The sequence below is a fragment of the Daphnia pulex genome, chromosome 1 (assembly GCF_021134715.1).
Source record: "Daphnia pulex isolate KAP4 chromosome 1, ASM2113471v1".
NCBI classification, from domain to species: domain Eukaryota; kingdom Metazoa; phylum Arthropoda; class Branchiopoda; order Diplostraca; family Daphniidae; genus Daphnia; species Daphnia pulex.
Window position 1 is genome coordinate 2,188,979 of NC_060017.1, and position 111,486 is coordinate 2,300,464.

Genomic DNA, 111,486 nt, shown 5'->3' on the forward strand with positions numbered 1-111,486 from the left:
GTGTGTCTAACTAAAACATTGTGACTCGATTTCACATCGAATCGTAATACGGTGTGGTCCAATTAAGGTCCAGCGCGCATGCAATGAATTACGAGGGTCGGGGGTGTATCCAGTTTAGACACTACCGGACACTACTCCAACCTTCCTTTTGGCTTATTTGCATACATTTTATCATTTAACAACTTCAATTAATTTTATCCTGCATGTTAATTACATTTAAGTACGAAGGCGAAGTTTCCATCCGCCATTCTCCCCCTACTCGCATCAATTTGCATACAATAAATAAAAAGGTTATTAACAAATGCACGAAATAGCAATCAAGACTGTTAGATACGGTGAGTGGAGTCGCTTGCTGGTGCGGAATAGAATCACGAGACTTGTATGATAATGCAACCGCCCACGCTGAAAATAGAGTAGTCAACTTTCAATGAGAAAAAATATACTTGACGTTTGATACAACACCACACCACTCACAGATGGCGATCACGTACTCCTCTGGTGCAGAAGTGAACGTGGCCGATAGAAAAACGTGACGAGCAGAAATCCTTCCTCGCAGCGCAGTGTTGAAATGCGTTATTTCGGAGCAATCAATCATGTGCTCAGCATGCGAATTCACGGAAAGGAAATGACGAGGAAGAAAAATCATCGGAAACGCGATGAGTGTATAGTAATTGGCAAAAACAAGTTGGCGGCTTTTTGGCTCCACGCAGCGCAAGTTGGGGGAAAAGTCAAAGATAAAAATTAAAAAAAGGACCGAAAAAGGATCTAGGATTTCCTGGAATTATTGCTCGAGTTATTGAGAGAGCAATTGCGGACTGCACTCGAGCAAAGCAGATTGACAGCAACCGGAAATGCATGCTCTCATTGAGTCACCGTCGTTGCTGCTGCTGTGAATACAAGTGTATCGGAGATGAATAACGAAGAAGCCACCAGCGGAGAGGAACGTCCCACCGAAATAAAAAATACAAAAAGGGGGGAAGTTGTTAGTGATTTCCTTCCCACATTTTATTTTGTGACTTTTTTATTTCGCTTTTTATCCAGCTGCTAACAACTACAAAACGCGCGGTGCTTCCGACAGTCGTCGGTGCGAAGCGAAATTGATGGTAAACTACCGTAGAGACGCAGAGTATATGTACATCTGTTTGTGCACCGTGCTGCAGCTTAGCGTCTGTAATGATCCAACAATGTGATGCACAATAACGTCTCCAGGGAATCCGCATGAAAACAAACATGCACTGTGCATATAGCCAGACGAGCGGCAGCACTATCGGGATAATATAGTGGTGCCGCTGGTATTTAGATATTATAAGCAGCAGCCTCTCATCCAGAGATATATAGATCAAGACGTGGAACATTCGAATCAGAATCAAGCAGCTAGTGATTTGCGAGTGCAGAACCAACTGAACGGTGTGCCAGCAAAGCAACGAATGAAAACTAGTGCTAGAAAAAGAGAGCGGATCGATGCGTTTGAACACGAATCCTTCCATATGTGAGCAATGACTTTATATAGACCCAGGTAAAGTAATATAGGTTTACACTTCAAATAAACGTTTTTAATTCAATTGATGCAATTTTGGTAATATTGAATGGAACCAATGTGAGTCTATGTCTAGACATTGGTCAACAAAAACCTTTAGAACCTGCGATGCTGCTGCGATGAAGCCTCGTCTCATTGACCGGGAATAAATAGGACATGTTATCTCCGACTTTGATGTATCGCAAAAATGATGGCTGTATTTGTTTAGTTCTGGTTGGCCTTTGTGTGTCATATACAAACTACGTTAATATTTCAGCGACCACAATAGCGTATCTATAGGCAAGAGAATGATGTTCACAAAGAACCTCACAGAGAACAAAGTCTATTCTTTGTTGTAGCCAGCTGCATTTATATTAACGGTCCATCAGCCTCAATTGGAGAATAACCATTTTAATCCATCTTCCTTTGGCGCCCAGCAAACGATGGAAAAGTGTTCTTCTCGTTTGAAAACCACGATCTTTTTCGTAATATACTTTTGTCAGTTATTTGAGTACTTTTAGAAAATTATTTCTAGCGGATATGATACAGCCCTTAATATTATTTCACTTTTGAATTCCGGCGTTTGTGTTCATTAACTGAAATTCATACACGAGTATGGAAGAGGCGCAGTCAAATCATTCAATTCCTTGCGGCCAAGTTTCTCGTCTGTATGAAACTTTATTCCCGCTTTATTCACATAAGTTTTTGTCTGCCGCGGTGTTCCGACGGAAGGAGCAATAAGGGTACGGAGAGATTGATGATGAGAACGTAGATAGATAGATATATATAAAGACTTTATAGATAGCAATATACGTATAGACTGCTGGCAGCCTATAAGTAGTGTTTTAGGAATTTCGGTTGGTATAGAGACCAAAGATATAAGGAGAAATAATATAACAATAAAATCCCGAGACCGTCTGTGTGTACATGTACTATATAGATGCTCTCGTCGGGGCTTGGTACAAGAACTTGAGAAGGAAAGACCGATATAGAGAATAACATATGTGATGGAAGGATATTCTGCTGATTGTTTTACTTTGACGTAAACTCTGTATGCATATACACACATCAACTGCATAGGGTCGACGAGCAACTTGCAGGCGCGGGTGTAATACCGTACAGAAAATGGGGACCAAGTGTGTCCTACTCCAAGGATTATACGTATATGTAAAAGTTACAAAACGCTGGGCGCGAGGCCCGGCTAAAACCCTAGTGTTTTAGTGTATACGTCGCCGAGGGTAACGGCCTGATGCATCATGTCTATATGCTATCAATATGAAACCCACAAGTTGCAGAATTCAATCTGTGCCGTCGCCGTCCCCCGGCCAGCACTCTCTCGGCCGGGTCGTCTTTGACAACTCTTCCATGCATAGATATACACTCTAGGCTACATGTACAGCATATATAGAGAGAGAGGGATCATTACACGCCGCGGAAGTGTCTTTACACGCTCTCTATAACCAACCAGCAGGCCGGCACTGCTGCCGGCCTCATTACGTTATACGACGACCGAGAGTTGCTGCTGCTGCTGCTGTGGGGCTGGGGGCTGGGGGCTGCAGGATTTCCAGCAGCAGCTCCCGTTCACTCCATAGAGTTCGCTCGTTCTATATATGCGCTGCTGTGTGCTGGGTATTAGACAGTTTGGTGGCGTGTGTAAAACGATGTGTTGGTCGGGACGGGCCGGGATATATGGCATGTGGCCTGATGACATTTATAGTATATATAAGGATCGTCCTGTGACGATGCGCCAGTTTGAATGATGATCCGTCGGTCGTCTTGGGCGATGCCCCGGCGCTGGACGACAGGCCGGGGCAGGCCGGGGGGGTCGCGGTTTCTCTTGGGTTCGTTCGTATTTTTCCTTTTTGTTTTGGTTTCCAGACCCGCACCAGCCGGCCCGCTCTCTCTCTCCGCTTTAGTCTCAATGTTTGTACAGGCTACAGTCTACAGCCATTGCTCTGGTTCTTATACGCTCTGCTCTGCGTGAAATTGGGCTGGCGTTGTGTGTCCTAGTTGTAAGACTGTGCGCGCTGCACACACAAAAGACGACCAGTCGAGCTGAATGAATGTGTCTAGCTGCGAAATATAAAGAAAAAAGGAGAAAAGAATAGCCCCCCGCGCCTATACTCTCGACGCAGCTGTCAGAAGTTGGCCATTCTCTTTTTTTTCTAGTGGCGGAAATCCAAGAAAAAGGACAAACACACACACAAACAGCTTATAGCACTCATAATACTTGAGCCTGGCTGTATTGGATTATTTCTTGTATATAAGAAGAAAGACGCTCTCGGGTGCTGCTCGTCTGTTGCTGCCATGCTCCTATAGGCAGCAGCAATCCACGGGCTGGAGTGTGTGTGTGTATAGTATACATCATATAAACTAATAATAATAATAGATCCTATACTAGGCTCTGCTGAGGAGGCTATATGGCGTGCCGGGCCTGCCCGGCGCAGCAGTTCATATACACTGTGTGTCTACATACAAACACTCGGGCATGGGAAAAGTCGGGTCAATCTTTGATGACTCCATAACTTTGCCGCCGCCGTTCTCTCGTCATGTGTGTGTCGTGGGTGGGTGGGGTGCCGGAGACAGAAAAATGAAAGTGAAAAACAAAAAAGGCCCCCAAAAAGACATGGCGTATAGCGCGCAGCGGCAGTTGATAGAGTCAAGAAAGAAAGAAACGAGTTCACTTGTCGTCACCAGCAGTTGAGCCCATACGTCAGTGAACATGTTCAACTCTTTTAGATATATTATATAGTAACACTTCAAACTTTCAACATCGTTCTCTATGCCCTGGACTGTGAAAAATGGCAATAGATTTCCTTGTGAATGGGAAACACGCGGGAGCTTTTGACTCGAGTGTCGTGATGTCGTTATTCATTAAATATTCATCCAATCTGATGCGACAATTTGTTTTTAATCACAACACACCTTCGGGATTGATTTCCAAGCTAAGTAATAGAGGCACGGGACATGTACTGAACTTGGTGTTTGAACCTCCTCTTGCAGTAGGTCACGTGTGCGGATCAGTCGTGCATGATTCTAATCACATGGGCGTGATGCAGCCTTCCCATTTGATTCAATGCGCTGCGACAACTAGGGTCCGTGGTCCGTCAACCGGGACTTTATCCCGGCCGTATATCCTATACAGAACTGGAGACGTATATTCCAGTCTGCACTTTTCACTCTTTGTATTAGCTGTCGAGGGAGTCGGATGCATAATAGTGGCAATTTAGGAACTCTCTCTCGTAGCTCTCTATAGTCTGTTGATACCTCGTGAATGAGACGGACATGGTCAACAACTCGAACGCGTGCAACCAACATCATTTCTCTACATCTCGCGCCTTTCCCGGCCAACAAAAATATCGATAAATAAAAATTTAGAAAAGTATAAGGAAAATGTAATTACTCTTTTCAGAGGATTCTTAATCATTTTGATCGAATGTATAGTAGAAAGGAAAACATGTGCTGCCTTCGGGGTCAGTAAATACATCGGAGAAAAAAATATATTATTTGGCGTCCATTCAGACGTTATTATTCAACTCACACAGAACGGAATTCCGTACCCTGCGTCCTGCCGGAAGAAAAAAATAATAATGTTCAACCAATATAGTAGGTTGGGTGTTTTTGTGAGTCTATAATCCGATCGATTGCACGTGCCGACTTATGACACACACAGCACACATATCCAAAAAAGCGAAAGGTTTCTTATAGGATCTCTCATTTTTATTTAGGTATATATTTATTTAATGCCACTTTTTACCGCTTTGCGCTGGATATTTTCGCCCACGAGATAACACATATAAGTGGATGATGGCCTACTACTCTAATGTTACACACACGATGTGTGCAGCGCAACGTCGAGGGCGTTCACGCTGCCGTACATTCGGCGGAATTGAAAGCAGCAACACTCACAGCGCACTGGTGATCAGCTGTAGCCCTACTATAGTCGTCACGTGTAGTCATGGCGATGCGCATCAACATATATGGCTTTGGCAACTCTAAATATTTTGACAGTCTCTCGTCTACTGTATACACATATAAATATGCCGATATTATAAACGCAGCAGACAAGCAGGGGAAGGAAGTCAACATCAGAATCTGATTTCTTTCCTCTTTCTTTTTTCGCCATGTTGCTAGCTGTGCTGGCAAGTGACAACACATAAAAACAAGTTTGCCATTTTCCTTAGCTTCCCTCCCGGCTTCTGTAGCTGCTTGATGCCTGTCCTGGGAATCCACGGGCCCCGCAAATTGGCGAAACTCACATGCGGATCTAAAGGGAAAAAAAATTGTTTTCACAAGAAATTTATTGGAAACTCTATCGAATTACGAGCAAAAGTGAATCCCTGTCTAGTCGGCATTGCGGGATCTCGCGGTAAATGGATAGACAGCCAGTGTACTCTACTAATATGGACTATCCGCCGTATAAACATGGATACTATATATTACATTCAGTGTTGGTAGTAGTAGTAGTAGTAGTGCGCTACATTTAATCACTGGGTCGTTTTCCAGTTGCGGGGGTCTTGTATATGTACATATAACTGCCGGGATTGAAAGTGGCCATTTGAGGCTTTCAGGGAACGTGACGTGAAGCCTATTTGAAAGACTCGAGCAGCGGGTAACAAGAGAGAGAGAAGAAAAAAGTGCAGCAGCAGCAGTCGGTGTGGCGAATCAATTCCGTGAAACCGTGGAGAGTGCAGAAGAGATAGAGAAAGAGACCGCTGCACAGAAACGTTTGGCTTTTAATAAAAAAGATTTCTTTTCGGTGAAAAAAGCTCGGCGAGACGCCACATCATATTGGATGTATACACAAGAGGGCAACATCAAAATTCCAACCGACAGCTTCATCAATTGTATAACGGGCTAGCTCTCTTTACATATAGAATAATAAGACAATACACAGCACATCTATATGCCACTTGCCCACTCACTGCTACTGGGCTGCGGCTGTGTCCTTGTGCGTTCACAACGGCCGCGGAGATATGTGATGTGATCTCTGGCAGAAAAGAAATTTACATGCCGAATGGGGCGATCACATTCACATCTTTACACCCTCTTTAACCTACCACCCACTCTCGATGGCTCTTTTTTGTCTATTTCGTTATTCTCCGAATTTTCAGAATTGAGCGAGTGAAACTTTTTTCTTTTTCTTTTCTTGTACGAGAGAAGTTTCACGGCATATGCGCCCGGGTGAAATAATAACTCGACTGTCTATATATTAGATATTATTCCTGCATATTTTTGAATGATATTTAGCCCAAGTATATACTGTGCTGTGCTGGCTGCTGTATATTGTTTTGTTTCAATTCGGGCCAAATGTGTATTTGAATATGAGCGGGCGAGGAATGATGGGAATAAAAACGAAGAATTTCGAAACGGGAAAAGGAGGAAATAGGAAAAGGAGAGAAGAAATGTCATTATTTAGATTTCGATCGTCTGCACAGTCGTCGCTCTCTGCTGCGCACCTTACGTTACATAAGTATCTAGCCTAAATCTTTTGGTGTCTGTCAGAAGCAGCGCAAAGTTGAAATAACTTTTGAGCCGTCAACTCCTCTGTAATACTAGGCTCTAGGCTGTGTGTAGCCGATTAATTGCTTTTGTATTACAACATCCGTAATCTGTGCGTCTATGTGCAATTATAGCAACTGCCCATTAATATCGGACTGGCGGTAATATAATTACACGCTTCGGCTGCTAGATGTGGCCGATCTAGTTATCAATGATAGTATTGGGTATGATGCGAGTCCGCCACGTACTAACGTGTGCTAACAGATGCGCAACTATACCCCGCAGCAGTTCGTAACCGAGAGCCAACGGATTGTCTGATTTGTAATGCGGAAAACGGACGATATAAGTAGTAGCTGGACGACGGAAGTCGTATGTAATATATACACAGGGTACCACCCCCCACCGTGACGTTCAACACCCTTTTCGTTCCGTATAGCCACCGACGTCAGAATAATCAAGGATCGACGCGAAGAATGGAAGCAGCTCTGCTGGTGATTGTCAAATGTCTTCTCCGAAAAGCGATCCCGCTTCTTCGCGGGATCAAGGAGCAGAGGAGAGATATACAGAAGCGCCACAGCGCTCGATGCATCTATAAGCGTAGAGTTATAATATGGACGGGATCGTCTAGCGGAGAGAGACGCCGGGACCGGGGACGACGGGAAAGAGTCCAAGTGCGCAGGTACCGAAAAGGCCTATCACGCAGGAAACTCTTGAGCTAGCAGCGCTGGAGCTGTGTGGCTATAAGCACTCGTTGCACTCGCGCTCTTTTCTCTCTGTCACTTTCTGCATCTCTGACTCGTCTCGTTTACCCTCCGTCTCTCTCCCGAGCGCTATAGAAACCTGCTGGGCGCAAAACTGCATCGAATCGGCACATAGTTAGTGGCAGCCACAAACTGATTCTACCAGAGCATATACATCCATCCCGCCCGTCTTGGTTTAGGAGAGAAGAAAAGAAGAAGAAACGTCCAGCGAGTGCTAGCTCCTCTTGGTATCCAACCAAGTCTACAATTTCATTTTCTGTTCGTCTGTGTGTGTGTTGACATTTGTTGCCAAGCTATAAGTGACCGACCCTCAACATTTTCTCCGGCCATCTTCTCTGCTGGCCTCTCTTCCTCCACCCGCGCTTGTTTTCTGAGTAGATTTCGGGGTAAAAGAACTCGCCAAGTGAATGTTTTTTCTGGTTTCTTCTCCGCACTATATCGTTTGTTGTGTTTAATCTGAGAAACAGTGGAGTTGCCGGGGTGAAACTTTTGTATATAGTTGCCCGGACTGCCGCTGATCATTTCAACAGTTTCTGTCTTTTTAACCGTCAAGTGCTGGACTCGGGAGTGGTGCGTCAGAAAATACATATACGTTTTCGAGAGGGGAAAAAGCTTTTCTCTGGCCTCAAAACTTTTTGTTTGTTCGTTTTTTTTTTGGTTTTTTTTCCTTTTCTTTTCTATTTCCCGTTTGACTATTGTGCAGAGTTTGTTCGACCGTTTCCAGCGAAGAAGAACGAGTGTGTATTCCATCCATTTTAGTGCCGTGTGCATGTGTATAGACTGCCGTTGCGCATCGCGGATATACAGGACAGCAGCGGAGCAGGCCGTGAGCGGGTCGGGTTCGTCCGTCCCCAGAGAAGACGGGAAAACGTATCATCCTCGTTGGGAAATGCTGCAAATTCGGGAGTCTCGTGTTCACTTGGTCGATTCGGTCACCAGCACGACAGGACAGTCGCCCGTGAAAATCGTACAGAGTGATCCGCTGCCTATAACTACCGTCCCGATGTCGCTCCGACTACGAATATCTTTTTTCGCCGTCCTTTTCCTGACTCTGTCCGGTGAGTCAAAATCTATAAAAAGAGACAAAAAAATGTTAAAAGTATCTTACATCTTTTTAGCTTCTGTCTGTCTGTTTTTTTTTTCTTTGTTACCCCCTCTTATTACGACTTCCGAGTATTCTTTCTGACCGGTTCCATGGGCTTCCATCCGGCCCACGCGTTACCCCTTTTTATTTGATTTGATTTTGTTGTTTCCGGCCACAATTTGTATCGGGAGATGATCACGCGAATCATTTCCCGTAAAGGAGAAAAACGTGTCCATTCCTACGTATGAAAAAGTACACACACCGCTTATTTAGTACAGTGTACACCCACCCGAATGTGTATAGTAGTAGGATATATTTATAAGTATATAGTTGCGTATATAAAGAAAATCGCATCCGCACGGTATTGGCTTTCCTATCTACGTACGGGTGGAGTCTGGAGTGCCGGTTCGGTTGAGTAGGCGCCGGCGGGTAATTCATCATTGTATCCTCCTCCAAACAGGATACACTAGTCTAATTAGGCTGAAGCCGAAAAAAGAAAAAAGAAAAACTAGGGAGAGAAAGAAGAAGAACATCCAAGAGCCACAGAAACAAAAGCACAAAGAAATAGCGAGGAACTTGTGCACTGGCTGGCTGGCTGGCTGCTATTATATATACCCTACTATACCCTACTGCTACTACTACTGCTCATGATGGCTATAAAGAGACAGGCGTATATATAACCACACACACACACACATATTATATGCTCGAGATCTCTACTCTCTGTAACATTTTGACGATGAGACTTATTGAGTACATTCCCCTCTTCTCCCCGTATATATACACACACAGAGTGCTTGGCTTGTTACAGCAACAATCCGAAATTCCACGCAATAATTGTATATATCTTTGATCTTCTCCTTCTATTCTTTTCTCTTTCGCTTTTTCTTTACATTTCCAACCCAATGAGAAATGGCCGCTCCTCCTGCTCCTCCAGCTGCTCCTGCTGCCTTCATTATATGAAAAAAGGGAAGAAAAAGATTTGTTTTTTTTTTTATCTATTCGCTTTGTATAGGCCTATATGTGTGGCTCCTTATAAGCCAACTTATATAGACATCCGTGAGGAAGGCGATCGCTTCCTGCGAGTGGGAGGTGGCTTCTTCTTTATTTTTTGTTTTTTGTCTGAAGTGGAAATAGAAAACAGAATAAATAGGTTTCCATCCGCTGGCTGGCGGCGGCGGCGGCGGCCACTGCACGCGGGATCTTGACTGACAAGTCAATCAGGTGTATAGGTTAAACAAGCGCTCGATGGCTCGATCCTGCGGCCCTTTATGCCGTGTGGGTGTCTGTTCAAACTGATTGTTTGCTCGCCTTCTTTTGTCTAGACAAACACATTCGAGACGAGAGCCAAACGATTTGGATTTGATGCGAGAAAGCATTACACGCACAAACAGCGCGGCCTATATACGTTATATAATCATTTATAGGTAATTCAGACATTCGTATAACAAGCACTTTACGACAACGGAGATTATCAATTACGCGCGCTTTCATGCGCAGCTTCGATAATATAAAAAAACGACATTTCACTATATAAACGTTTTTGTTTGGGGTTGTTTTGACAATTTCCAAGCATGAAATCGATATTTTTTGGTGTTTCAAACTGAAGGATGTGTCAGCTGACAGCGCCAGCCAGTCCCGTCAGCAACAAAACATGTTTACGTGATGTGTCGTGAGCTTTTTTTTTTCGTTTTCTTTTTTTTTTGGGGGGGGGGGGGGGGATGAAATGCAGAGTTCAAACGTGTCAAACCTCATCCACTAGACCCCCAAACCGTTGCCGCATGAATAATCGTTCACGAAAATTGGCGGTTGATCTTATTATTATTTCCTCGCTCAAAGTGATGTAGGATGAGAAAAAAAGAGAGAGAGACGACGACGATGCCTAATCACCACCCAATCTAATTCCACGTCGAAAAAAAAATTCCTTTCAACTGCGAGAGTTCATCGAGTTTCTGGCTGTTTTTATGGCGGTCGATCAAGGAAGAAATATAAGAGCCGAGAGAGAGCTGAGAGAGACAAATAAATTTTGGATGCACTCCCACCAACAAAAGAGAAGGGAAAATAAATAAAAATAAAAGACGATGGCGAATGCGCAGCAACATAAACATGCAAACACCATCGCACAAATACATAACAGTCAATGCTGATGCCAAAATTATACGAGCCCATTTCAAATCTTTTGCGGAAATCGGAAGATGACGAGAACATTTGGAAGAAAAAGAAAACAAAAAAAAAACGACAAAAATCTCATTTTTCCCTCCTCTTTTCGACTGTATTCGTCCTATATATACATCTACAGACTCTACACACAACTACAAGCGTGACGTGTAATTGCCAAGAGCAATCCATCACGCGGGAAAGATGCGGCTGGTTGGCCTTTGGCAATGAGTCCTAACCGGGACTGCAGAAGTGATTGGGAGCCATCGGCGGAGGATTTCGCGATTCTCTCGTCTATCATTTTCAAATTGCTCAGCTGCATCATCATCGCTGCATGCTGCTGAGCGCATCGATTTCATGTTGATTTAGATGTGTATAGTCTGGGCATGATGACGCATGTCTCCTCCTTGGCGTGTATAGTATCTCTCTTTAGCTTTGTTTCTCAACTGTTATTCCCCAGCAGCATTGTTGCATTTTCGCCAGCGCTGGATCGCGCGATTTATATAATCGGCGTCCATAACAAATGGATAGGCGGAGAAAGGAAAAGAAATAAGCCAGGAATTTTTTTTTATTTTATTTTTTTTTGCCGTTTGGTTTTTGCGTTCGTCGGTTCCTGTTTTTCTGGTCGTTGCCGCCATCCTGCACAGACACAGAGCACAAAAGGAGCGTGAGAGGAGAAGACAAACAAAACAAAACAAAAAAAAAAGAATAAACGACCGGTCTTAAATAACTGGCGTATAGGAATCGACTCGGTCGGTTTCTGCTTTTGCCAGGAAGTGCGCGACTATTGCGCCATTCTTTTCTCTGCTGCCGCTGGGCTGTGTATGTGCGAACCGGGCCCATGCAGCCTATAGTACTTCACACAACTCTTCATGACAGACAGGCCACTTGATCATTTTATTCAGCACATATAGCGTTCGTTCCATATATTCCATAAAATGTGCAACATCAAAACTATGCGCGTTCAAAAATGTGTAGACCTACATAATAATACAGACGAAGAAACAGCAGGGCCTCGCTGATGCATGCCGACTCGCTCGACCGGGGCGGGTGGCAAATATATTCAAGCGGAGAAGAAACCATAAATATGAGCACAGAACAGCCGTGGCTAGATATATGCTGGTGATACCTTCTAGTATATATCTAGATAGTATTATTATTACAAAGTATATACGGAGCGACATACATAGTGTCTGCTGGTGGATATAACGGAGAATATGTGTGTGTGTGGGGGATTGTCGCTGGCGGTTTCTATGCGACAATATGATGCATGATATGCAATTGCGAAAGAAATTCCGCCGGATGATATAAGCGCCAAGCGTCAGAGAGTCCACCAGAATGAATGACACACAATTGCCCGCAGCTGTTGGACCGGACGGTGCTTGTATATATATTGATATCCTTCCTTCCTCTCTCTCTCTCGAGGTATGTAATAATAACTGAACTTATTGCCAGCGCGGCCGTCCGCGAAGAGAGAGAGAGAGAGAGAAGAAAAAAGACAAACAGCGGTGCAATTTGAAAGGCGACGGAAATTGGAAGAAAGCGGATAGAATTAAGGAAATAAGGGCGGCGATTTAGCGCAGCCCATCAAACCGCACGAGCGTAACAGTTTAGACGCATTTAAAAGATATGAATGATACTCTAGTCGTTGTATCTTGAAAAGAAGCTTACAGCACAGAACATCGCAGGACAGAAATATCTATAGCAGCTCCGAATCGTATTGATCGTGTTGCATTTTATAATTTCCTTTTGTATTTAAGCCCATCACCCATATTGTCTGTTCTTTGATCTCTTTCTCCCTCCATTACTTTTTCTTTTTTCCCTTTTGACCAATTTGAGATCCTTGTGAATGCGATTGATAAATACGTCCGGTGGAAAATTGCGCAGCACTTCATCCGTCGCTTCCAAATAGAGTTCCTCCATCCTTCTCCTTCATTCATGCAAGGAGAAAAAAATTGTCCGCCGAAATCCTCACCAATCCGCCCGGCTCCGCGTTGAATATTAGTTTCGTCGAAAATTCTGTTGAAGTAATAATAACAATAAATCTTTCAAAATACGCGGATTCATTTCCTATGAAATTCGGTTGTACGTTGAACACGAATGCGCTCTATCCTATGCATAATTTTCCTTCGATTTATGGTTTAACGTTCAATTAAACCATACAAGCTTATACCGCAGTAACCGCGAAAGTATACATACATCTTTAATGACCGTTAAATGGAATGAATTCAATTTGTCGGAGCCCTGTAATTTTACTAGTCCTATTGAATTCTCTTCTCAGTAAAAACGTGTGTCGCCACGGCATTCAGATCAAGGATATAGGGCTCTATAATATGCACTGCTACACTCAGATGGTTGGTATACGATACGGATCAAGCTATATAACTTACACTTAAATCTCATAAAATGGTTGACGAGCAAGACTGCATGGCTGCGGTGTATTTCGTTATGTTTGCAAATTAGTCGCCGGGTTTTATACGTATATATGGTTTCGGGCAGTTTATAAGACTGACATGTGTAAGAGTTTGGACATGTGGACTGCATATAGTTGCTCTCTGGCCATCACGGTGAACAACCGGCCACTGCTGTGTGTGCTATGCGCAGCTATATCCACTGCAGCTGCTAGCCATGGCCAGTCAAGTCGACTCTTCTCTTTTGACTCTTTGATGTGGCGTTTGTGTTTCGTTCTCTTGACTCTCAGACTCTTGATAATCCCACGAGGGCAGAGCGGAACTGTGCCAGAGAGGAAGGAACTGGACGAAAATGAAAAGAGACGAGAGAGAGAGAGAGTCTCGGAGAATGTTGCATGGCTCTGCTGGATTGTATATAAAAACACATCAAGGGCTTTGGATAATATCGTCGAAAAGCCAAGGTTTCCCCGAGATGCTCCTCTCGCCTCAACTTCTGATTGTCTCACCAACTGTGCCCCCCTCCCTCTTTGCTGCGCTCTTCCGGAAATACAGTTTGTGTGTGGCTGCTGCCACACTGCATATGCTGCTGCGCTATGCTACTACACAACAATCATATAATATATATATCACGCAACAAAAGAAAGTTTGATTTCAGTTCCAGAGGCGAGTGGGTGTGGGTGGGTGTGTGTGTGAGGATAGGCAAACAAAGACAGAGTGTAGTAGCTCTTGTGTATACACACAGCACAGAATATGGACGTTTTATTGCCGAGAAACGAGCCAACGCAACAAAACAAAAGGTCCAGCGGGCGATCTATATATATGGCGGCAACATGCAGCAACTTGTATTACAGTTGCCAGTTACAAAACGCTGCCAATTTGGTGTCTTTTCAGATATTATACGAGCGGCGGAAAGGCAGAGCGCAGCTATATATGTGCTCGACACAATTGTCGATTGATATACAACGCTGGAAAAGTTTTCCGACGACATGCGGGAGAGATTTCATGTTTCAAATTTTAATTTATGGTTGCCATCAGCAATGCGTAATAGCTGCGGCGCTGATTTGCAGTGGACATGCCAGTTAGCCATTTGACGTGACCCTAGTGACGTCGGTCGGACGGTTCCCATCAAGCCACTATAGCTTGGCCGGGCACGGCAGTATTCTTTGACAATTCCCGGCCGTCTTGCGTTTTTGTTTCTACTCGCCTCCGCCCTGCCTTCTGCTGCTGTGAGCTTTAACTCAATTCGCCCTCAAAGTTGAGAGCTGGACGAGAAAGTTGATCTTTTCTTTCTTTGCTGATGGCTGACGGCATTGCGGATGCAAGATCCGGGGTCCAGCAATAATTTGACACGTCCGTCTTGTGCAGTCGAGTTATCAGCCGCCGTAATGGCGAATAGACATGTCCGATTCCGTGAAAGTGCAGCACGCAGAGCAGTCGGAAGTTTGCGGGCAGGAGGACATTGCTGCTGCTGGGGGGCAAATTATGCCGACCCCAAAGTTGATGGACGCTAAAAAAGAAGAGCACATCCGCTACCAATGATTGGCCAGCACGTTTGCTTCCTTATTGATGCTCTTTGTCGAGTTTGAAACAGCAGCGCTGCTGGCAACTCGCCACTTTTCGTTAGTTCGACTTTGCAAATGGCCAATGTTTTCCTTTTTTCCGCTGGGCATCGTTTCGACCATTCGTTTCTCTCTTTCTCTGACTCTCCCAATCGCCCAAACTTTGTTGCAACAGTTTGATATTCAGCTGCATATCAGAGTTTATTTCGACGAAAAACGGTTGACTTTTTATTCATTGGTACCTATCGATATATCGTCGTCGACGGATAGCGCTGGCTACTGTGCTCATTCGAAGCGATATGCACCTCACACTCGTGAATAAGATGAATCAAGCAACTTTTTTCCATGATACACTACTAGAGAGCGATCGTCCAGGTGACTGAGCATTGCCCAGAGTGGGGCATGGCCACTACGACGAGAAAAGCTCGAAGAAATAACTTTTTCCAGGTCGCAACCTACACATATATCCATAACTTAGATCGTGATTCATTAGTTCGTGAGTCCGGTGGCGCGGACTTACGGTGAAAAATGCGCTTTCCTAATACATCGTCCCCCTGTGCTCGCAGCGCAGATATCTCTTTGAACTTTATATTACGTTTTGGTGTCCATCGCTTGCCCAGCAGCTGCTTCTCCCCTACTCTTTCAATCAATGACTTTTGCCTATGCGTTTTCGTCCAATATCAACTAAGAATCAAAAGAAGAATACTATTATATGCCTTGAGACTTTCGTCACGGCACCTTCAAACTTTTTCTAATAAGTTCCAACGAGGGGATAATGTGGACAGATAATTATAATATCGGCGAGTGATACAAAGGTGAAAAAGCCATTTGCCTTTGGGTACGTGATCTCAAACTCGTGAACGAATCAAAGATGCCCTGGAAGAAATCGATTTACCAAATTGCGGGGTAAAGCTGTTCATTTCAAATTAAGGACCGTCGTATTATAGTTCACTATATCCACCAAGGGATCGGCATTCGAGAGTGGGTCCAGCTGCCGGACTGGGCGATCCGTCTCAGAGCGGTGACAACCTCCTTCGTTATATTCTTTCCGTTCGTCCAAAATCAAAGGTCAACTTCTCGGTATTCTCCTGCGGCGATGTAGAGCGGGACGAGTGTATAAGAGTCTCATAAATATCCCCTACATAAACACGTTTGAATGTTGCAAAATTCAAAAGTCTCCGTCTGTTCGTTGCATCGTCAAATCATGCCTGTGGCTTGGACGATCGAAGGACCTCTAAGGTTAACGTCGGAAACATCAGCGGGTTAGTCTGTGTGTGCCCCGCTGTGATACTGTTACGACGATCCAATATTTACACAACGAATGTTAAGGACATGAACCCGATTTCAATAGATGGTCTTGCCAATTTGCAATGACGTCGCGTGTATAAATATAAAAGGGGCGGTGGGGAGGGGATGCACAATAAGCCAATTGTTCCCGTCCATTAGTCTCCAAGCCCAAGCCCAAGAAGCCCTGGCGCAAGCCTCTCTCACAAAGATTCGACAGCAGCTCAGTCGTCTCTGCTGCCTAGACGTTCGGCAGTTCACTTTAGGGCGCGGCCACCATGAAGACAGAGACACACGCACACGCTGGCCTGGCCTGTTGAGCTATTATTATATACATATATTGATCTTTCTCGTCGCTGTATAAACTTGACTGGCTGATACGCGGTGTTATATTTCTTTTATATCTAAAGACTATATAAGAGCTATCAAATCACCGGGGGTGCATTATTATAGGCAGCTTTCATTAATGACTAGGTCCGCTATCCGATGGAGGGAAATTACAAGGCGATGGAGGAAATTTTTTTTGTTTTACAATCTAGAAACAATCAATTAGAAGAAGGAGCTGTTATTGACAAGGGCGTTCCGTCCAACATCCAGCAGCACCTATATCAAATTGATTGTTTTTTCAGCATCTCTGTAGGTTTAGTACCCATGACCCTTTTGATTTGGGACGTTGAAATCTGGCCCAACATCCATGTACCATAAAAGAAAAGTTTAACTTTTGACTTATAGATAAAAGCGACTAAAAATAGGACTCGGCAAATATCTTCGGCAAATGGGCATAGTCAACGGCAGAGACTAACAGCCTGCTGAAAAATGAAAGCAGAGTAAGTCAAGTTCCGTCGATCCAGCCGGAAGAAGAATGGGAAAAAAATGGGAGCTTCAAAGCTATATAAAAGAACTTGCTATAGGCGTGATATTATTATTATAAGCCTCCGGTTCTATCTCGAAGACTGTAAAGGTATTATCAAATGCTTGGCGCTTTCGGTTGCCATATATACTATGTGCTCACGGACGCACGTTTGAGCAATAGAGCTATAGCTTGTTTAACTATTTCATCCAAACGCCTAACTGAACTTCGTCACACGAAAGAAAAAGAGGTGGAAAAGGCGCTGCAGGGAGAAGCCGAAGAAATCTAAATGATGCTGCACTGCACTGTCGTGAAAATCAAAAATTGAATTGCGTTACTGTTTCATAAAGATTCCGGGTCTTTCTTTGAATGCTCAGTTTCTTTATTGATTCGCTGCTGAGAGAAGTTGATCGAGTTTCTCCTGCAGCCTCGTGGCGTACCGATCCAATAGATCGTATAAGAGAACGACCCGAGTCTCGAAAATTAAAACTGGCTGCTGGATGCCTAAAATTCGATCACGTTTTCCTGGAGCTGCTGGAGATTGCATGGGCTTCAGGGGAGAGTCGGCTCACGTGGCGACCAGCCTTATTTTATTTCATTTTGTCTGCTCCGACCTGCTCTACGTAGGCTACGGACTCTATAGCAGGTGTATAGATTATATGCCATTTTGTAGAAGGTAATAGGCTTATACCTCGCTACAGATAATGTCACAATATATATGCTATTAGACTATTGATTGAGTTAATAGATGTGTATAAAGGTAAATAGACGAGGATGCAGTAAAGGCTTATTATACAGTCGGTCACAAAAGGATATAAAGAGTTAGGAGGAAATCTGAGAAGTTTATTCCATCAACTTTCCCATGATATCTGCTTGACTGAACGGGGTCCTATCGTATTATTATTATGACATAACCAGCAACCCTTTGTTGAGTCCTGTCCAACCGGCGTACTTCAAATCTGCCTTATATCTAAGTAAATAACAAGTTTGACATTTAAAACGTTGTAAGAGCCGTGCATCCGACAGCGTCTAGACGGCAGATTTTTTATCAATTATCTCACGTGTTGCCTGCTTCACAAATTATGTGTATATGCAACAACAAAACACAAAAAAGGTAATTTCCAAAGTGGTTCGTGATCGCATCAACAATCTGGTTGTCTTTGGAACTACTGTATCATCTCTTTTTTTTTTAGTTTGTTAAGTGCACATTTAACCTTTCATTCAACAACGATTCCATTGCAAATTGGTAAATCTATAAACCACACCCCCAAGCCCCGAATAAAGCCTGTTATCCCTGTTATAGTCTACAAAGAACAAACCTTTGGTTAAGTGAATCCACTTGTAAGGAAAAAAAATTGTCACCTCTTAGTCGACTAATTTAAAAAAAAAGTGACCTCCGCTCAGCGTGAAGAATATGATTCTTTATATAACGATAAAAGTAAAAACCAACTTGCTTATATTAACTATTTTTAAAAAGAGCTGTCGCTAAAAATAATCATCGCCTTTTTCGTTTCGTTGTAAAAAAAAAAAAAAAAAAAAAAAAAAAAATCAGTGACGCTTTCATTCGCCCGTAGAGTTCATAACCCGTCACACAAAATACAGACCGGTCTTGCATGATAATCCCGTGTATTGTCCACACACACACTATGTTATTAATATGAAATATAGCGCAAGTGATAGTGTCAGACATTCGTCTTGCTGACACTTCCCTATGTTATTATAGATGCGAAAGGGCTGATGCTGGTCGGGGCTGAACGTTTGACGCTTCTAAATCTTCTTGTATAGAGTGGGCGGCATGCTATCGAGTTTGCTACATATATATAGTTAGTTATAGCTATATAGTGTACTCTCTGGGCGCCTACCGATCACGGCTTGAGTATTACTATACGGCGTCTATGTAATAGAACTATGGGCCTGGCCTGGCTTTGAACCGGATGATGTATGTATAAGCGGGGCCGATATGTGTCGGCATCATGGGACGAGACACTGCCTAATCATCAACCACACCCTCTCAGCCCTCACGACCCTATTGGGAGCTATGCCACAAAGTCATTTTTGAGCTGCACACAGCGAAAGACGCTGCCAGTGCACTCATTTCTTCTGTGTGTATGTGAGCGCTTTATTTTTTTCACTTTCCAGCTTCTTTTTATGAATATAAATTTCAGATAGATCTGCATCTATATTTTATGGGTCACTGCTCGTTCACATGAAGGCTGGCCGCTATATATAAAGTCTTGATACCCAGCACCGCCGCACATACATACATACTAGATAGTCTGCGTTGTAATTCAGAGCTTGTATCTTCTTCTCATCCTCTATCAAATATATAAAAGACAAGCCATCAGAAATTCAAGAGAGAAAATGCCATTTCTTATATGGCCAAGGCTTTCGTACATACACTCCGCCCAGCTCAAGGAGATAGAAAAGTGGCCAAACGACGGATCACTGGCGGGCCGGCTTATTAATTGTATATTGCTGCCCTGTAGTCCATTTCTGTGTGCGCTGGTATTTCCATTGCTTTGGATGTACTGGATACTAAATTTATGTCATGTCTAGTAGGGGGAGTGCAGTCCGAAAACGCAAGGTTTTTAAGAGTTAAGACAAGAGTACAAGATAATCCCAAACATCTTTTGTCAGCGCAGGCAAAGAGATTTTTTCTTTCCCTGCGCTGGAAGTAGCTAGTCTGGACTTTGAACGGAAATCAGCAGACGTCATAAATATAGCTTTCCAGGCAACTTTTTTTTTATCCGATTCTGCCTAGAAGATAATAAACGAATAAATAACTCGGGGTAACATGAAAAGTCTCTTTATTATTCCTTTGTACGTGTATGTAGAATGTAGTATATCGTAGTATATAAAAGCTCTAGACATTGCGATTCTTTGGATTGGAATGCAAAGAATAGCAGACGTATACATAGATCGGCCGTATATATAGGAAAAGTGACTCTATTTGCGCTTGCCAATCAGACGAGAAACAGTCGACGGGCAAAAGAAAATGGAAATGAAGACATGAAAAATATAAAATGTGAAAGGTTTGCTGATATGTAACGGCCAGTAATATATGTATGTTGTCTGTCTAGCCTAAAGTCATCTCACAGTCGACTAGAGACATGCAAATACATGTGTGCGGCATCTGCACCGAGCGACATCGAGTCACAGTGACAGCGGGTACGAGGAGATTGATGTGCTTGTATGAAATTCATTTTTTTTTGCAAGACATGTTGTCCTCTTCTTCGGTGATTACATCATATTCCAGGAATTGAGGACCGATATTCCTGACCGTGACTTCCTGGAACGCTTGATTTGTATTACAGACGCTCTTTGATGTTTCAAACCGCAAGTCAGTTGATTCAAACGCGAAGGAAGCGGCAGCCAGTATTACGCAAACGAAATCGATTGACCGGTCGATGACGATGATCAAACACGAACGGTGGTTGTGCTTGTATATTGCTGGTAGGACATAGCAACGGCAGAAACTTTTTTCGGCTTCAGATGATTGTAGCCAAAAATGAAGTTACTACATCAATCCCAATCTACACTACATATTACATTGCGCTGTACTCCCATTCGGCAGAGTTTGAAGCGATAGAAGCAACTAGATTTCCGTTTCCAATGGTCGCATATATAAGAATCTAATTGAGAAACTAGTTCTTACGTGAAGCACCTGGTGTACTTGATGGTTATTATACAGTACACATATTGCATTTTCACGGAATGAGCACGGTTGCGTGATTTCATTGCAATTACGCTTGACGTGTGTGTCTTGTATGAAGTGTTAGTTTTCATCGAATATGCCAGTGGCAGCTGCCCAGCTTTTTGACGGGGTCTTGTCAGCAGCGAGAGCTTAGAAACAACTGGAAGAAAAAAGAAAACTGGCTAGATGTAACCACGGCACGTATACAATACGACTAACGGTTCATTCAGCGATTCAGGTCGCGTCCTTTGCCGAGCCAAGTGCTAAGGAGCCGTGTGTATAGCCTCAACCTACCCTACAACTCTATAACAAAATATAGGCTAGCCAAAGTCAACATGACGGACTGTATGCAGTCTGCTAAAAAGACCCAACGCCCTTACGTATTAGATATATAGGTATATCACATGAATGTGATATGGACAAGATGGAAGAGTTCTTGATATAATAAGATCAAAAGTTTTTCGAGCATTTGTTATTGCTTATTTGTTATTGATTGCTCAAAGTTATTAACTAAAATGCGCTTTGACCTAGTTGCACTCGCTACCCTTTATAGAGTTAGTACTCGACCCCATTATCCATTCTTTCCCCCCTACATTTAGTCAGTCCACAGTTGATGCGGTAACTTTTCTTCCAGATGCGGAGTAGACCTGTTGTCAAATTCGATTGTGTAGGGGAGATATATGTCTGTTGTGTGCTATATCCACCCGAATAATTCGAAAAAGCCAAGTTCCCGCATCCAGACAAGTTTCAGTCGGGACTTAAAAAAAACGACTCGATCTCCATAACAAACAAGTAGTAAATCTATCAGCAATTACATAGGGGGAACGGCAAACATGAAAACAAGGTCTTCTTGACTGAATCCGCGACGAGTTCCATTTACGAGCCACCTACAGATTTTACGTCAAGAGTTTACCTAAACAATCTGATGGAAAAAGAAGCCTCCTCATCGTATCCCAAAATAAAAGTCGAGCCGTAATTGACAGCTGCCAGTTTGGAGGAAGTTTTGGGCTGAGTGATTAAATTGCTTTTCACAATTTCCCATCGCTAATAATAATAACACGCGCACAAGTGTTAGCCCGTCCCGATTCCAGATGCACCCACGCCGAGTTGCGCAATATATCAGTTTATAATATCCTCTCGCGTACGTCATTATCATTAGATCCTGCTGTAAATGAGGCAGACGCCAGCTACACGTTTGACGGAATAAGAGGCAGGTGCTATTATTGATTGGACACAACAGCAATGACAGCACCAAAACTTATTCGAGTCTGTGTCACTGGCATTTTCCCGACATTCCCTCGGTGCGCATCAGGAAATTTCCGGGAAATATCGGCGCAAGAATTTTCACTTATATAGCCTTCAGCGGAATTGCTATGCGCTCCGATGTGTACAGTGTCTTGTGTCGCGTTGTTCACACATGTGTAAAAAAAAGAAGAAGGGCACTACTACTATTAGGTTAAAAGGCTCTTCGCTTTCATCTACGAGCCGCGCTGTAGCAGCTTTATACGAGTTATGCGAGATAAACACAATATTAGTAAAACTATACATTTGAGTTGTGTGTGTTGTGTATGTGTGTGTGGACGAGGAATGAGAACGCGGGAGGGCGGAATGAGTAATCCCGGGTACTAAATTACATTATTATTATTATTATTGTATAAATATATCTATGTGTGTGTGTGTGTGTGTGTGTGGGTTGTGGGGAGTACTATACTTTACTGATGTATTGCACAAGGGCCGGCATTGGATTGTTTTTGTCCCGACGACCGGCCGTGATGAAAGGCAGATCAACGAAGAGTTATGTACGCAGACACAGTGCGCTTTGCTCTTATTGGACGACACAATGCCCCCCCCCCAAAGCAAATGGCACAATGCTCTTTAAACCTTCGTCGCAGATTTTTATTTTTTGTTAGTTTTTACACATCTAAAGAGCTGAAAAGCTAAAAAAAAGTTTTAATCAAATTTTTGCTTTTGGCGCATTTTTTAAAAATCCATCTTCCATTATAGCGAAGTAGACGGAAGTAGACGAGCCGATGAAGTGGGGTGTGGGCCTTTATAAAGCTATCCATCGTGTTTTCGCCGCTTCGTCCTTTTTGTATTTATCGGCCATGTACAGCGTCTATATGTATGTACGCTGCCGATCCGATTCTTGCGAGACGAAAAGGGAAAACAAGTTTTTACAACGCAGCGCTCTCCGTCGTCTTTTGCTATATTTTTGAGACTGATGGACTCTGTCTCATTTTTCTTCTTCTTTTTCCTCTCCGCGCCTCCCGCTCGATCCTTCTTTCTTTTTGTTGTTGTACACGGCAATCTCTTTCACTCCGTCTTATTCCACTCTTTTTATTTTTTCAAAGACACAAGCCGGTATTATTTTTTGTCTCGGAAGTGAATTCAATTTTTTTTTTGTTGCGCTCACCAATATAGTGTAATATATGCTAGGCGATTGTGTCGTACAGTCTGCTACAGTGCCTCGATGTGGGGTATGTATTTGTATTAAAAGAGTTATTCCGCAAAGTGGGACGAGGGAAATGAAACCGCTCCGCGTTGGCGCGTTTATTGAATAAACACGGGCCAAAGTCATTCCGAAAATACTCTCAACCACCCGGAAACTCTTTCATCAAAATCTCACGCATCATCATTTATCACTGCCCTGTTTTACGTCAGAGCAGAGCGATTGATATGCATGATTATGTTAATAATGAAGAAAACACAAATAATTTATTTTTTTTTACTACAAAAGCGGAATGGTTCAAATTCAACTTTCAAAGTATCTAACAATTTTATCAAAAAGATTCTTTGTTAAATTCGCAGACGTCACGAGATAAGAAACGATAAGAAATGGCGTAGGTTTTTCTGACCGGCAAAGGAAAAGAAAAAGGAGCCAAAGTGAAGACTTAACGACAATGGCTAAGAATCGATTTTTTTCTCTCCTCCGACTGATGCACTGGGCGCCCAGTAGCTCAGCAGTGGACGTCGTGAGCTGAGAGCATTCACTGCTGATCCAATCCGGCTAATGGCTTCTGGATCAGGCTCTTCCTTATACTTTATGTATCAACTATAATACTGTAGGTAGTACCTACATATCTGCTGTGTGCCAGTGACTCTGTGTTGGCCGAGAGACGAAGCAAGGATCTGAGACGTATATAAGGAAGGTTCAAAAAGGCGGAATGAGAGAGGGGCGGGCCCACCAATTCAACATGGCCAGCGCGGCAGTATAAGAAATGTCGGCAGATTACACGGCGGGGCGGGAATATATATATCTAGACTCTATAAAGTATGCCCATCTAGACATACAACACTAGATTGTAGATGTATTATTATATAGTCTGATGTAGCTTGTATAAACAGGAGGAGGAGGGGTCACGGGGTTCGACCGAGCGAGGTTATAGACATTGGCGGTTATATGACTGTCCGTGATGACCAGAAAGCTCTGTTTGGTCTTTACCTCGATGGCCCATCAAGGACTTGATCGTTCGTGATGGCGACTCGGGAAAGAAAAAGGGGGGAAATCTCTTTTTTTTTTGTTGCAAATCGCACATGTGCCTCCCTATACTTCCTTTTCCCTTTTTCTGTTATATGTGTGGCTTATCAGAGTAGTAAGGAGGGAGAGAGACGAAGCTTTTCGCGTGGTAATCCTGACTGTCGAGCGCCAGATTTACGGCCGTCCGTCCACCACCAATGTTCCGCCAAGATTCTAGGCCTATATAACTTCGGCTCCTTCCGTTCACGCTCTTATATTCCCTTCCGAAGCCGGTCACAGCTTGCTCTCGCGCGTTCCTTATATTGGTCAAATAAACATATTCGACCCTATCTCGGGGTTTTTTGTTTTTGTTTCCCCTATCCGACGACAATAACAATAAAAAACAATAAGCGCACCCGCACAAAAAGTTGCCACAGGGTAACAACGAACAATATAGAATAACAAAAAAAGTCGGCCGATTCAGTCATCAACCTATCGGCAGTAGACTGCCTTGGACAGCGTCAACCGAATCAAAAAATGAAAGAGAAGAAAAGGGAAATATTATTGAAGAATATGGCTGGTGCTGGATAATAAATACAGTTGCCATGGGAAACGAGCTCTTCCCTGGAAAATGAACGATGGCAACCGCACGTATCAAAGAAAGGCCAAAATAAAGTGCGCTTGCCTCTTGTATGGTCGCTTGGTAGACAAGGTTGTGTACAATGTATAGCCATGGTGAAGCTATATATGCAGTACCAATACACCGACTGTAGAATAACACATTGATTTGGCGTCATCCCTTTTGCAGCAGTTGCATCCCCCGACCGATCGCCGCCTCCGATAGGCGGGGACAACAAAACGGGAAAAGTGCAAGTCGAGAACCAGATGACGCGTAACCATTTGCAGGAAACATAACAATCTACACACACAATCACTGAGATATACCAGAGAGCTATATGTATATATACAATACACGGAGAAGAGTCCATATATATAAGGCCAAGCGCAGAAACTTTTTCCTCTTTTTTTTGTATTTTCTATCGGGATTGCGCCCTGTCACGTGGAATCTGATCGCCAAAATATCTCAAGCCCCTCACTCTCTTCTATGTCTACAAAACGTATATATTTTTCCTATAGATATGTACACTGCCTACAGATCTATACAGTATATCTATAGACATACATCTCAATTGAATTGGCGCTTCACTTTATTTGGCGTAAATCCCATTCGCCGCCTGCATATTCAATACGGCCGTAAAGTTTTCAACCCCACTTTTCTCGGAAGGCTGTTGTTACCAAATTTTTTGAGATGCACACACGTCACGCGGCCTGTCGGAAAAAATGTCTACATATTTTGGTGCATGTAACTGTACTATTTCTCTCTCTTTTTTTCCTTTTTTAAAAAATATATTTCCGATCAAATGGAATCGAATTCCGTCGAGACCGATTTATCTGCCCTTCTTTTGGGCGCGCATTTCTTTCGGAAAGTCGAGAATCATTTGCCTTTGATTGTCACTTTTTCTCGCTGTGTATAGGCGTGATGCAGCGGACGACATCCATTTTCCTTTTCCCCTTTTGTGTGTGCTGGGGATCGAAGAGTCGAGAGGCGCGGGCGACTTATATTCGCTCTTGATGAAGAGCAATTCAGGGCATTTTTTTTCTTTCTCCATTCGTCCAACGGAGTCACGAAACATTTCCGGATTGGCGTCGCTTCGACAAAGGCACTGTTGATATAACATTGAAAAATCCATAATGCTCGGAATCCTCCACATATAGTCGTGCATATAGACTATACGTCGCGGCGCACAGAATGCAAATTGATTGGGGGTAGAATATGGTAGATATAAGATAAAAGCTGATGGATTCGTCGGTGCTGCATTTAAGTATTCAATTCAAATACACGCCGGCTGGAATAGAGATATGCAAGAGCCTCGAGGGGATTTTTAAGTGGACGACGTACATTTTGATCGTCCAACCGTCAGGGAAGACTATATCATCATCATATCCCGCAGCGCAGCAAGTGCAGCACGACGCCAGTTTGTCTGCTTCCTGTTCAAAAGCGACGGGGGGTGAAAAGGGTCACGGTTATATGTAGACGCCTTTGTGATATGCAAATTTTTCAACGTTTCTGCCACCCTGCGACCGTGCGCTGCTCTCTTTCGGCCGGGTAAAGGTTTCAACTGTCAAAGCAAGACAGCCCAGGCGAAATATATATCCTTTGTTACTGCCATGCGATGAAGCGCGTGTGCCTTGCCTACCGGATGCATCCGGAAGGACATTTTCTTATCCTCATAATGTTTAAACTCCATCTGATCCTTCCTATACATGTCTAGTCCATATAGTATGTCTAGACGGCGCGGAGAATGTGGCGATGATTGCAATTGACTTTGTGTTTCTTCTGATGTAATAGGGAACGCGTGTTGTTCGGCGATCGGCCACGACGGAGCCATTCAGATTGCCGTGAAGGCCATCCCGCGGGAGCTGGAGGAGTCAATTGACGGTGGTACATCTCATCGGGTTGCCAGTCTTTTGGTCGGCGGTGGCTTATACACCGGCCCGTATTTCGACCCGTACACCACAGCCGACATCAGCGTTCAAGTTGGCTCCAACGCTGTCCTTCCGTGTCGCGTACGCCAGGCCGGAAATCGATCGGTAAGTCCGGGGGCCCCTCATCTATACCCAATTGCTAGATCTTAAAAGCCATAAGTAGAGACGATGGACTTTATCCGGATTTCCATCGACCGTGCTGCAGCTCTTCATTTCTCAGAAAATGACTCGCTTACTGGCTATTTAGTATTTACATTACTTCGTGGAAATGGGTTTACATCTTGAATGCGACGATTCATTATGAGCTACCTTTTTTTTTAAATTAATTGTCACCATTACAAATCGCCATCAGCAAGACGAGTACATTTTTTCCCCCAATCCGGAGAAAAAGGAAATCGATTTGCTTCATACGATGACTTTTCCGCATTCTTTTGATAAGGAAAAAATGAGAACGAACTGCGAAAATGAACTTCACGCGCTGTATAACTAAATTGTATAAGAGAAAATGTCACGTATTCAATTGTCGAGAATGTAGAATTAATGTCGTTTCTCCTGATGCTACAATTTAAGTCAATCCGAATGCAAAAGATCACGTCTACCGGCAACACTAGCGAAAAATGAAATCAAGTCGGCCAACAGCGATCGGCTTCGCTGCGTACACAGCAGTGCCCACGTCAGTCATCATTATCAATGAATAAAAGCTGGACTGGACTTGCAGACCGTTGCAAAAGAAGAGATAAGCGAGAGCGAATCATTTTCTTTTCAGTCGGCGTTTCCAGGGATATCGTTCCCTGGCCGCGTCACACTGTCGCTCCTATAGGTCAACTTGGTTATATACATCTCACCCCCAAGAAAGAAGCAGAGAGCGCGTGTCGAGTTGAATGTCAAGATTGTCGACAAATAGTACAGTATAGTATATATATATCCACAATAAAGCTCATTCGGCTATAGGCTCTCTTTTATATATTATTACTGTAGTGTGGCGGCACAGCCAAGCGTAGGCCGGGCAGCGCAGACAAAGTTATGCCGTATTGTTATGTGTGCGTGTGGAATAGCCTTGGCTTAGCTCTGCGCGGCTCCCTCCCTGTAGGATACAGTGCGTGGAAAAGGAGATGATGGATTTAGTGACAATGCCAACGTGACAGGGATTCATTAATTTTCGCTGCGAATCAATCAGGAGCGGCTTTGGCTGGGCTGCTGGGGTTTGGATCTGCGCTGCCGGGATACGATGCCAGTTGTCGCCCGGCCACACCGCAATCACTGTCTTCCACGCAATTTTCTCTTACATGGTGGGACGCCGCTGATTCTCGGCTATACCACCACCACCACCGCGACTCCATCAGTTCGTTATCCTTGCTCCTCCCAAAAGAGTTTCAATGTCCGCGCAGACACACTCCGCTGGCTCCGCTGGCTCCGCTTCCGCGTTTACTTACCACACAGGCGAGAGTAAGAGAGAGAGACAGCTGAGGTGCAGTATACATCCAGGAGCAGGGCTGTTCGATCCGCACACAACGAATAGCAGTACACAGAAATACACCCGCTGTTGCGATCATAATATGGAGCCGTATGAAGATGATTCTCACACGGTGTCGCTTACGTAATGAGATTGCAGCCCTTTGGTCGTTGATGGACTCTCTCTGCCGGACGCTCCTTACATTCTCCCCCGTAATACAAGGAGGGTCTCTGTCCACGACTGTTGCAAATAATGTTACACCCGTGCACGAATGGGCGTAATAATCCGTCGCGGTCATCGCAATAAGTACACGAGGGAAAGGCGGATTCGTACACGGGCTAGATTGCAAACCCAACCGTTGCCAGGGCTGCTGCCTGCTGGTGTTGTTGTGCCAGTCTCTCTGTCTATGGGTCTAAGAGAGAGAGAGAGAGAGGCTAGAAATAGGATACAGATTACAAAGCCTCTTGCTCACCACCACATCTTTAATGCCCGGCTACAGCAGAGATTATATGTACAGCAATAGGAGTGAGAGACACAGCGGAGAGCGACATCAAACGAGGCGTCACGCATCTGCACTCCGCACGATAATGAGTGTGTACACACACACACGCGGCCCCCTTTGTATATGCTGCACGTGTGCTGTGCGTATGTCGTTTTTCTCGCCGGAAAAAAGACGCCTTTTTATTTATAGCCTTAAAAGTGAAATTCACTGTAGGGCTACACTGCGCAAACTTTCCTTGACTAAATCTACGGAGCGCCGCCATCTTTTCTCGTGTGTGTGTTAGTGTGCATCCCTTATTCGTAAATGGTACTCGTATTGCAACATGTATACACGGCAACCCGTCTTATGCAGTTATGCTTTTAGCGTCAACACCGCCGGATGGATATTGAAAACTTGCCTCGTAAGCCCTCCGGCGTTTTTTTTATACCAACGCTATTAATAGAAGTGGAGAGACGATTGCAACTTGACAATATTTTTTTCTTTTTCTCTACGACCAAGTTTTTCATTTTCTTCAATTTTTAAAGGGAAACACTTATGCAATAGTGCGCTCAAACAAAAGCAGGTTACAAGACAATTGACTGCATCAGGGGCTATGCCTGCTGCTGAAGATTAATATAAACTGGCGACTGTCACGTTGAACGTACCAGAAAACCGGGAATCCGGCGATTTTTGTTTCAGAAACGCTTTGATGATTTCATGTTCATTAGGCGGAATGGATTCTAAGAAAATGATCCATTTGAAAAACTAACTCGTGTTGCCACGCCAAAGAAGAAGGATGCTCCATCCAGCGTACTCTCCGAACTGAGTAAAACACGAGTATTGTGTAATAATATACTGTAGACTATAACATAACGCATATGAAAAATGTATTTTGGAAGGCCAACGAGTCGGTCTCGCATTCTGTCTGAGTGTTTTTCTTAGACTTCGATATATAATATCGCAAAAGTGTTATTATATGCCCTCGCTCCCTTTATCAATTCCAAGTTGCTGCAGAGTAGATCCTTCTGTGTTCGACACATACAAATGATGAGGATAAACGATTATTCCTATAATAGATATCTCTCTGAATGTATTCTTTATTTTTCTTTTGAACCGTTTCCATCACCTTCTTCTCATTCCGCTGACTCCATTTCCCTTCCATCACCCTGATTGTCATCACCAAAATGTAGGACTTTCTTTATTTCTTATTTTGATTTATTTATTTTTAAATTTTTGTTTGACACTTATTGAAAAGATATGGCTTCGCACAAAGCATCAATTGTATACATTGCATAGGCTTTAGCTGATGTAATGTAGCGCATGTAATGTAGCGCGTGCTCCAAGTTGCGGCAATGTTCCATTCACACAGCATATCTTATAGAAATGAGATTATTTTACCGGGAATTGCTCGCGTTCTTCAGAGCATTCATCAAATATCACATAGAAATTTAATAGCTTCCTACAAATACTTTGAGATATAGATCATGGCGGGGAAGCATATTATAGCTGCTATACGGTTCCTTATTTATTTATTCTCAATCCGCATATCACGTCTTCTTTGCCAGCGTTGCCAGCACAGTACGGCGGATGATTTAATTAACGTCTGGAATCTTGTTGGTCAACGCTAGAAAATGATCAAAGACAAACCCAAAGCAAATAGGAAATGTGTCCCAAAAAAGAAGTGCAGCCGGCCGTTGCATCGCACTGAAAATGGGCGGCCGGAGACACAAAGTAACCAAAGCAACTTGGGGATTCTTTGCTTATTAACTCTCTCCTTATACGTAACACATGCTTTGCAGAATTGTACAGGCAATATTCTCCTGACGTATCAAGCGTGACACAAATAAGCAGTCTAACTGCAAAGGCAAGTGCGTGTATATAACATAGTATGCGCTTTGTATCCCATACTGTAATATCTTTGCGTCACTATCGTCTCCCAATAGCCACTATATCTAGAGAGCCCATCAGTGAGCCCACTGCAGTTATTTGCCAGGCACACGTGTAATAGCAGGATAGATTGCCGCAAAAAATCGATGCCCAATATACTTGATGCTATACAGACCTGTAATTTAGTTCTGGCTTTAAGTATACAGACGGTAATAACTGAAATACAATTGAGGTCGGTACTCGGTAGAGAATACCATGACTGTGTGTGGCTTTGGCAAGATCGGGTCATCTTTTCTGGTCCCGATGGGATTCTGTTTCGATGAACATCCGATGAAATTAGGTTCGCTGGATGATGGGATCTCACTGGGCCAGCTGTCGTGATACCAGGCTATAGCTCTTTTTGTATTTATTTATATATAGTATTATTAGTAGATACGGGGATAAGGATCCATCGCCGCAGTAGAGGCTCAATTCAATAATTCGGTCGGAGGTTGTAATTATAGGATAGGAACATCATAACCCAGCGGGATCACCAGAAAATGTCTTCAATTATCTCGCTGATCTTATTCCTTCCCTCGGTCGATGTCTCTCCTTGGCACTAGTTCAAATGCGCAAAAGTCTTACATCATTCGGTATACTCCCAGTGTGTCGGAATTCGGAATAGATGGTGCAAAATAGGAGAAAAGAAACGGAATTATTCACGTCCGGATCGCAGCATTATCCCCTGGTTCTGAAGTTGCGTAACCATGACTTATACAGCCTCCCTTAGTGACCGTACAGTTCTCAACATTACATAATAACGTAGGGAGTACGTTCCCTCGCCACTGCAAACTATAAGATAGCAGTCGCAGTTATACTATATATAACGTAGATACCGTATCCCAAGTTTATGCACGCATAACCAGCACAGACCATCGACTCTGAATTATTCGTGATAGACTGATAGTATACCACTACCATGGAGCAATTTCTGGTTGGAGTGGGACTCTATCAGTCTCCGAATCTAAGTCATATTCTTCATTGTATGCTGGCGGGCTATCCCCTTTAATGTCACGGTCCAAACTTATCTGAGCATCACTGTGCATATAGTACTAATTTATTCCTTGGTTTCCAGTCTATAGTAACGGCGTAAGTTCGTAAAAAAAAAACTTTGTTCCTCGTTATTGGGATTTATCATCACATGACGACACGAAAAGAAGCGATGCTTTTATCGTTTTAGGGCTTTATGATCGAGTCTCTAATCGAGATTTGAGTTTTTGTGAATTTAAATTTTTGTTGCGCCACGACATTAAAGAAATTTAAATGACAATTTGGTCTGTTTTTTTTTTATTCATTTCTTCGCGAATGCAGGTGAGCTGGGTGAGGAAAGGCGACGGTCATTTATTGGCCGTTGGTGACGACACGTTTATCAACGATGGCCGATTTCAAGCCCAGCGCATTGCTTCCTCCGACACTTGGACGCTTCAAATTCGCTCCGTCCAACTAAGCGACGCCGGAGATTACGAATGTCAAGTGTCGTCGAACGAGCCGAAAATCAGTCGCGTCGTCCACCTACGAGCCGTTGGTAAATGAACCTTTTTCACTTTCTACTCTTTTATCGTTTGCTCTGTTTAACATCGCCCGGCAGCTTTCAATCGAGAGAAAATGATTTGCCGCTGTTATTATTTTCCAGCAATAATCACTGCCATATAATGAAAGTTTCTCGATAATTTATGCAGAACCGGTGGTGAACATCAAAGGCGCACCAGACATGTACGTCAAAAATGGCAGCCCGGTTACCTTACACTGTCAAATGTCATCGTTTCTGATCAGCCCCACGCACGTCGAATGGCGGCTCAATGGCTCTCTTCTAGCTCAAGTCAAATATCATCATCAATACAACCAGAAAGGTAAAAACGGTGATGCAATCTAGAAAGGGATATTCAGGCAATGACATTCAAAGGCCGAGGTGGAAACTCCCAAGAATACTCAGAGACTCCGAGTGCGCTCAGCGCCTATACGCGACAGTTAACGTGCAAAATCCCAGACGCTGAGAAATTATTCCAGACAAAATTTGAAACTTTTTGAGTGCGCAAGTTGGAATGCTCCAAAGAGCGCCAGCGTCAGCAGTGATTGAGAAGTAGAATTCCCCGTGAAATATTTAATCGAGAAATTGCCAAAGTCGTTTCCCCTGGCAGGCGATATCCTACACCTCGAGATTAAATCATTTATGCAGAAAAGTTGGAAATGGTGAAAGGACGAAGTTGGAAGGAAGGATAGGCTTGAGGTCGCTTGAGGTGATCAGGATGCGCTCGTCTGTATATAGTCCTTTCAAGATGTCGTTGATAAACTGCCAGGCTATTCAATTTTAATCGATTTTTCCTTGCTTATTTTATGCAGCACTACTAAAAAAAAGTCCGTCACCCCCGACAGGATATCAGTTATTTCACTATCAAGAAGAGCACAGACAAATGTTCATGAGAAGACAGAGGAATGAAGACTCCGTTTGACTTTGTCCACAGTCCAATTCAACATGTAGACAATGGAGCTGATGCTATGTATATAAGAAAATATCGGGTGAACTTTCTTTACACTGACGGCAGTATTTCATTATTTATTGGAGTCTCGCGCATTGGCTATAGTTGATTCAGGCCGTCGCCCCTAGTGAGTCGCTAGATGAAAAATCAGATAATGGAACGGCACAAGCCAAGACGACGAGTTTCGTTCCATTTATGTGGCCATGTCCACAGCTGCCAAAGCATGCGCCTTCATTGTTTTTATTCTATCTGCTGCGAACTGCCGACTTTCCCTTGTCCTTTTGTCTGTAGCTCTCTCTCCCAAACTTCTCTTCCAGCATCCTCTTCCCGAATCCTCTTTTCTTAATCTCCTCTTTGTGGCTGTTGCTTGTTATTTACTTCGGTTTTTCCGTCCTCTAGCAGTCTGACTCACGCCAAGACATTATACAGTTTGCTGTTGACTTTGGCTTTGATTTTCTCCTCTCGAGTATCATCGTTGGCTCCTTTTTTTTAATTCCCCGAGTTTTTTCTCCTTTCTGGGCGATCGTTGCCTGTAAATTCTTATTACCTTTTCCCATTCTTCTTGATTGAAGTTCTCTCCTTTTGTTATTTTTTCCTTTTCTTTCCTTTTCCTGCCTCCCTTACATAACGCAAAGGCTCTCTTCCCTTGTTGTTCCAGCTTGACGTACCGTATCAATTCGTGCGCACAGCACAGCAGCAGCAGTCTCTGTGCAATATATTAGGCCCTGCCCTTTGCGAGTTAGATCATTACGGCCGGAAGAGAAACGAAATGAGAGAACTCGGCTGCTGGGGGTGCCGCTGTGAAGAAGATGCGCGCGAGAGAGATCGAGATCGTGCAGTATAATAGAACTCACGTTGCTAATGGCAAAATGTCTAATGGCATCTTCACATCTTCACTCGCGTTTTCACTTTATTAGCGTGTCTTGGCTATTACCGACAATTAGGGAAATTAAAGGGACTATGTCTGTATATATTTTGCAAGGCTCCTCATGTAAACATTTTTTTTTCTCCCCGTATTTCTTGTAACGCGCGAATCAGAAATGAGAGAGGGAGAGAGAGAGAGAGGATATACACATTGATTTTTCTGTCAAAGAGCATAGGCGGCTGTTCGGGCTGCAGCTCATTTCCTGATTTCCTTCTTCTCCTCGTTCTTCTCGTTCGAAGTAGTCCATGTTAGTGTAACGAGTTCTTTTCGTTTATTTCTTTGTGTTCACCCACACTTTTTTCCCTTTTTCTTTTTCCCCTCCCTTTCTCTTTTATCACCGCGTCCATAGCGAAGTACGAGGAACGACATGACCCAAATAATAATAACTATACGGTACTCTATTGAGTTCGAACAAGCGGTTGCATTGTGTGATGCTGCCCATACAATCACTGGACTCGACCATAGACGCACAATATGGGGAATATGATGGACAGAGTAGGAAACTTTATCAAATGAAATCGTCCTGCTGCCATTAACGTTTGCGCAGAATGGACGAATCTTGATCAATCATCGAAAACCATGTACGGTTACGAAAGACTTTCCGGTTCCAAGAGTGCCAGGAAATAGGATACGTAGTATTATATTAAGGAAAAGTTTCTGTATTACGGAAAAGACGGCCAGATTATATTATCGATCGCTTTGGCTTTTCTTCCTAATAATAATACTTTGGTTTTTTCTCTTCCTGGCGGATGTAAGGAAAGAGAGAGAGCGAGAGATTTAAATATCCTGAAAATATTTTGTCTGGCCAACTTGTTTGGCCAAAGCTCTATTTGGTTTCCCCGCCTGTTATCTTCTTGCGCTTGACATGCTGAATCCTTGCAGTTCATTATTTCGTGTTGCCGTGAGCCAGCAGCTTTACATCGTTGATCCTGGTTGGGTGCGGAAGTTGTCGTCTTCTTCGAACTTATTACGCGGCGAAATTTCATCCCCCGTCATAATCATGTGTTTACAAAATCAAAACCAGACCAATAAGAGAAATAATAACAGCACATATCTGCGGCAAAAATATTTTAAAAGTCAACTGTAAATAAACTTGGACAAGGGAGAAACTTTTACTTTAGAGCAATTGCAGTCTACGTGATCACAATGATTGCAGCGCCATTACAGAACCCTTGGCAGAATTATGGAGCCTATACTGCGTTGGTCGTGTGACTCGTGTCAACGTGCGTCATTTTCTTCACTGGCTCTTACATGATCACAATTTTGTTAAATGGAAAACTGTAAAAAAAGAGGGTGTAAAGAAAAGGCGGGCGAAAAAAAAAATAATAATGAAATTTTTTTCTCTGTAGGAAATGGAGAGAGCAACTGGATTGTCGGGGCTGTCACGGACGACCTGGGTCGCACGACCGTTCTAGCACGCATCGGAAATGATTCTCTGCGACTGACGCTCGCCCTCCCCAGCGTATCTCCAGAGGATTCGGGCCAGTATCTGTGCTCGCCTTCAAATATGGCACCTGTCAGCGCCTCGTTGCACGTCGTGATTGGTAATTGCATGGTTCCCCCTATTTTTTTTTCTTCCCTTTTTACTTTTTGCTTTTACTCTCCGCCTCTTTTTTTTCATATCTTTTCCCAATTTTGTTAGTCCCTTTTATTTTCATTTCCGCGATTTCCATCCGTTTTCTACTCCCCCACCCCTCTCTTATGTTGTCTTTTCTTTTCTCCCCTTTTTTCCATCTGTGTCATTGATTTAATAACCAACTGCTGGCCCCCCGTGGCCCGTGTCACGTAACCTCCCGACAAAGTTCTTCTTGCGACATCGAAGCTCTCGGCTATAATATCTACAGAAGGTTGGCTTCATGTATGCTGCCATCCTGCCCTTTGCTGATTGAACTTTTTTCTTAGTCGAGATCAATGCAAAAAGCCGCACTCGATTCCAGTTTGGCTTCGGAGAACATAACAGTACAGAAGCTCACCAGAACCTCACCAGTCACCATTGATAAAATTCCGCGAAAAAATATATACTATCACAAGTCTAAATTTATTCTTTTCTTTTGGGCTGGCTGTCTAGGCGAACATCCAGCGGCGATGCAACATGGGGACAATGGACGTGAGCGTCTTTCCAGTCAGCCCTGGTTTGTTATTTGGAGCGTGATTATCTCGCTGCTGTCACTGGCGTCATCCGACTATTGGCGCTGCTTCCACATACTTAGCCGACCGACTCAATAGAGCCGAACCGATGTAAAACTCCGCGCGTATACCCGCGCCGACGCATTTTACCAGCCGCGATTTTTTTGGAATTGCTAATATTTATTTGAGAGATGCAGCCTAAGCGGCTTCCGCTGTGACGCATTCGCACTTATAAATATACAAGAAAAAACGTCCGATAGGCTGCATAGATCAGCTAGTCGCGACAGTTCATCGACCGACTGCGATGACGTATACGGTTGGCACCCCATGACTGAGACAACAACATAATACTTTGTTTTATTGATGTCAAAAGTTGTACAGCCCCTCTTCAAACAAATATTTCAAATACATAAAAGTAATAAACAATGTAGGGAACGAAGCTAAATTTGTCACGGACACGGCATTGCGGATGCCTGCATTAAACGGAACGGCAAACACAACGTCACACACCGGTGCACAGCCAGTGCAGCAGGCGCATTGTCAACAACATGAAATGGGAAAAGGAAAGCGGAATTGGAGATTCAAGTTCAACAGCCTTATACACTTAGTAAATTTAGAAGCGACGTGTCATGTTGCAATGTCCGTATCTGTGACGACTTCAGCTTTATTGCATTCCTTCTTTTCTTTCGTTTCTTTTTTAAAAAAATATGATTTTAGATTTATTTTTTCCCGTTTGAAATTTTTTTCTTGGCTTAAACATTTACATACATCAAAATATTCAATATATGTATATTGACAATTCTTCGGCTGCGAGATACGTATAAGTCCGATTTACGTACCTCCAAATTCACCAGCATAAAAATGTCATATAAAAAGTCATAATTCACTGCAAAAGGATTTTTTTATTCCCTTCGTGTTCATCCCTCGTTCACGCTGCGTCAATTATGAATTATTTACATAATTACTAATGCTGTATAAAAATACCGTTTATTATTTGTTATATCCTCATTGCCATTATAGATGGTTCCATCCCGTGCTGTCCTCATTCCATTTACGGAAAGATTCTATTATGTCTACACACATACACAGATATATAAATACATCAAGATTGACTAATCGGAAAATTATTCCTCGCTGTGTCGATCTATGGATAAATTGATGATTGTTTTAAGACTTGTAATCCTGATACGCATACACTTCAATTTCATGCAGAGATTAGAAAACGATTCAAAATTGTGCTGGACAACTGAATACATTTCTCAACAGAGCATGCAGCAGAGCCAATTTTCAATATTTCAACAAGAACGCAATTTTGATTGATAATAACTGAACATTACAAAAACAAATTTTCCAAAAAAAAAGATCACATGGTTACTGTAATTTAATTTTCAGTGTGGCTGATTGCATCCGTCAATTATTCGGCTGAAGTTCTGCCCCTACAACTTGAGAATAATAAAAATTCAAGTTTCTGAATCTACGAATAAAATGGCCTCTATAGGGCCGAGTTTTGTTTTTCTTATTCAAGGAACTCTCCATAGAGCCCAAAAATTAATTTTTTAAGTTTTAGACAAAAGCACTTTGTCGGCACTAAAGAAGCGCGTTACGTATACCATTCGGATGACGTAAGTTCCGACGAAAGTTTTGCTTTGAACTTTATTCTTTTAGTCTCGTGCGTATAGTCCGGCATATTTTGTAGCATATACCATTGAAATCATATCAGTTACAACCTCTCCTTACGGAAAGTTATGAAATCATGGTGGCTATCTCGACTTGACAGTGTATATAATGATATGTTATATAATAAGCACCCAGCCCCGCACCCAGCAACAAATGAGTTTACAGACAACCTTGCAGACAACAGATGAGTTTCACTATAATATTTCACCTTGGGGAACAAGAAAGTGAGTCGCTCAAGTAAGCGAAGATGCGGCGCTTGGCTGTTCACCAAATATGATCTAAATGATCCATCTAACTGATGGATGCTAAGGTAAAAAAATCTGCTTTAGATGATTCAAGTCAAACTCACAACGTAGTGATTTCGGTTACATTATTACCATCTTGCAGACGCGTGCTGGCGCACTGTTGATGATGAAATCATTTTAACCATAGTAAGAAAGGTACCCTAATAAGAATTCCCATCTCGGGCAGAATTTGTTTGATCTCCTCGTAAAAAAATGTAGGCTATGCTGCTGCTGCTCGTCATCACGTATATAATATTATATATATATATATATGTACAAGTTCCACGCAAAATGCGAGAGCCAGACCAACGCCCGAATTACGGCAATGTCTGCCCGGTTTTGTAGCTCTGGATTTGTGCCCTATATATTACGGACCACTGGTAATTTGTTTCTATTGTTCGCTCTTTCTTTTGTTCTTTTTATTATCTCATACATTGCTGCTGGGCAGTTGGCACGACAAGCTTCCGTTTCGCTGACGGGAAAGGACATCGGAACGGCACGTAAAGGCTGGGAAAGAAGTGTTGCGTTCAAACGAGGCATATTACATCGAATTCCCCGGAATCGCATTTTTGTTAGAACTATACAAGTTTTTTTTTTTTTGGTTCTTTAATTTTCTTTTCTTTCAAACACTAAAGTCAGTGCAGTAAGGAATATGAGTTACCTTAAAATAATAGGGTCCGTTGTCTTTTCGAATACGCATGTACATCTTTCGACTATCCAGAGCGTCGGAGCGTCCATAATACTTATTCTGGCGCTCCTCTCTATATTTCTGCACCACATAAGTGATCAGTAGAAATACATTATTCCTTCTTTATAATTTCACATGGGATATTCTTTTCTCGGGTCCACGTCATTGTGCAGTCGTCAAGTTAAGCTCACTTGCCAACAGAATTTCGGTCAACAATTGAAGCGTGTATTCTAATTTATTGGATTACAGATATAGTGATCCACACTTGTAGTTCGTCGGCTTTGCACATTTTTTGGCACGTAAAATTGCACTTTTAAAGAACAGCTTAAAATAGTTTAAAATCGAAACAATCAAGTCAAATTTGATAATTAAATTAAGTTACAAACACTTATCTAAAATGTAGTTCTGAGGAAGAATGTGAGACTTCAGAGTAAGAGCAGTAAGAGTTTCATTGCATCCGATTTCCAAATCTGCAACTGTAGACGAATAGTTGCCCGCTAGCTCTTCGTGCGAATGAATAAAGGAAAGCGATGAAACCTTTAGGAGATAATGAAAAAATAACGCCACTAGTCCAATCATTACTAAGCGAATCAGCGTCCTGAGTCGTTTCATCCTGTCACAATATAAACAATAGTTTTTCGTTATTTTCCTCAATTTTTAGACGTTGAAGTTGGTTGCATTAATGAGAGTAGGCTACATATCCTCACATTTTTAAGTTACTTCTTCTCAAGTCCAAAGTGCTCGAGTCTTCTTTAAGCAGATACTTTCGAACTCCCAAAACATAGCTTTCCATGTAAGACTCCCAATTGATTTTCCGCACGTCGAAATTGTACGTATTCCTATCTTCGGCGGACATTTTTTCCAAAAGAAGGTCGGGATTGCGGCTCACAAAGTGCCATTGTCGCATTGTGTAAAATTCTAGACAGGACATGGCCTTGTGCACTTTCTTGTACAGCCGAGTCTGCAAAAAAGCCCAGCAAACTTTTGAGTTAAAGGGCTGTGAACGTCATTTGAGTGGGCTGGGCACTCACCAGAAAAGGTTTTTTCCAGCACAGCACTGCGACCGTGTCTACAACGAAGGCCGGTAGGTAATGATAAAGTGCAACCTCGAATTTAAAGGCGAAACCATTGGTGCGGAGGCTAGCGCTGGGATACCACATGATTTCCGTCTTCATCGGAAACTTCTCGCCCGCACGTGTTCCGTAACGTGAAAAATCTTCCCACCTGATGGGATTCAGAGAACCAGACGAGCAGTGGTACACTGGAATCATCTGCGCCAACCTTTACGAAGAAAACAAAACATATTAATTATCTACTCTGCAGCAAAGCCCATAGTCCCTCATTCGTATTACGTGTAAGAGCTCGCTCGATCCCAAGCAGACGCAATCATCAGATTAATCGCAATGTCAACTGGTATCAGATCGGCCACGAGCCGTTTATCGACTCTTACAGTTCGCACGAGTCCTTTGGCTATTCCAACAATCATTCCTGTATAAACAAATTTACTTCCGATTACTATTAATTGTTATTTTCCAAAGTACACGGCGTATTTACCACTAGGTCCATTCAAGTTATCGATCCAACCAGGTAAGGGCTCCGACAGAGCGGCCGTGACGATCGAAGGTCTGACGATTACCAGGGGAAGTCTCTGTTCATCGCATTCACATAGATTTCGAAGCAACTGCTCACCGAGAGCTTTGCTATAGGCGTAGACGTTGGGGCATTTGCCGACCAACCTGCGTCAAACGTGGTGGATCAATGAAAATGAAAATGACCATTTGAAATAAATTTAACAAGTGTAACAAAGCGAATCATACTGTTTAGTGATGCTGGCCAACATCTGGTCATCGATTGAATCCACGAAATTCATCAGGTTTTCAGGATCTACAGACGTGGGGAATATCTCTTCGGCTAATTCATCTTTATCCAAATTATTAAAAGCAGTGGAAACGTGAACAAACGCCTGTGATTAGAAACAACGAGAAGTATAATAAGTTATAGGGTGTGAACGAATTGGATCCCCAGTTCCCACCCAACTGGTGCGAGATCGAAAGACTGAATATTTTATAGCATATTATAATACAACCTTGAGATTCTTCAACTTTTGGCAGAATATTGCCACCCTTTTCGGACCTTTGACATTGGCGTCGATGGCGCTTCTTAGGTTGTCGTCGAACTTGACACGTGCTGCCGAATTGAAAACGACAGAGACATTTTCTTCAAGTTCTTGTAATATTGACGCTTCGATACCAAGGTTAGGTAACGAAACATCGCCGCTTACTGGTATCAGCTTTTCGAGTGCATCAGGTCTATGTTGTCTTAACCAGTCAAACACCTGGGGGCATGTAAAACGGTGTTATTCCACATACATTTGCATTTGATTTTCTCCAATAAATGGACTGTAAGGTGATTTATAGCATACGGTATCAATTCAATTCAATTCAAATTTGGATTTACCTGGCAATTCGTCAATTCCCGAAGACGTAATGGGACATCCTTGGTTGGTGTGGGCCTTATCAAAAGATAGACACATCCTATTTCCGGACAAGACCTAACGAGTTTTTCGATTAAAATTTTCCCCATGAAGCCAGTCGCCCCAGTGATGAAAATAGATCGACAACGGTAGAAATTTGGTATGGGCGTTCCGTCTGTAATATCCTTCATTTTGAAAATTTTGTTTATTTAGGGTTGCCTTACGATCAGTCTGCTTGAATCGCGAGAAACTCAAAGGTAAGATTGATATGAAAACTTCTGCTCTATAGAATTGATCCTGCTCTATCAATTCAATGAGACGTTAACACACGCGACTTTTGCGACTTCAGACAACAAAAATACGCAGAACTCTTCCACTTATATACCGTCTCCTATCACAGTTACTCCCATCACACTCATTGCCCGCAGGCTTTGCATTGCATAATTTTTTTAAACGCCCACAGAAAAAAATACCCCGCGTTTTATAAGACCTTGGCCTTCTTCTGAGATTTCTTCCCCAATCTTCTTTTTTTTTCATTTCCAGGTACGCACCCTAGATAAAATCTCGTTTTTCTTTTTTTCGTTTTCAATCTCCAAGCCTAGCACGTGTCAGTTAAAATATGAGAGCGACTTGAGGTGACATTCCGTCCTTGCATGTATCTCTAATTAAAACCATAATTGAGAATTATACGCACATTTTTTGTTAAACAAACATATGCAAACCAAAACCCAAAACACCACGTTACGTAAAATTTCCAAAAATAATCAAAAGGCTTACCCAAATGGAAATCCCCTCCCCCCTTCCCCAACTGTAACCTTGGCCTTTAAGTTGTTGAACCTCTGATGGTGAAGCAGCCACCTGAATGCTTAACATATAAAACGACGAATATATTGATGAGACAAAATAGACAACGCAAAATCTTGAATAAAAAAGGTAGAAGGGATTTTCCCAGAATTTCCCGATCCCCTAAACCGTACCAGGAATGCATATTGGGCTTGTCGCTTGTTGAAAAAACATAAAAAAATATAAAAAAAACTTGCAAAACTAAAAAATCACACCATATGTTGAAAAAAAAAATCTAAATCTAATAGGATAAACTTTAAAAACAATTATTTCAGATCATTTATTACAAAAAAAAGAGAGACTGTAAATATTAAGATTCACATTTTAAAAAATATTTCAGATAATCTATTACAAAAAAGAGAGACTCGTGTTTTAACGCTGTTCGCCAATGTTTTGTGATGATTATGTTGTTCCTGGGAAGTAAAGGATTTATGCCGATAGTTTGTTTTAGGATCGTTAAAGATCAAAGCATCTATTTCCTTCAGAATCTACAATAAATTGAAGTAATGAAAATACATGGAAAATACGGAATAAAATACATTAGAATTTACGGAAATAACTTCTCGACGCTGCACAACGACAGAGTCCTGAAGCTGACATAAGAACTGCTTTCCAATAAGCTTGGTATTATGCGCTCTTTAAAAAAATGGGTGCCAACGACATATGGTGTTTCCCGTTTTAATGAGCTAGGTTCACTTTTTTTTCCAATTTTATATCCGTTACAAAGTATAACGCTATCCAATAAGCTATAGTTGTCAAAACTATTTTAATCAACCATTTTCACCATAAATTTCTATAAAATTGCTGGCGTGTTGATCTTCTTATAAGTTTTTAAATCTTAAAATGATTGCCTTAAGTAAAGAAATTTTATAGCTGCTACATAATACGGTTTATCAGAGGCTAAGTGCTACCAGTAAAAAAAAAATCCTATCACTTAGGGATGAAACATTTGCTGGGGTCTTTCGCCTTCAAAAACTTTTTAGAGCGGAGTTCCCAACCCAGAAGCATCGAACGTAACAACAAAAAGGTGAAGTATAGAAACTATAGATCTTTTACATTTCAAAGCTACTTTTTCACGAAATTTTATAGGGTAACGGCAACGAAAGCAAAGTATACACGAAGTATGGGCGTTTTTTGTTTTTGTTTTGTTTTGTTTTGAAAGTGCCTTTGTCTAATTTGTCATAAACTTATTTATATGGAACTAAGACATGAAATCCGCCTAACGCCCTAACTCTTTTCTTTTTCCTAGAAAGGCGGAAACATGTTGAAATAAAAAAATGTCTAAAACCATTTTGAATAGTGATTACGTTTTATGTAATTGACCCCGAAATTGTTTTTGCATTTATTTAGTTTTGGGTGATTACCTTGTTGTGTGGCAACATGTTTTCATTATGCGTTTTTATGTAAATTGATTTCCAGACCGGAAATAAATGATGAATTTAGAAATAAAGATCAGCTTTATTAAGTTATAAACAGGTTATAAAAGAAAAAATAAAAGATCTATATTTTAATATCACTAAGCGCTGTCATAAAAAGATTTAAAAAGTTTAATAGGATTTAATCGGATTTAATCAAGGGTTGTGAATACGGAACTTACTTCTCCTTGTTCAACTGTTATAAAAAAGAAGAAGAAAATAAAGTCATTATCGTAAAGAGGAAAGGAAATTTTTAAATAATAATTCACCAATAGAAAAAGTGTGGCGTTCCGCGGCAGCACTTCCGTCAGATCCAGAAATGGAAATATTTGTTGGTAATACAGATAGCAACGACTTCTTTAAATTGCTGTTAACGTTGATGAACCGATATTTCACCTCCTTCTTATCCCAAGACGTCAACATCGATTTTAGCATCTGATAATGACACATAATTTTGAGTCAACGTCACTAGTCACCGAGAATGTTGATCGATTTATAAAAATTGTAATTTACTTTGAGTGAAGTGTAGTCAACTTGCTTCACCCGACTCATATCCAGAATTATAATTCTATTGATTGTTTTATCCAAAGACGCTTTGCCTAATGTGTTGCGGAACCGTTCCACCGATGGGAAATAGAGATTACGATCCGCTTGCAAAACGATACACTCCTCGTCGGCTTCCTGTTGACAATTTTAAACTTCAGCAGTTCTAATACACCGTGAAATCTTGGCCTTATCCGCTTACCTTGTAGCGAAGAAATGTAGACTTGGGTCTGCTGGCCTCAAACACAACTAGCAGCAGATGCACTTGAGCGCCAATGAGGATTCCGTATTCCATATTGATTAACAAGCAACAACAGTAGGTGGCAGCGAACGGAATTAGTTCAATTCCTTAATTTTAGAAGATAAAAAGTTCAGAAAACAGTTGAGGTATTCAATACAAGCATTTGCGCTTATAAGTTATACTTCTTCCCCTCCACATTGGAAGGATTTCGTGGTATTCTATCATAGGGTAGACAGCAGTTATTATGACAGCTGCGAGGACAGTTTTCGGGATGAAATAAAAGGTTGGCATTAAGAAAGCGAGAGCCAAAAGTACCGTACATCCTAAGTAGGTATATGGGTTAAAAGTTTCCTTATTAAACTTTGAGTGAAAAAAAAAATCTGTAATCACGGCCTAGTACTCACCATTAAAAAAACTTGCCAACTGAGTTTTGCCACCAGATGCTGATAAGACGGAACTTCTTGCGAACGAAGCTGTGAGAGGAATGCAACCAAAGAACGAACAGAATATCGAGCCGGCTCCCAAGGCTATCATTTCCTGTGTTGAATCGGTTTTGGCCCCATTGCCTGTGCAATAAGCAACGTGTCACAAGAATTCCGATGGTAATAAAAGATATAGTAGCTGTAAATGGCAACCAAGTATTCATACTAAAAGCTTTGGCGATAGCAATTTGCTCAAGAATGGCAATAACAGGAACAAGAGCCAGGCCTGCTCCAAGATCCTTTAGAATTACATCGAAGGTTACTGTGATGTACTTTGGCTCTTGAGCAGTTTCTGTCCAATTAAAAGATTCGTTGTGTTTAATTAGAGATTCCACTGGTCGAGCAAAACTGAAGGGAGGAAGTTGAAAGACTGGGATGCCGGACTTAATTTCTCCTGTTGAAACAAATCGTGTGCAAGGGATAAATAGACACGCGGTTATGTCAAAAGAAGATGCATTCATTGATAAAAATTTACCTGTCAAATCAAAAGGTCGGTAGTTGTTCAGATCTAAAACAAATGTCAATAGACATCCAAAAGCGAGCGCTAAGGCATTGCAGCAAGTGGAGACGAACCAGAGGAACTTTTCGACTCGAGGGAGATGAAGGCAGCAAGTGTTTTTGAACCACGTTTTCATCAGAGTCAAATTCTGACAGCAGTTGACTGTTAATATTAATTTCTTCTGTTTTGCCTTATGGGGAACGCATGCTAATACCTTTAAAAGAAGCAGTAGGACGATAAAGGCAAGACCAAGTCCAGCGTCCCAAAGGCGAATTGCTTGCCAGTTGGTAAAAATACCGGAAATAACCGTTAGAAAAGCCGAACCTCGAAATTTCAAGCCGAGGAGAATTTTGATTTGCGAAAATATAACAGTCGTGGCGGCTGCTGAGCAGAAACCAAAAATGACTGGACCTGATATAAAGTCCATGACGAAACCTTGATAAATGAATAGATTAAATAATCACGTTTATGTCTGACGCAATGTCTCAATTTCAGTTCTAAGATCTTATTAATTAATATTTTTCTTTGAATACCTAAATTCAGAAGGCCAGCGAGCAATTCCACACAGCCGGCTAAGAATGAGAGGACGATGGCATAAGCGGGTCCTCCTTTTTGCACGTACTCGTAAGCCATAAGAGCCATCACTGCAGCGGGGCCGACGGTAACTTGACTCACTGAACCCAACAGGGCATAGATGAAAGGCCCTGCGAAAGCCGTGTACATACCGTACTATGTAATTCAAATCATGTAAATTAGTGATCAATAAAATTCTGGGAATAAAAAAAAGTTGAATCCATTTTATTATTCATACGGACCTCAACAGGAACTCCAGCGACAGCTCCGTAGGCGATTCCTTGTGGAATGGCCGTGAGCGCTACAGTTACTCCGGCCATACAATCACAAAAGGCTGAGTTGAGGCTATAGGTTTGTATCCAATTGGTAATCGGAAATCGACGAATTAACTGCTTCGTCGTGCAAGTACGACGGAATCGATTTTTTATCCGTTCAAGAACTTTTCCACCCGATAATTTGCCAGTCTTTCCCGTCTCATTTTTTTCAACAGCCTTGGATTCCGATAAACAGCAATCAATCACAGGATGGTCGTCAGAAGTAGTGGATTCCGTATTGAAAGCCGTTTCCCCAACTCGAACCTTCACGGGCATATTACTTGTGCTAGGTACTGCAATACAAATGAGAATGAAAGGACCACAATCCTTGTTATCCGCCTTTTTTTTTCGTGGAATTATTAGGGTGAAATGAGAACCTAGTTATTATTCGAACTTGTATACAAATATTTCAAGGCTTCGAAATCATTTGAATATGTTTTTGGCTTGAAATATTAAACCTTTTGTTGCGGTTAATATTTGTCGCTTGTAAAAGGAATGTGGGTGTAGTCTGTTTCTATTTTCGTTTGAACAAGCTTCCACTTAAAAAAAACACTGCAGGCCATTGTTCGAACATGGCAGTTGTCTGACTTTCTGACATTATTCACGCTCAGTCCGGTCAGTCCCGCTCTGTGACGTCACCGACGTACGAACAATTTAACTCGAGAATGCTCGCTAGATGTCTCGAATTGAATGTAAGCCCTGATTTCTTTCTTGTTGGAAAGCAAACGGTGTTCTACCCATGACAATAAAGTTTTGTTTTTCTTGTGGGGTAGATATCTTGTACTATAGTTTAACATTTACAATAGTACCACCAGATGATAAAATATTTTAATAATAGAAAACATAATTTGCAAACAATCTACCTGCTGCATCCTTGGCCGCATCTTCTTTCTCGGTTGTCCCATTTTCCGGATCAACGCTAAAAGCAGAGTTTGAGAATGAGGAGGATGGCATTGCTTCATGGACCCTGGTAAAACAACCAATCAATTCAAAAACTAAACATTGTCAAACCCGTTCTTGTCCTAAATAGAATTGAAAACTGGTTCCATGTATAAGAATTTCACAAACTTACTGGGAATCTTGTGCCTGCCAATGTTCTTGATGACCCTTATGAAGAATGAACTAAGGATAGCCTTACAGAAATAGAGTCGCTATCTTGACTTTTTTTTCCCTTGGAGGCGTGCACCATTCTCCTTCCTCTTCTTGGCTTACTCTTTGTTCGAGCCTTAGTTCAATGTACGACTTGCAAGTGGCACCAAACGCTTGAGGTGTTGCTTGGTTGGTGTATTGGCTTTCTTCACTTCCTATCTACCCTGGTTTTGTCATATAAAACCAAATACACGGAAGCAGCCTTTGGTTTTTCACGCCATTCATTTTTCATGGACTGCTGAGCGTGCTATTGACTCTCTTTCAAGTGTTTTCACAGCCTATTGCGCTTGAATAAGGCCATCCAATGATAGGCGACAGAGTAAGTCTTTCGGTGATTGTGGAATTCACGGCGAATCACGCCACCGGGTCCCAAGGTCATTCCCGAGCACATTCTCCGTCCGACTGTCCCGGCAATCGCTGAAACACCGGCAATAGACCTTTGCCCGCAACTACACTGCGTAGACTGCGCGTATTACCGAACGGCCTTCGGTCCCTCCGAACTTGTCTTCTTACAGATCTCGGCTCTCCTTCCGGGAAATGGGAAAACGCCAAGTCATTCTGTATACAAACATTACAAGGGAGACCAGGGGCTAGCTGCCTTTAGATCTTCAGGGCATTCAGGGAGAGTCGGCGTGAGGAATACCGCATTATAAACAAAAATAACCAAAAGTGTTGCAATGAACTCGCCGATTCTTTCTTGCTTCCTCAGGGTATCAGTCCGTTGGCTGTTTGTTTTTGTTTGATATAACGAAACATATAGCACACAAATTCAGCAGATACTTTCCAACGAAAGAGAGAATATCTCCGTGTATTGAATGACATATTCGTTCAGTAAATTAAAATGGAAAACCAACTCCTATCGTACACATAAAATTGAGCAGAGCACTGGGCAATATTTACAGACAAAACAAGACCAAGGCTTACTCTATTGCGATTCAAGTTCATTCATTATCGGCAGACGGCAAAAAATAATTAATAACATAAACCTTTGATTAATTCCATTTGATTCGTCTCGCTTGACCTCCGTTCCACTTCACCTATTATTCCTAAGGAACTGTAACAGTGTAGGAAAACAAAGACGCAATCAGAAAAACCTCTTAATAACATTATGAGGTCAATGATATATCTTACTAAAGGAAATTGTGGTATCCGTGGACGGAAGAGCTGGACGGGACATCGGCACCCCTTTAGGCAAAATCGAACTCAAAACACTTTTGAGATGATCACTAACGTTAGTGAAACAATATTTCTCCTCTTTCTTGTCCCAAGAAGATAATATCGATTGAAGCATCTAGTCAAAGAAATACAAGTTTTTTACTCTGGTTTGCGCACGTATCCATCGTTAGTCTATTACCTTGAGCGTGGTATGATCGACTTGGTTAACCCGACCCATGTCAAGAACAATAACGCGGTTTTTGGCTTCGACGTCAATCGACACTTTTGTCAGTGCGTTGCGGAATCGCTCCACTGACGGGAAATAGAGATTGCGATCCGCTTGCAAAACAACACGTTCTTCATCGGCCTCCTGTTGATTGCATTTTTATTAGTTGTGGTATTTACTTTTGATAAAAACTGCGTCTTAAAATTGTTATCAGTAGCTCGGTTACCTTGTAGCGAGTTAAGGTGGATTTGGAGCGACTGCCTTCATAGGCAAGCAAGAGCAAGTGCATTTGAGCGCCGATGAGGATACCATATTCCATATTAATCAGCAGACAGCATATAAAGGTTGCGAAAAATGGAAGCAGCTCAATCCCTTCAGTCAAAAAAGAAAAATTCAAAAGATAAGAGATTGGGAAATATTTGAGGAATTGAAGGTCTTACGTCGCCCTCTCCACATTGAAGGTATCTCGTGGTATTCAATCATGGGGTATACGGCCGTTATGAGCACGGCTCCAAGAATCGATTTGGGAATGAAAAAAAAAGTTGGCATCAAAAAAGCCAAAGCAAAAAGTATCACGCAACCTAAAATGGAATTAAATCATTTTAGTGTGATGCAATCGCATTCAATGTTTTAAAAAAAATCGCAATACCGTTAAATAAACTTGCAAATTGAGTTTTCCCGCCGGATGCAGATAAGACGGAGCTGCGGGAAAAGGAGGCTGTGAGCGGTATGCAACCGAAGAAAGAACAAAAAATCGACCCTGCGCCGACTGCAATCATTTCCTGGGTAGAATCAGTTTTTTTCCCGTTGCCTATTAAAATTTCGCAATGCATCAAGGACATTTGTAAATTGCAACACTCAATCACAAAAAAAAAAAAAAAAAAATATGTCTTACTAAATGCTTTGGCGATGGCAACTTGTTCTAGAATGGCAATGACGGGGACCAAAATCATCCCAGGTCCCATGTCTTTCAAGATTTCAGGAAATGTTATGACTTCGTAGGAGGTTTGATTGTAGGAATCGCTGTCGGTCCAGTTGGATGGCGTGAATTCTTCTTTGGGTCGCTGTATAGTGAACGGCGGAATTTGGAAATTTGGAATGCCGCACTTGATTTCGCCTGTTATTTTGAAATGAAATATCGTCAACCATCCGTGGAAAATTGTTATGTTCAAATAAAGACACTACTCACCTAGCAACTGGAAAGGGCGTTGCTCATAGATCTCGAAAATATATGCGATGAGGCAGCCTAGAATGACCGCCAAAGCGTTGCGACATGTCGAAATAAACCACACGGCTTTTTCTACGCAAGGATGATGAAGACAGCAGCTACTGTTGAACCGTTTCTTGATGAGCGGCAGGTTCTGCACAATAAACAATAGTGCAAAATTGATTGATTAAACTCTGAAAACTGTCCATCACCATATTTGAAATAAATCTCGCTTATTACCTTGAGCAAAAGTAGAAAAGCAATAAACGCAAATCCTAAGGCAGCGTCCCACACACGAATAGCTCTCCAGTGCTGGAATATTCCAGGGAGGACTTTGGTGAAAGTTGAACCCCGGAATGTTAAACCAAGAATGGTCTTAAATTGAGAAAGTATAACGGTGACAGCGGCAGCTGTGCAAAATCCAGATATGACGGGCGCGGATATAAAATCCATGATAAATCCTGTTTTTTTTTTTTTTTTTAAACAGTAAGTGACTGAAATGAGAACACCAGTACTACTCGAAAGAGGCCACTGTTCCGTCAATACGTGAACCATGCGCCGCATCAATATTATTAGATGTATACCTAAATTAAGAAGTCCGGCCAACAATTCTATGCATCCGGAGACGAAAGAAAGAATGACAGCGTACTCTGCACCACCGAGCTGAACGTATTGGTGCGTCATGAGAGCCATCACAGCCGTGGCACCCATAGTAATTTGACTCACGGAGCCTAGCAAAGCGTAGATAAACGGCCCTGCAAATGCTGTGTATAATCCATACTATTGTTGTCGACACACAAATGTTATAATCTAAGATTAGTAGCCAAACTTGTGTATGCAATTTTGTTATGTACACGTACCTCAACAGGAACTCCAGCGACAGCTCCGTAGGCGATCCCTTGCGGAATAGCTGTGAGGGCCACAGTGAAGCCGGCCATGCAATCGTGAAAGAGTGATTGCAGCGTGTATTTGGGTAACCACTCGATCATGGGTAGACGACGCTTGAGCAGTTTGGTGGTGCATGTTTTTCGGATGTGCCTCTTGGCCCGAGCCACCATCTTCTTAGGCATGGAACTGTCCTTGTCCGTCTGGTCTTCAGCCGATCCACCGCCCTCCGACCAGGATACACTCATCTCGGACGGTGTGGAGCTGGTGGGACTCGGGTTCATCTGGAACGAAGTCTCCCCATTTTTCTTGTCGTTGAAAGACAACGACAGCTGGAGAGTCGAATCGCCGATTTTAGTGTGCATAGTGGGAAGTATGCCTCCTGAGGAAATTTAATCCGGGGAATGAATGCTTTTTGTTTGAGGAAAATGACAGATTTAAAGCCAAAACAATATCGCGCACAATAAAAACACTTGTGATTTAGATTTATAGACATCAAGTTTGTCAAAAGAACATGTCGGTCACGTAGCTATCTGAATGGAAGAAAGAGCGCCCTAGTTAACAGACTAAAGAACGGTACTTCCCGGAGCGAACGACGTTCACAACTGACGCCATTCTCCAGCTTTCAGGTACCTTAAGAACGGTGGAATAATTGTCGAATACGGAAGTATAGTCAAGGTGGTCAAAAACGTTGTGAATCAGCCGACCGCAAATTGTTAACACTTGAATAGCCTATGAAATTATGATTTCACTTTATTGCCACAAACCAAGGCTGATCAATCGAATCAAACTATATAAAATCAAAATAGAACTAGAAATCGGTGCAAGCCCTTCGGAACTCTCTCTATGTGTGAGGGAAAATATTGAAATCCCGTGCAAAAAACCAGTTCGTTTGCCGGAGTTTCATGCTTAGGGCATTTGCAACTTGAGAGAAACAAACAAACGACATCAAAGAAGTTTGACCAGTCGGGTAAACCTGTTTGGATCATCAGCGGTCATCTCAATCTGGCTAAAACGCCATCTACTGGAAACGTGAATGAATCTAGATGCCTTCGGTAATGATACAGACATCGTTTATGGCAGAGATACGTAGTCATCATCATGCAAGAAATGGGTGGGGTGGGGCTGTGGTGGGTGGGCTGCTGGGTCATGGAACGACCTTAGAATCAAAATTCTGTCTGCCCGTTGGGCTGAAATTTGGATTGCAACAGTCAAATCAGCTCACCTTGATTCGTCGCGCCAGCAGGTACTGACGACGAGGCCATCAACACTTCGGTTTCTCCGTATAAAGCGCTCTCCTTCCCGCAATCGAATCCTCCCATTGTTGTGAATATTCCGGGCATTTCTTTCTTAAAATTAAACTTTGGGGATTTTCGCAATCAATGGAGTTCGGTTATTAAAACAAATTGGAAAATAAGGCAATGTCTGAAATTGAATTGAAATACAAATAGCTGAAATACTTAATAAGCGGCCTACACGCCATTTACTCAAAACGTTTACTACCGACTGAGAACAAAATGGACATGAATCGTTTAGTTATAAAAAAAAATCCTTAATAGTCGTCATTATCGGGTTTTTACCACCAAGATAATTTGCGATATCTTCTCGCCACAAAAAAATCTGATTTTAACTGGATCTAATCTAGAAATAGTCGGTTTTCCCCAATCATTAGGTGAAATCCAAAGTCTGTTTATCATCATGACGCTCTCCAATTTACAGACTGTATTTTATTGGCCCATCGATTGTATTTTTATATTTGAAAGGTGACATACTGCACGAACTTTGATTATTTACGATAAATCGCCGACTGGTGTCTGGACCGGTCGAAGGTTACACAACTTTTGTTCAGACTCAGTTCATTTACTATCTCGGCCTAGTGAATAATCTTTGATAGCAGATCACGTAAATATATTTCAGAGCAAATGTTTTTAAAAATATTGAGCGAGATGTCGAATTCTCCGACTCCGTTGGGCCACGCCTGACCTTCAAATCCATTGTAGCCCTGTAGCGGATAGGAAAACGCTTGAAACCCGTCCAGGATGTTCTTTCATCAGCGTCTGTTACTGCTGCATCATTGCGCTATACATCTATAACATATAAGGTAGATGATTACAGATCCTATTGAGTATTTAATCTGTGAAAGTCCTTGAAGCATTGAATTGAATCATGACACAAGGTGTCATTGATAATATCACCAATTAATCTCAGCGGTAAGATAAAACAATAACAACGACGGATTTATCGTTCCATCTATTGCTAGAGATGGACAATAAATTTCAGTTTCATCAGATTTGCTAGCCGCGAGCTTCTCTTGTTAACTATTCTAACTAGTTTTGTTGTTAGACTACTTTTATTTCATTTTTACTTTTACTAAGCTGCTGGTGTGCTCCTTTGCTAGTATAGTTAAATATTGACAACCTTGAGCTTGAACTAGCTGCGAGCTATGGACACAAGTTTTTAAAACAAATAAATTTAACTTGTGCAGATGAAAAGCAACGTCCCACCAATGAGAAAGAATAGGGTCCACAAATGATGCGCCAAAAATCAACATTTACCGTCAAATTTTCATTGTATTGTACATGTCAACTTCAGTTTAATATAAAGAACAAAGAAACCATCATCTTTCAATTCAGATCGTATAAAATACGTAACATAATCTATTGCAGGAACTTGCACTTCAGAGGGGGGGGGGAGAAAACAACGCACCGTCAGCACACGACAAATTGAGCGCTTGAAATCGACTTTGATTTAGAAGCAACTCTGTAAGTAGCACAGTTAGTGCACACATTATAAAATAGATCAAATTTTCTTAAAAAACACTATACGGTTACGTTATGACGGGTTATTTGAATAAAGGCCGAAACGGGAATGTCCATAGCCGTTGTAAGGTGTTGTTGAATGACGTCGTTGGCTTTGTCGAATATAAGTGTGTGCTCTCTCTTCTGAAGATCCGCGTAGATGCATTTAAGTACCTGGGGTAGTTCAGAAAGAAAAGGTGGCAACTGAATTAGCAACATTTTTTGGTTGTCGTCTCCGTAACGAATAACCAAGCGCAAAACAAATAAGCTATATTACGCAACACGACTTTCATTGGTCGGGTCAAAATAAAGTGTTCGGGTCATTCATTCAACATAAACTGGTTTGACGAGTTGCTCAATGCACGCTATCACTACTTTTGTTCTTAGTTAGATCGTTACCACTATTAGAGATATGCTAAGTATTCAGTTGTGACAATAGAAAGCAAAGCAAACCAGCATCAGGCACGTTAAGTTGAGCAACTTATTATTAAAGCGGATAAAAAGCGAGTTTTCTATTTAGTTTCTACTAGGAGCAGAAAGCCGAGCGAGAGCTAGCCCAAGCAACCAAGCGGAATGCAAACAATAGAGCTGTTATAAAGTGAAGGTTATAAAATATCTGATAAAGGACATTAGAATGTTTTGACGCGGCATTATTCGTAATAGATCACATATTGTTTATCCGTCTGTATGTGGTGACCCAAGTGCGACAGAGTCTGGACCGCAATAATCTAGACATAAATTCACTACAATGCAACTGGATTACTTAATGTGATAAAAATCCGTCCTTCTACACGTACACGCCGGGATAATTTCCGACACGAGTATGGGCAAGGTATGCAGTTGAGAGAGGCCATAAATTAGTTCTCTCTTGCTGCTACAAAAACACGTTACCCAGAATGGCTGGAGAGTTTGTGACGTCTTTTGAGATCAACCGATAACTGGATTTGTTTTTTTACTCACTGAACACATTTGGGAATCATCACCATCATACATATTCAATCGACGCGTGGTAGTAAGAGTTGAACTAGGTACGAATTGGTACGTACAGCTTCCAAATGAATCTCGTTCACCTTGAAGGTCTGGCGCGGACGATCATCGCATTATTATATTTTTTTTTTTTTTTGCTCGTTTGGTATAAAGGGTGTGGCCAGCGAACAGGTGACGATCAAACAGATAATAGGCTCGTCGGCACGAATGGGAAGAGAAACCAGACAAAAACTTACTTTGAGCGAAGTGTAGTCCATTTCGAGGACACGCTCCAAGTCGGCGATGATGATGAGTTTCTCGCATCCCTCGTCGTGGATAACCTCGTTGATGCGACTCCGGAACGTCTCGATGCCGGGGAAATGTAGACTTCGGTCACAGATTAATCTTATCCTTTTGGCTTCTATGGCAGAAGTGTTGACCTACATATTTGAGCAATAAAAATGGAGAAAGGATGTTAGCAATTTGATTTGTGAAAGCGACGTACGTATATCAACCGACCCCAAAACTTGCATACCCAGTGTTATTTCAAATAAATAGAAAAATGTCTCATTTATGGCAACCAAAAGTCAGTGTTAATATAAACTACACTACTAATGTAGGGATAGGTCGACTTGGAATTTCGTCTGCATTTTCATGGAACATACGTACGTAGTTCGGCTCGTAGCTATAATGGCTATTATATAAAAAATGGCGTACCAATTCACGGACAGATTTTCGTTGTTGGACCGGGATCGGCCTCGTCGCATGACCAAGCACCAACTGATACGAAAAGGGGATATCTATCACGTCATCATGCATTTTTGCCACCTTGAAACTACCCCTATTTATCACTCTAGTCTGTTGCGTTTTTCAACAACTGGATCGCGCTCCACCCGCCTTTTGCGCGTTTTCACTTGACAAACCCGAGGCTGGCGCTGGCCTTTCTCTAAATTAATGGAGTCTTTTTTTCTTTTAAAGATGAAAGATCTCAGAGTGAACTCACCATAGTCGATTCCGGCGTCGATGTTTTGATGACGTTTATGGCCTGAATTTCTCCGACAGAGATTTTTGGCTTATTTCCCAAGTGCAATAGGAGCAAAAGGTGAAAGCCAGCCCCCAGTATTATGCCAAACTCCATGTTCACGAAGAGGCAACTGAGGAAAGTAATCACCAAGGGAAGCAACTCGATTCCTACATAAACAGAAAATCGCCATTAGCGTTATTGTTCCAAAGGAGAACGGAGAAAGCTTTTCCAAACATTTGATTCAGCCCACTGGATGGTGCTCATTCAAAATCGTCTGACCCCATACAAAAACTCATAAAACAATAAAACAAAATTAAATTCGTTCGGCTCGAATAGTACTTCTCGATTTCCACATGGGCTTGATTTCTTCGTATTCTACCAGAAACATAACGGATGAGATGACAACGGCGGCCAGCACAGCTTTGGGTAGATAATAGAATGCTGGCATGAGAAGGCCAAGGGCCAATAGGATCACACCGCCTAATAGCAAATGTCAAAATGAGAAAGGCTTTCTTTCGTCGGAGTAATAAAAACGCCCGATTCAAATTGCGTAAAATGATCGGTGAGGGAATGAATGAATGATGGATAAGGTGGTGAAGACTCACTCGAAAAGACGTTGACCATAGGGGTTCGTACACCACTCGACGATTGAACAGCCGAGCGTCCGAAGCTGGCGGATATTGGCATGGCTCCAACAAAGGAGCCGGCAATGTTACCGATTCCAAGAGTGATAATCTCTTGAGTGGCATCGGTACTTTTGCCGTGAGCTTGGGTCAATGACATTGTGCATCAGAGATGTTTCGGTCAGCCAGTCGGCCCAGCAGTCAATGAGAGATAAAACGAGAAGAAGAATGGATAATATGTTAGCATGAACTCGTTAATTCCATACATTTGGTAATAAACGTTGATTGGGGAAAAGTGGACAATTAAGTCAGATAATTAAAAAAAGGCCGCATCGTATACGGAACCTACAATAAGTTTTGGCGATGGCCACTTGCTCCAGGATGGAGACTAACGGGAACAGGGCAATGCCCATGGCTCCTATTTCGGCACAAATGTCTGAAAAATTCAAAACTTGAATTTCGTCGTCATCCACTTGACGCTCAATTTGAAATGGCGGTAACTTGAATGTCGGCAGTCCTGGCTCAATATCACCTGTCAAATAAAATAATTGCATCAACTTGTAGATTTTTTTAGTTTTACATGATAAACCCTAATGGATTTTTGACTGACGGTTTTATAATACGTCGCCTCGTACAAGGTAAAACATTTGAGCGTTGCTCTATCACGAATGTAATAAATATAAATATCGCCTTTATTCGCTTGATCGTTTCCGTCTCAAATCAAAATGTGTACCCGCACACGAAAGAAAAACCCAGGTTTTTTTTTGCTTCCCCTTTATCACGTAGACACCTATTCCCCGCGACGTGTTTAACCTTCCCTCACGCAATGCGATAGTTAATAATCTTACCTTCAAAAAATGTGGACACATACAAATCAACGTTATTTTTTTGCTTTTCAAGAAAAAAAAATAGTGAGTTCCAAGAGAAATAATAGGCAATCCCCTTCTTGTCGGTCAGATTCTTTCAATTCAGCTATTTCCCTAATTCGTTGTGGTGCAGCAGTTTCTGTGTCCTTCAGTCTCGATTGACTGATGACGTAGTAGAAATACCGCAGGTGCCAAGCATCAATGCCCCGAAAAGAATTTGTTGCCTATTGACTTTCAAGAAATCAGGAATTCAAAAATCAGTGAGAGTTCACAGCGAGGTAGTCGTCACAGAGTATCCTTCGAGATTTCTCTCAAATGATTGATAGACGACGATTCCTGTTTTGGGTTGGTACGGTGACGAAATCTACTCTGCCGTTCGTTTCGGTCGGGCCAGTCTGTCGTGTCGAATCGTTTGGGACAACGGTACAACCGAAAAACGTGATGGCGAATCAAAAAATCTGCCATCACTCGCCCAGTTGTTTTTTCTTTCTCCGGTTGAAAACCGTGAGCTGTAGACGTCACGACCCGACTTGGAAATGTATGCATAGACTACTACTGGTGATATGAAAAGAGCGTTTAGAAATCGTTAGGACCGGATTAGCCAAGGCCGGATCAACGCATATCATAGCCCGAAGGTTAACCATGACTATAAAGCGACGTAACAAAGGATGAAGGAGAGGAACGCCCATAAGATAGCCCAAAAGATAGCGAGTCCCACCAGGCCGCCCCAGTCACCACAGAAAACAGAAATAAACACGACGACTGCAATGCGAACGCTTTTCATCTACTACTCCGCGCATACAACCATAGTTAGTTGATTCCAGCGAAACCAGTTTCGATTGAAAAGGTTAGACAAAAAGAAGATCGGACAAATAACAAAAAAACAAATGAGTGACAGACTAAAAATAAAAAGAGCAACTGAGCTGAACAAAGAACTAAAGTAAAAGGAGGGGGGCTGCAAACTTGCAACAATGCAGCTCTCTCCAGGTTTTTTTTTTGGTGCACACAAAGTATAAAAAGGAAAAAAAGAAAAAGAAAAATGAAAATAAGAAAAAACGGCGTTTTTCTCGGTATACCTGACAAGGTCAATTGATTCAATCCATTTATTTCCAACAGGTACGCTGCCAGACAGCTGAATATTAGAACAGAAGCGTTGCGGCTGGATGAAAGGAACCACAACACCCGGGAAATCCAGCGATTTTGTAAACAAGACTGTCCCTTGAAGACCTCGAGATTCATCATACAGTTGAGCTTCTTTAAAAGTCCATTGAAAATAGGAAATTGTAGGGGGAGAAAAAATGAGGTAATCCTTATGTTCTAAAATTAGAATTCCGTGAACGTGTGTGAGAACTTACTCGCATTATGAGCAAAATGAAGATTGTTAGGAATCCTAACCCGGCATCATAATAGTTGATGTCGGACAGATTTTCAAACACTCCTCTCCACACGCCGAGGAAATTCGATCCTTGGAACTTGAGTCCCAAGAGCCCTTTCATTTGCGTAGCGATGGCGGTCAGTGCGGCCGCCGAGCAAAATCCCGAAATAACAGGTGCCGATATTAGATCGACGATAAAACCTGTAGAATGAATTAGATCAGTAACAGCGGGTATCAGGGCACAATCACGTAATCGACGAGAAATTTTAACTTTTCGTTTCGTTGGAAATGGAGCAGCCAAGGTAACAAAAAAAAACAAAAACCGAAAGTTGAAACAAGGGAGGATTTGTGCGGGACAGGAGTCGGGTGAAAGGGTTGTCGGACAAGCGAAAAACAAAACAAAACAAACAACAACAAACGCTTGAAGTAGGACATGCATTGGGACACGTTATATAGCGAAATCTTACCTAAATTCAATAATCCAATAATTAACTGGATAACGCCAGTGAGAAAGGCTAGGATGACGGCGTAGGCGACTCCGCCCTCGCTGACGTAAGAATTGATCATCAAGGCGAGAACACTGTTTGGACCGACAGATATTTCTCTGACGGTTCCAAAGAAAATGTACATCAACGGGCCCATAAAAGCCGAATAGAGGCCGATCTAATATTGGTATCGATACACATCCAAATGTTCTTGATGTAAAAAATTGTTCACTGCAGACGCAACAACAAATAACGCGGAACAAGAAAAAAACAAACCAGGAAGAAAAAAAGCAAAGTAATAACGTGCGGGGGGACACTCACCTGTGCCGGAAGGCCAGCCACCGCTGCGTAGCCGATGGTTTGCGGGATGGCCGTCAAGGAGACGGCCATGCCAGCGTTGGCGTCAGACAGGAGCTTGGAGAAATCATATTTAGTGATCCAGGATAAGAAAGGCAACCGGCGATAAAGCAAATCTCGCGTACACGTTTTCCGCCATCGCTTGCACACTCGACGCCTCTTTTTATGGATTTCATCAACAAAATGACGATCTGATATCCAGGTGCTCATCGTGCTCCGGCTGACGATGGATAATTCGGAACCTGCTCCGTACATTTTGGCTTCCCTATTCGTGGATGAAGAAATTCCGTATTGAGAAAGGAGATAACAAAAACTAGCGATACGATCGTGGTGGTTGGATGAATAAAGGAACTTGTGTGTGTGTGATGGAACTGTGAGAGGATTTTTTGGTGTTTTCAAACGTACATCCTGCTGTGGGGAGATGGTTCGGTCCGAATGGCAGAAGGGTCCTCCGGGTTGAAGGGTCCTCCTGGCCTTATGCACCACTGTGACATGTTGAGAAACTGATCGCACGAGCTACAGATCAACGTCTTTTATAAGTTTCCAACTCTGCTAGGAGCAGCACCAGCGATATGGGCAGCTGGTTCCGAGAGGACAACTTGCTCCTTTCTTCGTCATAAGATAGGGCCACTCCCTATGGCTTGCAACAGCCAACAAGAAACCTACACACACAGCAGCAGATCAAGGGGGGGACCGCAAGAAAACAAACAAAAAACAAAATAACGACAGCTAAAACGTCTATGCTGCAGCGGGGTGTACCTCTGTAGAGGCTACAATAGCGAGAACTGCTACAGTTCCAACAGGATGTGGAGGTAAAGAGAGAGGGAAGGGTCTCTGTGCAAAGCCCGAAAACCAGTCACAACTCAACAAGCTGCTGCTCTCCTAAGACGTTGCGCGCTGTTCAATTTCACTGTGCGCTTTTTTAAAATTTGCATTCGGGTATTCCGCTGAGCACTTTTTATTTTGTTTTCTCTCTTTCGAGGGAGAATTTATTTATTCCTTTTTTGCCAGATATAGATCAGTCTCTCAACCAACCCCATTCTCTCCCCGCCCAGACTCCCTCCGCCCTCTCACTCCCGCTCTCTCATTCCTCTCTTAGATATGCATGTACGAGCAAAAGCTCAACGGCGATTCGATCGTCAGCAGCAGCAGCAGCAGCCAGTATGCTCGCAACTTGCCACAAGTATAAGCAGCTATACTGGTTTTTCACGATCACGTCCTTGGCAGTTCCAAGTTGACCAGATATGGCCAGAAAAATCCCTTTGTTTCGAGAAAAACTTCAAAAAAAAATAAACAAAACAAACTCAAATACCAAAAAGAATTGCGGATAATCAAAGCTTTGAATATTACCCAACCGGTTTTTGAACATATGCAAGTGCAACGTAGGAGCTGTAGTTTACACATACACATTTTGATCGAGTATGCGCCGCGCGGTCCGTGTACTCATTTCTGGAAAAGTGTGGGCGTCTGATGGTGTCGTTTTTTTTTCTTCCAACGAAATCTTGAAGTGCTCAACAGCATCTCAATAACCCCTCATTTCTCATTTTCAATGCCAGAGGATGGAGCTAGATCGCTTCAATGTTTTGCATTGCATCCATTTTCGTTCTGCTGGGTTTTCATGGCAGACTCGTATAGCTTATGGCTATTGTATAGCTTGTGGCGTAAGAGAACTATATCGTTTCGGCATGTTCGTCAGTCTACTACGTTCACTTTAGCTCTCGACGAGGTCGCCGAGCGAGGATTAGATCACGCGATTGCCATTCTTCTTTAGCTAGAGTATAGTGCGGCTGTTTAGCTGCCGGCCTGCCGCATCGCAACGCCCCGTCAAACAATGCAAGTCGACAAGCATTTCCACTGAAGGCTGAATACCGCAACAAAGTTTCTTTTTCTCACAGTGAGAGATGTAGAGGAAATGCATTTGCCAGCAAAGTGCAAATAATTGTTTTTCTGCGATGACCCTTTGCTGAGACTCCTCAACTCGACCCCTACCTCGCGATCCTTATCCCGGTCGTGGAAACTCTTCCAGTTCTTCTCTGCTCGTATTATATGACTTGATGTCGTTGTCGAGATTGATGTTAGATAGCAAATCATATGGCAGCTACATGAATCGACTATTTGAGCAGACTAGATGCGTATATACACTGTTTACTGCCCGCTGAGTTTTCAGTACAGATGGATCTGCTCCTGCAGAGTATAGACGCATATAAATACTATTGCTTCTCCCAGACGCAGCAATTTTCTCATCTTCCTCGCTCTTTTGTGTCCAGCAGTCTTTCCTACGGGGGTTTTCGCATGAAATTCGGTTCTTTTCATCTTCTATCGTTGTATTTTTTTAATTTCTTTTCTCAGTGGGTTTCCCGCATCTAACAATCGAGCTATTGGGTATATACGAGTTATCGCCAAAATAATGTCCAACGAAAGTACCTATATATACTGATGTTGTTTAACGAGGGGAGAAGTAATTTCGTGGCCCAATCAACAACTTTCCTCAAAACCTCCCATATAATTATTGGATTCTCGCTACGTTGTATAGCCGCCGCCGCTGCTGCTGTGCATTCTTCTTCCTCCTTCTCTTTCCCCTTCGAGTGCAATTGTTCAGCAAGCGCAGCGGGCGGCTCGCTGATGGTGAACGTCCACCACCAAAGTCTCGAGCGGCATTCTCTTGGCCCTCATCGTGGTGGTACCTATTCTCTTTCTTTCTCAGACGTATTATACAGAGAGAAAGAGATGCGGATTAGAAACTGTAGCGGAGAAAACGAAATCGTCTTTTCCGCATTTACACGTAGCCTATAAAAGAATAGAGAAGCACATTTACTATCTAAAGATAGCTGTATATAGGTATAGGACTATAGGTGTATAACAATAGGATAACTCTACGTAAAGGAATAATACAGAGCGACCTCAATTTCGCTTTGCGAGTTCTCAGCGAAAGCCGTGAAAAACTCATGACGTAGTCAGCGCATATTTAATCAAAAGCTCTACATTCGTTAACAAACTGCGCATATACAATATCTGCTGTAGAGTCTGTATAGGCATATACAGCGAGTCATTCTCCGAAACATTCCATTTACAAACAATAAGTGAATGGAATTCGCAACTATAGCCTATATTCACGTAAAACTGTAGAAAAAGAAAACGGCATTTGATGTTTTATAGAGTGCGCGCTGGAATTCAATCACACACGATTCAACCAGGATAGCGACGATGAATTGCATTTATTATGCTAACACGTTATTCTCAGATTGCAAGCTGATGATGAACAGCAAAGCGGATCTGATCGAGTGGCGTTGATTGTGTCACGATCAACGGCCAGGACATTTGAAAAAAATAATAATAAAAACCACGCGAGGCATTGAGCCGCCGCCACCGCCACCGCCTCCGTTGCGCACTTTCTCAAAAAACCGTTTTGTTGCAGCGTCATCATTGCGTGTTGTTGTTTCGTTTTGCCCATGTATGTAGTTGTAGAATACCGTCATGTATATAAGATAATGAATTTAAGCGGTCGGCCGGGAGAATCTAATCGGGGGCATGATTGCGATTTCGTTTGTCCGTCGTGACATGGGAGTGTTATTCAGAAACAAAGGCGTCTATATATGCAACCCGGTTCCCGTTTTGTTGCATGTCGAGCCGATTCCGTTGGAGAAGAAAAAAAGTAGAAAGAAAGAAAGAAAGATTTGAAAGGACACGACATACAATGGTATTTCAGAATACTCGTCAGAACGGTTTGTTATAATTAAAGGACATTTGCTTGTTTGTTTCTTTTTTACAAACGTTTTCAGGCGCTTTCTTTTGTTCGTTATTGTTCTGCTGATGCCGCCCGCACGTTATTATATTAAATACAAGTTCTTACGTGTGCCGCTCGGTACACTCTCTCTCTCTCTTGATACGTGCATTTATATTTTGAAGGTATGCCTGAACGATCATTTTGATAGAGTTTGGTCCGCTTTTTTTGTCTCGGCTATATACGTATTTACATGAGTTATGGCTAGTGGCGATTCGACCAGTAGAGTGACGAAGACAACTCTCCCTAGTCAGACCGACATACATCTTGTTCTATATTACCTCGAAGGTAAAACCTCTGCGCCAGCGCCGTGTTTGTATTTGAAAATGGAAGAGATTGTCGCCCAGCCACTCGTGTTGGGTTGCGTTTTGCAGAGGTCGGCATGCTTGCTGCGCCGATGAGAGAAAGAGCTGGGGAAAAAAAATACTCGCAAAACGTAAATCAGAGTCAGGGCTATCCAGCTCTCGTGAATTAACGAGAACCGAGTAAAAAAGGCTTATAAAAACAGATAGGAGAGAATTTAACTCTGGCACGAAGTTTAATTGGCGTTTTTGGGCGCGTGTGCGCCTGCCTGAGTGAGATTTGCATTCTCACTCGCTTTTAATCTATCAAGTGCTACTGGCTATGGCGTCTAACGTGTTGACGGTCGTCGACGACAACCGACACAACACTCTGAATGATGCATTGACGACTGAACACACAGTTTTCTGGGTCAATTGAGCTCAAATGGGGATTGTTTGCCCGCTTTCCGAGGGTTGTGTGCGGGAGGCGCAAAAAATTCAGTAATTTAGCCCACGGTGGATTATCAAACATTGCGAATTTAGCACGTTTCACCTGGATGGTGTGTAGGTATTACATTTATGGTCTTATATTTACACTCACGTGATTCGTGCACGAATAACTGCATCATTCTGTACATGCACACACAAAAAACAGACTACGCAACATATTGGGTAACGCATAAATTTCATCTCGACTGCTGCTGGAATGCTTGCCTAGGCATTACAGCCTATTTCACAGCTTTAACAGCTCATTATAGTTGAGAAATAACGACATTTCATCGTTTCAGGAATTGCGGTATTTTGTGATTGGGTCATTTCCATACGGCCAAGGTTTTCCAATCCTTCCTTTTCCGGAAAAAAAAAACAAATGACAAAAAATTGCAATCATCGGTGAATGCTCCAACCGACATGAGGAGAGTCAAAATCTTGAATCGTCACGCGCCGCCGATCGTGACAGTAAGAAGGACACCTACGCTATTACGTATCATTACACAGGAAAAGAAATTGTCCCCCCTGAGTAGGTATTAATATATAGAGCGCGTGTGGCTGCTATTTGACAATCAAAGTCACCGTTTGTTTCTTTTTGGCTATTTTGATTCAATGATTTTTGTGGGTTTTCTAGGTCAAAATGCGCATGTTGGTGTTCTTGAAGTCGAAACAAGACAACTCTCTTTTTTTCTTTTTTTTCAAAATCCCGCACACACTGCTGATTGGTGCGGTAAATCATCCACGCCGTTTCGATCGAAGGAGTTCCCAGATTCAATCTTTGATTGAAACATGCAATAGCGGTATCTAATAAAACAAATTTTTAAATCATTTATTGGTGTTATAAGGTGTAGCCAAAACGATCTGAATCAAGTGCATTTCATTTAACTATGGCAATTTTTTTTATGTCAATGTTGTTTTCATGTGCGCGTTCTCCGTGTCCACATATATTCTTGGAGTAGGTGTGGTCATTCTTCTCGTTGCGAAAGAGTTGGGAGTAAAAAAAAATAAATAAATAATCTGCGAAAACCAGAAAGAAAATCGATTAATTTAATAAAAGCTAAAATACACAGTTACATAGACAACAACAAGAGAAAAAAAAAACTCAGTCCGGCAAGGTTATTCTACAAGGCGGTTTCGATTGAGCGAGTCTCTCTCGTTCGGTTGCACCTCGGTCACGTTATTATATTATTAGTTGCATTATGCTGCTCTATAAGAATGAGTTTGATTTGCACCTGCTGCAATTGCATTTTTAACATTTTGGAAAGAAGATAATGAGAAAATCAACCTCGCTATTATTCATCCTCTAATAGAAAAAGGAACAAGGGGAATCGGTCGTTTTGTCCGCTTTTTTTTTTTTTTTTTTATGTTGTACGTGTCATTTTTTCAAAAGCAGATAATACTGAGTCAAGGAGAGGACCTTGCAGTAGTCGTGAGGAGCTCTAAACGTTGCAAAAGTTCTGCCTGCGTTATTTCCGCTTCGTTCCGGACAACAACCAAGTTCCGCTTCGTGACGTCTCAGAAAAAAATTGGCATTCAGCAATCGGCTTTGTCCTTTTAAAGATTGACTTCCCCCCCATTAATTGTCACCTGATTGCAATCAATAGCCGGACACTGAGTATGCGTACGTAATACTTGACGGCAATCTGGTTTACCTTCCCTTTCCTTTTTTTGTTGTTGTTGCCCGTCTTTGTTTTAAAAAGGAAAATTGCCAAACGATTTCATCGCTTCAACGAGCGTGACGTCCAAAACAAAAAACATTTGTCTAATCTTATCTGTCGTCCATCCTGGTTCACCCTGGTTCAAGTCGTTAGCTGAAGACGTCAGAGAGTGTGGCATCATATCGAATTATTCTGAGCTGCTGCTGTACGACGCAATTTGGAATTCATTCGAACCAGTTTCTTATTTTTCGAACGATACGATGATGATGGTGTTCCCCGAATAAACCGTTGGTTGCAGCACAGACAAGTTTCCGGGGAGTTGGAGGGGGACTCACCTTCCCCCTCACCTTCTTTTTGTAATACAAAAAAAGACCAGCTCTCTCAGCAGTTCATCTGGTTCAATCTAGTTCAACTGGCGGCGTCATATGACACTGCACCAGATGCAATAGCACTAACGCAACGCAATTTTGTAAATCCTTTGAACCAGTTTGAAATATTTTCGTCGAAAAGGTGTTCCCCATTTACATCTAGTATCCGGTTCAGAATTCACCTTTCTGCTTTTTCTTTCGTTTTGCGTCATCACTTGCCACTTCCTCATTTGCTTCAGAAAGAGATGTTAACAAGTTAAATATGAAAATGACGAATCGGTAGAAGGAAATGCTCTGTAGAGTCTTTCGGCCTCTAATTTATCTATTATTTATTTGCTTACCTTCTACATAACACTATACATTCCCCATCATCGCTAGCCATTGTTATATTGCCAAGACATGCGGTTACTATATTTTTCGTGTCTCCTTTTTTTACGATTCCTTTAGTAGAAGGCTTCGAGCATCCACACCCACAAAACAGCCTTGTACGGTAATACTGACCGCCAAAGGACTAAACAATAGTCGTAAAAAAGAGCCACCGCCTCCAATACATTTGAAATCAAAGGCAATTGAATAAATTGTCACAAGGAAGCAAAAAAAAAAATGACGTGGAAATTCCTTGCGCAATCAAGGACACTGATGGAAACGAAAATCAAATGTCAATGACGAAGATGACAGTAATAGGAATTCCGGAAATACCAAGGCAACGGACCAATCTTGGCAGCAATAGCAATACGCAGACTTGGGATTAATTGATCATTAAGAACACGAGTGTCAATGTAATGCCCTCAAGGAATATTGAAAAAACATTGGAAATCCTTGTCAACTGTTTTCGGTCAAGTAACTCGGCAGTGTTCGGTTTCACGTTTCGTTCTCGTCCTTCTGCCGACCGGTTGCTTCTATCGCAAAATCGCATACATTTAAAATTACAATATTGTAGAAAAAGAAATATACTACACATGTTGAATGGTAAACAGGGTGGAGTCGTCGCATTTTAAATTTCTGTTATTATATGCTGTAGCCTTGAATGAGTTATCTATAGGAAAGAAATTTATCCGGGTTTATGCTACATTGAACATATGCGGTAATTCCAAATTTAAGACTGTCTAATAATATAATAAAAGGTGACACTTTTCCAAGACGTTAATTTGAGACCTTCACAATTCCTGGCAAAAAAAAAAAATAATAATAAAAATGTGTTGTACTCCTGATAATTGTTCCCCACATTTGGGTGTGCCGTTGAAGTTTTACTCGGACGAGATTAGTTGTCAGTGTCAAACTATAATTAGTGGTTAAGAAAAATAATGTTTCTAGAACAAAACTGATAGTGTAAAATGATTATTCCCGAAATAGAGTGATAGCAACATGAGTTGAAATAAACTGGTTTAATTCCATTGAATGTGATATGTAATAAAATTTAATATTCTGATGGATTGCTTTAAAGTTATAATCAAGCGATTTGACGTAACTTGACTAGGTGAGCTTTATGTAATGTAGAACAATTGCGATTGTTATGAGGTCACTCTTGCATTGCGGAAACAGCCGAGCATATTCGTTTCGTAAATGGCCCGGAGGATGATCAGCTCGCGTTACTGGTTGGTGTACTGATGACATTACCTAATATAGGGACGATGGACGAGAGAGAGAAAATGGGCTTGGGAAAACCCTTGTGTTTAGATATTCCAGTTTATTTGCATAGCCAATCAACGACCTCTCTCTCTCTGATGGTATATCTTTGTTCATATCTCTTTAGGCGCTTTTTCACTGTGCCGCTCTCTGCCAGAGGATTCACGAGTGTTACCCTTTGGCTGGTTCTTCAACATCTATTGTCCAGTAATCAGCTGCTGAAGTTAAGTTGGCAATTCATCCCAACAATCATTTCAACAACCAGAGAAAGGAAGGAAAAAAAAACAGTTGGAAAAGGAAAGAAAGATGTTTAAATGTGCAATGTTTCTTAGTCGTGCTGAATAGTTGACCTCGTTTTCTCCTGGATTCCTATGAAATTGTAATCGCATAGGGTATACAGTATACATAATTTCCAAACGAGTCTTGAAGCCGGGCCACGAACCTATAAGAAAATTCAAGGGAGATTTGCTGCCTGCAGAGTATGTAAGGTGACTCGTGCATACATGGAGAGATTAAAAGGGAACAGTGACAGCTATAGCAATGACCGCATGCATCGCATACGTAAAACAATAGACCCGGTTTCTACCTCGTTGAGGCGTGAAATCGTGAAATCTTGACGACGGGGAATAACGACTCCTTATAGCCCCCGTTACATTAATTTCTTCAAGGCTGAGCAAAGTCATCTGTGGGTCCACCTCGATCATGAGATTCATTAACTAGAGGTTTGCAAGGGCCCCAGCCAAGGATGCCCTGCTGAACTCTTCTATCAAGTCCTTTTGACCCTGAAAAAAAATTTAAAACAAAATTATAATTGGATCGGTTCATATATAGAAGGAATAAGTGGACAATCTTTTCCAGTTTTCTACGCTGCCCAGTAGTTCTCAAGAATTGCGTCGAGCTGTGTTCACTGATCCCTAAGGGCGTCTCTCAAACAAGAACTGCACCTTACGGCTAGTCCATGGCTAGTCATTACCAAACTTGAAATTTTTGATATTATAGAAACGACGTCGTCAATCCGCAATAATTACAGGGCTGGTTGTCATAATAATAAAACTCGATAATTTCCATTATTTTTTCTCTACTTGCCCCATTCTCTTTGGTTTCAGATTAAGCTTTAGTTTCCTTTTCATAGCTCTAGTAATAACTGTCCCCATTCTTTCTCTGACGTCGTGACAGTCAAATTAATCGCATTTGATTACGAATTTATTTTCGATGGGAGAACCAAGTGGGATTGTACTTTTCTGTCTCAAGTTCATAATGCACTAACGCGGAAGCCTTGCAGCCAGAGATCAGTTAAAGAATATTTTTATTTTTAGGGTAGGGTTTAGAAATATGGGAATGCGCTAGCTGCTCTAGTGCGTATTTGAATGTAGTGCTCCAATAAAATATCGACACAAAAGGACCAACTCCATTTTCAGACAACGATATGTGTTTGCCGAAATAGAGAATAATCACCCTAAGGTTCTTTTATGCTTGAGATCTAGTGTGTACTATCGCAGCGGTACACGCCCAATACCAGACATTTCTGTGTATACAGGAAACACAATAAAAACTGATGTATCCACTTAGATGACGAAAGAATTTTATGATGTCCTTGTCTTTGTATGTGAAAAATAAGCTAGCGCCATCCATCATAAGCTTTCAAGTTTTTAAAGATGAAAATCGCCTTGCTGTTATCAACCCCTTGACTGAAGTCATGGCCAATGTTCAAGAACGAACGGAAGGATCATGCTTCTCATTTAGTTATGTATGTATTTTTATCTTTTTTATTATTATTTTTCGTTTTTTTTTCTTTTATTTGAAATTGTTTTATTTTTCGACGCTAGAAGGCGCTGACGGCAGTTTGTGATGAGGATTTTGTGTTGACATTTGTGTTCGTGTGCGATAAAAATGTTATAAAACAATTTGATAATTTTCATTCTTGGAAAAATACTGTGACCTTAACTCATTTCTAAATTATATTTATTATAACGAAAAACTGTACTTGTCATGGCTGAATCGTGCACAATGAGTGGTGGATGTGTGATGTTTCAACAAGCTGATCTGGCCAGCAGTGCTTTCCCTGTTTTCGAAGATATTCGAAAACAAGGGAAGCTATGCGACGTCACTATTAAAGTGGACGACAAACTATTCAGCGCCCATCGTATAGTGCTGTGTGCTACCATTCCTTATTTTAATTCCATGTTTACAATTGATATGGTAGAGAGTAGACAAAGGGAAGTTGAGGTACGAGTTTATGACTTTAGCATTGTGACAATGTATTACTTTTGCAAAAAATTATGTTTTTCCATTCAAAGGCTCCAAATAGCTAAATCAAAAGAAATGAAATGGGAACTCTTTTTTAATTAAGTTAACTCTTCTTTATTTATAGTTACTAAAAATTGTTTATAGTAACTTTTATTTATTTCAGGTACGAGGGATAGACCCTAGCGCGATGGAATCTTTAATACAATTTGCTTACAGTGGAAAAATCACCATTCATCCTGGAAATGTCAACAATTTAATGATTGGAGCAGCTTATCTGCAATTGAATCAAGTTCGTGATGCCTGTGCCGACTTTTACAAACAGAGACTAGACTGTAAAAATGTTTTGAGTATTCAATCATTTGCTGAGACTCTAAGCTGTACAGACCTAGTAAAAGCAGCTGACCGTTTTCTTGAAAAGAATTTTACTCAAGTTGCAGAAGAGGAAGAATTTGTTAGTATAGATGTCAGTCAAATGCAGGAGCTTCTCAACCGAGATTCTCTATGCGTCACTGAAGAGGGGGCTTTTGAAGCTTTAATACGTTGGGTGAAGAAGGACTCCGAATCAAGATCTAAACATCTTCCCAACCTACTAGCCCAAGTTCGATTGCCTCTCCTTAGTCCAACTTTTTTGACGGACCGCGTTTCAAAGGAGGAATTAATTCGCAGCTGCCATCGTTGTCGAGATTTGGTTGATGAAGCCAAAGATTTCCACCTGCTTCCAGAACGACGTTCGATGTTCAAAAGCTATCGTTGTCGACCTCGCTGTTTTGCCGATGTGGTGAGAACTGACAAGCAAATGTTTTAATTCTTCAATATTAACATATATTTATTTTATATATTATTTATTGTTTTGTTTTGTTTTGTTTTGTTTTTTTTAATTTCCAGTCGGGTCTTTTGTACGCTGTAGGAGGATTGACGAAAGCTGGCGACTCTTTAAGTACAGTCGAAGTTATGGATCCTGTTACTGGCAGATGGAATCCAGCAGAAGCAATGTCTATACGTCGGAGTAGAGTAGGAGTCGCCATCCTCCGTAACAATTTATACGGTATAAAACCAAGCTGAATGTTACATAAATTGAGATTAATTGTAACTGTACATATTATATGTTCTGATTGTTAGCTATTGGTGGCTACAACGGTGTTGACAGGCTTCAAACAGTCGAAGTTTTAGACGGACCCAAGCGAATTTGGCGTGGGATAGGTTCCATGAACTGCAAACGAAGCGCTGCTGGAGCAGCTTCCCTCCATGACTACCTTTACGTATGTATAATGAACCTCAAAAATCAATGTACAACAACAATTTGCCAATCGCTTGTCAAATTTGTCCGCAGGTTTGTGGCGGATACGACGGTGTTACTTCGCTCAACACAGTCGAGTCCTATGACCCCTCAACTGATTGTTGGAAATGTGTTTCTGCCATGAACAAACATAGAAGTGCGGCCGGAGTAGTGGCGTTTGACAATCACATATATGTTTTGGGTGGACATGACGGATTAAGCATATTTGATTCAGTCGAGAAGTATAATCCCCAAACTGGTCGTTGGACTCCCGGAGTCTCAATGCTTTCAAAACGTTGCAGGTTTTCACGATGTGGTTTTCATGTTAAATCCTTTATCGTTTCAATATTTTTTTGTCAATTTGAAACACAGACTAGGAGTTGCTGTATTGGAGGGTAAGCTCTATGCTTGCGGCGGGTATGATGGTTCAACATTTTTGCGATCAGTTGAGGTTTTTGATCCAAAAACTGAGAAGTGGAACCATGTTGCCCCCATGAGTGTTACTCGTAGCCGAGTGGCGTTGGCAGCTAATGCCGGTCGTCTTTGGGCGGTTGGAGGATACGATGGCACTGCGTAAATATTCTTTACTTATGTTCCGCTGATGAAATAAATGTAATTTTTTTTTCTATTTCATTTCAGAAACTTAAATACGGTAGAGGTCTATGATCCGAAGATTGACAAATGGAGTTTCGGTTCTTCAATGTGCGCTCACGAGGGAGGCGTAGGTCTCGGAGTAGTTCCTTTATAATCCCATTGTTCAATTGAAACGAACTAATGAATATTTCTGATTTTAAACAAATTTTGATACTGTCAACGGCGACTTTTGAGCTTTTTTTTATTTATAAAGTGTGTGACCATGTTGCAGCTTTTAGAAATGCAATGTTCTGCCATTCAATAAAACCCTACCATTATGGCATTATCCCAATTAAATTTTTTGCTCTAAAATCATTAAATCGTTTTCTACGGCGGGGCCGGACTTTATTTTAAAAATGAGTCAAGGGTGGGATTAGATCAGATTTAGCAATTTTTGAATTTAGATCATGGTAAAACTGGTTCTACATAAGTACCGTGATAAGTGGAACTTTCTCTTGTTTGTGATTTTCTAAAATTTCTATCTCTATCTGCGTTTTTTATGCTCACCAGATGTCAGGTTAAGCAGCAGCAGAACCAGACGAGAGACGGAGAGAGTGAATTTCTTTTCTTTTAATGGAGGACTTTTAGGAAAATTTGTTCATTTAAATTAGGCATAATAGTTGTAATTGATTGAAGTTGTTGTTCAAAGGCGGTCCAGGACCAGTCCAGGACGTCATGGAAATCATCGAGTTTCATAGCATATTTAGTCATTATTTCTTATTTGGTTGTAACATTTTCCGAGCTAGGGCTGGCGCTACCAAGAACAAAACCTGACCAAACCATGGCAGACAAGAACCTCAATTCAAAGGCGAGAATGGCTTCGTCTACCAATAATGACACTATTAAAAAACTCATCTAGTAAACCTCTTATCAATTTTATTTTAATACTTGAATCCCAAACCAAAATTTACATCATTTTGGTTTTACAGCTCAGCTTCAATATTGGTGAAACAGTTAGATTCAGCTGTTGCCAAAGCTAGAGCATGCAGAGATCTATTTACTCCAGATATCATTGAGCTTCGAAGCCAACTTTCTTATCTCTGTGTGAAATCAATGGGAGCTGATCCAATCCAATGCCGACGTAGAGCTGAAGAACTTCTCTGGAAGAAGTGCTATTACGATGTGATAACTTCTACCAAAATTAATGGAAAGGTAATAACTATGCAAAATATTTTTAATGCCAATTACAGATTTAAAAAAAAAAAAAAAATTCTAGAAGTCACCCCTTACTTCAATGGAAAAACTTTTTATTGGATATCACATTGAATCGGGGATTGTAAAGTTTACTGAGCTTATGCAAGATGTTTGCCAAAAGCTAAAAAATGTGGACCCAGCCACAAAACTTACACTTCATGTTTTACCACTCTTGGAAGTTAAAATCCTTGATTGTGAAACACATAAAGAGTCCAAAGAAGAGTTAATGGAATCAGTCCAAAAGATTTTGGTTTGGTATGTTAAAAAATTTTGTCGTATACTTTGATTGTAGAAGCTAATCAAAATTTTGTTCAAAGGTTAGGAGATTTGTCCCGCTATAGAAATGATTTGGAAATTTCTAACAGTGTAATTACAGCAGAGCGCTTTTATCATCAGGTAGACAAACTAATTATCACATGTGTTTTTCATGTCTGTCAACTTTTTATTTATTTAGGCAGTTCTTGTCAATCCTAGTATTGGTCTCCCTTACAATCAACTTGGGACTTTGACTAGTCATGATCCTTCCAGAGGATGTGAATCTATATTTTACTATATAAGAAGGTACAATAGCACACTATTATGTTGCTTCTGTATGTATAATGTTAATACTTGTTTTTCTTTAAAGCATGAAAGCCTTAAAAATATTCCCTGGGGCTGAACCTAATCTTAAGGCTTTATTAGTACGTCTTGCCATGAACGAAGACAAACTGATTTCCGCTTTTTCACAATTACTTCCAAAGTTAGTCTTTGTAGGCAAAGAAGAAAATACTTTTGAAGTAAGCCAAGTAAGTTGAACAAAAATTCTGGTTTCAATGTTTGTGCATTAATTAATTGGTTTTTAAAAGCTGTGTCAGGCGGCCTTAAGCGAAATTCAAAAACGACTCTGTAGCAGCGAAAATGAGAGTTGTAACCAACTCTTGGATTTGGCTGCCTGCGTGGTGATGTGTACTGTAACTCCCGCTTCATCAAACCATAATCCAACAGCTGCAATCGCCTTCTGTTGTTCACTTTTCGCTCACGTTCTGAGCAAGTTTCAAGACATTTTCCATCTAAGCTCTGGGAATGCTGACCAACGTAATGGAAATAATGCAGATAAAGAGAAAGAGCCCGTCTCTGGGAGTAAAGAAGAAGCTGATGAAGATGAACTGAGTGACGAGGAGGAAGAAGAAACTAAGCGCGCTAAACTGAGAAGAAGAAAAATTGGATCTGGATCGTCTGATCAAGAATTTTCAGAGGAAGAGATATTTTTAGAAAGTAACTCTGAGCAGGATTCTGAAGAAGAAGAAGAAGTTTTATCCGATTCTGGTTTTCATTCAGCTGAAGCTAAACTTGAACCGCTCATTGAAATCCCGTCAGAAGCTGTATCTCTTTTGCCGATTTTTAAACTCTTGACTGATTGGTTACAAGCCAATGTTCAGGTTGTTCAAGTATCAAATCAATCCATTCGAAAAATGTGGGCAACACTAGCTACCATCCTCAACGTGTTTAAACGCTGTCAGAAAGAAGATGTTGATCAGTACCAAAAAGTTCCTTTAGAAGAAGATTGGAAGCTGTATGGACTGGATTCTATGAGCTTATTCCATGCTCAAATCGATTTTGAGTCTGTTCCTGCACCATCCAACATTTCAATTTTAAATTCTATTCGGATCGAAAGAATTCTCCAATTTGGCAATTGGTTGGCAAGTCAAGGCAACGAAAAAAGTTTCCGACTGGAAAACGGAATTTACATGTGTCCATCCGAAGCAACTAAAGATGAATCCCAGGAACTGGGAATGAAAGCAGATCTCATGATGAGAAACATGGCACACTTGTGGTTGAAGTCAGAAGTACAAGAGCTTGAACGGAGACTCTCACCTCAATTCAAAAGAAAAAAAAAGACAAACTTCGATCTTTCCACTTTATCTTATGTCTATTTGGTACCGGACGTCTCTGCTCTTTCAGATTTTACTCACCTCATAAAACAAGTGATCAAAAGCCAAAAGCTGATTGTAGTAGTACCTGATATTGTCATCTCGGAAATTGATCAACTCAAAGTATTTTCATTTACTTGATTGTTGATCTTACAGCATTTAATGATTTTTTTTTCTCTTGTTATACAGAGGGAAAGCTCTTCTGTTCGGGAATGCATTCGGTGGCTAGAAACCTGCTTTCGTACCGGCAATCGCTTTATTAGAGCACAGCGTCAAAACGAACACCAAGTCATCCCATTATTGACTTATCCGAAACGAAAAGATAAAGCCAACTGGTGAGCACACGAGCCATCTTTCTTAACTCCTAAGTGCTATTGATAATGATTAACCTTCTGGTTTTCTTTAAGGACATTGTTCCAAATACTGGAATGCTGCTGTTACCTGGATACAAACCAGAGAAACGTTTATAAAACTAGCCAGAATTCGCCCATTGTACTGTTTTTGTCCGGCAACACGGCTGAAGACACGGATCAACAAACCAGAGGGATTTGTAATTCGATTGGTAAGCACACATTTCAAAAATTATGTTAACCGAAAATTAAACATCTTTATTTTAGGTGTTGAATTTAAAACTGCAAATTCGTTGATGAAGAAAAGTAAGACGAAAAAACGCTGATACCGTCATGTATAACATTGAATTACGTATTACGTAGCCATATGTGTTTTGATTATTTGCTTGTATTGTAAGAAAAACATTTTGTTTCTCACTCTCCTCGAGTTTTAACCATGGACAATACTGAAACATCAAGAAGTAAACCGTAACTAAAATAATGAAGAAACCGTGGGGAAGTAACTTATGTTAAAACAAACACAAACAGCGCTGCCTTTCAAGTGAAGTAATTAAGAAGTTTGAGTTTCAGCGTCACGGATTTTGACTTTTCGAATAACGGTACGACAACGACAATGATGAGTGCATCTACCGTTAAATTTCTTGCGAACTGAAGTTTTCCAAGAAGCAACGCTTTGTTTTCTTTTTCGAGTAGTAAACTTTGGATTAGCTTGGTTATTACTATTTTCATTGGCGTTTGTAGTTCCGTCCTGGGGATGAATGAGGGAATGAACAGGATAGGTTGTGACCATTTTGCTAGATGATTGGACTAGACTAATAGCTTCTTCTTTGCAATATTCGTGTTGCTCTGATACAATTCCCTCTGTGATCACAACAGCGTGTTCTTGCTTAGGGGGCGACACGTATTTTGAGAAGTCCATTGACGACCCATTTGGAAATGATGTGCCAGGAATAGAAGTATTCAAGTTAGAAGTCTCTTTCATAGGAACAACTGTGTTATTTACAATAACTTTCATTTTCTGAAGGGGAACGGATGAGGATGACGCAAATTGCACGCGCCGTTGTTGAGCAGGAGTGACGACTAACGGCGGAAACATCGACCAGTTTACTTGAGCAGAATTATTATGATTATCAACGTTCGATCCAATGGGAGTTGTTTGAGAAGGTATTGTCGTTTTTGTGTCGTTAATCGATGTGGAGCACGGCAAATACTGAAGGGGAGAATCTTTCATTCCAGGGATGCGTTGATCTTTTGTTGAAAATCCGACGAGGTTCTCCTGGTGTGTTGCTGTAGTAGTAGAGCCCAAAGTTGGTGTTGGGTAGTGAAAATGTTGGTTTACATAATAAGGTCTGGGAGTTGAACAACCGGCAATGGAGGTGACAAGGGTATCTTTATTGCGTGGTGCATACACGCTAGAATCGTCATACTGCTCTCTGGCTGGAGTCGAGACATTAGCTTGATTCTCTTCAGAAAAGTTCTTTACTCTATGCTCAGCTGTACTACTTTCTTGGTCAGAAGTATAGAAATGAACTTGTTTTCGTTGAGCAGGAGTGACGTCTACTGGAACAAACATTGAGCGATTTTTTGTTGAAGGAGCTTCTCGATTATCTGTTTGAGTTCGATTCTTAAAAATTGAGTTTTCTTGTATTATGACTGGTTCGTCGGTAAGGGGTGTCAAGTACGGTAAATTGTGAAGGTTGGAATTATCCCAATTTTGTTGACAAAAACGTCGATCTTTGCTTGAATGTCTTACAGTGTTCTCGCGATGTATGACGGGAGTTAGAAAACTCAAATTTGGTGTTGAAGAGTAAGGATTTGGGTTGAGATAAGGTGGAGAAGGACATTCAACATTTGAGTTGCTGAGAAATGAACTACATCCTGACGGTGAACTTTCTTGTAGTAAAAGAACCTCACCAGGGTTTGAATCCTCATAAAGTTCATTAACCTTGTGACTTAATGGAACTTTTGTTTGTTCCTCTTCAGATGTGCTTGTTATGTGATGCTCAGCTGTACTTTCCTGGTCTAATGAAACAGGACTATATTTTGTACTTATTGATATGTCATCATTGCCAGATCCTTCAGTATCTATATAGAGTAACACAATTATTTGAAATTTTTTAATCGAGTAATGTATTGATGTAGACCTGATGAAGATCCACAAGGAATGTTGTGAAATGGAGTTCCAATCCCAAAATGACGTATTGAGATATCATCATTTGAAACTGCCTCTACCTGCAAAATACATATTTAATAAATACTCCCATCTTTAGTGTCATTAAATTGGCTGTTACTTTAGGAGGAATCATTGTAAACTTCTGTCCATTGATTGGGGAAATCTGACCGGTTTGTTCAAGATCGTCATGCTTCACGAGGTCAACGAGAATTATGCGACTCTGTTGTTGAAAGGCAGTTTTACGAATCTCAGTATTTAGCCGGAAACGGTGTTTGGATCCACCACTCCAGTTCATTTCTTTTTACTTCAATGTGACAATTAGAAAGCGAATACACAATTATTCATGTAATTTTCAATGGCTTTTGGCTTTCAAAAGCGTCCTTCATGACCAAGAATTTTCATGGAAATTCGGTCTGTTTTGGCGCCGCAGCCGGCGCTATTGAAGAGACATCTGTTAAGAGAGGCGTAACCTCCTTAGTAACCAGAGTACCAGACAGACTTTTTCCGTAAATTTTGTTTTTGGTGACATTTAAGGGGAATGGTGGGCCAGAGAGTAAACATACTAAAAAAAACAGACACATGAATTATATATAAGTTTATAATAAGGAAAAAAATTGGGGTGTATACGATTACGAATTCTGTGGGCCTGTGGCGTGCCTGTGGCATGAGAATGATGAGATAGCTTCCATTTTATGTCGAATAGAAAATGGCAACCTTGTGTAGTTGTGTTGGATTCATTTTTTCGTCGTAAAAAATAAACCAAAATCCGTCTGCACTCACACAACAAGAGAAACAATTTGAATTCGTGTCGTAATAATATGAATATATTGTCACTTCCAGTCGGGTGAATGTGTAGCTCATCAAGAGTTCGTTTTGTTTTGTGGTTTTTCAGATTTATCTAAATTTTTGGATAAGAAATCTGATAAATCGTTGAATAGATGACCATGTCGGGGGAGCTCTCGGTTTTCCAGCGTGCTCCATCACGTTCACCTTCTCCCGATGAACAGGGCCAAGATGAAGAAGATGAAGATTGGGCGATTGGATTAGCATTTTCTTCAGAAAGGCACACAGATAAAATTGAAGGATTAGAGGATTGTGCTCAAAACTGGAGATTAAAGGATCGGGTAACCCATGCATTTATTAAGTTACCTTTCCCGTCCAAAATCAAAATTTAAATAGCATTTTGTAATTTTTTCTCCACACAATTGTGCATGTACGGCTTAATAAAATAGGATTTCTTTTATTTTTTTTAAATTCAAGATGAAAACAGTAAGTGTGGCATTGATATTATGCCTTAATGTTGGAGTAGATCCTCCAGATGTAGTTAAAACTCAGCCCTGTGCAAGGCTAGAATGCTGGATAGGTATGTGATTTGTAAAGGGTTGTGTGTGTAGTGTTGTTGCTTTTTTAATGCAATTTTCCTCAATGTGTAGATCCTTTGTCTATGAGTCCACAAAAAGCATTAGAAGCAATTGGCATCAACCTTCAGAAGCAATATGAGAGGTGGCAGCCCCGTGCTCGCTACAAGCAAACTCTAGATCCTACCGCTGATGAGGTACAACCGAAAAATTCTTGTTTGTTTAGAAAAGAATAATTGTGATTAATGTTGTAATTCATAAATGTCAGATTAAAAAAGTAACATCTACTCTCCGAAGAAATGCTAAAGACGAAAGAGTGCTGTTTCACTACAATGGGCATGGCGTTCCGAAACCAACTGCCAATGGAGAGATTTGGGTCTTCAATCGCAGTTATACGCAATATATACCGCTCTCGATTTACGACCTACAAACTTGGATGTGGTCTCCGTCAATTTACGTATTTGACTGTTCAAACGCTGGCATGATTGTGGACGCGTTTCAACAGTTCGCGGATCAGCATCAGAGGGAGTACGAACAACTGATGGCTCAATCAAGAAACACATTGCCTTCTCAGATGACACCACCTCCGAATTTCAAACAGTGCATTCAGTTGGCTGCATGCGCAACTAATCAGATTCTTCCTATGAATTCCGAACTGCCAGCTGATATATTTACTGCATGTCTCACAACTCCTATTAAGGTAACTAGAATATGTTTTAAGATAAATTGGAAATTTAATGTACTATTCCATTTTTTCCCCTATATCAAAAGATTGCACTTCGATGGTTTGTTTTACAAAATACTTCCCGTTTGGTGCCCCGAATGACACTTGAATCAGTCGACAAAATCCCCGGGCAGCTTAACGATCGCAGAACTATGCTGGGTGAATTAAATTGGATTTTTACCGCTATAACTGATACGATTGCTTGGAATTCACTTCCACGGGACGTGTTCCAGCGCCTTTTCAGACAAGATCTTCTTGTGGCTAGTCTTTTCCGGAATTTCCTTTTAGCAGAAAGGATACTTAAGTCGTATGACTGCACGCCAGTCTCTTGGCCAAAGTTGCCTCCTACGTCTCAGGTTATTAGGATTTAAAGTTACCTTTTCACATTATTTAAATGTCTTATAATTTCGGCATTCTTTGATTTTAGCACCCAATGTGGTCTGCTTGGGATTTAGCTCTTGACATTTGCCTCTCACAGCTACCAGGCATTTTAGAAGGCAAGGAAACCTTCCAGAATTCCCCTTTTTTTGAGGAACAGTTGACGGCTTTCCAAGTTTGGCTTTCGCATGGGTCACAAAAGAGATCTCCTCCAGAACAACTACCTATTGTTCTGCAAGTTCTTTTAAGTCAAGTTCATCGTTTAAGAGCACTTGAACTCTTGGGGCGATTTTTAGATTTAGGCCCTTGGGCTGTCAATTTGGCGCTGTCGGTCGGCATTTTTCCATATGTTTTAAAGGTTTGCTTTTCTATTTTAATATGTTCTACTCGATAACTGAAATCTTCGTTTTAGTTACTTCAAAGTTCTGCGCGGGAACTGCGCCCATTACTTCTATTTATCTGGACGAAAATTCTTGCTGTTGATGTTACCTGTCAAGCGGATTTAGTCCGTGATGGAGGACACAAATATTTCCTCTCTGTTCTTCAAGATAATTCCGTGCCGGATGATCAGCGCACGCTGGCCGCCTTTGTGATTTCTAGAGTGGTCTGGAATCATCCTATCGGGCAGGATGCTGTTTCTCAAGTAGCTTTTATCTCGAATGCCCTGGAAATGGTCTATGAAAAGGATAAATTACTTAGACAATGGATCGTCATTGGAATTGGCTTAGCTTGGCACAATGCTATAGCTGCTCGTTGGTCGGCAATTCGAGACTCCGCTCATGAGAAACTATTTCCGTTGTTGCGAGATTCTGTTCCTGAGGTATTTACAACATTGTTGATTATATGACATTAAATCTGTCGAATTTCAGTCTTATTTGTTTATGTATGTTAAGGTTCGAGCGGCCACTGCTTATGCCCTAGGAACGTTTATCCATAGTGGAGGAAAGACGGAACGAAATGAACTTGCCAACAAAATTGATCACGCAGTGGCCTTACAACTGGTGAATGTTGTGAACTCGGAAGCTAGTCCTTTGGTTCGCAAAGAGGTATAGTAGCTTCTTTTCGCTTTGGGAATTGAATATTCGTTAAATTTAATTTTCTTTCTAAAGATCGTTGGCGCTCTCCAGTGGATTGTTTTGATATTCGAGTCCACGTTCATTCAAATGGCTGTTCAACAGATAGAAGAGGAAAAGAATAAAGACTCGAACAGTCTCTCTCCAAACGTGGAAGTAACGTTAACTTCTTCTGGTAGTCTACAGAGGCCCACGCGTCGTTCGCGGGCCTCCACATCCAATGCGATGAACCTAGGCACAAGTCCGGAACTATCAGATAGTGGTTTCACCCATTCCACAAACTCCGGGCATCCAGATCATATTAGACGAGCGGTTTCTATTTCCTCTCTCAGTAGCCTTAGTAAGATTTTAATAGTAAGCCAAAAATTGATTAAAATAAAATATTTCTAAATTTTATTTTTGCAGCGAGTTCCACTTTGCCTAGTCTTGCTTTTAACACTATTTACGTCAAACTTTGGCACGGACTTTCAAGCATGGAAAAAGATCCTTACCTGGAAGTCTCTACGATGGCAAAGAAATTAACGGATTATGTGCGGAATAAGGTATTTCCTTTTTAAAAATTACGCAGTTGGTCAGCCACTTAAACATAACATGCATATTTCAGGCTAAAGAAGTGATAGCTTCACGGGAATCAGACGTTAGTCGTCAATATACGTATTCCAATTCGAGTAACGATTCTATGGATAAATCCCTCTACATGTAATGCTGTATACTATTACAATACCTCGTACAAATAACGAATATATTTGAGACTTGTTTCAGTGGGGACTCTCCTCCACGGGCCCTTGTCCAACGCACTACTCCCTCATTCAACAGAATCAGGAAACGAAGCATACCATCTACAGTAATAACATTTTGAACTGGCTTCCTCAACCGAATGTTTCTTACTACTACTCAATTATTATTTATTCGTTGCTAGATTGTGGAAGAAGGTGAAAGTTCCAAAGAGTTGAAGGATCCTTTAGTAGTAACCGGATTTGTCGAATGGTGCGCTCGTCATTTTGCTGAACCAGCTGCGTCTAATGAAGATTTTCAAATCAATATGAAACCCAATCACGAAAAAGAATTAACTATTGAATTCGAAGTACAACCTCAACATGGATTCTATGATTTTTTAGAATTATTATTGATATATTTTTTTGTTCTCAACTAGATATGCGGGAGAACACGTGAACGAGACACTGAAATGTACTACACGCGCGAATGGCGATATACAAGAAATGCTTCCGTTCGCCATGAAGCTAAAGAAGAATGTCAAAGGTGAACTCAATTTCAGGGTTTTTACCTGGTTTTTTAATTTAAAATTCTATGTTTATTTATTTAGACCAAATAAAGCAAAAATGAAAGAGGTTTTCTGCAATCGGAATCCACTGGTACCTTCAGTTATCCGCTTTCATCCCTACGATCCTTGGCTTGCTGTAGCAGATAAAGAAGGATGCACGTAAGAAACAATTCTTTTATGGTGATAAAAGTTTTTCTGTGCTCGACGAAAATTGTTCTATAATGCAGAGTATGGGACTGGGAAAGAAGCGTCCGTCTTGTCCATTTTAACAATCAACAACAACCCAGGGCTGCTCGAATTACATCAATGGATTTTGTGAACGGACATGATGATGCGTTACTTCTTATTGGTGCAGATGATGGGTCGTGCAGAATCTGGCGGGATTTTATTCGAACAGGATCTCGATCAGCAAATGCTGTTGTCGAAGATCACACTGGAGTTTCTCTTGTTTCAGCATGGAACTGTATAGCTGAAATGGCACCATCGACTCGATGTTCCGGTCTGGTTTTGGATTGGAATCAGGATTCTTTACAATTGCTAGCAACAGGCGATGTTCGCTTGATCCGCATTTGGGACGTAGAGCGTGAATTGAAAGTCAGCGACTTTCCTACTGGTTCAGAAAATTGTGTGACCTCCGTTCATCATAACCCGCGAGGTTTTGACCAAGTTTAAGAAATTTATATAATCGTTTGCGCAAATTAAATTGATAATTTTGTCTTCAGATCGATCGCTCTTTGTAGCGTCATGTGGAGACGGATCAGTCCGCCTTTTTGATCAGCGATGCAGCGCTGCAAAATCTAGAGTTATGACTTGGAGGGAGCATGCTGCTTGGGTCATAGATTGCGAATGGATTTCGGTTGAAGGAGGTGCCAACTTAGTGAGTGGCAGGTAACAATCATCTCATCGTATTAATCGTTACATTGTATGAAATTACGTTTGATAACTAATAGTTGTTTTTTTTTCTCAAGTCTGGCGGGTGACATCAAGTTCATGGATCCTAGAAATCCCAACTCGGTTCTCACCGTAGCCACAGCGCCTAATTCGCAAGGAATGACTGCCATGGCAGTCCATCCCAAGGCTAACTTATTTGCTTGGTAAAACAGCTTTTGTGTGGAAAAATGCTTATTTTCACTAACATGCATCGTTTTCATTATTAGTGGAATTGTCGGGCAGTACATTACCGTACACGACCAAGAAGGAGAAGTGCGTTCTACTATCGCGTATCACGACGGCGGTGGTCTTTTGGGCTCCAAAATTGCAGCTGTCTCCTGTTTAACCTTTCATCCACATCGGGTGTGCCTCGCTGCTGGAGGCATGGACTCGATGATTTCTGTTTTTTCTTCAGATAAGTCAAAGAAGTAGAATGGTTTGCTTTTGTTGACTCACCGTCAAGATTCGTCGTTTTCTTTTTTTCTGTTGGAGATTTTTCAATTCGAGCCGCGAGACCTCGCATATGTTAAATACCCAGTTACAAACAATCACTATTGTGAGCGAAAGATTCAAAATGAAGCATCCTCTATATTAATTCATGCACCGAATTAAATTAATTGTGTATCTTAAATGTATTTTTTTTTGTGTGTGAAGCTTCCTGCTGACTTCTTATCAGTTTATTCATTGGGTATGATTTTCATGTTATTATATCGAGCTATGCTCACGTTACACAAGATAAGTTTACATGCCCATGCTGTTTGGGTCGACGTTCTCAATCCATGTGAGTATTGGGTAATACAAAGTAATTGAATACCAAAAACTTTGTCGATGAATTTCCGTCGTCAGAATGTTTAGACGACATTGTTCGACTTAAGTAAAAAAGAAAATGTGATGCTTCGGCTTTGATCTTTCTACCCGTTTATCAGTTGTTGCGATAAGGTTATCGGAACGGAGCTTTTCCGTTGTACTGATCAGCTGGTGGCCAGATCAATCGTTTATGTGTTTGAACGCAGTGAAAACCAACGTCGCATTAGCCTTTGTTAACCTCGTATTGAAAACGGGATTAAGTTGTCAAACTCACCATGAGGATTCCCAGGTTTACTGAGAGCTGGTGTGGCTGTTCTCTTCAAACGGGGACTAAAATTATCAGCATCTTTTCTGTGGTACGTTTGGTACACCTTGTTACATGTAAAACTCTTTTGATGCTTATGATTATGTACATATTATCCTTAGGTAGTAAAGCTTCTTTTAGTGATTTTACTGAGTATCGCATGTGCCTCCTTCGATGCCCTATACAACGGTCCCCATGACGGTAGATTGTCTTGAAGAACTTGAAAAGACGTAAACTAATGTTCAATATTGAATTCTGCAGGAAAATACAGTGCAACTTTAGCGGTACTGATAGTATTCCTTATCGCCTCTATGTGTGATTTGATGGTTTCGTTTCTTTTGGTCATGGCGGCCTATACGCAACGCCCAAATCTGGCAAGGCCGTGGCTCGTAGTTTTTATGGTTTCTCTAACAATTGATGTCGTTGTTTTTATTTCGTCTGTTACGAACGGAGACTTAGCTGTTGCCATCACTACACCAATACGGATAGGTGATAGCCGTTTTGTCATAACTTTTTTCTTCAAGCGGATGATAATAGATAAGCACTTACGCATTATTTTTTAAATGTAACCACTAGGTTTTGGCCTATACTTTTGGTTGGTTGTCTATAACTACTGCGAAGAACTTCGTGGGATCCCAATTATAGGGACCGATTACGGAGACGCGGAGAGAGCCCAAGAAGATTCTCTGCTGAGACCTTATCAAACATTATAAAACTCACGTTCCGTGACCATCTACTAACAACTCCAAACGGAAAGAGTTTATGAAATTTACAATACCTTTTAATGAACCTGGAAACATTATAGAATTCACATTTTAAAAAAAATCCCAAACTGTGTATTGATTATATTTTACATGATTTCACCGCAATATTTTTGTATCTTTTATCTCAATATAATATAAAGTCTTGGTGCTATATATTACTTCTATCGGAGGGAACGAGAAGATTCGTGCACCTTTATCACTGCAGCTGCCAATTTTACAATAAAGATGGAAAGGGGCTTTGGAAAAGACTTCTGGTTTTGAATCGGTTGACCACGGAAAGAACAAAACAGAGCGACATCAATGAGCGAAGAAAGACTTTCAGGACGTACATTCTGCGCATATGTTTGAAGCAAAAATTAACTCTAATGTTTTTTAAAGTTTGGAATCAAATGTAAAATATTACCTGACGAGGGTTTTTCTTGCTTGCGGAAGAGTGCTAGGGTCGTCTTTGAGAATAAACAGCCGGATCCCTTGGACGTAAGTTTCAAAATAGCTACGCCAATTGAGTTGACGGACATCAAAATCAAAGATTTTTCGATCGGCTGTCGACATTTTGGACTGGATCGTCAGCGAATTTTCACTAACAAACTGCCATTGGTGGCTATTAAAAAAGCCTAAGTTTGAAATTGCCCTAAAAACTCGTTCATACAATTTCACCTGTTTCATATTCAATTAATCTTTGTTATGAAAACAAATATTTATTGCATTTTTAATATTCTGGGTACCATTTTAGCTCGTTTGCCAAAAAGTTGGCTGGTGAAGTCCAGAAGATATGCTGGTAGATAATGGGTGAGAAAGACATTGATTCTGAAATACCAATCACGGTTGGTGCATTCGCCGCTTGGGCACCACATAATCTCCTTCGGCGGATATTTAGTGACAGCTTCTTCTGAAAACGACCTCATTTGATGGATGGTGATCGGATTGTGATAGCTCGTAGAAGACGTATAAACAGTGAGTTGTGAAGGTCTGTAACAGGAGACGTATTCAAGGGTCGATGACATTTGGAGAAGTAAATAACAGATAGGTAATACTCATTCCGTGTTTATGACAGAGTCACGGAGTAGTGCAACAGTTATAAAATAAATAAAAAAAATTGTCGTTACTTTGTCGTAGCTTGATGCCAGGCGACGGCTATTATAAGGTTGACAGCATAGTCAACAGGAATTAGATCGATGACACAACTGGCTTCACACTTGAAAAGCCTGAGGAAACCCTTTGCTCCACCTGCAATTAGGCCTGTCAAAGCAATAAAAAGAAACGCGTTTGGCAATCTTTAATATATCAAAGCACGTCGGCAGTAAAAAAAAAATGGAGCAGTTCAATAGTTTCTGTCATTTTTCTCACCAGTCGGTCCGTAGAGGGAATCGATCCATCCAGGTGTAGGTTCTTTGGCGGCAGCTATATAGGACGACACAAATATTTCTCAATATTCATAACAACAAAATATGAATAAATTAATTCACCTGTAACGATGGAAGGACGGACGATTGCTAATGGAACGTTGTGCTTTTCTCTTTCTAGAATTTGTTCGGCCAAGGATTTAGAAAATGTGTATGTGTTTGGGTTGGATTTTCCGAGCAATCTAATTAAGCGTTTGTATGTGGTATTAAACTATTAGACTCTATGTACTTGGAGGTTTTAATTCTTACTGTTTTGTTATGCTCCGAGTAAAGTCACCATCTATACTTTCTAAAAAGTTTATGAGTTTGATGGGATCAATGTGCGATGGATAAATCATCTGATACAAAATAATAATAAATACATCGAATTAAACATGCATGAAATAAAACTAAGATTCACCTCGCCGACAACATCCCGATCCAGATTATTGAAAGCGGTCGATACATGGACGAAAGCCTTTTTTGAAAATTTTTCAAATGAATAATTAGAGCGAATGAATTTGTGGTCGAGAGAGAAGAGAAAAAGAAACAAACTTCTAGCTTCGTCATTTTCTGGCAGATGGCCAACAGCTGCCTCGGTCCTTTCACATTCGTTTGCAGCGCATCTTTCAATTCATCATCGAATCTTACACTGGCAGCTGAATTGATGACGATTGAAACGTCTTCAATGAGCAATTGCATGTCGGCTGGAGAAATGCCCAGTCCTGGCAAGGTCATGTCTCCAGCAACGGCAAAGATTTTGTCTAGCGCGTTTGGCTGGTCAATCCAACTAAACACCTAAAAATATCTTTTCATAAGAATAGATAACCCAAAAAGGAGAACATAAATAAATCAAACATTACTTGATTGTTGATTAATTCATTGCGACGGGTTGCGATATCTTTGTTGGGAGAAGTTCTCATGAGCAGGTAGAGGCGTTTAATTTTTGGACAAGAACGGAGCAACTTTTCAACCAACACTTTACCAACAAACCCAGTGGAACCAGTAATGAAAACCGATCGATCCTGGAAGAAATCGGCGATGATGCTCTCGGATGCCATTTTTATTTTTCACCGTAGCCAACACCGCTGAAACAAAGATGGAAATATTTTTTTGCTAGGGAAACTAACGTAATAACTACACAGAAGACCTTGCAAACCCACTCTGTTGTCTGCCGTGTGATGTGCGCAACTGAAAGCCACGCAATACTACGGCCGCCTTTTACTTTTTGTGAGCAAAATACACGCAATCAAGATAGAGAGTGTTTTTTCACTTCGCGTTTCGTCATATTTTTTTTTAACTGTAGGATGTAACTTAATTCTTGTTCTCTTTCGAGAAGGTTTCATGAGCATTAGTACTTCTTAGCTCCTCCCCTTCAACGTATTGATAGAGACACACTGACAAGTGGTTCAACCTATAGACTAAATTGGTTTCATTTCTATGTAACGAAAATATTGCGAGTTGTAGGAATTGCGTGTAAAACCATTAGACGCCCCAATTGTTTTCAATTCAATTAATGAGCAACTACTCATATGCCAACATGTTACTGAATCCAAAGAAAATGTTGGTGAATATTCGGTAAGGTTAATTTAATAAGACGTGACGAAAGTAAACAAGAAAATCTCTAGCCATATTGAAAGAAGTCCTTGAAAACCACTAGCAATTGTGCAATTCACCAGTGTTGAGTTTTCTTTTTAAATTTATAATTATAACAGTTAACTATGATAAGGCATTTTTTTCCCTCAAGGACTGTGGAATTTTTGTTGCTATGTTGCAAAGGAGCCGGAAGCTAAAAATGTTTTATGAGTGGAATAGCCGAATTACTGTTTTAAAAAAAAATATATGTAATAAAAAAAGGTACAAAAATAACAGTTTTTATTGTTAGGGAGCTTGATATCCGTCGCGTTGCTGATTGTACACATATACATATAAAAAAACGTACTATGCATAATATGCGTTATTCTTCATTAATTAATAACGAAACATTTACATGACCGCACTAAGCAAAATATGGACCCCCTATATTATAAATTTTTCTTTTTTTGTGTGGTGAATTTCTTCCAGTTATGGGAAAGTGTAGAGAATATTCTTTGTTTTCTTTGTGACGAAGGCACAATTTTAACTTTTAAATGAAATTGCACAGTCCTTCAGAAAGTGAAAGCGAAGTTTAAATGCGTTTTACAGCCTATTTCTAAGAAATAGGGAACCTTATGATGTCGACGAGTCTTTTTTTTTAAATAAAATTTCACTTGTGAAGTACGATTTCGTGCTGTTCTGTACAACATTATCCCGCTGCCAGTATAACTATTGATTATGATAGAGGTACATCTGGGTACGTATACTTACCTATAGTGGCTCTTCATGCTGAACGTCTTCAACCTTGTCTTCAACATGTGTTACACACAAGAAGCAAACAAAAAATTTTTTATGTTGGACAGATTTTGCCACCGTTGTTCCATGAAAGTTTTTTTATACTGGGACAATTTAGAATGGGATCACTAGATGAAAATAAGTATAAAAGTAAAAAAGAAGTAACAAAATAAGAATGCATATCACTGCGAAACCTTTAAAAGGCAAAGTTTGCATTGCCTGTTATGTGTCCATTCCTGTTATATTTTTATTGTTTTCTTTGAGCATACATTTTTTGTATAAAACTTGGCCCCAGTCAAAAATTTACCCTAGAACGGGTCGGCTGGCAAGCGGCTCTCTCTCTTTTGGTCGCTTTTGGCTTGTCCATTTCCCAATCTGACACCCGACTCCCCTTCAGTCAAGTCCCTTCTGTATCAGTATAGTTAACAGAGAAACAGTGCAAAATATGGAATACAATGTCGACGTATGTTCCACCGACTCGACTTCCACCCAAAATCCCAATGTAAGATTATACGTTCCTCTATGTCATTCTTAGCCTCTTAGGTATACGGGTAGTACGATGCATTCGCAATAACCGAAGCGAAAATAATGAGCGATGATGAGAGACTGACAGGTGTGAATAATGCAAGAAAAGAGTATCCTTCAGTTATAAAGGGTTATGACTCGTGAAAGTTATGTTGCGAATTCCGATGCCCGTGACTTATATTTTCAAGTTATTTATAGTAGAGCAATATTATCATAGATTCTTTTTTTCTTTTTGCTCGCTGCTGAGGCATCGTGAAAAAGATAAGGGATTTTGGCCTTGTCCGTTGGTCTGCAAAGGCCCCAGCTTTTCCAAATAAATTTACAAACAAACTTGGGTATCCGAATGACGTCAGTGATGTTGTAGACTTATAGTGACTGTACGAAATCAATCGACCATCAGCTTCAGTACCTTATCTATTCATGTTTGCATTTAGCATCATATACAGCATTTTCATGCAAACTAAATTTGGAAACAATCATACCTTCGTCCAATTGGCTCACAAAAACAGTAAACCAATATCACTATTGTTTCATTAAATATCTGTTGTTTGACTACCAAACTGTGCCATAGAAGCTATTAGTATAAAAATAGACAGATGGTATATGGTATAGAGCCATAATCAAAATAAACACGTAGCAAGCCACGATATCCGTAAAGCGCTCCTATCGCGCCCTCGAAGAGAAATCCATGAAGTTGAGACACAGCTTTCGGCGGAGACGGTGTTGAGCCAATTCTGTTTTCGTTTTCACCATAGTTATTTCAAACGAAAGTATAGTTTTAAAAAAAAGGGACAACATGAAAAAGACTTTGTGTGAATGCTCTCTCCAAAAAAGGACTAAAATGATCAGCATCTTTTATTTGGTATATATTTTTTGGGTGTTGATTACTGGCCTATGATTAACGCCTCAATGCCAATTACATTTTTTCAGCTCGTCAATTTGGCAACTGGTTTTTACCGAAGCTATCAGCTCGGTCTGATCGAATTTGTTGGTATTGGAGTACTATACCTCATCCACTTTTCTATTGTTGCATCATTTCTAACTGCTAGGTTTCTCTGCGTCTTGTTAGGAGAGTACGACGGAGTTAAGGCTTTCAGTTGTATATCAAATACGCTCGTCGCTTTCATCTTGGCCATGTTCTCGGCTCTTCTCATTTATGCCGTCTACAATAACCACAGACAACTGATGATGCCATGGCTTTTCACGACAATCCTCATTGCCTGCACGCGTGATGTCTACATGCTCATTCGGAGCTTCTTCTACGCTTCGGCAGGCACCTGGTTGGGCGTGCTTTATGTTACTGCCATGGTCATGCAGATAAGTATGCGTATTGTAGTTAAATATTATTCGAGAAAAAATTTAACTTAATGAGAATGAATTGATTGTATTACCCTTAAAATAACAGCTTTAGGTATGTACCTTTGGTGGGTCGTCTACGGTTTTTATCATGAGCTCAAGGACAAAGAAAATGAAAAAAGGAAAAAAGACCTGCTTGTTGGTAATTCCTCGACGAATCCTGCCACTTCCGACCCTGTCTAGATCACTTTATGACGGGAAATGTTCTCGATTTATCTATATTTTTCGATAATAGATAATATAAAAGAAACTGCTTTGTTTTTATACCGTTACACTATACAATCCTATTTCTCAGCGCCCTATACATTCAACTGAAATAAAGTTTGAAAAGAAGTTTAATCATAAGTCATATTCTAGTCCAACAATTCAAAAAAATTACTTCAATTCGGATTTGTATCTTTTCTTCAGTGTTTGGTGTATTTGTCGTAACACCACGCGGCACCACATAATGTTTCCCATCGAAAAATTGCAAGTGTCGCAAGTTCTTGGTATAGGTTAGCGCTATGCATAGTTTCTTTTTTTCACGGTTTCTAGTTGTATGCTTCCTGTTTCCCACATAGGCTGGCTTTCAAATTTCAATAAAAAAGTTTCATATGTCCAAACACTTGTGTTTGTTTTTCAATTGATTTCGAATTGTATTGCTTCTCATATTACTAAATGTGTATTTTATGGCATGATTTCTCCGGGCATACAACACCTGCAAAACCCAACTTTTAATTTCTGACTGACGAGTGAAAACTCACCAAAAGCGCTATGTGCTTTCACGAGAATTACGACAGTTTACACATAGCGACACAGAGCACATGCATCGGTAATGTGCATTTGAAAATCAGATTTCTTTGTTTTTCCTTATATTATTGCATAACTCGCGAGATGTGCGGATACACTTGCATATGTGCGGTCCATTAATTTTGCTCCACTTGCGACTTCATCTGGAACGGGAAGTCCGTGTGGGCATGTAATTGTTACGAAAGCATTGACTTTCCCGAGACTTTTACAGCAAGATGATGCGCAGCAGTGTATATAGCTGTTCCTGTTCTCTTCTTCATGTGGCGTGAATAAACAACTGGCTCCTCCATATCATACGAAACCGTTGCACAGGGACAGACAATAAATAGTCGACGATACAACAAGAATCAAATAATTAAGAATTTTTCAAGACAAACTTACATTTGTCGTGCAACGGAACAACATTTAAAAATACTCAACCGATACAGCAGTGGGTTTGTTTATTTTGGTAGACCTTCACGATCGTTTGCACCAACCAACCCAACTGAACTTCTGTTATGACTCCTTCCTTATTTATGTTGTTAGTACGTAATATTGTGTCTTGCGCGTTCTCTTTCGTTTCCACGATTTTCAATTGCAAAATATGTAATGATATAATTTTTATCGTAGTACTTATTATTCTAAAATCCGCAAACACAAACTTATATACATTTTGCTTAGTTCTTACGATATTTTTAGAAAGTCTAAGAGATATTTATCAAAGTTTTCTGTGAGCTATACAAGGCGCTGTCAAAATATACAAGTTTTCTGTTTGGAACATCCAATAGTGCGTGATGATGCCCTAAATAGACAGTCAAGCGAAGCTGCGCAGTTCTGAGAACAGCTTAAGGCACAAAAACTGTGAATCGTTGGCCGTCGTTCGAGTAAAACACATATCATGAAGTTCAGCGTTAACGAATCTAATTAGGAATACAGTGGTTATTGTATGTATAGACCTCATAAATAAACGATGGCGTGTAGAATGAAAAGATTTTGGTGCGATTGCTCACTTCAAACGGCTACAAAATTCATCGGCAGTGTCGATATGGTATTGATTGTCTTGGTCTTTAAAATTTTGTCATGTCGATAGCATTCTGCACAATGTCTTTTGTAAGATTCATTAACAGCTGGTAAACGTGACGATTGGTGTCTTACTCTCCTCCAGGACGGTTGTTAACGGTAAAACGAACCAACATGATTTACTTCATTATCTTTTCGTTTTTCCATTATTTAACTTATTTTAATTAGGACCCAATGATATTATGTATGCTACCGCTACTTTCGCATTTGTACTGGTAATGTTTTCTATTCTGCTCATCTATGCCGCCCGATGTCGCCGCCACCAACTTGTGTTACCGTGGTTGATCGTGCAATTGCTTGAAAGGTGTTTCATAGCCGTGTTTATTGCGGTAGGACTTGTAAGGCACGCACTCGGCGTGGTGCCCATTATTCTTATTTTGTTTGCCTTAAGTAAGCTAGCTTTGTTTTGTTGCAGTAGATTCAGAGTGAAAAATCGTAAAAACTAAAATTGTTCTTTGTCATTTCTAGTTTTTGCGTTTTACCTGTGGTGGGTGGTTGGCTGCTTTTACCTTGAACTGACAGACGAAGAGAGAGCTGATGTAACTCGTACTGATTCGCAATCTCGAGAATTGGAACACGAAGAAAATGCATAGATTAACGGAATAACAAATGCCATGAAAACTACCAACTTATGATGACATATCCTTTGTCGCGAGGAAAAAATAAAATGTGTTTACTAATGAAGTAACGAATGCTTAATTCCGTGCTGCGCGATTATATTGAAGGGTACTTTGGTGTAAGCGTAAGACAGGTAGTGATAAATTATGATAAAACTTTAACATCAACTTTTGCACGAATGTCATTGGGCTGTCCCGAATTTCAACCTAGGAATGAACGTTACACTCTCAGGCATCGCTATTCAGACTGGTGCACGATAGATCCTGAAGCTTTGAGTCACTCATATCGTCAGCTAAAGCTTCTAAAACGTCAAGTAACAACTCTCGACTTAAACTGCGAATTCGAGGCATTCTTGCCACCTAAAAATAAACAATTATGGAAATAAATTTTTAAGACGTAATTGAACAAGTTAAAATTTAAGTACTTTTGGAAAGTGATGAACAATAAGATTCAAAGCGTATTTCTTCATATCAATTGCCTGGATGCGGTCGGCTGCTTCGAGGATTTGTATCACATTCTCAAACGTGACATTCATCTCGAGATTTTGTTTACAGAATGCCTAAACAAAGAGAAATAGAATTACAAAAACGACCGAAGAGGTTTGGATTAAATTGTGGTATAGCAACCTGCATCCTGTTGTTGGTAAAACCGTAGAAAAACGGAGCACTGAACAAGTACAAAGAGTCTTCTGGAGGCATGTTTACGTCTCTGAGAATGACATTTAGATATTTTATTACATTATTGTTAGCATTTATTAATATTTAGAAAGGTACCCGTGGTAAATGTAGCGAATAAGAGAATCGAACGATTGCCTGGAGGGAATCATTTCTCCTATTGCAATCTTTAAAGGAAAAAAAAAATAAAAAACAAAGAAGAGAATGTAATTACAGTAAAAGTTAGTTGATGTCGTAATATGTTATGCTTACGTTCACCGTAGAGTCTTCAGGCATGAAAGATCGAAACATGGCTTCAAAGTAAGAACATCGCGCTGCGAGGATTGCTTTATGCGCTGGAATGGATGTCCCTTCTAAGACTAATGTAACGTCACAAAAGTCCTTTCCTATTGAACGAACAAACATTTCCATGTCTTGTTCAAGATTTGTGCCTGAAAGAAGAAAAAATAAAACAACTATAAGAATATAAGAACTACCACAAAATACCTGTGTTATCAAACTGAGGTTCAACTGGAACCCGAACGTGTGGCACTTGTCTACGCCGAATTATTTCAACCATGAGAGGTTGATCTAACGTTTCAAACTCGTTGCTCATAACGATCGCATTGTAGTTTGATTCCTTGACAACGAAGCGTAGACAGAATTCTTTGATAAAATATAAACGAAGGGTTGTCGCATTAGCTAATGCTGCCAAAACGTTACGGTGATTGATAATCGATTCTAGATATTGTACACTCAACTGCTCCAGTCGTCGCATATGAAACTAAGGTTACAAAAAAGTAATGGTAAGGTAAAAATTTTTTTCCAACCCTACATCATATAAGATACATTACCTGAACAGCGAGTCTGTAAACATCCATTATGAGCAGCACAACACGGTTGCTAGTTGCTGGTTCCTTCCCCGCTGCAAAAGTAAGTGAATAATAGTTAAATCACGTTACGCTAATCAATAATCATAAAACAAACTCACTTTTCAATGTAGGATCAATCGAATCTGTTTAATAAGAATGAGGCGATAAACCAAGTAATAAAACATTAACACGAATCATATAATAAAAGTGTTGAAATTTGTCAATACAAACCAGTGTAAATGAAGTTCAGTATCATTTCAAATGCTTCTGGAACGGCATCTTTTAAACGAACTTCTAGTAGTGGAAGATCTTTGAATGGTACGAAAGAGGAACCAAAAACCTAATAAAAAATAATGAATTATGAAAGATTTCCAAAGAAAATGTTGATTATGTTAATAACCTTTTCTAAATGTTTGTCGCGAGCCTCTTTGGCTTGACGAATTCGAGTTCTGAGCCACTGAGACCGTGCAGCAACTAGGGCTACATGAGCAGGTATGCGAACGGGATTTTCATCGGGACCAACAACAAATTCGATGTCGCAGAATTGCCGCGTCTCAAGCAATTTACCAAAATCATCGTGAAGCGTACACTGTAAAAATACATTTGTCAAAATCAGAAAAGATCTAAAAAATTCATTAACTTTGAAAAATCTTACCTTAGGATAACTTGAGAATTGGAACCGAACCATTTCTCCGCTTCTAACATTATTATCAACTGTGCCACCAAACACATACCTAATTTTAACATTTAAATAGAATTGGACTCAAATGTTTTGAATACATAAAGTAATTGATGAAAAATTACATTCCGTCACCGACAACGGTAGCTGCATGGAACAATCTACCAGAAGGAATCTGGTGGGAATCTGCAGATGGTGAAATCACTGACCAAGTTTGAGTGCACAAGTCAAAGCTATAAAAGAGAACATTCATTATTCGTGATTCATATGAGAAATGTCTAGATTCGTAGGAATATCAGGGACACATACCAGTGTAGATCGTTTGGAAGAGTACTATCAGCTGCTCCGCCAAACACGTACAAGTGACGGTCATAAGCCACCTACAAATAATTGTTTCTCAATAATTTTTTTTTATTACTGAAAATTAACTATAATAATACCATGGTATGACCATAGCGTCGAGTAGGTGGAGGAGGAGCACAACGCAAAATGTGATCCGTAGTGATACGTGTCCAGCTAGGAAGTTAGCGAAATTAGAATACGAGAAATTGCTATTAGATTTCGAGCATGCCTCTTACCATCTACTCTTGAACTGAAACTGGAAGAGATTATTCGTGATTTTGGCTCCGCTTTGACCGCTAAACACGAACATGGAATCGCGTGCCACGGCAACTGGAAAGTTGCAGCAAGTAGGGGGACATTCTCCAATTTGAACAACTTCTTCCCATGTTCGTGGCTCACCCTTTTTACCGGATGAATTCATTAGATAATTTTTTCCAGTTCAAACTAAGTTTAAGATAAATTATGAAAAGTCGAAAATATATTACAGGGAGCAAAGAGATAGTCCACATGTCATTTAGCCTAGCATTTCCATCATAACCTGCAAATATCCAAAGTTTACCGCCATGAACAGCTGCTCCATGAGCAGAACGAGGAACGGGAGTTCTATGTGAATTATGAAACAAATATTATGTAAGATAAAAAAATATGTAGTAAAAAATATATCCTTACTTTCCAATGAACTTCCATTCAACCCACTGGCCAGTGGGAAAACGATACTCAAACAAGTCGTTTCGATTCGTTAGATTAGAATTTGAGTGGATATCCCCAGTGTACCCACCAAAGACAAACATGGATGATTCATGTACCTTTTGTGATGTATAGAGTAAGATTATATGAATACACTTTTTTATGAATTAATGAAATGCTACTTACCACGGCAGAGTGATGATAGCGTGGTGCAGGAGGGGTTCCCGTAGAAAATGCTCTTCCCCAAGATTGCTCTTTTACATCAAATCTAAGTAAATCATTCAGCATGTTTTTTCCATTATCTCCCCCAAAAACATAGATGGCTTCCTTGTGTGCTACAATAGTGTGCTTACTCCGTCTGTGAATGATATTAAAACAGATTAACCATAAGTTATCCCATACATATAAGATAGTTGGAAAAATGATTCTTACTTGAAACCGACAAATTCATCACAGTCTGGCATGCGTTTCCATTTGTGAACAGTTTCAAATGGACCCAAATCTAGAGTAAGGGACACAGCTGACTCAGGCCAATTATGGTCAAAGCCGATCTTCGTAAAACTATCTGACATTGTGACTGAAAATCTAAATCCACGTTAATATCTATCTTGACATATTAGACAGGAAGTCACTTCTGAATGTTTGGTTTCCTGTGTGTAGTGTTGGTGATACTGATGTTGATAGTCTGTTGTGTTCCTCCTTACCGTCCTTGGTGTTACCAAAGCAGACGACCAAACAAGTAGAATAATTTTACTCGCCATCTATTGTGAAAAAAGAGTAAGTTTGAAAACTGCAAAAAAAAAAAAATCCATTACAGGATCCCTAGGAGAATTTACCATCACGTAAAACAAATGTATTCCTCTAGACGTACCAGCAACTGCTCCTTGAAAAGTCGTAATATTTGGCATGGTACGTACGTTGCGATAGATTACTGTTAAGACCATGCATGCACTATTATTGCACTTCCATCTCGTCAGAAAGCCACATATTACTTGTTTCTGAAAACTGTCGGTCACCGCAAGTTGCCTGAATGGAACAATACGAATGCTCATAAACAGAGGTCTCATATAAAATCTGGCTACTATATTGAGGGCACCATCGTAATGTTAATTCGGATATTACTATTTTCAGACGGGCTGTCCTAATTTCCATTATCCCATAGCTAACATCGGGCTATCCAAGCCCAAAATTTAAGAAAAAAATAGGGGATATTTTCCGGAATATGCCCAGCTTTGATTATTTCCTTCTATAGTATGTTGCCATTAATTTTTGTTTTGTTATGTAAGACAACAAAACGGAAGATCAACTATCTAAAATCATCAAGGTTTCCTTTTTGAATCTAGGATGTAGAATTTATTGTCGTAATTGACTGGCGGTAGCCTCAAGCGACCAAAGTCCCTTATTTCTTCTCTCAAAGTCAAAACTGTACAACAGTCTGAACATGAAAAACAATCTCGGCATTGTTAAAATTTTTTAGTTACATTTTTTTGATCGAGAATCAAAGATCAGACTTACGTTGTACGAACTACGAAACTGTATTTTTCGTTTCCGGTTCGACATACCAAAAACGATCACGAATTTCGCAAATTAAAAATAATTTTTCTCTCTTTGATACAGATTTTAAAAGAAAATAAATCAATCGGGCTTTTTTTTATCTTAAGTAGAATCAATTACCCCGAAACACGACTCGATAATCAAATTCTAAGAAAGCACGAAACCTTCAGTTTTTTTTCATTAATTTGAATCAACAATTCTGATTTTTCCGGTACAATTATATTACTTTTCTGGTTAGAATAGTATACAAGTAAAGATAGGAAGAAATTATAGTCACGTTCAGCCCACAATCATAGAATAATTTGAGCCAAGTGAATCAAATTCAAATTGTTTTTGAAATTACCAATGTCGACAATTTCAGTTTTGGAGTAGAATTTGACAGTCTTGAAGCGGTCGTAGAACATGAATCCGTTGGTGGAAAACGTACCGCAGTAAGTGCCAGAATCAATCCAGACGAAAGCGGCAACGTTATCGGTAGCCAAAGTAATGTTCACCGTCCACTCGGATCTCTGAGTAACATAGACTTTGCTCACATCGACGACCTAGAATCGCGGCCAGACAAAACCATTTGTATGAATTTCTATCCCATTATTCTACATACAAAGAAAGCAGACTTCCCATTTAGGAAAACAAATTACCTCAACAGAAGCCATCTGCAAGTTGCCGACATTCGGAAAAGATGTTAGGAAGAGATAATTAGGTGGCGCTATGCTTTCCTGGCCAGTGGTTGTATCGAAGAACGCGCTAGTAATGAAGCAGGTCTCTCTTGTGCAACCTGTTTCGTTCAGCAATTCATTTAACGACCTGATCCAGACGGGCTCACCCGCTAACATGTCCTATTTGGATTGCAATTTAGAGTTGTTGGCTTTAAAAGAATCGATTTATTGATGATTATGAGTAAAACCTGATTGACGGGTGAGCTGAAACTGGCCAATGGGTCCAGTAAGTCCCAAGAGCGCAGCGAAACAGTCAGGATACCAGAAACCAAATCTTGTCGGCGGTCGAAATGAACAAAAGCGGCCACAGTTCCGTCGTCCAACTCGGTCAAGATGCAGAGGAACGGTGCAAAGAAGTCGACGGCGAAATAATGTAGGGGTTTCCATCGGCCGCCATATTCTTTTGAAGCGATGAGGCGATTAGCCTACTACAAGAAACTCTCAAGCGATAAGGAAAGGGTTGATTTTCATTACCTATGGAGGCCCATGAAGGCGCTTGCCAAATGTCGTTCAGTTGCCAATAGAGCGCAGCCATTGTGAGCCCTGCTCCATTCTCCGACAACTGGTATTTGTGCCTACGGTAATGTAAAGTCTGCGTCTTGATGGCTTGCGCTTGGTGCATCTTTTTAAATGAAACCAACGGGAAATATCAGTATAGCTGCTGCTGTCCGCAAACGATTGAATAAAGGAGGTAATGCGGTTTCGTAACGAATTTTTTTCTTCTATTAACCTTCAGTTGGTGAATTCAATTTTACCTGTGTTAGGTAAATCATATCCTCAAGCCCTCTCCTGGTCGACAAGTTTGTCTTCGGTAACCCAAATCTGGACGAGACTTGAAGCTCCATTTCGAAATTTCCCAGCGGGTGATGTTGGCGGTTGGACAAGAGTGCTCCATTGAAAGACCAGTCGTCGTCATTGGACGGGTCAGCCACGGTTGCCCAGGAATGAACGGAAGGAAGAGCTTGAAATCCATATTCCGTCGACATTCGTGGTTTCGGAAATGAGGAAGAGTTCCAGCCGTTGGAATAGTAATTGTAATAGTGGACTGTGTGCACATGAAAACAACATGGTTTCTTTGAGGTGGCCGAGTCTATGCGTGGTAGACAACAACTAACTAGTTCATCTAAAAAAAATAATTACCGTCGCCATAGAGTTCACTGTAAGGATCTCGAGCAATGTGGCCTTCTTCCTCTGACAGTTTGCCATTCGACGGGCTAGAAACGACGAACGGCCTGGAAGGATCTTCCCTCCTCACGATTTCACGGATAGTATCGACGTAAAGTTTGATGTAGTCTTGTCGATAGAGATTGAAATCGCTGAGAGTGCCGTACCTATAGAGTACCCAAATTTAAAGCCGTTATTACGTCGATGATGGCCATTGTTTTTTTTAATCTACCAGTTCCCTCTGAGAGCCGCTTCGTTTTCATTATTTCCCGCCCAGAGGACGACCGAAGGATGGGCTTGCAATCGTCTGACTTGCTGCACGACTTCTATTGACACAGACTCTAGAAACCAGGAGGTCGTCGGGTACATGGAACAGGCAAACATGAAATCTTGCCACACCAAGATACCAAGCTCATCGGCCGTCTGTTGGGTCCCGAAGGCAAACGTCATAATAAATAATAAATAGCATAACATATATTTTGTTTTAAAATCAGGTTTTTCTATCATAAACATATAGCTGACCTGGTAAAATTCGTCCAGTTCGTAAATCCCGCCGCCCCATACGCGGAGGGAATTCATGTTGGCATCGACGCAAGAAGTCAGCAAATCACGAATGTACTCGGGCGTGACGAGCTCGGGGAGAACGTCGGCCGGAATCCAGTTGGATCCTTTGAGGAATATGGGCACGTCGTTAACTTGCAGATAAAACGTCCGACCTGAATTCGAACGCGTGTAGAGTTGATGCAAATGCGCAAAAAAGTAAGGGCGTTAGCGATTGAGACATCACAGCATTTCCACAAGTGAAATCAGTGCAAGTGATGGTATCTCTCACCTCCCGTTTGAAGGTCGTCCTCAACTAGAACAACAGTTCTGAAACCGATTAGTAGATTTTTAGCGATGGCCACTTGTTCATTCTCGGAATAGCTGACAGACAAATTATAAAGTGTCGGATTGCCGTAACCGTTCGGCATCCAAGGCTCGATCTACATTTAAACAGAACATTACACGTCCGATCTATCACTGAGGCATAGAAAGTAGACGAGATAAAAACTGGTGCGTATATTCTAGGGAACGAACCTGATCGGCTCCAATTCTCAGCTGGAAGCGGACAGTCGCTTCTCTTTCTTGATCTCCAGATACAAGGCTGTCGTCGATTAATTCATGCAGTAATACGTCTTCGTTATCAAAAATTCGAATGGCCCAAGTGCCGGAATGAGAAACGCCAATGTCGGCCGTCTCGCAGTGCATAAGGAGATCAACCTGCCAGTCGCTGCCGTTGAGAGAAGTTTCAACATAAACATCTCTGAGCGTAATCGACTGGTACGCCTCCAAAGAGACGGCTTTCCTGCGCATTAAACGTATAGTAGCAATTACGTTGATTATAATAAAACAGCGACTAGCTCTCTCTATTTCTTGTTTAATCTCGTCGTACCATTGCAGCCAAAGTCTTCATTAGAATATCATTACGAGATGTGACGGCAAGTAAATAATAACGTGCATAGACCTACCACAGACCCATGGAAGGGAAAGCAGGTCCCCAGTCCCAGCTGAAAGAAGCCTGCATTTTCCGGATGAAATTGGCGTGGCATTCTCCCTTTCGTTATCGAGAAATTCCGTTTGATAAAGAAGAGGTGATTAGGGTGTGTATAGGACATGCGCTATTATTATTTGCGCGGCAATCTGTGCTCTCTAGTTGGGATTTAAATCTTTGGACACGTTTTGCAGCATTGAAGGCCCCGAAAGGTAAAAGAGAAACAAAATCCCACGAACCAGCAGACCCGCAAAGAAAATTCTAGACATTAACATGAAAAAAGGGGAACGCACCTGATACTCTGGCGGTACACAGCGCGGCGGTACGATATAATCCATCAACTGTTGCTCGTATCTGTTTCGCGAGACGGCGACGGGCGATCGGAATTGTACACGCAACTGATTGCCTTGGGCCTGTGAGAATATAAAAGCAAAACATCAAAGAAAATTCAGCAGAATGATCTATCTGCACGTAGAGCTGTTCTATTAACCTAGTCGTCCGAATCCGCGTGCAAAACTGCATAGATACTTTCAACAACAAAAATTTCGCCACTTTCGTTCTACTCCAGCGACAAAACAAGACGAATTCGCTGCTCTCAATTATTTATGCGCGCTTATTGAATATGTGTTTTGTGGGCGCACGATGGCCGCCTGTATTTGTTTGACTCTATATGTGCCATATACTTGATAGTTATAAAATAAACGGGTCGCGTCTCCATTTACAAGGGAACCGGTAAATGTTTCGACGAAACAGTGTGCAGCTGTTGCCATTGGGAATCCCGTTAGAATCCAATTTGTATTTATCTCTTCTGAGACGACGTTTCAGATTTTTCAACTTGATGCTCCTTTATATAGTCCCCAAAGAAATGATTTTCGTTGGCCAATAGAATAGAACTTTCAACTAGACGAGAAATGCCGCAAACGTGAACCAGCAGAGACGAGACAATCGTTTTGTTTGCGACATTTTTTGAACGTTTCTCTTTATCCCCCTTTCCGAATCATTTTCCTCGAATTAGAAGTAAGGATGGCACGTGAGAAAGTATCTTCGTCTAGACGCGTGTGATAACGTTCAACTCCTCTCTCTCTCTCTCGCTCTACTCCACTCTTTAAAGGTAAAGTTGCGCGCGGTTCCATCACTCGTGTGTAAAAAGATTTCGTTTAGTTTCGCTTGGCTGAACCAACTAAGAGCAGCCACACGGCATCAGCAGCAGCAGCAGCTGCTGCACAAAGCGGCCGCAAAACATGAGCTAAAAAGAGCACGCCGGGCACGAATTTGCGTGACCGCTTTGTCCAAAAATTAAGATCACATGAAATACGCGGCGACAACGACGACAAGTGCACACACACAAGATGAGAGCATGTAGAGATTTTCCGCTCTCTCTCTTTTTCAGAGATCTTCGAGAATCTCTGAGAAACGGCAGCCGCCGATTTACGAAAGCCAAAGTGTAAAAAGGAGAAAGAGAGAGGGAAGTATATGGTGGCAGTAGATGTGAGTGGAGAAACCGGCTGTAGTGAACCTTTAAAACTCCATTATATAGTTGCCGTAATACACTCGATATTCTTTACGGTTGCGAAATGGCAAACGTGAACGGATTAAGAGACGGGGGTGGGCTTCTGTCGTAACACAAGAGTCGTAACAGTGATTGCCTCGTTACCTTGTAAGGGAGATCAGAATTAGAGATTCCTGTATTGCTATAACTTTATTTGGAAAAAAAGAAGCAGGGCGCGAGGAACATTTTACGATCCTTGCCCCGTCCCACTGCCAAATAAAGCTGCGAAATATTTTGTTTTAAAAAGAAAAACAAGACACCGCAACTCTCCCTCTGTTGGATGCAAAGTCTTTAGTCATCCGTCGGCCCCACATCCAGGACAGATACACATCTATTAGTTCCACATTCGGCTGCGTATACTAAATACGTTACGTGACCCAGATGGACCCAGTCCACACGGTCTATACCAAAGTCTCCAGACCTGTTTACTTGATAATACTTGTAGATTTGTCACCGGCCGGCTGGACGAAGCGACTCATTCATAATGAACATAATACAGCAAAAACTATGCGGCAAGTGCTGTATGAGCGTAGCTGCAGCCCCTAATAAATTTACGGTGAGGTAATCAAGGTGCGCCAAGGTAAGAAAGCTGGAGGTGGGCTTTTCATCTCGTGTTTCACTTCATAAATCACGGCGTTTTCCACAAAAATCGAACACACGACACACACGCGCGAGCGGGGGCTAACAATAACGATAGTCTCTCAACCCGAAAGTTTTTTCCCAGTGGCGGCCGTGCCGCATTACACAGAGACTTTCTCTGGTTCAATTGTTTCTGACAAGGCCATTCGGCTGGAATCAAGACTATACATTGCATTTTATTCCCCGGCTTTTTTCTTGATTTTCTTTCCCTTTCTTCGTCTTCGAGTAATAAGACCGTTGCGAAAAGTTAGTCGATTAAACAAAAGATGAAAACGAGCTGCTGCGATTGCTGACTGACAGCATTTGCCCCAACTTTAAACACACGAGCTGCTATCGAACCTTTATTGGGCCAAAGATGGAAAAGGAAAAGAATGGGAAAGGAGCAACACAGCAGACGTGTTTTGGCTATGCAACCCAATCTCAAACCGAACTCAACTCATGGCATCCAATGGAGAAAGGTTCGCTTTGAAATCGAGAGTCTACAGCACGGGAAGAATAATGGTAGATCTTGTGTGTGTGTACAAGAGAAAAACAATAGAAGGCAAAGAGAAAAAGAAGTGGAGAGCCGAGAGCCAGACAGCAGCAGCAGCGATGGCCACAGGTTCACCGTTTGCGAATTTTTGGGGCAAGCCCCGCCGAATAAAAAGTAAAAGGGACTCTCGGACCCTGCTGTAGAGAGAACTAGATACCGTACATTGACAACCTTGTTGCGGTCTGGTCCCGACTTATATTTATTCACCCATTTCTTGACAACCTGACTCTCGCATATGCTAAACAATTTCCAACGCGACACGAAGTGGCCGCTATTATGCAATGCACTTCGATCGCAGCGGCTGGAAAGGAAAAAAAAAAGGAACTCGAAACAGTTTATAAGTGATGAAGAGAAAGACGAAAGACGTGAGCGGTGGGTGTTGGTCTCAAATGCCTGGCAACAAAGAGAGCGAATGGCAAACAGAACTGGCAGCAGCTTTAAAAAAAGAAAAGACAGCCGTTCAAGGACTCATTTGAATCGTATTGTACAGCGTGTACAAGGGCAGCAACAAGAGCAACTGCAAGTCTCAGCAGTTCAGCCCCGGCAAAAAAGAAACAATTAGAAATCCACCGTCTTAGATGTAATATGCATAACGGGGCTCTATTTTTTTATGACTCTTTTTACCTGCTGTAGCAGGGCGTGCCAACAACATTTCGACGGACTTTTGAAACATTTTTGTTACGTGAGTTTGTTTGTATTCGTAGAATCCGTGTCCGAATCGGGGCGGGAGGTTGAGGTTAGAGCATATTGGACGCGGCGAGATCACTTTTTCTTTTTCCTCGACATGGGAATAAGCGTGTAATAATTTTATGCCAAGTGTTCAGTACTCCATCTCCCCTTGTCTCTTTCTTTTTTTTTTTCCTTTTTGTTTCTGTAATTTTATCTAGTTAACGACTCACCTTGAGCAGATTGCGAACGTTGAAACGGTAACGGACAAACATGTTGTCCGTTTCTCCGAGAAATAATCTATTCAATGATATTTCGGCGATGGTGTCAACTCCGTGCAGGACGAGGAAAACTCCCGGCTGATTCACCAAATTGGAATCCACTGGAGAAGAAAAAGAAACGTGATTAAATTGAAGATAACAGCATGATTGTCCGACAAAGCAGTTGATGTCATACAGTTTGAAGTATTAGGTTAGAACCTACCGTCGAAATCCAATGCATAATTCCAGTCGTTGAAAGCTATCCAGCGGTAATTGCCATCGTTGAAACGATAGAGAAGAGGTCCGGAACGGAGGACTCCGGCTCGTTCCAAATCGGTGTAAATTCCCCCTGGGACTTGGCCCTCAACAACCAGACCTGATTATAATATAACAGACCGTCACATAACAGAAATGTTAATAAAACAACATACAAGGGCTTAGTCAGAAATTGGTTGAAAAATGAAATAAAATTAGAGAAGAGAAATCTCGCCAGGAAAAAATATTCGGTTCCGTCTGGAATGAGATAGCCGGTCGTTCGTGTTTGTAAGAAGGTCAGATTATTATTAAGGGGAAAAAAATGAGAATAAACAAAACAGAATGGGAGAAGATTGGGAGCGTAAGTACACGCACACGAGTCTTCCACGATATATACTCTAGTTTATATGCTGCTGCTGCTGCTGCTACATAACCGCGAGACTTACTGCCGTTGGGTAAAGAAGTTCGCCACTGGTAACCGTTGGCCGTGGTCAAATCCAGTCGGACGTTCTCGGCCGACACAACTGATGGCCTGAATGTGTCGCCCGGCATGAGATGGCAATAACACAAGGGAAGAATCAGCATCCAGAACGGCGTCCAATAGCTGGCACAAACCATTTGTTTCATCGTCATGAGCAGTTTAACTTCCAGAGTTTTTTTATTTCTTTTTCATCACCAGGATGTCCAGGAGCAAAATTTAGACGCGAGATAAACACGGCAAATATGTAGAATTGGAAGGAAGAAAAAGAAACACCTTTTTTTGTCTCGTTCGAACGGGAATTGGAGTACGACAACTTGAGGTTTGTTTCTCTCGAGAAACGCTCGTCTGTAACAACGTAAACAAACTGGGATGACAGTTGACACTGCCCCTTTTTCTTCTATCGCTCGTGTTTTGTTTTGTCTTTTCCTTATCAGCCTGTAACGTTGGAAGACTTTGAACCTCGCCTTAAGATATAAGCAGACGACAAACACCAGATATCTTAATCATCGAACTGTACTAAAATCGATACATAACGATTTGGCCGCTTGATTTGAATTGCGATAAGCTGTGTTTCGTATAAATCTTCTTCTCTCATTTGTCAATTAAACCGAAGAAAAAGGGCGAATAGTAAAGAAAAAGTTTCGTTTCAAGATTTAAAGATGGTGACTCGGGGCTGAAGAGAGAGTAGGTCAGTGGACGCAAAAATAGCGCCGAGTCGATCACTGCGGCAGCCAAAGTCCAGTTTTGGCAGTGGTCCGTACATATCGTTAATATTCGAACGGCCGAGAGCTTTTTCCCGTCCCATACAATCATACAAATCGCTGCCTATATTCTCTGTAGCTCATTGGCCAACGGGTGACCCATTTTTAATGATCATTGCGATGCTGTTTCTTTTCTATTTGAAAAGAGATTCGTATCGACAGATTTCTCCTCGTTTATTTTCAAGAAAACGTTCCGGTATCTTCTCCTTTAATGCACTGCGGGCTATATATCTCCGTTGTTTCTTTTTACCTTTACGATTCATTTGAATAAACTTATAAATATTGAATAGATGCCGCACTACATACACAGCCTTTTATCATATTATTATTTTTGATAAAGAGAACTGATAAAGAGAACTGATCAATAGAAAATCGATAGTGAAGTCGAGCGGTATAAAAACTCCGAAGGTCGTCGGCGGAGTCAATATCACGTTGGGCGCATACACACAGCCGTGTTGAGCTGTTTGCATAATTCATGGGCCGACTGTGAGAGTCGTGAGAGGTCAGATTTGCAACGCCCAGGTTTATTATTTAACTTTTTCTTCTTTTTGTCTCCATCCATCCCTGCCGCCTTTCCTTTATTTGTTGTTTTCCATAGATCCGTGTCGTGTGCCGTGCTGGCCCATACTGTTAATATCCCCCATATAAAAGGCGCATAAACCAAAATACCGAGTCAGCACAAAACAGCACAATGTCGTCATTATGTTACGACAGTTCACGATCAAAACGTCTTATTGAATTTCTTTTTTCTTCTTCTCCGGAATGGATATCTCTTCTTGTTTGTGTATGCAAATAGAAATACAAAGATTTTTGTGATTTATCTTAACCCGAGGTAACCAAAATAACAATCGACAGATGTCGACGGATGGGCGAATAAATAAGAAACAATCAGAAAAGATGAGAGACATGACTGTGGATAAAAAGCGCATCATTTCAAGCGGAAAAACGACGAGAGAGAGAGTTTGAAAGGAGGGATGTCAATTCAAGTTGCACGAGTGGGAGAGCGGCGCAAAAGCTTTGCCAGCATCACGCTGCATGCGTTAACCAGATTAGCCAGGTGCTGCTGCCTCTGCCTGATGGGCGTCTAATATATTTGAATCGTGAAAGGGTACCGTTGAAAGGAGGAGGAAAGATGGTCATAACGAATGCAGAAGAAGAAGGAAAGAAAAGAAAAATGAAAGAATCGTGTAATGACGCAAACTCGATAGCGTCACGTATACACGCAGTCAGCCAGAACCAAAACGGTCGATTCGTGTCAGCGAGCAACTAGGTGAACTCGCTCAAGAAATATTCGACTATTTTACCACTACATATACAGACCAGCAGCATCGAGCAAATGCACGGAAAGCTCATCATCATTCCTCATCTGCCACTGAGATCATTAGTAGATAAGTAATTTATTATTACTGCTGTTTAATCTATTGATTAATAACACCCCATCAACAACAAACAACACGAAAAATGAAAATAAAGAAAAAGAATAATAAATAACTACCAAAATTGAAATGAAAGAGGCATATATGCTAAGTAATGGGCTATTATTAATACCGGTACCCGGCTATGCGCTAATACTAAAATATGTTCGACCATTAACACTCAAACAACAATATCCCAACAGCTAGTAGCATCTTTTGGCCATGGTAATTATTCCAGATAGTTCGCTTCACAGATCCAACAGAATGTTACGGCCAGCAACCGCTCATTCTTTATCGGCCGCCCGATTCTTTCGTTCTGTTGTGTGCAAATTGCTTGACATAGAGAAGCAAGGGAGTGTAGAAGATGAGAAGTATTCCTCCAAGAAATTGTTGATATTTTTCAAATGTTGATGCCATAGATATTGTGTGCATTCAAAGTGGGTCATCTATTCAACTCCCGTGCCATTATACAATACTTGACCAGGAGACTATTTACGCTACACTAGTACATAACAATGACGAGCATAAACCCTATATTAGGAAATAAGGAGAGATAACGGTTCCAATTAGTATTCTCTGATGAGAGCCGATGACCACACGCGCTCTGATATTTACCTATGCGTTCTCTCTAGGAAAACCGCACACCTTCACACTTCACGAGCAGCGACTTTTGAATTGCTTACGGCTGTAGCAGTGTAGCCGTATGCGTCCCATACGGGTGGTATGCGTCCATATACAAACCCGTGGTGTCACGACAGGCAGCACGTCCGCTCGCTCATTGCCGCGTTCATGCAACTGAAAATGAAAAATGAAGACCCATTAGACTGACCACCTGTAAGACACCTTGTATATGTACAAATATGAGTGCATTCATCAAGAACCTGTGTGTTCTACCCATCGAAAGAGCTTAATCTAAATGGCGTAATCAGACTAAGACAAATTATAAATATGAACGGAAAAATATATGACAAGGAAGAATATGAGAACCTACTTGGTAGGTTACAGCACAAAGTACCTCTATATTTATTAGATAATGAAGAATTTTAACGGAACGGAGGCCTTCACCGAAACCTGCATTGAAATATTCGTGTCACTCCACGGTGACAAATAATCTACAGACTCAGACAGGTATATAGTGAAGGCACCGAGGTGGAACCGACGCAGGTGCTGGGCAACGGCGTATTTCCTGGCGCAACATCCACAAATCCTTCAAAATTAACACTCTATAGCCTCTATACAGTTTGTAACACAAGAGTGTGCATTGCAGCACCACTTTCCATAGTTTTAATAAATTTCAAGCAACCACTTTCATCGCTTTCATTAATTTAATGGTCTGGGGTTTTTCTTTTTTTCGGCAGCACATATATCAGCGGTTGACCTCGGCGAACGTAAATTCGACAGTTCACTTTGACATTTTAAAAAAATTCCGTGGAATACATTAATATCTAAATTGCGTTGGTCTTTTTGTTTTCAAATGTATTTCATTCTGATTTTTTGCTCTTTCGTCCTCGATTCTTTGTTTGTTCTTTTTGATTCCAACGGGTATCGCGTCATTGACGCTGGCAAGGAATCAGCGAAAGTCTACGTGAAACCCGCTATGTTTCGTCCTTTTTTTCCCCCCACTTCGTTCGGAGTCTACTGTCATTTACGCCGGCTACACTTATTCACGAATATACGCGTACTTGAATATGATCGATTCGTTACATCATACCGTTCATGGACGTTGAATTGCCATAGTAGACTTGAAATGCGAAAAAGGAGGGATAAAATAAAACAAAAAAAAAAAAAAACAGAATTATGAATAAGTGTTGGCAGCTCATTTTCATATCATACGAAAACACAAACAGCACGTGTCCACCGCACGGACGTGAGACGTGAATGTAGTCCTTCCCTTTTTTTTCCCCTTCGTGCCTATTATTGTACACATATGGTTCTTTTTTTCTTTTTGGCCATCACCGGTGGAATTTACTGGTAGATATACGTGCAGCATATTCATGGCGCTTGAAACAAGGGCGTGTGAATGATTTCTTTCCTTTGTCTGCGTCCCTGGCGATTGCTTTAATGTGTAACGATCGGAATATATGAACGTAAACACAGCATGCGCAAATAGATCAGACCGAACGGTCCCGCTTCAGCAGATGTGTACACGCTACCAAAGTGTTGGGGGGGCAACCAAAATCTTTTCCCCGGAAAATCGTTTTTAGTTTTCTACTAGATTCTATCTTGGATATTATTATACAATCTACAAGGTGCTGCAATTCTCACCAATTGCATTGCGATTCGTTCCTCGTTTATATTACGCCACATATGAAACTAGAATACTATTGTATGCATCAGCAACAACTTATTGCCTTGATATGTCTGGTGTATATTACCATCAGCATCGCGTATAAAATACTCTGACCTTTTGTACGGGTTTCATATACGTCTCTGCTTGATTTTCCCATATAAATTTTTCTCTTTGAGAATTCCAGTGAATGCCGGATCGACGCGCGAAGCCAAACAACTTTCACTCGAGTGTGGGATGATGGCGCTTGATGAGCTTTGACTCTCCTTGTAATATCCGAAACAAAAGTTGTTTTGTTTTTTTCCTTTTCATTTGCTGATGGGAGGAATAAGGCTACGTATATAATATCACAAGTGCGGTAATGCGCAGGCCTTTTTGGTTTCGTATATTATAAACACACACCGTGGTATTAAGTTCGTCAATTGTTTGAGGTTACGTCGTCCAAAAGTTACGTCACTGCCGCCGAAACGCCGAGAAAAAAAAAATTCTTGTTGTTTTTCCTCCGGTGTAATTATGGTAATGTTTATAACCCAGTTCACTGCCTTTTTGTGTGGCATTCCCGTGTAGGAATTGCGATGCTCCTATATGGGCATCCTATATAGCCTCTATACTCTCAAGGCACGCCACACACACACACACACTATGAAATCTATGATATAATAATAACTGAGAAACTGTTGTTGCTTCTCTCTCAGCTTTTCCCTTTGTCTTCTCTCCGTTCCTTCTGCTCAAGACTTCTTCTAACCCACTGCCTATTAAACCTACGCACGCTCATAAATAATAGACAATATGCTGCACAACCGGTGACTATATAGGGTTGCATATGTGATGGCGTGACTGCCTTCTATTTGAACTTGGCAGGCACGAGATGACAAAAAGAACGTGAAATGAGAAAATACATCCATTTGAAATTTTGTAGTTTTTTTTTTCCTTTTGTTTTGTCGCTGTACACCATTGTTTTCAAATATTTTTCTTTTCTGGGGGGGAGAGGGCTTTCTTTTCATTCATTCTTTTGTCCCTCGCTTTATTTTTGATAATTTCGCCAAATATTCAAGATATAAAAATGGCAAAACATATTCAATCCCCGATGGGCTGCAATTTAATCGAACGAGAAAGTTTTACTTTGGCGAGAAACAGACCAAGTGGGTTAAGTCTGCCCACATTTAATGATGTTGTTTGAGGAGGCCTCATTCATCGCATAATGTACACTAAACGTTTAGCAGCCAGCAATTAGCGCCCCCCAAAAGAAAACAACTAAAAGAACAAATAAAAATTCAAAGAAAGAGCGGACCGGGAAGACGGACGGTGAAATGTATGGCAGCATTCACGCAAGCTGCTGCTGCTGCCTGGGCGTCGGTTCCATTTTCGGCTGACTTTTG

At 41.1% G+C, this 111,486-nt stretch overlaps 14 protein-coding genes across 18 annotated transcripts; 6 read left to right on the top strand and 8 right to left on the bottom strand.

Moving 5' to 3' along the window:
• The first annotated feature begins 7,778 nt into the window (after positions 1 to 7,778).
• LOC124208760 (neural cell adhesion molecule 2-like) lies at positions 7,779 to 37,370 on the top strand. Its single transcript, XM_046606662.1, has 6 exons — positions 7,779 to 8,837; positions 26,686 to 26,927; positions 31,994 to 32,207; positions 32,362 to 32,532; positions 35,434 to 35,628; positions 36,153 to 37,370. The coding sequence occupies exons 1-6, from the start codon at positions 8,549 to 8,551 to the stop codon at positions 36,308 to 36,310; spliced, it is 1,269 nt and encodes a 422-aa protein (XP_046462618.1). The 5' UTR covers positions 7,779 to 8,548; the 3' UTR covers positions 36,311 to 37,370.
• Positions 37,371 to 39,063: 1,693 nt separating this feature from the next.
• LOC124208109 (putative fatty acyl-CoA reductase CG5065) lies at positions 39,064 to 41,814 on the bottom strand. Its single transcript, XM_046605860.1, has 8 exons — positions 41,318 to 41,814; positions 40,947 to 41,195; positions 40,678 to 40,823; positions 40,415 to 40,596; positions 40,213 to 40,348; positions 39,892 to 40,141; positions 39,568 to 39,821; positions 39,064 to 39,473 (listed from the first exon to the last, which is right to left on the bottom strand). Exons 1-8 carry the CDS (start codon positions 41,522 to 41,524, stop codon positions 39,239 to 39,241), a joined length of 1,659 nt encoding a protein of 552 aa, XP_046461816.1. The 5' UTR covers positions 41,525 to 41,814; the 3' UTR covers positions 39,064 to 39,238.
• Positions 41,815 to 43,614: 1,800 nt separating this feature from the next.
• Positions 43,615 to 47,826, bottom strand: LOC124192599 (sodium-independent sulfate anion transporter-like). The gene is made up of 13 exons (XM_046586023.1): positions 47,316 to 47,826; positions 47,121 to 47,210; positions 46,172 to 46,538; positions 45,890 to 46,085; positions 45,571 to 45,791; positions 45,333 to 45,504; positions 45,024 to 45,251; positions 44,780 to 44,941; positions 44,558 to 44,698; positions 44,337 to 44,482; positions 44,105 to 44,272; positions 43,861 to 44,026; positions 43,615 to 43,787 (listed from the first exon to the last, which is right to left on the bottom strand). The coding sequence occupies exons 2-13, from the start codon at positions 47,195 to 47,197 to the stop codon at positions 43,744 to 43,746; spliced, it is 2,088 nt and encodes a 695-aa protein (XP_046441979.1). The 5' UTR covers positions 47,198 to 47,210; positions 47,316 to 47,826; the 3' UTR covers positions 43,615 to 43,743.
• Positions 47,827 to 48,172: 346 nt separating this feature from the next.
• Positions 48,173 to 52,381, bottom strand: LOC124192517 (sodium-independent sulfate anion transporter-like). Its single transcript, XM_046585903.1, has 12 exons — positions 52,091 to 52,381; positions 50,841 to 51,247; positions 50,565 to 50,760; positions 50,221 to 50,441; positions 49,963 to 50,134; positions 49,669 to 49,890; positions 49,423 to 49,584; positions 49,214 to 49,354; positions 49,000 to 49,145; positions 48,747 to 48,917; positions 48,524 to 48,683; positions 48,173 to 48,446 (listed from the first exon to the last, which is right to left on the bottom strand). The coding sequence occupies exons 1-12, from the start codon at positions 52,206 to 52,208 to the stop codon at positions 48,439 to 48,441; spliced, it is 2,124 nt and encodes a 707-aa protein (XP_046441859.1). The 5' UTR covers positions 52,209 to 52,381; the 3' UTR covers positions 48,173 to 48,438.
• A 1,034-nt stretch (positions 52,382 to 53,415) lies between these two features.
• LOC124188955 (sodium-independent sulfate anion transporter-like) lies at positions 53,416 to 60,219 on the bottom strand. 4 transcript variants are annotated; one of them, XM_046581926.1, is made up of 13 exons: positions 59,765 to 59,923; positions 59,324 to 59,624; positions 58,985 to 59,180; positions 58,498 to 58,718; positions 58,219 to 58,396; positions 56,626 to 56,808; positions 56,259 to 56,420; positions 55,993 to 56,133; positions 55,633 to 55,820; positions 55,347 to 55,409; positions 54,887 to 55,069; positions 53,697 to 53,837; positions 53,416 to 53,625 (listed from the first exon to the last, which is right to left on the bottom strand). In XM_046581926.1, exons 1-13 carry the CDS (start codon positions 59,851 to 59,853, stop codon positions 53,614 to 53,616), a joined length of 2,058 nt encoding a protein of 685 aa, XP_046437882.1. In that variant the 5' UTR covers positions 59,854 to 59,923; the 3' UTR covers positions 53,416 to 53,613. The 4 variants fall into 4 exon arrangements, 2 of the variants coding, with proteins under 2 accessions (XP_046437882.1, XP_046437956.1); XM_046582000.1 differs by lacking the exon at positions 55,347 to 55,409 and having other exon boundaries at positions 53,416 to 53,837; positions 59,765 to 60,219; XR_006872614.1 differs by lacking the exons at positions 53,416 to 53,625; positions 53,697 to 53,837 and having other exon boundaries at positions 55,347 to 55,569.
• A 7,096-nt stretch (positions 60,220 to 67,315) lies between these two features.
• Positions 67,316 to 72,015, top strand: LOC124193967 (kelch-like protein 18). The gene is made up of 7 exons (XM_046587958.1): positions 67,316 to 69,788; positions 69,973 to 70,587; positions 70,695 to 70,854; positions 70,929 to 71,068; positions 71,140 to 71,387; positions 71,458 to 71,658; positions 71,725 to 72,015. Exons 1-7 carry the CDS (start codon positions 69,552 to 69,554, stop codon positions 71,831 to 71,833), a joined length of 1,710 nt encoding a protein of 569 aa, XP_046443914.1. The 5' UTR covers positions 67,316 to 69,551; the 3' UTR covers positions 71,834 to 72,015.
• A 216-nt stretch (positions 72,016 to 72,231) lies between these two features.
• Positions 72,232 to 75,592, top strand: LOC124193956 (protein SMG5-like). The gene is made up of 10 exons (XM_046587931.1): positions 72,232 to 72,576; positions 72,648 to 72,870; positions 72,935 to 73,167; positions 73,230 to 73,308; positions 73,367 to 73,473; positions 73,538 to 73,697; positions 73,758 to 74,945; positions 75,012 to 75,157; positions 75,230 to 75,384; positions 75,440 to 75,592. Exons 1-10 carry the CDS (start codon positions 72,500 to 72,502, stop codon positions 75,496 to 75,498), a joined length of 2,427 nt encoding a protein of 808 aa, XP_046443887.1. The 5' UTR covers positions 72,232 to 72,499; the 3' UTR covers positions 75,499 to 75,592.
• LOC124193963 (uncharacterized protein PB18E9.04c-like) lies at positions 75,541 to 77,966 on the bottom strand. Its single transcript, XM_046587945.1, has 3 exons — positions 77,464 to 77,966; positions 77,317 to 77,404; positions 75,541 to 77,257 (listed from the first exon to the last, which is right to left on the bottom strand). The coding sequence occupies exons 1-3, from the start codon at positions 77,638 to 77,640 to the stop codon at positions 75,723 to 75,725; spliced, it is 1,800 nt and encodes a 599-aa protein (XP_046443901.1). The 5' UTR covers positions 77,641 to 77,966; the 3' UTR covers positions 75,541 to 75,722.
• Positions 77,967 to 78,044: 78 nt separating this feature from the next.
• On the top strand, positions 78,045 to 84,402 carry LOC124193945 (regulatory-associated protein of mTOR-like). The gene is made up of 20 exons (XM_046587921.1): positions 78,045 to 78,469; positions 78,606 to 78,708; positions 78,779 to 78,900; positions 78,972 to 79,403; positions 79,475 to 79,783; positions 79,855 to 80,163; positions 80,218 to 80,625; positions 80,699 to 80,851; positions 80,915 to 81,218; positions 81,284 to 81,420; positions 81,483 to 81,577; positions 81,641 to 81,722; positions 81,798 to 81,962; positions 82,032 to 82,138; positions 82,203 to 82,319; positions 82,388 to 82,815; positions 82,883 to 83,048; positions 83,129 to 83,254; positions 83,318 to 84,253; positions 84,324 to 84,402. The coding sequence occupies exons 1-19, from the start codon at positions 78,284 to 78,286 to the stop codon at positions 83,520 to 83,522; spliced, it is 3,954 nt and encodes a 1,317-aa protein (XP_046443877.1). The 5' UTR covers positions 78,045 to 78,283; the 3' UTR covers positions 83,523 to 84,253; positions 84,324 to 84,402.
• Positions 84,403 to 85,018: 616 nt separating this feature from the next.
• Positions 85,019 to 87,552, bottom strand: LOC124193977 (putative fatty acyl-CoA reductase CG5065). Its single transcript, XM_046587965.1, has 10 exons — positions 87,211 to 87,552; positions 86,903 to 87,145; positions 86,769 to 86,825; positions 86,618 to 86,706; positions 86,432 to 86,550; positions 86,313 to 86,366; positions 86,072 to 86,204; positions 85,691 to 85,934; positions 85,369 to 85,622; positions 85,019 to 85,297 (listed from the first exon to the last, which is right to left on the bottom strand). Exons 1-10 carry the CDS (start codon positions 87,406 to 87,408, stop codon positions 85,180 to 85,182), a joined length of 1,509 nt encoding a protein of 502 aa, XP_046443921.1. The 5' UTR covers positions 87,409 to 87,552; the 3' UTR covers positions 85,019 to 85,179.
• Positions 87,553 to 89,927: 2,375 nt separating this feature from the next.
• LOC124195521 lies at positions 89,928 to 91,200 on the top strand. Its single transcript, XM_046589996.1, has 4 exons — positions 89,928 to 90,104; positions 90,173 to 90,233; positions 90,312 to 90,563; positions 90,648 to 91,200. Exons 1-4 carry the CDS (start codon positions 90,039 to 90,041, stop codon positions 90,779 to 90,781), a joined length of 513 nt encoding a protein of 170 aa, XP_046445952.1. The 5' UTR covers positions 89,928 to 90,038; the 3' UTR covers positions 90,782 to 91,200.
• An 849-nt stretch (positions 91,201 to 92,049) lies between these two features.
• LOC124201640 lies at positions 92,050 to 93,130 on the top strand. Of its 2 annotated transcripts, none has more exons than XM_046597836.1 (4): positions 92,050 to 92,414; positions 92,494 to 92,545; positions 92,615 to 92,836; positions 92,915 to 93,130. In XM_046597836.1, exons 1-4 carry the CDS (start codon positions 92,337 to 92,339, stop codon positions 93,037 to 93,039), a joined length of 477 nt encoding a protein of 158 aa, XP_046453792.1. In that variant the 5' UTR covers positions 92,050 to 92,336; the 3' UTR covers positions 93,040 to 93,130. The 2 variants fall into 2 exon arrangements, 1 of the variants encoding a protein (XP_046453792.1); XR_006877639.1 differs by having other exon boundaries at positions 92,053 to 92,414; positions 92,482 to 92,545.
• A 15-nt stretch (positions 93,131 to 93,145) lies between these two features.
• LOC124201512 (leucine-zipper-like transcriptional regulator 1) lies at positions 93,146 to 97,024 on the bottom strand. Its single transcript, XM_046597766.1, has 20 exons — positions 96,987 to 97,024; positions 96,730 to 96,953; positions 96,484 to 96,655; positions 96,280 to 96,416; positions 96,096 to 96,213; positions 95,847 to 96,010; positions 95,709 to 95,784; positions 95,578 to 95,648; positions 95,394 to 95,501; positions 95,245 to 95,323; positions 94,990 to 95,178; positions 94,821 to 94,929; positions 94,709 to 94,732; positions 94,572 to 94,642; positions 94,225 to 94,501; positions 93,991 to 94,169; positions 93,838 to 93,905; positions 93,691 to 93,772; positions 93,489 to 93,623; positions 93,146 to 93,423 (listed from the first exon to the last, which is right to left on the bottom strand). The coding sequence occupies exons 2-20, from the start codon at positions 96,867 to 96,869 to the stop codon at positions 93,292 to 93,294; spliced, it is 2,331 nt and encodes a 776-aa protein (XP_046453722.1). The 5' UTR covers positions 96,870 to 96,953; positions 96,987 to 97,024; the 3' UTR covers positions 93,146 to 93,291.
• Positions 97,025 to 98,054: 1,030 nt separating this feature from the next.
• LOC124198203 (beta-mannosidase-like) lies at positions 98,055 to 106,096 on the bottom strand. The gene is made up of 15 exons (XM_046593949.1): positions 105,610 to 106,096; positions 105,132 to 105,284; positions 104,882 to 105,030; positions 101,556 to 101,675; positions 101,240 to 101,325; positions 100,809 to 101,076; positions 100,564 to 100,714; positions 100,254 to 100,447; positions 99,964 to 100,154; positions 99,708 to 99,898; positions 99,323 to 99,612; positions 99,042 to 99,189; positions 98,756 to 98,967; positions 98,490 to 98,687; positions 98,055 to 98,393 (listed from the first exon to the last, which is right to left on the bottom strand). The coding sequence occupies exons 1-15, from the start codon at positions 105,794 to 105,796 to the stop codon at positions 98,142 to 98,144; spliced, it is 2,790 nt and encodes a 929-aa protein (XP_046449905.1). The 5' UTR covers positions 105,797 to 106,096; the 3' UTR covers positions 98,055 to 98,141.
• Between the last annotated feature and the right edge of the window lie 5,390 nt (positions 106,097 to 111,486).

Excerpts from the sequence above, each read along its gene's own strand:
- LOC124208760 (XM_046606662.1), top strand. The coding sequence starts at position 8,549 with ATGTGTATAGACTGCCGTTGCGCATCGCGGATATACAGGACAGCAGCG. Across the intron at positions 26,928-31,993 it reads GCCAGGCCGGAAATCGATCG|GTGAGCTGGGTGAGGAAAGG; the intron begins GTAAGTCCGGGG and ends TCGCGAATGCAG. Across the intron at positions 35,629-36,152 it reads CTCGTTGCACGTCGTGATTG|GCGAACATCCAGCGGCGATG; the intron begins GTAATTGCATGG and ends CTGGCTGTCTAG.
- LOC124208109 (XM_046605860.1), bottom strand. The coding sequence starts at position 41,524 with ATGAAGGATATTACAGACGGAACGCCCATACCAAATTTCTACCGTTGT. Across the intron at positions 41,196-41,317 it reads GGGAATTGACGAATTGCCAG|GTGTTTGACTGGTTAAGACA; the intron begins GTAAATCCAAAT and ends ACATGCCCCCAG. Across the intron at positions 40,142-40,212 it reads GATCGAGCGAGCTCTTACAC|GTTGGCGCAGATGATTCCAG; the intron begins GTAATACGAATG and ends TTCTTCGTAAAG.
- LOC124192599 (XM_046586023.1), bottom strand. The coding sequence starts at position 47,197 with ATGCCATCCTCCTCATTCTCAAACTCTGCTTTTAGCGTTGATCCGGAA. Across the intron at positions 44,483-44,557 it reads TCCAATGTGGAGGGGAAGAA|GAATTGAACTAATTCCGTTC; the intron begins GTATAACTTATA and ends TCTAAAATTAAG. Across the intron at positions 43,788-43,860 it reads ACGCCACACTTTTTCTATTG|TTGAACAAGGAGAAGTAAGT; the intron begins GTGAATTATTAT and ends TTTTTATAACAG.
- LOC124192517 (XM_046585903.1), bottom strand. The coding sequence starts at position 52,208 with ATGCCCGGAATATTCACAACAATGGGAGGATTCGATTGCGGGAAGGAG. Across the intron at positions 49,891-49,962 it reads ACGCCCTTTCCAGTTGCTAG|GCGAAATCAAGTGCGGCATT; the intron begins GTGAGTAGTGTC and ends TCAAAATAACAG. Across the intron at positions 48,684-48,746 it reads TCGATCATACCACGCTCAAG|ATGCTTCAATCGATATTATC; the intron begins GTAATAGACTAA and ends TTCTTTGACTAG.
- LOC124188955 (XM_046581926.1), bottom strand. The coding sequence starts at position 59,853 with ATGTCACAGTGGTGCATAAGGCCAGGAGGACCCTTCAACCCGGAGGAC. Across the intron at positions 59,625-59,764 it reads CCATCTCCCCACAGCAGGAT|GGAAGCCAAAATGTACGGAG; the intron begins GTACGTTTGAAA and ends ATCCACGAATAG. Across the intron at positions 55,070-55,346 it reads GAAAATCTGTCCGTGAATTG|GTCAACACTTCTGCCATAGA; the intron begins GTACGCCATTTT and ends TCAAATATGTAG.
- LOC124193967 (XM_046587958.1), top strand. The coding sequence starts at position 69,552 with ATGGCTGAATCGTGCACAATGAGTGGTGGATGTGTGATGTTTCAACAA. Across the intron at positions 70,855-70,928 it reads CCTCCGTAACAATTTATACG|CTATTGGTGGCTACAACGGT; the intron begins GTATAAAACCAA and ends TCTGATTGTTAG. Across the intron at positions 71,388-71,457 it reads ATGCTTTCAAAACGTTGCAG|ACTAGGAGTTGCTGTATTGG; the intron begins GTTTTCACGATG and ends TTTGAAACACAG.
- LOC124193956 (XM_046587931.1), top strand. The coding sequence starts at position 72,500 with ATGGCAGACAAGAACCTCAATTCAAAGGCGAGAATGGCTTCGTCTACC. Across the intron at positions 73,698-73,757 it reads ATACTTTTGAAGTAAGCCAA|CTGTGTCAGGCGGCCTTAAG; the intron begins GTAAGTTGAACA and ends GGTTTTTAAAAG. Across the intron at positions 75,385-75,439 it reads AGGGATTTGTAATTCGATTG|GTGTTGAATTTAAAACTGCA; the intron begins GTAAGCACACAT and ends TCTTTATTTTAG.
- LOC124193963 (XM_046587945.1), bottom strand. The coding sequence starts at position 77,640 with ATGAACTGGAGTGGTGGATCCAAACACCGTTTCCGGCTAAATACTGAG. Across the intron at positions 77,405-77,463 it reads TTACAATGATTCCTCCTAAA|GTAGAGGCAGTTTCAAATGA; the intron begins GTAACAGCCAAT and ends TGTATTTTGCAG. Across the intron at positions 77,258-77,316 it reads TCCTTGTGGATCTTCATCAG|ATACTGAAGGATCTGGCAAT; the intron begins GTCTACATCAAT and ends TACTCTATATAG.
- LOC124193945 (XM_046587921.1), top strand. The coding sequence starts at position 78,284 with ATGACCATGTCGGGGGAGCTCTCGGTTTTCCAGCGTGCTCCATCACGT. Across the intron at positions 81,578-81,640 it reads ATGGATAAATCCCTCTACAT|TGGGGACTCTCCTCCACGGG; the intron begins GTAATGCTGTAT and ends GACTTGTTTCAG. Across the intron at positions 82,320-82,387 it reads GCAGATAAAGAAGGATGCAC|AGTATGGGACTGGGAAAGAA; the intron begins GTAAGAAACAAT and ends TCTATAATGCAG.
- LOC124193977 (XM_046587965.1), bottom strand. The coding sequence starts at position 87,408 with ATGGCATCCGAGAGCATCATCGCCGATTTCTTCCAGGATCGATCGGTT. Across the intron at positions 85,623-85,690 it reads TTGGCAAACGAGCTAAAATG|GTGAAATTGTATGAACGAGT; the intron begins GTACCCAGAATA and ends AATATGAAACAG. Across the intron at positions 85,298-85,368 it reads GCAAGAAAAACCCTCGTCAG|AATGTACGTCCTGAAAGTCT; the intron begins GTAATATTTTAC and ends ACATATGCGCAG.
- LOC124195521 (XM_046589996.1), top strand. The coding sequence starts at position 90,039 with ATGAAAAAGACTTTGTGTGAATGCTCTCTCCAAAAAAGGACTAAAATG. Across the intron at positions 90,105-90,172 it reads TGATCAGCATCTTTTATTTG|CTCGTCAATTTGGCAACTGG; the intron begins GTATATATTTTT and ends ACATTTTTTCAG. Across the intron at positions 90,234-90,311 it reads CGGTCTGATCGAATTTGTTG|GAGAGTACGACGGAGTTAAG; the intron begins GTATTGGAGTAC and ends GCGTCTTGTTAG.
- LOC124201640 (XM_046597836.1), top strand. The coding sequence starts at position 92,337 with ATGGCGTGTAGAATGAAAAGATTTTGGTGCGATTGCTCACTTCAAACG. Across the intron at positions 92,546-92,614 it reads CTCCAGGACGGTTGTTAACG|GACCCAATGATATTATGTAT; the intron begins GTAAAACGAACC and ends TATTTTAATTAG. Across the intron at positions 92,837-92,914 it reads TCTTATTTTGTTTGCCTTAA|TTTTTGCGTTTTACCTGTGG; the intron begins GTAAGCTAGCTT and ends TGTCATTTCTAG.
- LOC124201512 (XM_046597766.1), bottom strand. The coding sequence starts at position 96,869 with ATGTCAGATAGTTTTACGAAGATCGGCTTTGACCATAATTGGCCTGAG. Across the intron at positions 96,656-96,729 it reads GATGAATTTGTCGGTTTCAA|ACGGAGTAAGCACACTATTG; the intron begins GTAAGAATCATT and ends TATCATTCACAG. Across the intron at positions 94,170-94,224 it reads ACCTCAGTTTGATAACACAG|GCACAAATCTTGAACAAGAC; the intron begins GTATTTTGTGGT and ends TTCTTCTTTCAG.
- LOC124198203 (XM_046593949.1), bottom strand. The coding sequence starts at position 105,796 with ATGACGATGAAACAAATGGTTTGTGCCAGCTATTGGACGCCGTTCTGG. Across the intron at positions 99,899-99,963 it reads GCGGCTCTCAGAGGGAACTG|GTACGGCACTCTCAGCGATT; the intron begins GTAGATTAAAAA and ends GGTACTCTATAG. Across the intron at positions 99,190-99,322 it reads ATATGATTTACCTAACACAG|ATGCACCAAGCGCAAGCCAT; the intron begins GTAAAATTGAAT and ends TCATTTAAAAAG.